Source organism: Ranitomeya variabilis, chromosome 2 (assembly GCF_051348905.1).
Source record: "Ranitomeya variabilis isolate aRanVar5 chromosome 2, aRanVar5.hap1, whole genome shotgun sequence".
In the NCBI taxonomy this organism is placed as follows: domain Eukaryota; kingdom Metazoa; phylum Chordata; class Amphibia; order Anura; family Dendrobatidae; genus Ranitomeya; species Ranitomeya variabilis.
In genome coordinates this window covers 868485800-868629978 of record NC_135233.1, presented here as the reverse complement: position 1 = coordinate 868629978, position 144179 = coordinate 868485800, and the positions used below count along the sequence as shown (strand labels likewise).

The 144179-nt window shown below is 45.3% G+C and overlaps 1 protein-coding gene across 3 annotated transcripts; it reads right to left on the bottom strand.

Moving 5' to 3' along the window:
- Nucleotides 1–50991: 50991 nt before the first annotated feature.
- Nucleotides 50992–129993, bottom strand: CCDC50 (coiled-coil domain containing 50). Of its 3 annotated transcripts, XM_077290305.1 has the most exons (12): nucleotides 129698–129992; nucleotides 91543–91605; nucleotides 80690–80819; nucleotides 78379–78469; nucleotides 74816–74912; nucleotides 65731–66240; nucleotides 62732–62847; nucleotides 58364–58408; nucleotides 56832–56930; nucleotides 55644–55717; nucleotides 54959–55074; nucleotides 50992–52857 (listed from the first exon to the last, which is right to left on the bottom strand). In XM_077290305.1, the coding sequence occupies exons 1-12, from the start codon at nucleotides 129744–129746 to the stop codon at nucleotides 52838–52840; spliced, it is 1410 nt and encodes a 469-aa protein (XP_077146420.1). In that variant the 5' UTR covers nucleotides 129747–129992; the 3' UTR covers nucleotides 50992–52837. The 3 variants fall into 3 exon arrangements, with proteins under 3 accessions (XP_077146420.1, XP_077146421.1, XP_077146419.1); XM_077290306.1 differs by lacking the exon at nucleotides 65731–66240 and having other exon boundaries at nucleotides 129698–129990; XM_077290304.1 differs by lacking the exon at nucleotides 50992–52857 and having other exon boundaries at nucleotides 54375–55074; nucleotides 129698–129993.
- Between the last annotated feature and the right edge of the window lie 14186 nt (nucleotides 129994–144179).

The window sequence follows — 144179 nt, the reverse complement described above, 5'->3', positions numbered from 1 at the left end:
GGCAAGATGTACAAGGGATAACAGAAAAGTCCAGGCTTACAAAATATTCACTCACATGAAATCCATGTAAAAATGAGTCCACTGTCTTTTTGGAAAAGGCAATAGAGCCAATTCTCCTGACGGCCAGTTATGACAAACTATAGCGTGTTGCGCAACCTCACAAGCTGATACAAAACCCTTAATACCGTTAAGCATGGATGGCCACCAAAAGAGTCTACATATAGCTTCTGCGTAGAATTAACCCCGGGGTGACCACTCAAGATGGAGCCATGAAACTCTTCCAAAAGATATAATTAGATACATGGGCACAAATACTTTAGACCCAGGAGTAGCAGAAGGAGCAACCGACTGGACATTGCGAATCTCAGCTTGCAATTTCCAACATTATAATTTCTGTCAGCAGATGAAAATTTCCTACAAAAAAATGCAAATTTCAGTAAGTTAGTCAGTGTTTTGGGACCTTGAGACAAAACAGCCCCCACCCCAACATCTGAGGCATCTACCTCTACGATAAATGGTTTCTGAAGATACGCTTGCATCAAAACTGGAGCAGACATGAAGCACTCTTAATTTATTATAGGTCCCAATGGCATTTGACGACCAAGCCTTAAGATCAACCCTTTTACTTGTTAGATTGGCAACAGATTTAATGATCTGAGAAAAACCCCTTATACATTTTTCTATAGTAATTGGCGAATCCTAAAAAATGCTGTAGTGCTTTAAGGTTGTGAGGATGAACCCAATCATTTATAGCCTGCACCTTCCCAGGATCCATCTTAAACCCTTCAGCAGAAACAATGAACCCCAGAAATGATATTTCATGAACAGAGAATGTATATGTCAAGATATTGCAGCCCAGGAAAATCACGCAGAACAACCCGATTTGATCTTTGGACCAAACAGCTCTCTGCTGCTCCCTATCATCTGGACAATTACTCAATTGACTGACGATAAACGGAGGAGGCCACATTCTGCTTCCACTAATAGGCCAGTTATTGGGGAACTAACAGTGAGCGTATGGCATATACACCTGAGATTCCAATGCATCTAATTTATGTATATACCTCGGATTTGGTCACTGCAAACTCCAGAATAACCCCCCAAAAATTATTAGCTGCCACCATCAGTTATATATATATATATATATATATTTATATATATATATATATATATATTTTTTAAGACTGACTGGATGCCTAGTAGCGTATGGCTTTGAATTACGGTTTATAGAACAAAAGGAGGAGAACTATTATATTTTATATTTAATCCAAATGATAGGCAGCGTTTATATAAAAAAAGTACAAAACTTTTAGAAAGGGGACAGATAAAAACGCATATACAATTACAGAAAATAAAAAGTGATTAACAAAAGACTTACTATACCGAACACAGAGATGATTCAGCTAGCAGTCAGAAGCAACCTGATTGAAAACATCTGTTAACAGGATCAGTTCTGCACTGACATGCATCACAGATCATAATTTGTCTTGACCTTTTCTCAGTACCTGAATCACACCCACAAAACCCCCCATGATGACCCCACGTGGGCCAGATTGTTGGATGTCCTTAGCCCTTCAGCCCTTGCCGCCTTACTTTTTATCGGGAAATTTAATTCTACCTTTCCCCAGAGATCAAGCATGACATGGCTGTTGTCAGTTATCTGGCTACTATGGATCTGGGACTTATAGGCAGGGGTTACAGTTATGAAAAAGCATGCATCTTCTTCCAGGATTAGCCCTGAAACTGAAAATGTATGTCCTATCACTATCGGATTTATACAAGCCCAATATTCATACTGTTCTACCAGTGTCCAGACATCTGGCAAAAATGTTTGGATGAAAGGAATGTGCACCTGTGAAGAACAATAGCTATCTCTAAAGGGTGTGAAATATTCACTTCAATCCTCTCAAAACTTAAGCCTTTTCCTGTCTTAACTATCTGTCCAATCTGTAACTCTTTGTCCATGTAGAATAGACATCCCCGCTCAGTCACCTGGGCGCTGCGAGGGTCTTTCACTTCACAAAGGGGCTGCCTGCATGTTAATTAGGATGGTTCACATCATAACTAGATATTATTCCCTACTTTCCTATGTCCGTTATAAGTCTATTTCTAAGAGTGTCAGCTAGATTCACCAGCTCTTGTCTTGTGCTGCAATTCTGTGTGACAGAAGAGGAAAAGGGGGTAAATGCCCCCTCCCTAGTGTTACTTAGAGATTTTATTATTTTCTATGACAGCACACTTTTTTAAATGAGCAAACAAAGACTTTTCCATAAATTATTGTAAAATGTAATGAACATGCTCATATTGTGAACTCCAGTCAAATGAAAAAAATTGAAATTTTATCAAGGTATTGGAGCGCCCCCGTAGGGCTATGGGTACTCGGTACCGGGTCCTTCGATATTCTGTGGGGATGTCACGGTGGCTGACCCAGTCCGTGGCCCTAGGGGCGTTTGTTGATAAATGGGGGAAAGGTCATTAAAGGGATAATGTTCGTGACGCCACCTGTGGTACTCGGTCAGGGTGACCGACGCTGCTTAGGGGTCCGCTGGGGTGATGTTATGGCAGCTTGATGGTATACCTTCCCACAGGTGAAGTGTATCCCCAGGGCTTCCCAGAGTGTAGATGGTGAATGGTGTGAGGCGCAATGCATAACGAGGACACCAGGTTGCAGTCTCTTTACCTTTACTGAAGGCTTCAGTGTCCACAGTCCAGGGCACCAGACCACAGGGTTGGCAGAGTCCGGCCGGTCTGAAGGCAAATCCAGAGTCCCCTTATCCAGGTGGAATTCAATAGCCTTCCTCTAGCGCCTGGGTGTTGTAGTACCTCCCTGCTGAGCTTCTCGGTAAGGTCCTCACAACTATTGGAGATGTTAAGTCTCTTTCTCTCTGTCCCCCTGATGGATAGGATAGGACAAAACCCATATGACTGGTGGACTGAGGCTTTTTACAGGGACCCTACGATGCCCCGGACCCCACAAGTTGCCACCGTGCCTCCTGGGTATAAGGTCGGGCAGCTAACGTGGAATTAACTGTCCTGCCAGTTTCTGAAGTGAAGCATAGAGATCCTTACTCCCTTAGTATTCTGGCCACCGGGATTCTTGCGCCTCAGAAGGAGACAGCCTTTCACAGGGCAGAACTCCTTCTGATTTCCTCTCCTTGTGCTATGACTTTGTTTCTCACTCACTGCAATACACTCCTCTTCTAATGTCTCTTTCTTAGGATGCTGCCGCACGTGGGGCAGGCGCAGCTCTGTGGACCCTCGTCCTCCTCAGACCGCAGTCTGGATCTGGCTGGAACCCACTCCAGCCAGCTTCTGCCAAACTCCATCGGGTTCTGACTAACTTCCTAACCAAACCACCAGTTTTACCTAATTGTGAGGAGTGCCCTAAGAGATAGAAGCGTAGCTCCCCCTGGCGGCCTGGAGTGTGAAGTGAGTTGTGTGGTTTGTGATACCTGGTAAAGAGATCTCCTTTATTGCCTTCAGACGTAATATCACTCCCCCTGGTGGAAGAACGACATTACTGCAATGACCAGAACTCTGGGGTGCTGCACTCCCCCCCTGTTAAATCCAGTACTCCCGGACTGGGAAAAGAAAAACAACAATACGTTAGCAGAAAGACACGCAAAATTTTTAAAATACTATAAAACAAATTAATATAACCGTGCTTCCCTTTATGGGAGGTGAGAACAGTTGAACGTTAGAAATAAGATCATATTTACATAGTGCATACGACTTTAAACTAAATAAATAACAGTCGTTAACTAACTATGAAACACAATTACCCATACAGGTATACTATCTACTAAGTGCAAGTACCCTCTAAGGGTACACTACCGTAGAACCTCAAAGTGCAAATTAATATTTTATTCTTACTCTTCTACACATGCAGGACTGTCTATCAACCCCCACAGGCTCACTGCATTTTCCTTCAATTTATTCAACCTCAATTTTATTTAAAGTACATCATTTAACAGTGCTACCAGGAGCTACAGAGTCTCACGCCTGTTCAGCTATTCTCCTTACGTACCATCTCCGCCTAGCTGATGTTCCCTGACAAGCTCCCTTTATTTTATTCAACAGTGCATTATCAAACATTTTACTATTTGCTAACCTTCTGACTACATACTGTTAACTATATAATACATTAACTTTTTGGTACAGTGTAACAGGTAAACCATCCCTTTAAGGGCGAAATAACATTCAAGTATTTCTCTGAGGTAGTGCAATCAATCACATCATCTGTATTCAAGTTTATTTAAAGGCGATGTGATGTGAGGGACCCGTGACAAACCCCCGAACGCTGGTTTTGGGTGGGCTACAAGACGTGTAATGCTGACCCGGAATTCTGCCACACCAACGGGTTTTTCTTCAGGTCTGTAAGGCAAAGTTATTTTTACAGCAAAACTAACAGCAGTTTCTGTTCAGAGGCAGTCTCTGTAAAAGCCTCCTTTGTAAAACCAGTAGAAAGCACCTTTAAGAAGGTGCAAATTATTTACAGGAACAGTTGGTGATCATGCAACAGTCCATAATTCCACAGTTCTTTAAAAGCAATGATAACTTGTGCAAAACAGGTTTAAACTTGGAATCCTCCTAGAACTGAGGATCCCTTTAAGGCATAACCCTGGACAGGTTCAAAGGAAGGAAAGGAAAAGGCAATGTCTTTAAACTATTTACAGTCTTGTCAGTTTTTCGAGGTTTATTTGAACCATTCTGGAGGTAGTACCGGCGAAGGTAGTCCTGCTAGATGTTGGCGACCACCTGTTACTACATAGAGTGCGCCTGCACTCCTGATGGGAGTCTGTGTGCTGACAGTCCTCCGTGCCACCGAAGTTTGGGTACACTTAGAACACATGGTGACTGGTGCAGGGGTCACCTGTTCTGGTGAAGCATGCAATATTTCCCTAGGCGCGGGTGCAGGGCTGTAAGGTGGCGATGCAGTGGCTTCTGGTTTGTACTTGTAGACATGGAGAGCATACCACCCCTTGTCTCCCCAATGGCGTGTATATGTGATACGGTCACCTGGATACAAATCCCGGCCTGGGTGTCCCTCCATGAGGTGTGCCTCCACATCACGCCGGTTCACAAACACTTCCGGATAGAAGCCTGGTTCTTTAATGAAGCCCCAGCCTCCCTGCAGGCGAAAGGTTACGACGGTTCCGTAACGCTGTGGGCCCCAGTTCTCCTCACTCATCTGCCTGGCCCGGGCTTTAGCTTGGAGGTCTTTCTCACACTCAGCCTGGCGCCGACGCTCTGTCTCCCTCTCCTTCTGTTCTTGCCGGAGGGTTTCCTGGTGTCGGTATTCTGCTAGCCCGACCACCTCGATCTTCTCTCCTTCTAGCTGACCCTCTCCAGGGAACTGGATTAGGTTGGTGGTGGCTCTGGTCCATTTAAAGGTCACCCACTCTCCCTGGATGTCCACCGTCTGCTTAGTGGGCTGCAGCGGGACATCAGAGGTTTTCAGGGTCTCCCAGGGCCTTTCCCATTCCAAGCGGCTACACACCCGGCCGGGTGGTGGTGGTGGGGGTGAGTCTACGGCCACTGGCAGGGATTCCTCAGCTACCAGGGCAGGGTCGGTGTCGTTACCTGCCTCCGCGGCATCTCCGGTGCCGGTCTCCTCTTTGGCAGGCTGGGGTTCCGGCGGCTGGCTGCACTGCGGCTCCTCGTGGCCGGTGGTCGCACGATGCCACAGGCTCCGGAGCTGCCGACACAACTTGTCCACTTCCACTCCCAGAACCTCCTGGTTCATGCAGCCTGGTAGGGTTTCGCTCCGCTCCCATTGGCTGGTACAGCTGTGGGGTTTCTCCCTCTCTTCTGGGCGACCTCCGCTCGCCATGTTGCCAACCAGGTTCTGCCTAATGGCGTCCAGTCGTTCTTGCTCCTCCTCTTCCGGAGGGTGGTTCCTTCTTCTTCCTCCACCATCCTAGACCAGGAGGCGGACCTTTCTTGTTGACTGGCATATCTCTCGGACATAGTAGTATCTGTGAGGGGCTGGCTCCACTTTCGCGCCGTTCTTCCAGGCTACGCCCATGATGACACGCTCCACTCCTCCTGCACGCCACATGGTGCTGCAATGGCGGTGGTTTTGGCAGGAATTTTGGTGGTATATGGCAATACACAGTTCTTTAGCAAATCACAGTCCAAATACGATCCTGGCACAGTTCTTAGGCACACATGACCTGCTTTACAGGCTTCAGTAGATCCTGTTTGTGACGCCAAAGTTGGAGCGCCCCCGTAGAGCTATGGGGTACTCGGTACCGGGTCCTTCGATATTCTGTGGGGATGTCAGGGTGGCTGACCCAGTCCGTGGCCCTAGGGGCGTTTGTTGATAAATGGGGGAAAGGTCATTAAAGGGATAATGTTCGTGACGCCACCTGTGGTACTCGGTCAGGGTGACCGACGCTGCTTAGGGGTCCGCTGGGGTGATGTTATGGCAGCTTGATGGTATACCTTCCCACAGGTGAAGTGTATCCCCAGGGCTTCCCAGAGTGTAGATGGTGAATGGTGTGAGGCGCAATGCATAACGAGGACACCAGGTTGCAGTCTCTTTACCTTTACTGAAGGCTTCAGTGTCCACAGTCCAGGGCACCAGACCACAGGGTTGGCAGAGTCCGGCCGGTCTGAAGGCAAATCCAGAGTCCCCTTATCCAGGTGGAATTCAATAGCCTTCCTCTAGCGCCTGGGTGTTGTAGTACCTCCCTGCTGAGCTTCTCGGTAAGGTCCTCACAACTATTGGAGATGTTAAGTCTCTTTCTCTCTGTCCCCCTGATGGATAGGATAGGACAAAACCCATATGACTGGTGGACTGAGGCTTTTTACAGGGACCCTACGATGCCCCGGACCCCACAAGTTGCCACCGTGCCTCCTGGGTATAAGGTCGGGCAGCTAACGTGGAATTAACTGTCCTGCCAGTTTCTGAAGTGAAGCATAGAGATCCTTACTCCCTTAGTATTCTGGCCACCGGGATTCTTGCGCCTCAGAAGGAGACAGCCTTTCACAGGGCAGAACTCCTTCTGATTTCCTCTCCTTGTGCTATGACTTTGTTTCTCACTCACTGCAATACACTCCTCTTCTAATGTCTCTTTCTTAGGATGCTGCCGCACGTGGGGCAGGCGCAGCTCTGTGGACCCTCGTCCTCCTCAGACCGCAGTCTGGATCTGGCTGGAACCCACTCCAGCCAGCTTCTGCCAAACTCCATCGGGTTCTGACTAACTTCCTAACCAAACCACCAGTTTTACCTAATTGTGAGGAGTGCCCTAAGAGATAGAAGCGTAGCTCCCCCTGGCGGCCTGGAGTGTGAAGTGAGTTGTGTGGTTTGTGATACCTGGTAAAGAGATCTCCTTTATTGCCTTCAGACGTACTATCACTCCCCCTGGTGGAAGAACGACATTACTGCAATGACCAGAACTCTGGGGTGCTGCACTCCCCCCCTGTTAAATCCAGTACTCCCGGACTGGGAAAAGAAAAACAACAATACGTTAGCAGAAAGACACGCAAAATTTTTAAAATACTATAAAACAAATTAATATAACCGTGCTTCCCTTTATGGGAGGTGAGAACAGTTGAACGTTAGAAATAAGATCATATTTACATAGTGCATACGACTTTAAACTAAATAAATAACAGTCGTTAACTAACTATGAAACACAATTACCCATACAGGTATACTATCTACTAAGTGCAAGTACCCTCTAAGGGTACACTACCGTAGAACCTCAAAGTGCAAATTAATATTTTATTCTTACTCTTCTACACATGCAGGACTGTCTATCAACCCCCACAGGCTCACTGCATTTTCCTTCAATTTATTCAACCTCAATTTTATTTAAAGTACATCATTTAACAGTGCTACCAGGAGCTACAGAGTCTCACGCCTGTTCAGCTATTCTCCTTACGTACCATCTCCGCCTAGCTGATGTTCCCTGACAAGCTCCCTTTATTTTATTCAACAGTGCATTATCAAACATTTTACTATTTGCTAACCTTCTGACTACATACTGTTAACTATGTAATACATTAACTTTTTGGTACAGTGTAACAGGTAAACCATCCCTTTAAGGGCGAAATAACATTCAAGTATTTCTCTGAGGTAGTGCAATCAATCACATCATCTGTATTCAAGTTTATTTAAAGGCGATGTGATGTGAGGGACCCGTGACAAACCCCCGAACGCTGGTTTTGGGTGGGCTACAAGACGTGTAATGCTGACCCGGAATTCTGCCACACCAACGGGTTTTTCTTCAGGTCTGTAAGGCAAAGTTATTTTTACAGCAAAACTAACAGCAGTTTCTGTTCAGAGGCAGTCTCTGTAAAAGCCTCCTTTGTAAAACCAGTAGAAAGCACCTTTAAGAAGGTGCAAATTATTTACAGGAACAGTTGGTGATCATGCAACAGTCCATAATTCCACAGTTCTTTAAAAGCAATGATAACTTGTGCAAAACAGGTTTAAACTTGGAATCCTCCTAGAACTGAGGATCCCTTTAAGGCATAACCCTGGACAGGTTCAAAGGAAGGAAAGGAAAAGGCAATGTCTTTAAACTATTTACAGTCTTGTCAGTTTTTCGAGGTTTATTTGAACCATTCTGGAGGTAGTACCGGCGAAGGTAGTCCTGCTAGATGTTGGCGACCACCTGTTACTACATAGAGTGCGCCTGCACTCCTGATGGGAGTCTGTGTGCTGACAGTCCTCCGTGCCACCGAAGTTTGGGTACACTTAGAACACATGGTGACTGGTGCAGGGGTCACCTGTTCTGGTGAAGCATGCAATATTTCCCTAGGCGCGGGTGCAGGGCTGTAAGGTGGCGATGCAGTGGCTTCTGGTTTGTACTTGTAGACATGGAGAGCATACCACCCCTTGTCTCCCCAATGGCGTGTATATGTGATACGGTCACCTGGATACAAATCCCGGCCTGGGTGTCCCTCCATGAGGTGTGCCTCCACATCACGCCGGTTCACAAACACTTCCGGATAGAAGCCTGGTTCTTTAATGAAGCCCCAGCCTCCCTGCAGGCGAAAGGTTACGACGGTTCCGTAACGCTGTGGGCCCCAGTTCTCCTCACTCATCTGCCTGGCCCGGGCTTTAGCTTGGAGGTCTTTCTCACACTCAGCCTGGCGCCGACGCTCTGTCTCCCTCTCCTTCTGTTCTTGCCGGAGGGTTTCCTGGTGTCGGTATTCTGCTAGCCCGACCACCTCGATCTTCTCTCCTTCTAGCTGACCCTCTCCAGGGAACTGGATTAGGTTGGTGGTGGCTCTGGTCCATTTAAAGGTCACCCACTCTCCCTGGATGTCCACCATCTGCTTAGTGGGCTGCAGCGGGACATCAGAGGTTTTCAGGGTCTCCCAGGGCCTTTCCCATTCCAAGCAGCTACACACCCGGCCGGGTGGTGGTGGTGGGGGTGAGTCTACGGCCACTGGCAGGGATTCCTCAGCTACCAGGGCAGGGTCGGTGTCGTTACCTGCCTCCGCGGCATCTCCGGTGCCGGTCTCCTCTTTGGCAGGCTGGGGTTCCGGCGGCTGGCTGCACTGCGGCTCCTCGTGGCCGGTGGTCGCACGATGCCACAGGCTCCGGAGCTGCCGACACAACTTGTCCACTTCCGCTCCCAGAACCTCCTGGTTCATGCAGCCTGGTAGGGTTTCGCTCCGCTCCCATTGGCTGGTACAGCTGTGGGGTTTCTCCCTCTTTTCTGGGCGACCTCCGCTCGCCATGTTGCCAACCAGGTTCTGCCTAATGGCGTCCAGTCGTTCTTGCTCCTCCTCTTCCGGAGGGTGGTTCCTTCTTCTTCCTCCACCATCCTAGACCAGGAGGCGGACCTTTCTTGTTGACTGGCATATCTCTCGGACATAGTAGTATCTGTGAGGGGCTGGCTCCACTTTCGCGCCGTTCTTCCAGGCTACGCCCATGATGACACGCCCCACTCCTCCTGCACGCCACATGGTGCTGCAATGGCGGTGGTTTTGGCAGGAATTTTGGTGGTATATGGCAATACACAGTTCTTTAGCAAATCACAGTCCAAATACGATCCTGGCACAGTTCTTAGGCACACATGACCTGCTTTACAGGCTTCAGTAGATCCTGTTTGTGACGCCAAAGTTGGAGCGCCCCCGTAGAGCTATGGGGTACTCGGTACCGGGTCCTTCGGTATTCTGTGGGAATGTCACGGTGGCTGACCCGGTCCGTGGCCCTAGGGGCATCTGTTGATAAATGGGGGAAAGGTCTTTAAAGGGATAATGTTCGTGACACCACCTGTGGTACTCGGTCAGGGTGACCGACGCTGCTTAGGGGTCCGCTGGGGTGATGTTATGGCAGCTTGATGGTATACCTTCCCACAGGTGAAGTGTATCCCCAGGGCTTCCCAGAGTGTAGATAGTGAATGGTGTGAGGCGCAATGAATAACGAGGACACCAGGTTGCATTCTCTTTACCTTTACTGAAGGCTTCAGTGTCCACAGTCCAGGGCACCAGACAATAGGGTAGGCAGAGTCCGGCCAGTCTGAAGGCAAATTCAGAGTCCCCTTATCCAGGTGGAATTCAATAGTCTTCCTCTAGCGCCTGGGTGTTGTAGTACCTCCCTGCTGAGCTTCTCGGTAAGGTCCTCACAACTATTGGAGATGTTAAGTCTCTTTCTCTCTGTCCCCCTGATGGATAGGATAGGACAAAACCCATATGACTGGTGGACTGAGGCTTTTTACAGGGACCCTACGATGCCCCGGACCCCACAAGTTGCCACCGTGCCTCCTGGGTATAAGGTCGGGCAGCTAACGTGGAATTAACTGTCATGCCAGTCTCTGAAGTAAAGCATAGAGATCCTTACTCCCTCAGTATTCTGGCCACTGGGATTCTTGCGCCTCAGAAGGAGGCAGCCTTTCACAGGGCAGAACTCCTTCTGATTTCTTCTCCTTGTGCTATGACTTTGTTTCTCACTCACTGCAATACACTCCTCTTCTAATGTCTCTTTCTTAGGATGCTGCCGCACGTGGGGCAGGCGCAGCTCTGTGGACCCTCGTCCTCCTCAGACCGCAGTCTGGATCTGGCTGGAACCCACTCCAGCCAGCTTCTGCCAAACTCCGTCGGGTTCTGACTAACTTCCTAACCAAACCACCAGTTTTACCTAACTGTGAGGAGTGCCCTAATAGATAGAAGCGTAGCTCCCCCTGGCGGCCTGGAGTGTGAAGTGTGTTGTGTGGTGTGTGGTTTGTGATACCTGGTAAAGAGATCTCCTTTATTGCCTTCAGACGTAATATCACTCCCCCTGGTGGAAGAACGACATTACTGCAACGACCAGAACTCTGGGGCGCTGCAGTATACCACGATAAACCTTTCAATAATATCAGAAAAAATGTAATTCATAAGGTTCTGAAAGACAGCAGATGCATTAGTTAAACCAAAAGGCATGACTAGATTCTCAAATACTGTAGATCCTCAGACGTTAAAAAACGCTGTCTTAGTTTAGAAAAACATTTAGCCACAGTAAGCTGATTATATAGTTCTGGGATGAGTGGAAGTGGGTAAGTATTTTCATCAGTAATTTTGTTTAGTTCATGGAAATTGAGGCAAGGTCGGAGCCCCTCCTTTTTCACAAAGAAGAAACCAGCAGCTACTGACAAAGAGGAAGGACAAATATGGCCCTTCCATAAACTTTCAGCTAGATATTCTTTCATGCGAGCTTTAGGCAATTTGGCATTGGGAATAAGATCAATAGCACAATCATAAGGATTATGGGGAGGTAGGATCTCTGCCTCTTTTTCTAAGAACACATCTCTAAAGTCTTTTGGCTTGTCAGCAGAACCTCCAGACTAGCGGAGGACATTTGCACAGAACAAAGGCATTTCTTACGGCAGTTGGAGCTCCTCTTAACATTATCTTTCTGTCATCAATCAATAACAGGATTATTAATATGCAGCCATGGAAACCCCTACACCAACCCAGCAAGTTAATTATCCAAGATATAGCAGGAGATGGACTCAGAGTGGAGTACCCACTCTTAGGGTGAATTTCACCGTTGTCAGTTGGAAAAAGTTCTGGAGTAATGGTGTATTGTCAATGGTGAGAATTTGAATAGGTCTTTCCAGATTAACAGCCCCTAATCCTAATTAAGAACCAGTCCAGAATCAAAAAAGTTTGCCGCAGACCTGAACCCTGTCAGGCTAGCCATAGATCAAAAAAGGCATCATTAGAAGAAAATTCAGGGGCTAGTAAGGACAGAGAAAGCACATAGAAAACCAAGGGAAAAGACAAAGGCGCGAGTCAGGTCACAATTCCAAGGGTCAAAATGTCAGGAGATAGCGAGTAAAGGCAAAAGAACAACACAAGGGATAGTCAGAACACGGTCCAAGGGTCAGGCAGCGGAAGATCAGAACTCAGAGCAACAGAATCAGGCAAACACTCACCAGGAAGCATACAGCACGGTGGCGCAGTGGTTAGCACTGCAGCCTTGTAGCACTGGAGTCCTGAGTTAAAACCCCACCAAGGACAACATCTGCAAAGAGTTTGTATGTTCTCTCCATGTTTGCGTGGGTTTCCTCTGGGTACTCCGGTTTCCTCCCACACTCCAAAGACATACTGATAGGGAATTTAGATTGTGAGCCCCATTGGGGTCAGCGATGATAATGTGTGCAAACTGTAAAGCGCTGCGGAATATGTTAGCACTATATAAAAATAAAGATTATTATTATACATTATGTCTGGCAGTGATCAGAGGAAAACAGCTCTGTTAAACAGCTTGGGCAATTTTCAGAACAGAGAACACCTGGAGAAACTCCCGCACTTCCCAGTCCCAGATTGGGCAGCCGAGCTGTCAATAAAAGCACATACAGCTCAGCACTCATCACAAGATTGGACATCCGACCTGTCAATGAAAATACTGACAACTGACCATGACTCAGTTTACATAGGACAGCAAAACAATCACTCACTGAGCAGAGGAAACGTAACAGATGGAAGGAGACCAAGGAGGGTTTCATTGTTGACACAGAAATGCAAAGTTAGACTGCAGTTTACCAAAATGTATGAGAGTAAGCAAAAATCCTTCTGGGAAGATGTCTTATGGACAGATAAGACCAACATAGAGCTTTTTGGTAAAGTACATAATTCAACTGTTTACCTAAAACAAAATGGAACTTACAGAGAAAAGAACACAGCACCTACAAAGAAGTATGGTGGAGGTTCAAAGATATTTTGAGGTTGTTTTTGCTGCCTATTAGTGATGAGCGAATATACTCATTACTCGAGATTTCCCGAGCATGCTCGGGTGTCCTCTGAGTATGTAAGTGCTGGGAGATTTAGTTTTCATTGCCGCAGCTGAATGATTTACAGTTACTAGCCAGCATAAGTACATGTGGGGTTTGTCTGGTTGCTAGTGAATCCCCACATGTAATCAAGCTGGCTAACAGATGTAAATCATTCAGCTGCTGCAAGGAAAATAAATCTACGAGCACTTACAAATATTCTGAGGACATCCGAGCGTGCTCGGGAAATCTCGAGTAACGAGTATATTCGCTCATCACTACTGCCTATGGCAATGGGTGCCTTGACTGTGTGCAAGAAAAAAAACAAAGTAATGGGTTAATCTGAATAAGGGATGCAAATCCAAGTTTAGGCAATTTAATCGTTGACAAGTTTCAAAGTTCACAACTTCACAACTTCTCCATCAGGACTATGTGGTTTGTACTGATGAAGTCTTCTAGATTTTTACTTAAAAATCATTAGGCCTAATATTGGGGTGCAGCCAGGAGGCCCAATTAGCTAATCCAAATAGTTTGTGATAAAACTGTTTCAGTGAGAAATCAGAAGGCCAGATTTCCACTTAAAAATATTTACGTATAACAGTGTTGATCAAGCACACTAAGAAAATAAATAGCAATTGTTCATTAATTGACACTTGATGGACAGCTGTGGGCCTAAGGTTGAGAAAAAGTTACAAGAGGGGATGGCTACATACAACATGAATAGGAAAAAGCAAGGTTGTGGTGGAAGGAGGAATAAGGCTTGGTGTTCGATATGTAAGCGAGTTAGGTGTTAATGTGAATGAAGCTCAACTGAACAAACACCGTCTTGTCCTATGCAAAGACCACTGACAACATATGCTACTGGCCGGCCTACTCGACTCCCTTTCTTTGGCAACCACACAGTGGTATACCTTGTAGATGAGGCTCAGAAAGAGCATGTGCTCCAATGGATGACAAGCACTGCATCAAGTGGCCTCTCCTCCTCTTTCTCCATCTTAACATCACGCACAGTACAATTCTCAGATCTGGCACCCTAATCACTCTCGTTTTTCCCCGCGTCACAAATTTCCAAATGCCCAAATGACTGTGGGGAACCACAGATGGGCCATTGTTCACAGATGTTCACACATTCTGTTCCATGGACATCAGAGGTCTGCTAAAGATTCACAGAATCCAGAGGAGAGGAGGTAAGCATCTGCACCGATGCACAACATTTTTTAATCACCAGACTTTAACCACCAGGGGTGAAGGTGATCCTCATGAAACTCAGATACCAGAGATGCACGCGGACCGTAATGTGGTGTCAGGGCAGGAAGATGAGGAGAGTGACTCACAGGGTGAGAAATGTGAGAACAGAGGATGACGATGAGGTTGTAGATCCCACTTGGTGTGAACCAAGAGATGCGCAGCTGTGTAGCTCAGCAGAGGAGGTGGAAGAGGGGAAGACAAGAAGGTTACATTGTGGCTTCCCACACAGAAACTAAGTGATGCAACAATGACATCCACTGCATCCTCAGCCCCAACTCTGGCTGTGGCAAGCACCAGTTGTGAGTGAGCAGTTTGCTTAGGCAGGAAGGGTTGCCAACCCTGGGCCTTTTTTGAGACTGCTAAGAATGACCCAACTCATGTTATCTGCCAAATTTGCAAAAAAAAAGAATCAGAAATGGCAAACATTGCAATAATTTGACAACTACATGCATGAACCTGCACATGTGCAATCAACATACCTTAGTGTGGGAATCTCACTGCGTTAAAATACGCACTTGCGGGCCTTGCCAACCACCTACCGTCCCATCAACGACATCTGCTGCTTCATCCTCATCCATCACAGAGCCATGTCTTCTAAGACAGGTCTTCGGCTGCAAAAACTCCACTTGCTTACCCTCTACAACTGTTATGAAAGTGGACATGACTGCTGTTTCTGGGTCATCTAGTACAACACATCTTTCTTAATCCACCATAACATATCAGGCTGCAAATCACTCACAGTCCAGCAGTTTGTCCTGTTCTCTGTACTCCACCCTATCTCAGCACAGCAGCCAGCCCTCATTCCTGCAGTTGTGGTCACGTAAAAGAATGTTTCTGCCTATGTATGCCAAAGCTAAGAGCTTGAACTCAACCATCTCCAATCTGTTGGCCTTGGAAATGCTCCCTTTCCACTTGGTGGATACAGATGCTTTCAGAAAGTTGATGGCCATCGCAGTCCTGCAGTATCAGTTTCCAAGTTGCCATTACTTCTCTAAGAAAGCTGTGCCTGTGCTACACCAGCATGTCGCAGACATCTCTCATTCCGATAAAAATCTATGTCTGCCAGGATGCATTTCACCACTGACACCTGGACGAACAAACATGGGTAGAGGAGCTACATCTCACTGTCTTGGCACTGAGTGACTCTGGTGGCTGTGGGGGTAGGTGGTCAAGGGGCTACTCCACAAGTCTTTGAATCCCCAATGCTTATGGGACAAACCTCTATCTTACAGTTCCTCCACTGCTTCTTACCTCTCCACCTCCTTCAGGGCCTCTACCTGTTCCCCCAACCTCTCCCTTAATCAGACACACATTCCAACAGTGCAGATAGAATCTCCCTCACCTCCTTACTGTGCACCCATGGCTCACCACAATCAGGCACTGTTTAAATTAATATGCCTTGGAGATCGCAGTCACAAAGCTCAAGAGTAGCGGACAGATATCCAGGCCGAGTTAGAGCAATGGCTGTCTGCACTGAATCTGGAGCGAGGGAAGGCAGTGTGCGATAAAGGTGCAAACCTGGTGGTGGCCCTACACCGGGGCAACCTCACACACGTGCCTTGCATGTCTGTCATCCTCAACCTGATAGTACAGCAATTTTCATGCCACTATCCCATCCTGGATGTGCTGCTGCAGAAAGCAAGATCGCTGTGTGATCACTTTGGACAATCGCACCCTGCTAGTGTTGAGCGATACCTTCCGGTATCGGAAAGTATTGGTATCGGAAAGTATCGGCCGATACCGTCAAAGTATCGGATCTAATCCGATACCGATACCCGATCCCAATGCAAGTCAATGGGACGAAAATATCGGAATTAAAATAAACCCTTTCTTTCCTTGTAGGTTAATTCTACATGAAGGAAAACAACTAAGAATAATGTAGGATGTATTGGGGGAGGTGGCGGAGACATTAAAGGCACAGAGGTTTAGCCCAATCAAATAGAATAGCAGGATTTTTATTTTTTTTTATGACGTTCGGCGTTAGAAAGATTTTGACTATGTTATTTTTTTTTTTTTTTATCTTGTCAGATATTGATGTTTCACTACTTCCACGCCCTTCACCTTCTTTTTAACTTCTCCCACACTTTCTTCTTCATTATCCTCATCATCAGCTTCTTTGACATCAACTTCTTCACCTTATTCATCTTCTTCTTCATCTTCTACCTATTATTTTTTTTGTTACATTGTTCATATTCTTTTTATTTTACTATTATCTTCTTCATATTCAACTTCTTCATCATATTCTTATTTGTGACAGGCATTCCCGTAGTTGTTATCTCTAAAAGTTTGAAGATTACACCTTCCGTTCTGCCTGTCACAAAACAGTTACATTTGTCCGCGTTCAGTTTGGCCTGCAGCATCAGGCTTTATCCAGGGGCACCACGAGGAGGAACGGACTCACCCCCATACACTGCTTAGTCTTCTTCTGCTTATAATTTAGATAATATCTTTTGCTCTGATATTTAGTCTTATGCTTAATGTTCTTCTGCTCTTTGTTCTGCAGCCTCTTGTTCTTCCGCTTCTCGGTCTTCCAGGTCGTCGTTGTCTCCAGGGTCGTCGTCTCCGGGGTCGTCGTCATCGGGGTGGTCTTCAGGGTCATCGTCTCCAGGGTCGTCGTCATCTCAGTGGTTGTTGTCTCTGGTGTCGTCGTCATCTTAGGGGTGGTCTTCCGGGTCGTCGTCTTTAGGGTCTTGAACTTGGAAATGTAGCAGAAGGTACAAGTAGGCTGAGAAAATGCCGAGAAACAGCTGGTGGAACTGGAACTCGGATGGCTACCCGAAGGTCCAAGAGCCAATGGAACTACCGAGGACCAGCTGACGTTACTGGAACCCGGTTACTAAGCAGGAGGTACCCGTGCTAAAAGCACTGCCAAGGACCACCTGACGTTGGTGGAACTCAGATACCCAGAGGGAGGCACCTAAGCCAAAGGCTCTGCCCGGAACCAGCTGACGGTACTGGAACCAGGATGGGGAGCAGAAGGTACAAGAGCAAGAGACACTGCCGAGAACCAGCTGACGGTACTGGAACCCGGATGGGTAGCCGAAGGTCCAAGAGCCAATGGAACTACCGAGGACCAGCTGACGTTACTGGAACCCGGTTACTAAGCAGGAGGTACCCGTGCCTGAAAGCACTACCAAGGACCACCTGACGTTGGTGGAACTCGGATACCCAGAGGGAGGCACCTAAGCCAAAGGCTCTGCCCGGAAACAGCTGACGGTGCTGGAACCAGGATGGGGACCTATTCAAGCTTGTCTTCCTAGAGCCCCAACTAGCGGTGTTGGAGCAAAGGGTCAGCAGGGGAAGCAGAGTGTAGGCCGAAGCCTGCACTGGATGCATTTGTAGGTCTGTTGTGTCTGCATGGCATTTGCAGGACACGTTGCCGGCTACACAGCAGGGGAACAGCTGGCGGTGCTGAACCCCACTGACACATTGGCTGGTGTTTTTCTCTGTGGAGCTAGCAGTACCGGGCCCCAACTGGCGGTGTTAGAGCCCAGGGTCAGCAGGAGGAGGAGAGGGAGCAGAGTGTAGGCCGAAGCCTGCACTGGCGGCAGCTTTGTGTCTGCGTGGCTGTTGCAGGACACGTTGCCGGCTACACAGCAAGGGAACAGCTGGCGGTGCTGAACCCCACTGACACATTGGCGAGGTGTTTTTCTCTGTGCAGCCAGCACTTCGGGGCACCAACTGGTGGTGTTAGAGCCCAGGATCTGCAAGGGGAGCAGAGTGCAGGCCGAAGCCTAATTGAACCAATTTTAAAGGTAACCTTTAACCCCCCCTCAAGGGTTACAAACTAGAAGAGCCATGCCTTATGCAGCAGTAGTGCTGCACAAGTCAAAGGTTGCTCTTTAATTTTTCTCCTTGCACACGCTGAATGAAACACATATAACATTTAGCCCTTTATACAGTCAAACTGTGTTGGAGGCGAGAGTTCCCTTCGTAATGAGACGCAGCACAGATGTCAAAAATCCCACCTTGGTGCTGAGCGCAGCCTCCTGAGAGTTGTTATTTGCTGTACAGGAGTCTGCGCTGTCGTGTTATCCCTTGGCCTTGCGCTGTTAGCGCTGCCCATCTTCTGACATCATTTAATGTCGGCCGTTGCGGTTCGCGATGACCATGAATCCCAGCCCCGCAGTGTCTTTACATAGTTAAAACACTGCGGGGCTGGGATTCATGGCCTGGCGCAGTACATAGGTTCGCCTCTCGCTCGTGTCCTTACACCTGCTACAGACTGTGCGGCGTCAGCTGATCCCTTATCGCATGCCACGGCCATGAAGCCGCACAGTCTGAAGAAGGCGGAAGGAGATGAGGGACAGGCGAACATATGCACTGCTCATGCCCATCAATCACACCCTCGAAGTCAAAATAAATAAGACACCGAGGGGCGTAGTGTGGGTCAGGGCGGCCGCAGAGGCGCAGCCAGCCAAACAATGATGCCAGAAGACGGGCAGCGCTACCAAGGGGGTTGCAGCGTGTCATTACAAAGGAAAGTCACACCTCCGGGACGGTTAAATGGTCACAGAGGACACATTTTTGACGTGTTCAGTTCCACATGTGCAAGGAGAATAAGTTTATGAGCCACTTTGCACACATGCAGCATTACCGCTGTACAAGGTGGCTGTAAAACATACAAACGCCTGGGGGAGGGGGGACAGGATCCCTTCAATTTCAGTTCTTGTGTCTGCGTGGCTGTTGCAGGACACGTTGCCGGCTACACAGCAGGGGAACAGCTGGCGGTGCTGAACCCCACTGACACATTGGCTGGTGTTTTTCTCTGTGCAGCTAGCAGTACCGGGCGCCAACTGGCTGTGTTAGAGCCCAGGGTCAGCAGGAGGAGGAGAGGGAGCAGAGTGTAGGCCGAAGCCTGCACTGGCGGCAGCTTTGTGTCTGCGTGGCTGTTGCAGGACACGTTGCCGGCTACACAGCAGGGGAACAGCTGGCGGTGCTGAACCCCACTGACACATTGGCGGGTGTTTTTCTCTGTGCAGCCAGCACTTCGGGGCACCAACTGGCGGCGTTAGAGCCCAGGATCTGCGGGAGGAGCAGAGTGTAGGCCGAAGCCTAATTGAACCAATTTTAAAGGTAACCTTTAACCCCCCCCTCAGGGGTTACAAACTAGAAGAGCCACACCTTGGGCAGCAGTAATGCTGCACAAGTGAAAGGTTGCTCTTTTAAATTCTGTTCCTTGCACACGCTGAATGAAACACGTATGACATTTAGCTCCTTAAACAATCAAAACTGTCTTGGAGGCGGGAGTTTCCTTCTTAATGAGACGCAGCACAGATGTCAAGAATCCCACCTTGGTGCTGGGCGCGGCCTCCTGAGCGTCGTTATTTGCTGTACAGGAGTCTGCGCTGTCGTGTTATCCCTTGGCCTTGCGCTTTTAGCACTGCCCGTCTCCTGACATCATTTAATGTCGGCCGGTGCTTTAGAGTGTTTCACACTGCGGGGCTGGGATTCATGGCCTGGCGCAGTACATAGGTTCGCCTCTCGCTCAGGTCCTTACACCTGCTACAGACTGTGCGGCGTCAGCTGATCCCTTATCGCATGCCACGGCCATGAAGCCGCACAGTCTGAAGAAGGCGTAAGGAGATGAGTGACAGCCTGGCGAAGATATGCACTGCTCATGCCCGTCAATCACACCCTCGCAGTCAAAATAAATAAGACACCAAGGGGCGTTGTGTCGGGCAGGGCGGCCGCAGAGGCGCAGCCAGCCAAACAATGATGTCAGAAGACGGGTAGCGCTACCAAGGGGGTTGCAGCGTGTCATTACAAAGGAAAGTCACACCTCAGGGACGGTTTAATGGTCTCAGGGGACACATTGTAGACGTGTTACGTTCGGCGTGTGCAAGGAGAATAACTTAGTGAGCTACCTTGTACAAATGCAGCATTACTGCTGTACAAGGTTGCTGTTATACATACAAACGCCTGGGGGGGGACAGGTTCCCTTCAATTTCAGTTCTTGTGTCTGCGTGGCTTTTGCAGGACACGATGCCGGCTACACAGCAGGGGAACAGCTGGCGGTGCTGAACCCCACTGACACATTGGCTGGTGTTTTTCTCTGTGCAGCTAGCATTACCGGGCACTAACTGGCGGTGTTAGAGCCCAGGGTCAGCAGGAGGAGAGGGAGCATAGTGTAGGCCGAAGCCTGCACTGGCGGCAGCTTTGGGTCTGTTGTGTCTGCGTGGCTGTTGCAGGACACGTTGCCGGCTACACAGCAGGGGAACAGCTGGCGGTGCTGAACCCCACTGACACATTGGTGAGGTGTTTTTCTCTGTGCAGCCAGCACTTCCGGACAGCAACTAGCGGTGTTGGAGCCCGGGCTCTGCAGGTGGAGCAGAGTGTAGGCCGCAGCCTGCACTGGAGCAAGTTGAAAGGGAACCTTTACCCCCCCCCCCCAGGCGTTTGTAGCTGAAAGAGCCATCTTGTACAGCACTAATGCTGGAAAAGGTAAACTTAGCTCTTTTAATTATGGTCCTTGCACATGCTGAACCTAACACTTTTGAAATGTGTCCCCTCACACGGTTAAACCGTCCGGTCGGTGGAACTTTCCTTTGTCATGTGACGCAGCACAGCCGTCATTCTTACCCCCTTGGCGCCGTGCGCCTCCTCCTCAGCGTTGTTTGAATCTGTCCTGGAGTCTGCGCTGTTATGTTATCCCTTGGCCAGGCACACTTAGCGCTGCCCGTCTTCTGACATCATTTGGTGTCAGGATGGCTGCGCCTGTGCGGCCGCGCTGGAGGAGATCCCGCCTCGCTGTGTCATCTAATGTAATCACTCTGCGGACCTGTGATCCATGGGCATGAGCAGTGCATATCCTCGCCTCTCACTCCCCTCCCTACGGCTTCTTCAGACTGTGCGGCGTCACGGCCGTGGCATGCTATTAGGGATCAGCTGACAGCGCACAGTCTGAAGAAGGCGTAGGGGGATGAGTGAGAGGCGGAGGTTCAGATATGCACTGCTAATGTCCATGGATCACAGGTCCGCAGTGGGATTAAATCAGAAGACACTACGAGGCGGGATCTCGTCCAGCGCGGCCGCACAGGCGCAGCCATCCTGACACCAAATGATGTCAGAAGACGGGCAGCGCTAAGTGTGCCTGGCCAAGGGATAACATAACAGCGCAGACTCCGGGAAAGATTCAAACAACGCTGAGGAGGAGGCGCACGGCGCCAAGGGGGTAAGAATGACGGCTGTGCTGCGTCACATGACAAAGGAAAGTTCCACCGACCGGACGGTTTAACCGTGTGAGGGGACACCATTCAAAAGTGTTAGGTTCAGCATGTGCAAAGAGCACCACGAAAAGAGGCACTTTTTCCCTTTGCATCATTACTGCTGCACAAGGTGGCTCTTTCAGTAACAAACGCCTTGGGGGGGGGACAGGTTCCCTTAAATTTAACTTGTTGTGCCTGCGTGGCGGTCGCAGGACACGTTGCCGTATACACAGCAGGGGAGCAGCAGGCATTACTGAACCCCACTAACACATTGGCGAGGTGTTTGGCTCTGTGCGGACAGCACTTCTGGACGGCAACTAGCGGTGTTGGAGCCCAGGGACAGGAGGAGGAGGAGGTGGAGGAGATAGGAGGGATTGCCACACACACAGCTGGGGAACAGCTGACGTTACTGAACCCCAATAACAGAGGAGGGACTGTTGGGACTGTGCGGGCAGCACTTCTGGACGGCAACTAGCGGTGTTGGAGCCCAGGGACAGGAGGAGGAGGAGGTGGAGGAGATAGGAGGGATTGCCACACACACAGCTGGGGAACAGCTGACGTTACTGAACCCCAATAACAGAGGAGGGACTGTTGGGACTGTGCGGGCAGCACTTCTGGACAGCAACTAGCAGTGTTGGAGCCCAGGGACAGGAGGAGGAGGAGGTGGAGGAGATAGGAGGGATTGCCACACACACAGCTGGGGAACAGCTGACGTTACTGAACGCCAATAACAGAGGAGGGACTGTTGGGACTGTGCGGGCAGCACTTCTGGACGGCAACTAGCGGTGTTGGAGCCCAGGGACAGGAGGAGGAGGAGGTGGAGGAGATAGGAGGGATTGCCACACACACAGCTGGGGAACAGCTGACGTTACTGAACCCCAATAACAGAGGAGCGACTGTTGACTGTGCGTACAGCACTACCAGGCAACAACTAGCGGTGTTGGAGCCCAGGGACAGCAGGAGAAGCAGAGGAACACAATGTAGGCTGAAGCCTGATTGGAGAAAGTCGAAAGGGAACCTTTAACCCCCCCCCCCAAGGCGTTTGTAGCTGAAAGATCCAGCTTGTGCAGCACAAAAGATGCAAAAGGAAAAGGTGGCTCTTTTCATTATGCTCCTTGCAAACACAGAACTAAACACTTATAAAATGTGTCCCCTGAAACCGTGAGACCGTCCCGGAGGTCGGTCTTTCCTTCGTAATCTGTCGCAGCACAGCCGTCATTCTTACCCCCCCGGCGCCGTGCCCCAGCTCCTCAGCGTTGTTTGATTCCGTCCCGGAGCCTGCGCTGTTATGTTATCCCTTGGCCAGGCACACTTAGCGCTGCCCATCTTCTGACATCATTTGGTGTCAGGCTGGCTGCGCCTGTGCGGCCGCGCTGGCCGAGAGCCCGCCTAGCAGTGTCGTCTAATGTAATCCCACCACGGGCCTGGGATCCGTGGCCATGCGCAGTGCATATCCTCGCCTCTCACTCCCCTCCCTACGGCTTCTTCAGACTGTGCGGCGTCACGGCCATGGCATGCTATTAGGGATCAGCTGACGGCGCACAGTCTGAAGAAGGCATAGGGAGATGAGTGAGAGGTGGAGGTTCAGATATGCACTGCGCATGTCCATGGATCTCAGGCCCCCAGTGGGATTAAATCAGAAGACAATGCGAGGCGGGCTCTCGGCCAGCGCGGCTGCACAGGCGCAGCCAGCCTGACACCAAATGATGTCAGAAGATGGGCAGCGCTAAGTGTGCCTGGCCAAGGGATAACATAACAGCGCAGGCTCCGGGACGGAATCAAACAACGCTGAGGAGCCGGGGTACGGTGCCAAGGGGGTAGGAATGACAGCTGTGCTGCGTCATATTACGAAGGAAAGTCCCACCACCGGGACGGTTTTACGGTATCAGTGGACACATTTTATAAGTGTTAAGTTCTGCGTGTGCAAGGAGCTAAACAAAAATAGCTACCTTTTCCTTGTGCAGTATTACTGATGCACAAGGTGGCTCTTTCAGTAACAAACGCCTTGGGGGGGGGGGCAGGTTCCCTTACATTTCAGTTGTTGTGTCAGCGTGGCGGTCGCAGGACACATTGCCGGCTACATAGCTGGGGATCAGCTGACGTTACTGAAACCCAATAACACTGGGTCGTATGTTTTGACTGTGCAGACGGCACTTCAGAGCCTCAACTGGCGGTGTTGGAGCCCAGGAATTTAAGTTCAGGTGGTAGAAATATGAACACAACAGGAGACCTGGATAATGTAGACAGTCACCTAATTATTTAATCAGGAAGAGGAGTGGCAAATTCCTGCGAGATCCAGGCCTTGTTCATTTTCAGGAAAGTAAGCCGGTCAACGTTATCGGAGGATAGTCGCATGCGACGGTCAGTTAGTACACCACCTGCAGCACTAAAGACGCGTTCCGATAATACACTAGCCGCAGGGCAAGCCAGCACCTCCAATGCATACTGGCTTAGCTCTGGCCATGTATCCAGCTTTGAGACCCAAAACTTGAAAGGTGAAGAGCCGTCTGGGAGTACAGCAAGAGGGCAAGACATGTAATCTGTCACCATCTGATGGAACTGTTGCCTCCTGCTGACTGGAGCCGTCTGTGATGGTGTAGACTTTTGTGGCGGGCACAGAAAACTGTGCCACAGTTGGGCCATACTGGTCTTGCCTTGGGCAGAGGCACTGCTTCTGCTCCCTCTTTGTGCAGAGCCTCCACCACTGCCTGGACGCACTGAGCTGCTTTGTAATGCACTAGCAGCACTTCTCTCACTTGGAATGGAGAAGATGATGGAATTCACCAGTGTGTCTTGGTACTCCCGCATTTTTCGCTCCCGGTTCAATGGTGTGATGAGGCTTTCTACGTTGTCCCGGTAGCGAGGATCGAGGAGGGTGAACACCCAATAATCAGACATGTTGAGAATGTGGGCGATGCGACGGTCGTTTCTCAGGCACTGCAGCATGTAATCCACCATGTGCTGCAGACTGCCAACTGCCCAAGAAACGCTGTCCCCTGCTGGAGGCGTGATCTCTGCCCGCTCGTCATCACCCCACCCTCGCTGTACACACTGACTACTGGACAATTGTGTAACTCCCTCCTCTGGACGGATGTCTTCCTCCTCCATTGACTCCTCCTCATCCTCCTCACAAACTGTCCCCTGCCTACGCGTTTGTGAGGAACCACGTGGCACTGACTGTCCAGAAGATGATGGAAATGGTGAATCCTCATCCTCCACCTCTTCCACAACATCATCCCTTAGCGCTTGCAGTGATTTTTCAAGCAGGCAGATAAGGGGGACAGTCATGCTGACTAGTGCATCATCTGCACTCGCCATCCACGTGGAATAATCGAAGGGACGCAAAACCTGGCAGACGTCATTCATAGTGGCCCACTCTGTGGTTGTGAAGTCTGAACGGCGCTGAGTGCGACTTCTTTGCGCCTGAAGCAGCTGGTACTCCATTACAGCTTGCTGCTGCTCACACAACCGCTCCAACATATGTAACGTGGAATTCCACCTGGTAGGTAGGTCACATATGATGCGATGTTCCAGCAGGCGGTGTCGGTGCTGCAGAGCCGCAATGCGCGCTTTTGCCATGCTGGAACGCCGCAAGTGAGCACACTCTAGGCGGACCTTGTGCAGCAGTGCATCAAGATCCGGATAGTCCCTCAAAAAACTCTGCACGACCAAATTGAGCACATGTGCCAGACATGGGATGTGAGTGAGGTTGCCGAGGCCCAGAGCTGCCACCAGATTTCGGCCATTATCACACACTACCATGCCTGGCTGGAGATTCGCTGGCACAAACCACACATCGCTCTCCTGCTTGATGGCATTCCAGAGCTCCTGCGCTGTGTGGCTTCGATTCCCCAAAGAAATTAATTTCAAGACGGCCTGTTGACGTTTGGCCACGGCTGTGCTCATGTCGGTCGTAACAGGTAAACGTTCATCACGGGTCCATGTGGAGGTGGACTGTGACGACTCCTGCAGCGATGATTCTGAGGAACTGGTGTAAGAGGAGGAGTCAATGCGTACAGAATGGATTCCTGCAATCCTTGGAGTGGGCAGGACACGTCCTGCGCCACTCGCACGACCTGTACCCGGCTCAACGACATTAACCCAATGGGCAGTGAGGGAAAGGTATCGCCCCTGTCCATGTTGACTGGTCCACGCATCGGTGGTGAGGTGGACCTTGCTACTGACGGCATTCAGTAGCGCGTGTTTTATGTGTCCCTCCACATGCTTGTGCAGGGCAGGGACGGCTTGCCTGCTGAAGTAAAAGCGGCTGGGCACATTGTACTGTGGGACTGCCAATGACATCAAGTCACGGAAGCTGTCAGTCTCCACCAGCCTGAATGACAGCATTTCCAGTGACAGAAGTTTGGCAATGCCTGCAGTCAGAGCCTGTGCTCGTGGGTGGTTTGACGAGAAAGGCCGCCTTTTCTCCCATGCCTGTACTACCGATGGCTGTACACTGGGCTGGGAGTGTGTGGATGACTGGGAAAGTGGTGCTGCGGGTGGAATTACAGCGGGTCTCTGGACAACAGGGCCAGAGGTTCTTCCACGGCGATCCTGGGAGGAAGCCGAACCAGCTGCGTGTGAGCTGGAGGAAGAGGCAACACGAGCTGAAGAGGTGGTAGCTGCCGCTGTTGGTTGGCCTAGCTCTTCAGTGTGTCTTTCTAACTCCGCCGCGTGCCTGGTGCGCACATGTTTCCACATGTTGGAGGTATTGAGGTTGCTGACATTTCGACCTCTTTTGACTTTGTGATGACACACCTTGCATTTGACATAGCAAATATCATCTGCAACTGTGTCAAAAAAGGACCAGGCACTGCAAGTCTTGGGAGCGCCCTTTTTGGCTTTTGGAAGAGACATGCTCCTAACGGGTGCCAAAGCGGAGGCTGCAGGATCCGCAGTCTTCCCCCTCCCTCTCCCTCTTTGGGCCGTACGGGGAATCTCTTCCTCAGAGCTGCTCCCACCACCTTCCTGTCCCTCACGCCAAGATGGGTCAAGGACCTCATCATCTACACTACCCTCTGCCCCCAACTGCTCCTCCTGGGTAGTCTCAGCAGCAGAGCACGCACCAGAAAGTGGCACCTGAGTGTCATCAGCGGATGCGTCCTGCGATGTGGTGACCGGAGCCACTGGCCCACCCGCCTCTTCAGAGGAAGAGAGAAAAAGCTGTTGGGCATCACTGCACCCTGCCTCTTCATCCATTTCTCCAATGCTGCTTGGCTGGCCCCCTGTTTCCAAGCCAAGAGATTCAGAGAACAGAAGTAGAGACTGCTCCTGTCCTGGGCTCTCTGTCTGCCTGGGCAATTTGGCAGGTGGTGAAGAGACAGATGGCTGCTCTCCAGTGCTCTGTGTCTGAGAGGATGTGGCACTAATTGAAGTTGATGCATTAGCTGCCATCCATCCGACAACGGCTTCAATTTGTTCTTTACGCAGCAGCGGTGTACGGCGCTCTGCGACAAAGCTGCGCATGAAGGACTGTTCCCTGGTGAAAGTGGGTGCTGATGAGTCACCGGTGCCCGCAGCAGGCACAGAATCCCCACGTCCTCTCCCTGCTCCGCGCCCACGCCCACGTGCCTTACTCAGTGCCTTCTTCATCTTGGTTGACTGATAAAGATAAGCAGAAAAGTACTAACGGCTTTGTGTGCTTATTCCTGAACAACTAACAGGTATAAGAAACACTAATTTTCTAAAGTGTGGACTAGACTTTAATATGAGCTAATGTGGCCTACACAAATGTAAAGTGGTGTCACTGGTGTGTTTGGTGAACTTTATTATTTATTTATTTTTTGGGGGCTGAACTGACAACAGAGAGAGCTGCAGTCACACGGAGACCGTGCAGACAGCCGTAAACGGCGCTGCAAGGCCCAAAAACCCTCCTCTACGTTATCCTATGTAGTGTTTTTCCACAAGTTAGCTGGAGATGGGTGGAAAGACACACTAATAGGAATTTTTTGAAAAAATGTGCAGCAGCCTGCACTACTTAAAACAAAAGGAATATTGATTTTACGGTATGACGCAGTGAAGAACCCTGAGCTGGAGACAACCAGGCTATGGCTGCTCACAGACTACAGGGCGAGCTGCAGTCACACGGAGACCGTGCAGACAGCCGTAAACGGCGTTGCAAGGCCCAAAAACCCTCCTCTACGTTATCCTATGTAGTGTTTTTCCACAAGTTAGCTGGAGACGGGTGGAAAGACACTAATAGGAATTTTTGGAAAAAATGTGCAGCAGCCTACACTACTTAAAACAAAAGGAAAATTGATTTTACGGTATGACGCAGTGAAGAACCCTGAGCTGGAGACAACCAGGCTATGGCTGCTCACAGACTACAGGGCGAGCTGCAGTCACGCGGAGACCGTGCAGACAGCCGAAAACGGCGCTGCAAGGCCCAAAAACCCTCCTCTACGTTATCCTATGTAGTGTTTTTCCACAAGTTAGCTGGAGACGGGTGGAAAGACACTAATAGGAATTTTTTGAAAAAATGAGCAGCAGACTACACTACTTGAAAAAAAAAAAAAAAAAAAGAACAGTATGAGGCAATGAACCACCCTCCCTGAACCGAATACAACCAGCTATGGATGGCCTATGGCTGCACTCAGACTAGAGAGTGGGCTGCACTCACACACACACAGACCTTGCAGATCGCTGTGAAAACAGCGCTACAAGGCAAAAGCAAGGCGATTAGTAGGTGAACACAGCGGTTGCTAAATTAGCCTTTGAAAAGCACAAAGAAGCAAATCGCTATCTCTAAACTGGCCCTCAGTCAGCAAACAGCGTCCTGTCACTAACTGAATTCACAGCAGAGTGAGCGCAAAATGGCGCCAGCGACTTTTAAACTGCATCATGACATCATTTCAGCAGCCAATCACAGCCTTGCCAGTAGTTTCAGGCCCTCCATGCTGAACAGGATGTGCCCACACTTGGAATCATTCTCATTGGCTGATTTCGTACAAATTTGTGCAGTTTGAATCCTGGGAACTTCCGATTCCGGTATCCGATACGCGGCAAGTATCGGATCTCGGTATCGGAATTCCGATACCGCTAAGTATCGGCCGATACCCGATACTTGCGGTATCGGAATGCTCAACACTACACCCTGCATGTCTTCGACTTGCATCGCAACAGAGGTCTTTTTGGCCTACTAGTTGGCTGTTTGATTTGCGATGTTCCGACACGGTGGAATTCCACTCTACACATGTTGCGACTATAGCAGCAGCAACAAGCATTACTATATCGGTCATCTACATGATGGAGCACACATTGAATAGTTTGCGTGAGGAGGTGGTAGTCTCAAAGAAAGAGGTAGAAGCAGATGAGGATGCCGAAGTGATATCTCAAATATCCAGATTGTCGTCACACATGCAGGTGCCACGGGAGGGTGGCTTACAGCGATCAAGAGGGCTGGTGGTACCAGACAGCCGTTATTTAAGGTAACTGGAGCCGAGGAACAAATGGAGAATGAGGTGATGGATGCGCAAGTCAGGAGATGAAGAGTGTAATGATCCCCTCTCTCTGTTGTCCGTGGTTGGCAAGAGCGGATGGAGGAAGCAACCTTGAGTGTTACTCTGCCACCAACACACTGTGGACTTGGACCTCATGGAAGTGCCGACACATGAGTGTCTTCTTGCTGCACTTATCTTCAATATGATGCCCACATTCTTAGTTAGAAATAGTGCTGACTACTGGGTTGCCACTCTGCTAGATCCATGGTACAAAAGTAAATTTAGCCAGAAGTCCCCCCCACCCCCCGGAAAGGGACGCGCGCATTCTGGAGTATGGAAACACGCTTGTACACAATCTTAAGAGCTCAATATCAATGCTATCGGGGGGGGTTCAACCCCATTGAAGTTTGGTCTTCAATAATGAAAGAGTAGCCTGAGCTCACGTGTCACGCCTTGGAGGTTTTGTCATGCCCGGCAACCAGTGTTCTCTCAGTCTTCAGCGCTGCTGATGGTGTCTTGATGGAAAAGTGCATCCCTTGAAAGTTTAGACCACCTAATTTTCATCAAAATGAACAAGTCATGGATCTCCAATGACTTTTGCACCCCAGTCTCAGACTACACAATGGTGTAGTTTAAAGTATCATGCATGGATCTCTCATTATTGCAGGTTTGTGCCAACTTTGTGGTGGCTTCTATGCCTGCTGTTCCCACTGCTTCTAATGTTACAAACAATATTTAAAATGTGGAAACTCCAAGATGAGACTCCATCTGGTGGGTTGCCTGTGCAGTAGAGCTCCCAGAAAGGCAGGCCTGCACTTAATTTCAGCAACTACCTGTTACTTTCCTTACATTTTTCTACCAATATTACTGTATGAAACTGACGTTTGTGTCATCTGAGTGTGGCTGAAACAAAAATATTGGAGATGTTGCATGAGGAATCAGGGCTCCCAGCTAAGAAGGCTTACACCACTCCCTTAACCACCGGGTTCTCATTGAAACTCCAATTCAAAGCTGTAAATGCTAGGTATTACCCAGATACATCATTCATGACCCAATGGCTGCTGTGCCATCTGCAAGTTTCTATTGTGGATCAATTGATGCCACTTTTTATGATGTCAACCCCTAATTTTAGCTGTTTAGGAAGCTTGTCACCCCTTAAGGTGTTGTGTATACGTTTCGCTTGGCCTCCCATTGAATTTAATGAGTTCCGGGTACGTTCGATGAACCGTTCGGCAAAAGTCTAAACATTCGGTGAATAGAACCTAACCCAACCTTGAAAGGTTTACTCATCTCTTATCACCACTACACCGGTTGATAAATTCCAAAAAGGGGTATAATTTCCAAAGTTGGGTCACTTGAGGAGGGGTATTCTGCTCTTTTAGCATTTAGGGGCTTTGTATATGGAGTCTGCAAACTATTCTAGGAAAATCTGTGCTCTGCTCCAAGAGAAAGAGTATTCCTTCCCTCCCAAGTCTCGCTGTTTGACCATGCCACACATGCAATATTGCCACGGTTGCCTGGTTTCCCTGAGTTACAATTGTAAAATTTTGGGGGCTAAAGCTACCGTACATATTTGTGGTAAAAATGTAATTATTTTTTCTTACCTTGCCACTGGTATAAAATTCTGTTGACACCCGTAGTGTCAATATGATCACTGCACCCTTAATGAATTCAGTTTAGTTTGTAAAATGGTCTCTTATGGAGGGGGGGGGTGGGTTCTGCTGTTCTTGGACCTCAGGGCCTCTTCCAGTGTGACATGGCACCCTCAAACCAGTCCAGCAAAATCTGAACTCCAATATGGCGCTTCTTTCCTTCTGAGCTTTCCACTGTGCCTCAAAAGTAGTTTTTGACCACATGGGGGGTATCGTCATACTCAGACACCAAAATTTGTTGTGCAATTTCTCATATTTTCTCCTGTTACCCTTGTGAAGATAAAAAAAAAATGGGGGCTAAACCAACATTGTGGGAACATTTTTATTTTTATCACTCTTCGCTATAAACTTGTGAAGGACCTGAGGGTTCAAGATGCTCCCAACACATCTAAATTTATTCCTTATGGGGGTTCAGTTTCCAAAATAGGGTCATGTTTTTTTTCCATTGTTAAGGCACGTCCGGGGCTCTGCAAACGCAACATGACACCTGCAGACCATTCCATCAAAATCTGCATTCCAAAACCTCACTCCTACCTTTGAGGCCTGCTGCGCTCTCAAAAAGTAGTTGTTCACTACATATGGGGTATCTACGTACTCAGAAGAAGAAAGACCCCTAAATTTGTTGTGCAATGTCTCCTGTTACCCTTGTTAAAATAAAAAATTGGGGACTAAACGAAAATTTTTGTTGGTAGAATTTGATTTATTTTAACGGCTTTATGTTATAAACTGTGAAGTACCTAGGGGTTCAAGGTGCCGAGCATCTAGATAAGTTCCATGAAGTGTCACTTTTTGGCAATTTCCACTGTTTAGGTACATCACGGGCTCTCTAAACACAATATAGTATCCGTTAATTATTCCAGCAAATTTGGCATTCAAAAATTTCAAATGGCGCGCCTTCCATTCCGAGCTCTGCCATGTGCCTAAACAGTGGTTTTCCTCCACATATGGGGTAACGGCATGCTCAGAAGAAATTGCACCATAAATTTTTGGGGTCCATTTTTTTTCCACTTACCCTTGTGAAAAGAAAAACATTTGTGATATGGATTTTTAAATTTGAGGCTTCTTTCACAGACAGGACAGCACTTGGACGTAGTGCATATCTCTTCTTTCCCAGAACTACAAAAAAGAAAACAGAGGCACAACCTAAGTGCTCCAATATTGTGAAAACATTTCAAATATCAGGAACTCAAACATGGTTCCTGACGTTGCTGAGCGCCAGCCGATCTTGGCGGGTGCATAGCAAATGCACCCATTTTACACCAGGAAGAAGAGGGAAGCCAGGGTATGGTGGCACTGGTACAAATGTAGTTTAAGGGATGCCATTTCTCTCTCCTCTGACGTATTAGATTATGTCAAAGTAGGCAGAAATTATTTTTACACTATAATTTATTTACGTGATAATCATTATTTATTGAATAAATCCAATTACATGATCGGGGACCGTAAAAAAAAGGCGCGGATTGTGTTTTCCAAGGTCTCCGCTATCCCCAGTTGTTGAAAGCCTGAAGATTTTCAGACACTGGGGGGAGCACTATACACTTATACTCAATCGCAGTTTTAAACTGGCAATGAAGGCATAAAGCCCCATAATGACCACCATTTTAATGCGTATCAGCGGTAAGGGGTTAAGAAGGGCCCACAAGTGCTCAATAGGGTCTAGGTCAGGTAATGAAGGGGTCATTCACTAGTACGATAACCCTTATTCAACTAAATGTTTAGCCACGATAAAATAAACCTATACTCCCCCTACCATACCGGCTCCATTCCCGCTGTGTCAGTATCTCCCTTATTACACATACACATCACCCGATATGTTTCAGCCTATAAGCCACTCACGTTAAAACAGAATCTATTCTATTTTTTTTTTTTAAATATGTACAAACAAAATATATGGTTTATCAATTCTGAAATGCTTTTAACAGTTTCGATATTTTTAGCTTTTAACCCCTTTCTGCCATCCAATGTACTATTCCGTCCATGTGACCTGCGCCCTAATTCCCATGGACGGAATAGTACGTCACATGCGATCAGCCACGCTTACAGGGGGAACGCGGCCACTCCCGGCACTTTAACCCCCGCAACACTGCGATCAAACAAGATCACGTTTCGGTGACAGAGAAGCATCATGCAGGGGGGGCCCTGCGTGCTTCCCTGAAACCCGGTGTTGTGATCGCTTTGTTCCGAGGGTCTCCTCCCTGCAGGCCCGGATCCAAGATGGCCACGGGGTCCTTCTGGTTCCTGCAGGGATGTGGCTTCTCAGTGACTGCTGAGAGCAGGCACTGAGAAGCCTCCTACAATGCCTGTCAGATCGCTGATCTGACACAGTGCTGTGCAAAGTGTGAGATCAGCGATCTGACTTTATACAGTGATGTCCCACCCTAGGACAATGTAAAAAAGTAAAAAAAAAAAAACTCTATATAAAAATATCTTTTTTTAAATTCCTAAATAAAGAAAAAAACATTGTTGCAATAAATACATTTCTTTATGTAAATAAAAATAATAAAAGAACACGTAAAAGTACACATTTAGTATCGCCATGTCCGTAACGACCCAACCTATAAAATTGTCCCACTAGTTAAACCCTTCAGTGAACACCGCAAAAAATAAAAAATGAGGCAAAAAACAATGCTTTATCATACCGCTGAAACAAAAAGTGGAATAACACGCGATCAAAAAGATGGATATAAATAAACATGGTACCGCTGAAAACGTCACCTTGTCCCGCAAAAACTGAGCTGCCATACAGCGTCATCAGCAAAAAAATAAAGTTATAGCTCTCAGAATAAAGCGATGCAAAACAATTATTTTTTATATAAAAGTTTTTATTGTCTAAAAGCGCCAAAATATTTAAAAAATGATATAAATTAGGTATCGCTGTAATCGTACTGTCCTGAAGAATAAAACTGCTTTAATCAATTTTACCACACGCAGAACAGTATAAACTAATATTCATGAATTGCTGGTTTTTGTTAATTCTGCCTCACAAAAGTTGTAATAAAAATAAAAAGTGATCAAAAAAATGTCATGTGCCCAAAAATGGTACCAATAAAAAAGTCAACTCGTCCCGCAAAAAACAAGACTCACATGACTCTCTGGGCCAAAATATGGAAAAATTATAGCTCTCAAAATGTGGTGATGCAAAAACTATTTTTTGCAATGAAAAACGTCTTAGCGCGTGACAGCTGCCAAACATAAAAACCCGCTATAAATAGTAAATCAAACCCCCCTTTATCACCCCATTGGTTGGGGAAAAATAATAAAATAAAAGTATTATTTCCATTTTCCCATTAGGGTTAGGGTTGGGGCTAAAGTTAGGGATTACCTTTACAGTTGGGATTAGGGTTAGGGGTGTGGTTAGGGTTATGGTTAGAATTAGGGGTGTGTTGGAGTTAGGAGTGTGTTGGGCTTAGGGTTAGGGTTGTGATTAGGGTTAGTGGTGTTTGGGTTAAGGGAGTGGTTAGGGTTGCAGTTAGAATTGGGGGGTTTCCACTGTTTAGGCAAATCAGGGGGCTCTCCAAATGCGACTTGGAGTCCGATCTCAATTCCAGCCAATTCGGAGTTGAAAAAGTCAAACGTTGCTCCTTCCCTTTCGAGCTCTGTCGTGCACCCAAAAAGTAGTTTTCTCCCACATATGGGGTATCCGCATACTCAGGACAACTTGCACAACAACTTTTGGGGTCCAATTTCTCCTGTTACCCTTGTGAAAATACAAAATTGGGGCTAAAAAAAAAAATAAATCATTTTTGTGGAAGAAAATTTTTTTTTATTTTCACGGCTCTGCGTTATAAACTTTAGTGAAACACTTGGGGGTTCGAATATCTCAACACATCTAAATATAGTGCCTTCGAAAGTATTCGGCTCCCTGGAACTTTTCAACCTTTTCCCACATATCATGCTTCAAACAAAGATACCAAATGTAAATTTTTGGTAAAGAATCAACAACAAGTGGAACACAATGGTGAAGTTGAACGAAATGTATTGGTTATTTTAAATTTTTGCGGAAATTCAAAAACTGAAAAGTGGGGCGTGCAATATTATTCGGCCCCTTTAACTTAATACTTTTTATTACAGCTGCAAGTCGCTTGGGGTATGTCTATCAGTTTTGCACATCGAGAGACTGAAATTCTTGCCCATTCTTCCTTGGCAAACAGCTCGAGCTCAGTGAGGTTTGATGGAGATCGTTTGTGAACAGCAGTTTTCAGCTCTTTCCACAGATTCTCGATAGGATTGAGGTCTGGACTTTGACTTGGCCTCATGTCATGATTCTCAATGGCGAGAGAACATAGCCCAGCATATATGAGAACTAGCTCTTGGAAGATGGAAACTATACTGACCATGAACTAAACCTGCCGCACAACTAGAAGTGGCCGGGTAGCATGCCTACGTTTTTTAACCCTAGATGCCCAGCGCCAGCCGGAGAACTACCTAATCCTAGCAGAGGAAAAGACAGTCCTGGCTCACCTCTAGAGAAATTTTCCCAAAAGGCAGACAGAGGCCCCCACATATATTGGCGGTGATTTTAGATGAAATGACAAACGTAGTATGAAAATAGGTTTAGCAAAATCGAGGTCCGCTTTCTAGATAGCAGGAAGACAGAAAGGACACTTTCATGGTCAGCAGAAAACCCTATCAAAACACATCCAGAAATTCCTTTAAGACTCTAGCATTAACTCATAACACCAGAGTGGCAATTTCCGATCACAAGAGCTTTCCAGACACAGTAACGAAACAGCAGCTGTGAACAGGAACAAAATGCAAAAACACACAAGGACAAAAGTCCAACTTAGCTGGGAGTTGTCTAGTAGCAGGAACAAGCACAGAAGGCTTCTGATTACATAGTTGACCGGCAAGAAACTGACAGAGGAGCAAGGTTATATAGCGACTCCCACATCCTGATAGGAGCAGGTGAACAGGGGGGATGATGCACACAAGTTCAATTCCACAAGTGGCCACCGGGGGAGCCCAGAATCCAATTTCACAACAGTACCCCCCCCTCAAGGAGGGGGCACCGAACCCTCACCAGAACCACCAGGGCGATCAGGATGAGCCCTATGAAAGGCACGGACAAGATCGGAGGCATGAACATCAGAGGCAGTGACCCAAGAATTATCCTCCTGACCGTATCCCTTCCATTTGACCAGATACTGGAGTCTCCGTCTGGAAACACGAGAGTCTAAGATCTTTTCCACAACGTACTCCAACTCACCCTCAACCAACACCGGAGCAGGAGGCTCAACGGAAGGCACAACCGGTACCTCATACCTGCGCAACAATGACCGATGAAAAACATTATGAATCGAAAAGGATGCAGGGAGGTCCAAACGGAAGGACACAGGGTTAAGAATCTCCAATATCTTGTACGGGCCGATGAACCGAGGCTTAAACTTAGGAGAAGAAACCCTCATAGGGACAAAACGAGAAGACAACCACACCAAGTCCCCAACACAAAGCCGAGGACCAACACGACGACGGCGGTTGGCAAAAAGCTGAGTCTTCTCCTGGGACAACTTCAAATTGTCCACCACCTGCCCCCAAATCTGATGCAACCTCTCCACCACAGCATCCACTCCAGGACAATCCGAAGATTCCACTTGACCGGAGGAAAATCGAGGATGAAACCCCAAATTACAGAAAAATGGGGACACCAAGGTGGCAGAGCTGGCCCGATTATTGAGGGCGAACTCCGCCAAAGGCAAAAAAGCAACCCAATCATCCTGATCCGCAGACACAAAACACCTCAAATATGTCTCCAAGGTCTGATTAGTCCGCTCGGTCTGGCCATTAGTCTGAGGATGGAAAGCAGACGAAAAAGACAAATCTATGCCCATCCTAGCACAGAATGCCCGCCAAAATCTAGACACGAATTGGGTCCCTCTGTCAGAAACGATATTCTCAGGAATACCATGCAAACGAACAACATTTTGAAAAAACAGAGGAACCAACTCGGAAGAAGAAGGCAACTTAGGCAAGGGAACCAGATGGACCATCTTAGAGAAACGGTCACACACCACCCAGATGACAGACATCTTCTGAGAAACTTGCAGATCCGAAATAAAATCCATCGAGATGTGCGTCCAAGGCCTCTTCGGGATAGGCAAGGGTAACAACAATCCACTAGCCCGAGAACAACAAGGCTTGGCCCGAGCACAAACGTCACAAGACTGCACAAAGCCTCGCACATCTCGAGACAGGGAAGGCCACCAGAAGGACCTTGCCACCAAATCCCTGGTACCAAAGATTCCAGGATGACCTGCCAACGCAGAAGAATGAACCTCAGAGATGACTCTACTGGTCCAATCATCAGGAACAAACAGTCTACCAGGTGGGCAACGATCAGGTCTATCCGCCTGAAACTCCTGCAAGGCCCGCCGCAGGTCTGGAGAAACGGCAGACAATATCACTCCATCTTTAAGGATACCTGTGGGCTCAGAATTACCAGGGGAGTCAGGCTCAAAACTCCTAGAAAGGGCATCCGCCTTAACATTCTTAGAACCCGGTAGGTACGACACCACAAAATTAAACCGAGAGAAAAACAACGACCAGCGCGCCTGTCTAGGATTCAGGCGCCTGGCAGACTCAAGGTAAATTAAATTTTTGTGGTCAGTCAATACCACCACCTGATGTCTGGCCCCCTCAAGCCAGTGACGCCACTCCTCAAAAGCCCACTTCATGGCCAAAAGCTCCCGATTCCCAATATCATAATTCCGCTCGGCGGGCGAAAATTTACGGGAAAAAAAAGCACAAGGTCTCATCACGGAGCAGTCGGAACTTCTCTGCGACAACACCGCCCCAGCTCCGATTTCAGAAGCGTCGACCTCAACCTGAAAAGGAAGAGCAACATCAGGCTGACGCAACACTGGGGCGGAAGAAAAGCGGCGCTTGAGCTCCCGAAAGGCCTCCACAGCATCAGGGGACCAATCAGCAACATCAGCACCCTTCTTAGTCAAATCAGTCAATGGTTTTACAACATCAGAAAAACCAGCAATAAATCGACGATAAAAGTTAGCAAAGCCCAAAAATTTCTGAAGACTCTTAAGAGAAGAGGGTTGCGTCCAATCACCAATAGCCTGAACCTTGACAGGATCCATCTCGATGGAAGAGGGGGAAAAAATGTATCCCAAGAAAGAAATCTTTTGAACCCCAAAAACACACTTAGAACCCTTCACACACAAGGAATTAGACCGCAAAACCTGAAACACCCTCCTGACCTGCTGGACATGAGAGTCCCAGTCATCCGAAAAAATCAGAATATCATCCAGATACACAATCATAAATTTATCCAAATAATCGCGGAAAATGTCATGCATAAAGGACTGGAAGACTGAAGGGGCATTTGAAAGACCAAAAGGCATCACCAAATACTCAAAATGGCCCTCGGGCGTATTAAATGCGGTTTTCCACTCATCCCCCTGCTTGATTCGCACCAAATTATACGCCCCACGGAGATCAATCTTAGAGAACCACTTGGCCCCCTTTATACGAGCAAACAAATCAGTAAGCAGTGGTAACGGATATTGATATTTAACCGTGATTTTATTCAAAAGTCGATAATCAATACACGGCCTCAAAGAGCCGTCTTTCTTAGACACAAAGAAAAAACCGGCTCCTAAGGGAGATGACGAAGGACGAATATGTCCCTTTTCCAAGGACTCCTTTATATATTCTCGCATAGCAGCGTGTTCAGGCACAGACAGATTAAATAAACGACCCTTAGGGTATTTACTACCCGGAATCAAGTCTATGGCACAATCGCACTCCCGGTGCGGAGGTAGTGAACCAACCTTGGGTTCTTCAAAAACGTCACGAAAGTCAGACAAGAATTCAGGAATCTCAGAGGGAATAGATGATGAAATGGAAACCAAAGGTACGTCCCCATGAGTTCCTTTACATCCCCAGCTTAACACAGACATAGCTCTCCAGTCGAGGACTGGGTTATGAGATTGCAGCCATGGCAATCCCAGCACCAAAACATCATGTAGATTATACAGCACCAGAAAGCGAATAACCTCCTGGTGATCCGGATTAACACGCATAGTCACTTGTGTCCAGTATTGTGGTTTATTACTAGCCAATGGGGTGGAGTCAATCCCTTTCAGAGGTATCGGAGCCTCCAGTGGCTCCAAATCATACCCACAGCGTTTGGCAAAGGACCAATCCATAAGACTCAAAGCAGCGCCAGAGTCGACATAGGCGTCCGCGGTAATAGATGACAAAGAACAAATCAGGGTCACAGATAGAATAAACTTAGACTGTAAAGTGCTAATTGAAACAGACTTGTCAGGCTTCTTAGTACGCTTAAAGCATGCTGATATAACATGAGTTGAATCACCACAATAGAAGCACAACCCATTTTTTCGTCTAAAATTCTGCCGCTCGCTTCTGGACAGAATTCTATCACATTGCATATTTTCTGGTGTTTTCTCAGTAGACACCGCCAAATGGTGCACAGGTTTGCGCTCCCGCAGACGCCTATCGATCTGAATAGCCATCGTCATGGACTCATTCAGACTCGCAGGCACAGGGAACCCCACCATAACATCCTTAATGGCATCAGAGAGACCTTCTCTGAAAATCGCCGCCAGGGCGCACTCATTCCACTGAGTAAGCACAGACCATTTGCGGAATTTTTGGCAGTATATTTCAGCTTCATCTTGCCCCTGAGACAAGGACATCAAGGCCTTTTCCGCCTGAAGCTCTAAATGAGGTTCCTCATAAAGCAACCCCAAGGCCAGAAAAAACGCATCCACATTGAGCAACGCAGGATCCCCCTGGTGCCAATGCAAAAGCCCAGTCTTGAGGGTCGCCCCGGAGCAAGGAAATTACAATCCTGACCTGCTGTGCAGGGTCTCCGGCAGAGCGAGACTTCAGGGACAAAAACAATTTGCAATTATTTTTAAAATTTTGAAAGTGAGATCTATTCCCCGAGAAGAATTCAGGCAAAGGAATTCTAGGCTCAGACATAGGTGCATGAACAACAAAATCTTGCAAATTTTGTACCTTTGTGGCGAGATTATTCAAACCTGTAGCTACACTCTGAAGATCCATTTGAAACAGGTGAACACAGAGCCATTCAAGGATTAGAAGGAGAAAGAGAGGAAGGCTGCAGTATAGGCAGACTAGCAAGTGATTCAATTAAGAGCACACTCAGAACTAGAGGAAAAAAAAAAAAAAAAAAAAAAAAAAATGTAGCAGACTTCTTTTTTCTCTCCTTTCTCAGCCAGTAATTTAACCCTTTTTTGGGCCGGTCAAACTGTCATGATTCTCAATGGCGAGAGAACATAGCCCAGCATATATGAGAACTAGCTCTTGGAAGATGGAAACTATACTGACCATGAACTAAACCTGCCGCACAACTAGAAGTGGCCGGGTAGCATGCCTACGTTTTTTAACCCTAGATGCCCAGCGCCAGCCGGAGAACTACCTAATCCTAGCAGAGGAAAAGACAGTCCTGGCTCACCTCTAGAGAAATTTTCCCAAAAGGCAGACAGAGGCCCCCACATATATTGGCGGTGATTTTAGATGAAATGACAAACGTAGTATGAAAATAGGTTTAGCAAAATCGAGGTCCGCTTTCTAGATAGCAGGAAGACAGAAAGGACACTTTCATGGTCAGCAGAAAACCCTATCAAAACACATCCAGAAATTCCTTTAAGACTCTAGCATTAACTCATAACACCAGAGTGGCAATTTCCGATCACAAGAGCTTTCCAGACACAGTAACGAAACAGCAGCTGTGAACAGGAACAAAATGCAAAAACACACAAGGACAAAAGTCCAACTTAGCTGGGAGTTGTCTAGTAGCAGGAACAAGCACAGAAGGCTTCTGATTACATAGTTGACCGGCAAGAAACTGACAGAGGAGCAAGGTTATATAGCGACTCCCACATCCTGATAGGAGCAGGTGAACAGAGGGGATGATGCACACAAGTTCAATTCCACAAGTGGCCACCGGGGGAGCCCAGAATCCAATTTCACAACAGCCTCACTTGTGTGGAGTTTCTACTGTTTAGGACATCAGGGGCTCTGCAAATGCAATGTGACACCCGCAGACCATTCCATCAAAGTCTGCATTCCAAAACTGTGCTCCTTCCCTTACGAGTCTGCCATGCACCCAAACAGTGGTTCCTCCCACATATGGGGTATCAGCGTACTTAGGACAAATTGCACAACAAATTTTGGGGTCCAATATGTCCCGTTACCCTTGGGAAAATAAAAAATTGGGGGCGAAAAGATCGTTTTCGTAAACAAAAATGATTTTTTAATTTTACAGCACTACATTATATCCTTCTGTGAAGCACTTGAGGGTTCAAAGTGCTCAACACACCTCTAGATAAGTTCCTTAGGGGGTCTACTTTCCAAAATGGTTTCACTTGTGGGGGGGTTTCCACTGCTTAGGCACATCAAGAGCTCTCCAAACGCAACATGACATCCGATCTCAATTCCAGCCAGTTTTGCATTGAAAAGTCAAATGGCGCTCCTTCCCTTCCAAGCTCTGCCATATGCCCAAAGAGTGGTTTACCCCCACATATGGGATATCAGCATACTCAGGACTAGTGATGAGCGAATAGCATTGTTGCTCAGGTGATCTTTGTCAGTGCTCGGAGATTTAGTTTTCTTCGGCCTCAGCTGCATGATTTACGGCTGCTGGACAGCCTGAATACATGTGGGAATTCTCTAACAAACAGGCATTCATCACATGTATTCATCCCGTCTAGCAGCCGTAAATCATGCAGCTGAGGCCACGAAAACTAAATGAGTACTAACCAATACTCGGAGACCACTCCAACATGCTACTACACTACTCAGGACAAATTGCACAACAACTTTTGGGGTCCAATTTCTCTTAGTACCCTTGGGAAAACAAAAAAAATTGGATCTGAAGTAATTGTTTTGTGAAATAAAGTTAAATGTTCATAAAAACAAAACATTCCAAAAATTCATGTGAAGCACCTGAAGGGTTAATAAACTTCTTGAATGTGGTTTTGAGCACCTTGAGAGGTGCAATTTTTAGAATTGTGTCACTTTTGGGCATTTTCTATCATATAGACCCTTCAAAGTGACTTCATATGTGATGTGGTCCCTAAAAAAAAAAAAAAAAAAAAAAAAGGTGGCGTTTGCAAAAATGAGAAATCGCTGGTCAACTTTTAACCCTTATAACTCCCTAACCAAAAAAAAAATGTGTTCAAAAATTGTGCTGATGTAAAGTAGACATGTGGGAAATGTTACTTATTAAGTATTTTGTGTGACATAGCTCTGTGATTTAAGGGCATGAACATTCAAAGTTAGAAAATTGCGAAATGTTCGCAAAATTATCGGGTTTTTTTCCACAAATAAACACAAGTCATATCAAAGAAATTTTACCACTATCATGAAGTTCATTATGTCATGAGAAAAAAAAAATCAGAATCACCAAGATCCATGGAAGCGTTCCAGAGTTATAACCTCATAAAGGGACAGTGGTCAGAATTGTAAAAATTGGCCCGGTCATTAACATGCAAACCACCCTTGGGGGTAAAGGGGTTAAACAAAGGGGAGCAGTTGCACACACAGGACATGAAAAAAAATTGAAAACCAACTTTGATACTAGATTGCATTACAATGGCTGTAAATGAGGGCAGGATTTGGGTGTATCTGTCTGATTTCTCTCCACCCCACCCCTTCTGAGTGTTTACAAAAGTTAGTGTGGGTGGGTAGGAAAATGAAGGATAAAGTTTAGGATCAAAATACAAAGACATTTTGTTGGTGATTGCACTGTGTCAGAGGACTTCTGGCAGGGAAAATTCTAGCTTTCCTGGCAACTAGGCCAAACATTGAAATTGCTCCCCCTGAAAAAAAAAAAAACATTCAGGGGGCGCAATTGAACTTTGGAACCCATACAAATTTATTAAGGGGTGGAAGAAAAAAAAAAAATTGTGTTGCCATTTTCAGAGACGTATAATGTTAGGAAGGCTTGTTGTTGCTTGGTGAGCAATTGTTTTTACTGATACATGATACATTAGATTTTTTTTTTTTTTTTTAAAGAGAGGCGAGGTGACCAAAAAAAAATGCAACTCTGGTATTTAAATTATTCGATAGACCAGACTTTTTGTGGAGATACAAATTATGCTCACTTTATAGGGGAGAAGGAAGGTTAGATTTTAACTAAGAATGTGCGGTGACCAGGGTTGATGCTGGGCAGGGGCATAAGTGACCAGGGTTGATGCTGGGCAGGGGCATAAATAGGGGGACACAAACTACAACCCAACTTCAACACATTTTCCTGTAGTTATTAGGTTCTCCAGCTTCTGATAGTTGTATCGGTTCCTGGGAAAGCGGTGTAATTAAACCTTGCAACAAAAGGTCCTGGCCACCAGGGCTAGAGTGGTAACTTCAGCCAACGGTGAGATCAGGTCACTGAGTAAAGTGTCCACTGCAGTCCTGGGGTTGGGATCTGCTGTCACTGCTCATTAGTAATTATTGTGATCAGTGCATTGCAGCTGGCAATGATTTGACTGCTCTGATCAGTGTGTAGTGGACCGAGGGATGTTGTAAACCGGAGCATGGGGCCACGGTACATTAAAATGGCCTTGAGCTCCACTCACAGCTGTTGATTGCTGAGGCAGCCGCAAATAAAGGAGATTGTAGTCGGCATCTGACCTGTAATTGTTGGGCTCTAACACACCAAATACAAAATGTAGCTCCCAGTTGCTGAAGCAATAAAACGATTATATCCTATATATCTCAACAGTTGATTTTAAACAGTTCTGAACGTTTCAACAAGATAAAGAAAATGCCTAATTTTTTTGGCCCCGATTGTGGTGTACGCTATATACATGCGTACTGATTTTAAATAAAAACCTATTGTTAAATGTTTAAGTTACACAAATCAGTACATGCCCTAGTAGGACATAACAATAAGTGACTAACATAGTATATTCAATTAGATTTATTGAACAAGACAAGCTACAGATAATTCAATAAACATTCATGAGTTCAGTATAAGCAAATGGATACATTCAATATATGATGATGCTTTGGTCAAAATATATATTGGACATTAAAACCTGTTAAATACAGAATGAACAGTCGAAAAGGAATTGCATAGATGAATTAGAGGAAATGTGCATTTAAATGATGATATGCATTTAACCACCTGAATATGCAATAAACCATTAGAGCTTTATTGAATATTCTCACAATATTCGTACTATTAGAACAGCCGTCCTCTTTCAGTCTTCTAGCTTACCTGTTAACAAGCACTTTTCGATTATGGATATTGATGGACCTTTTTGGCACTCAGTCAGTATACAAGTGTAGCACAAATCAAGTTTCTGCTCAAGCTTTACATTTTTAAAGCCAGCATATAGTAAAATAGGAACAAGTTCGTAAAATATAATAAAAAAAAAGTGAAATCCAAGTGAAATTATTTGCTCCTATATAGAAGCCACCCAGTAATGTTTATTGCTAAATAGGCATTTCTAAGCAGATTATAAACATAGGCGAAAATATATGAACCTTGTTCAAATGGTTATTCTGTAGCTTATCTATAACAAACCTGTCCTTACCGAAGTATAAAAAAACCCAAAAAACAACATTTTACAGTCTATAGATAACAGTCCAAAGGCATACGCTATTCTCTTAACAGTGGTCTGAAATATGTGGCTTTCTATAGCCATAGATCCCAGCATGCCTGAAGAAGCACTGGTCGTGAACCACTAACATACATGGATCTCACAGGACAATTTTTCTGCACAATATTGTAATTCAACATGTGGAGGTGTTCTATGCAACATTTCACCGTTACTGAGATTTTTTTGTAAGCCACCATGATTTATGGACAATTAGATGGGCAGCTATGTATGGCCCACAATCCGGGTAAACCCATCTTGGATTACCAGGCTGCAATTGCATTCTGATAAAATACTGTATACCTTAAAATACTAAGCTAATTCCTAGATTACTGATTGTCATTATTTGCCTAAAACAACTAAGGGTTAGGAAATAAAATATGAAAACTGCTTAAAAAAAAATGTTTTTTTGTTAGAAAAAAAAATAAATAAATTCTTAAAAAGGGTTTTGAATGATTTTTAAGATAGGATTTGCTAATCTTTAATCTCCAAACACCAGCATATAAAGTAGACTGTGCTTTTACTCTCTCAATCTAGGAAATATTACAACACAAGAACGGTCAAATGTCTACTTCTAGTACAGTAGCCTCTGAAAGGTGGGGTGATATGCACAATTCCTGTTCATGTAAGGCTATGCTCACACGTAGCGTCTTTGCAGGGGTTTTTTTATGCAAATTTTCAGCTGCGTTTCACAGTAATCGCAAAGTATCAGATTTTAGAAATCTCATGCTCATGCGTTTTTGCAAAATGCGGCATGTCACTTCTTTCAGCATTTTTCACCCACTGAAAACAATGGGTGGTTACAAAAAAAAAAAAGCTGCAAAAAAAGCAGGTAACAGGTTTTGCTGTGATTTTGGTGCCAAAACCTGGTGAAGTTGAATCAGACTTTATTATGCACTAAAAACTTTAGCTTAATGCACAAGAGACAAATGTACCCTAATAAAAAAAACACCAAAAAGCCACAAAAAGTAAGCAAAGCCTGCTTTTTGTAAAAAGCTAAAAAAATTTGCATTAAAAAACGCTGCAAAACGCAACATGTGAACGTAGCCTTATAGTTTCATTGAATCTGAACAAAACATTATAATATATTATAATTATAATAATGTAGAAGTGCAGAAGGACTGGCGATGATGTAATCAGGGTCACATGACCAGAGACCACAGGTCCTGTCAGATGGAATACATACCGTAGCCTAAATAAGCACTGAAGATATATTACACAGCACAGAAGTGTGGAAATATTAACTGGAGTTATTAGCTCCACAGTTCTGTGCTTTGTACTGTATCTTCAGTGCCAATTTAAACAGCACACTCCAGCTGGCCGGACCTGTTGTTATCACCAGTCCTTCAGCACTGCTATGATGCTGCCTGCTTATGATTGGTCAATGTCAAAAGGAGTCCGTCAAAAGCGCACCCCCCATTGAAAACCATTTAATAACCACCCACGTGGACTTAACTCATTAGCTGCTAAATATTTGATTACCAATATCTCCACAATGGAGAGGTGAAAAAAACAAACAAAAAAAAAAACACATCTACTCCCCCACTCTGAAACCTCAGTTACATGGCGTGTCTAATTCAACACAAGAAAGAAAATAAATGGTGAAAAGGTTCTTTAAAGAAGCTTTTGCAGCAGAAATTTTATCCCCTAATCCTTTCTTAATATGTATGTGAAATAGTGTAGGTGCATTAAAAAACACCCATCATAGTTTTCCCTGGTTTCCAGCGCAGCTCCTCTTCTGGATCTCGCAACTTCAAATACGACTGGCCAGATCACACAGGGGGTGTTGTATGGACTGTTAGTCTATTTCACAGTGTAAGATTACACCTCGTTCTTCCAAGTCTCATAAGCTTACGTTAGTAGCACCATGTCACATAGCAGTTCCAATGTGAACCAGCAAAGAAGAGTATTGCTCATGTAGTCCAGAAGAGGATCGCAGCAACGCTGGAAAGTTACAGGTAAGGACACTAATTTACCTACACTACATTACATACATATTTAGAACGGATTAGTAGATCACTTATTGGGAGTAGTTTTTTTTCTTGTACTGTTACATTGTACTCATTCCATTAATGTTTAAGAGATTTCTGTAGTACCTTCATGTTCAATACTGTAGTAGAACAGAACAGTTTTGTCATGAAGCAGAAGAAGCTTTTCTCTTTCTAAAAAGACTGGTTATCTAAGCCCTGATGATGATGGATTTGTGTTCACTGAAAGCTGAATGACTATCCACATAAAAATATTTAAAAAAAAGGAGGCAATAAAAACACAAGGCAACTCCAGACAGAAATATTGGTGGAGTTAAGAAAAACGCCCTCAGTTAAGGTCCACAAAAATGTCAAAGTAGGAAGAGGAACTAAAACCCCAACATGCTAAATGTGAAAAGCCAGTTACAGTGAGCAAGAAGATTCACAACTCCATCTAGTCAACAGATGAATCCTTAAAAAAGTGGTTATTTTCCAGTCATCACTTTAGATGCATGTCCAACCAAAGTGGCTATTGCACAATACATACCCCATGTAGCCCAGTTAATGCCAACACTTAGGTTGGTGGCTTCTGTGGCTCCAATTCTGACCACTTGCTTTCAAGAGAGGACCATTTAGTTTCCATCAACTTCGGCATAGTGAGGAAGATAGTCACCAGATGGCTATAGGCAACTCTTCCAGTTTCTTCTGCATTAGTTCTTAGAAATGAGGCTGACTGTCTGAAGGCAATAGTATCTACTTCTATGCATTTAATACTATGCTACCCATTAGAAAAACAACAAGATTTAACATCTTCACAATAAGGGGCTTAACTTTATAAAGCCCATCATACATTTGTTTTTTTCTAAATACTAATCAATGCAGGTAAAAATCTTTTACACCCACTTCAATGTCTGCTATAGGTCCACGTGCTCTTTCATCCATGTAGTGCAAAGACATGTTTGGCACAACCCAAAATTACTTTGGGCATTTAAAAGAAAAAAAAAAAAACTCCCCCCCCCCGTTACATTTGTTGTTTACTTACAGAACTCAAGTGCAATTCATCATACAAACGCAGGACCAATTATAAAATGTATTCATAAAATCAAACTTATACAAATGACTAACAGCAAAGTATAGAAAGGTTTTCAATGTAAAACATTCTTGGTCTTAGATCATTACAGGTGACATTTAATGCCCTGAGATTACAATCCATGGTTTAGTGATCATATTGATATGCTAGTGAAGACCATTCATTTCTTTAAAAGGAGCATCCACATTTCATCATCATTTTAAAGACAACACATGAAGAACACATACGCTTTGCCTTTCTGGTACTGGTCTGGAGTTACATTCAATTATGTAGGATTCATTGAAGAAACCTCCAGAATTTCTCAGGCTCGTGATTGCGGCAGCTGTGGGACCTTTACACTTATGAAGCATATGTCAGAGTTGTCACAAGCTCAATTGATGCCGAGGCCAAGTGGACACTAGTGTGGTTCCTACTTGTAAAATGGGCAGCAAAATGGTATATGGAAACAGATACATTGTGCCCGATTGAATATGAACACAGACCTTGCTTTGATGACATTCATTGTTTAATCGCCACCTTTACTGAAGTATGCACTATGTAAACATGATACAACTGTCAACCGAGTGGTCATTCATTAAACCACCATGTCTCCAGCACCCATGCTAAATATTTGGTGGATATCAGAGAATAGGCGATTGCCAGACTACTCATCAAGCAGCCTTAGCTTTGTTCATACAGGAACAATGGACCATGTTATGTGAAAATGTAAAAGTTCTCCGTCATTATAAAAGTCAATCTTAATGAATCCCGAGATGGTGCAACAAAAAAGCCTTTACTCATCTCTTGGACTAGAGTCACTCCTCCATAGTTGGTTAAACTAACATCTGGTAGGGAGTGTCACGCTGATGTGCTGCAGCCTACACATTTTGTCAGAGTAGGAAAAAAAAAAACTGGACAACCCCTTAAACAAGCCTAATCTCTCATTTCTACTGACAGCTGTTGTCATGTGGAGGTTGTAGAGCTCTCCTTACATTAGATAGTTGGCGAATCTCACAGAAACTGGCAGTTCTAAAAGACTTCAGGCCTAATACACTTTAGACTACTGCCACTACTGACTACTTGCTTATCGACTGGTGATGTCACGGCAGTTAAGAATCTGTCATGTAATTTAGGAATGCTGATCATTTTGTTTTCTAGAGATAAGCCACTGCCAAATATTTTTGGCAGTAGCTTTCACACAAAGAGCACAGGCAAAGCGAGATGTCCTGTATGAAAGATTTGGACAAGACAACATTCGGCCAAACAACAGCTATCCAATGTGTATTGGGAGGGTACTTTATGTAAAAGGGCAACTTTATCTTAAGTACCCAATTATACCTCTGCTCTACAGTGGCTCACATTAGCTGAGGGTAATGCGTCTGTGAAGCAGCGTGGTTCCATTAGCAGACAGTGACGGAGATTGACGCTCTGGAGTATAAAGATTGCCTATATCTCAGAACCAGTACAGGATGCGTAATGCAATTAATTTACTATTCAACTTTGCATGCAGATTTATTAGCTATATAAAACTCATAAAATACTGCTTAATGAAGGTCATTATCAATCTGTAATTGTCTGATCAGGTTTCACAAGCATTATACAATCAGTGTGGTCATATTTTCCCTTGGATGACAATCAACAAACCACATGTAGGAAAAAAAAAATAATACAAATAAAAGACTAGTGGCTACTCTATACAACTAGTCAGATTCCAGTTGCCATTTAAACAGCAAAATGTTAATAAGAAAATCCATGATCTAATCTAATTGGAAACTTCAACATCCCCATTTCATGGCATCTTGTTTTATACCACAGCTTCCGGCAAAATGGGACACAAAATTGGTAATTAAAACTGGTAACAACGCAAAAATAAAAAATATAAAAGATAATGAAAAGTTTATCACTTTAGGGTTCCATTTTAAACCAGTAAAGAAAGCGAGGTCTAAAATAACTACATAGCAGATGGAAGCTATTTACATGATGCAGCATCTATGTAGTCTTCTTCAGTCCTAAAACAGTCATGCTGGTTAAAAATACCCAACCTCGACACCAGACAGCTGACATTATAACAATAAATATGAATAAAAATAGAAAATACATGGTATTCTGCAGCAAAATCTGGCCGCTCAGAGGATACACAAACTAAAGAGTGTACAAAATTAATCATCAAAAATGGCACTTTGATTTTTCTTTTCCTGTACATACATTGTGCAATTTTAGTCATAACACTGAATATTGGCTTATGGAAGGATGACAAACATGGCACAGCATTGAATAGGTGGAACAAGCAGTTTTTCCTGAGGAAATACAATTGGGATTTAATCAAGGACCCCCCTAGTTTCATTGTGAAACCGGAAGAAGTGACAAATCCACAAGAACAATGGAGAAAATTTCTGAAAAGGTCTGAAAGAAAAGCTGTCTTTTTGGCCCTTCGCCACCAATCACGGGGTTGCCTTCATTTCGTATTCTGCGCTTTTTAAATGAAAGCGGTGCTGTGATTTGTGGCTATGAGAAACAAAGACAGTGAATGTTTTTAGATGCGCCATACAGTATATTGGTTCCTTTTGTGTGAAGTGATGTTACGTGAAGTGTTTACAATGTCCATCAGGCCGAGTCTCTGTATAGCTTCAGCAATATCAGGGATATATAGTTCTGCTCCATCTTGGGAACAAAACATTCAAATTAACAGGAGCACTGAATCTCTGCCATGCCGGACACTACTGACTGCAATAGGGTTTGTAGAGCATTTCTGTCTTGAGTCCAGAACAAAAAAAAAATAAAAATCCCTTAAAATGTACAAGCTATTAAAATAACCCAATAAATATATAGACAATTTTTAATGAAAACATACAAGAATTCAAAATAAAGTGGAAACATTATAGACTAAATCAAGTGTTGACTCAATGGTATCTCCTTTTGGGGAGACGTACATAGTGTTAAGGAAGGGCAGCTAAAGAGGTAGGGTAATAAGTTCAATAGAAATAGAAATTAATTATATTTAAAGACCCTGATCAGGCACCGCAGACGCAGGCACCCCAATAAACTATACGGCGCCCCCACTCTATGGCTGCTCCGTACAAATCCCCAAGTCATTCCCTATAACTAAACCACTTAAGGCAAATATACAACAGAAAAAAGGAGTACTAATGTTAGATCTCACAGGAGCCCCTCATTCTTGAATGAAAGACAAAAACGTTCCCATCAGAAAGGTCGCAGTCAGTCTATGTCCGAGATCCCAATCTCAACACGTTTCCCCCTATAGTACAACGGTTCTTAAGTAGACATTGATAGTTATTAGGGCACAATCGCTCATAGCACAAAACAAGCGTGATGCCAGGACAGCATCATACCCCTTCCTTCTTGCTCTAGGCGATTGTGCCCTAATAAGTATCTATGTCTACTGAAGAACCCTTGTACCATAGGGGAAACGTGTCGGGATTGGGATCACCGACAGACTGACTGCGATTTTTCTGATGGGAACGTTTTTGTCTTTCGTTCAAGAATAAGGGGTTCCTGTGAGATCTAACATTAGTGCTCCTTTTTGCTGTTGTACATTTAGTTGCCTTAAGTGGTTTAGTTCTAGGGAATGACTTGGGGACTTGTCAGGGGAAGTCATCATTGAGTGCGGGCACCATATAATGTATTGGGGTGCCTGTCTCCTCTTTTTGACAGTGATTCATTTTTTTTAAAGGGCCTGATCAGGGTCTTTATATATCATGGGTCATTTCTGTTGAACTTATTACCCTGCTCTAAAGCGGTTGTTGTCTATATATTTATGAAGTTATTTTAAAGATTAAATAATAAAGAGTGTATATTTTAATATCTTAAGCATTTGTGTCTTGAGGCCTGGGATTTCACTGGGGAATGTATCAGAACATGCGGAACTATTTTGTTTGCCATTTTTGACTGATCTGTGATGGAGACTGAAGCAAATGAGTACAAAGCCATAACCGTGCCTATCCAACTATACTAATCTAATAGTTGGTTCTCTCTGACAGGAAGAAGAGTCCAGAGAAGAGCACTTGTACTGGAGGGTCAGCATCTCCATGGGCACAGATGAGCGCGGCATTGTATACCCTAAGCCTTTACTTTAGATTGGAGAAGATGGCTATGCTCTTGATAATTAGCAGGTATTGCTGCTCCGCTCTTTTCACTGGCATCTACAGATGACGCATTCACTTTTCTAGGCATGCTCTGTGACCTTTTCTCATTGGTAGATCCTGAATTTTTTGCCTACAGCTTTATAACAATGTTAGCTGCCATTGCAATCCTGATAATTAGATGACGGCATTGAAGTGCTCTCAGCAGAGCAGGGAGGGTTAAGGAGCAAAAACTGCAGTATTTCAGGAATTTTTTTATAAAGAAGTTAAAATTCCATTTAAGCAATAGGTCACTTTTTTTTTTTTTAGTCCCTTGCCATAAAAAAATTTACATTTGTCAACTTAGGAAAAGGGCTTTTATATAAAATTCTCTAGTGCTCATGCTGATGTCCATGGATCTTGGTCCGATCATTGACTGACCACAGGTCAACTGACCTAAGCATGAAGTCTGTATGAGTCCTTAAAAGGGGTACTCAGATCTTAAAGTTCCTATCTCAATGTGTTAAGTAGGTGTAATAATAATAATATTAACAAATATTTCTAATTAGAAATTTTAGTATGGTTTTTCAGATTCACAAAATATTTCTTTCCTCGTGCAGGTATAGCAGAAATTTAGGCATCCATGGTTACGGCCACTGATATATTGAGTTAGCTAGTTGCTAGTTGTCGTAACCATAGATACCCAAGTTCCTGCAATACCTGCAAATAAGGAAAGGGACAGAGAAAATCAGAAAAACTATACATTTCTAATTGGAGGTATTTGCTAATATTACACCTACTACATATTGGAGTAGGATCTTGGAAATGGGAATATGCCTTTAAGGCTCTGATACTAATTTGTAGTTTGCCGAGATCAATATTTATGAGAAGAAGTGCCGATTCAAACAAGATAGTGATACTGTTAGTTTGGTTCTTAACTCCGAGAAAGCAGAGACCGTCATGGCTTGATAAAATGTGAGCATTGTAAACACAGGGATTTTGTCACATATATAGTAAGAGGTTTACTGTATGTACCTCTGCTTGTTCACACTGGTATAAATTACTATAGCCAATATCTGGGGCAATCAAAACTACAAATAGCAAGGACTACATTGTTCCTGACAGTCACTTTTGAAAGACACAGAACTGTAATATACAGTCCTTTCCTATGCTTTTAGGAGAACCCTTGTGCAATATAAGCTTGACTAGCTGCTTAAAGCCATATAATGCTGCACAGTTTGTCACAAGCGGAGCAGACAAATGTCTGATCGAACTATCAGTGCCTCGATGCATCAACAATGTGGTTTCTTTAGTCTTGTGAGCATCAGTGGCAAAATGGATCCATATTTCATTGTCTATAGTAGGATCCTGTGAATAAAAAGAAAAAAATAAATAAATTGTTAACCCCTTACCTGTTCATAATGGAAACACACACATACATACATACATACACACAGTACAGAGCAAAAGTTTGGTCACCTCATTTACAGATTTTTCTGTATTTTCATGACTGTAAAAATTGTACATTCACACTGAAGGCATCAAAACTATGAATTAACACATGTGGAATTATATACTTAAAAAGTGTGAAACAACTGAAAATGTCTTATATTCTAGCTTCTTCAAAGTAGCCACCTTTTGCTTTGATGACTGCTTTGCACACTCTTGGCATTCTCTTGATGAGCTTCAAGAGGTAGTCACCGGGAATGGTCTTCCAACAATTTTGAAGGAGTTCCCAGAGATGCTTAGCACTTGTTGGCCCTTTTGTCTTCACTCTGCAGTCCAGCTCACCCCAAACCATCTAGATTGGGTTCAGGTCTGGTGACTGTTGAGGCCAGGTCATCTGGCGTAGCACCCCATCACTCTCCTTCTTGGTTAAATAGCCCTCCCACAGCTTGGAGGTGTGTTTGGGGTCATTGTCCTGTTGAAAAATAAATGATGGTCCAACTAAACGCAAACCGGATGGAATAGCATGCCGCTGCAAGATGCTGTGGTAGCCATGCTGGTTCAGTATGCCTTCAATTTTGAATAAATCCCCAACAGTGTCACGAGCAAAGCACCCCCACACCATCACACCTCCTCCATGCTTCACGGTGGGAACCAGGCATGTAGAGTCCATCCGTTCACCTTTTCTGCGTCGCACAAAGACACAGTGGTTGGAACCAAAGATCTCAAATTTCGACTCATCAGACCAAAGCACAGATTTCCACTGGTCTAATGTCCATTCCTTGTGTTCTTTAGCCCAAATAAGTCTTCTGCTTGTTGCCTGTCCTTAGCAGTGGTTTCCTAGCAGCTATTTTACCATGAAGGCCTGCTGCACAAAGTCTCCTCTTAACAGTTATTGTAGAGATATGTCTGCTGCTAGAACTCTGTGTGGCATTGACCTGGTCTCTAATCTGAGATACTGTTAACCTGCGATTTCTGAGGCTGGTGACTCGGATAAACTTATCCTCAGAAGCAGAGGTGACTCTTGGTCTTCCTTTCCTGGGGCGGTCCTCATGTGAGCCAGTTTCTTTGTAGCGCTTGATGGTTTGTGCCACTGCACTTGGGGACACTTTCAAAGTTTTCCCAATTTTTCGGACTGACGGACCTTCATTTCTTAAAGTAATGATGGCCACTCGTTTTTCTTTACTTAGAATTTGTATTATGGCAAGAAAAAAGGAGCTAACAGTCTATTCAGTAGGACTATCAGCTGTGTATCCACCAGACTTCTGCACAACACAACTGATGGTCCCAACCCCATTTATAAGGCAAGAAATCCCACTTATTAAACCTGACAGGGCACACCTGTGAAGTGAACACCATTCCCGGTGACTACCTCTTGAAGCTCATCAAGAGAATGCCAAGAGTGTGCAAAGCAGTCATCAAAGTAAAAGGAGGCTAATTGGTAGAACCAAGAATATAAGACACATTTTCAGTTTCACACTTTTTTTGTTAAGTATATAATTCCACATGTATTATTCATATTAATTCATAGTTTTGATGCCTTCAGTGTGAATGTACAATTTTCATAGTCATGAAAATACAGAAAAATCTTTAAATGAGAAGGCGTGTCCAAACTTTTGTTCTGTACTGTATATATCTATCTCCACATAAATACACATATACTGGGAGGCATGGATGAACCACTGTTTAACTCCCTAAGATATCCATTCATCCGCCTCAATCAATTCATATGGTCCCTAGCAGCACAATCGCATGAGGCTGATGGCTTACAACGGCAACCTTATAAAGACCTCCATACCAGCCTGACAATATTCTACTAATAGACTTTTGTCCATGGCAGACATACAGACTGCCTGACACACTAACTAAAGCAGTGTACTATGTAAGGGATCAAAGGACAGCATATTCATGTCCCCAGGTGGAATAAAAATATTGTTTAAGAAAAAAAGACCGTTTTGAATTATATAATAAAATATGTGAAGATTTTTGGTTCTTTGGGATATAATTTTTTTTTTAAAGTTACCTTTATGGGAGGAATGTGACTTTGAACCAGATTTCGGAGAGTTATGAGGATTATGGTTTGTATAATCATGACCATAATCATCACTGTGATCTTCATCTGGTGCTGGAGGAAGCGGCCTGTATAATGAAAACTAAAATTAATGCCGGAATGTGTCAAGTACAAAAAAAAAACAAACAACCCTTTAACAGCAAAAAGCCCCATCAAAATCGATAATTATGTAAAAAAAAAAATGAAAATGAGGCCTTGTGCATGGGTCAACCTTATGGAATCAGTGAAGGAGGAATCCCATCAACCCATTAAACTGAAATTTTGGTTTCAGCAATAAAAAGGTTATTGTAGAAGGAAAAATTAACAAATTTTGTACGATATTTATTTGGAGTAATTTAATTATAAGCATCATCGTTTCAATTTAGAGGATAAAATCTGTCTATGATGATGAGATGACACAGCGGGGAAGGATCGATTAGGTACAATGTATCAGAGCTATGTGCCGTCTGAAGTCATGCAGTGTAGATGTGAGAGAAGAACAGCATGATGTTACCATATACTCAGATGCACAGAATAATCCATCACTTGTACATTTTAGCAGCTGGAAAGTGGTAGAAGGCGTAGTGGGAAGGGAAGGATAAAAAAAAAAAAAAAAACTTAACAGTAGAAGTTTAACAGGTGATTTAATATAATTTACCTGTATGGTTTATCACTGCGGGACCGGTGCTGGTCATCTCTTGATCGCGGCCTACCATGCTCATGTGAAGTTAACTAAAAACACACAATAATTTCTAATCAATGTACAAAAAAAAAGAGAAACAAAAAACAAACATGAATATCGTTAAGGTGATGTCCAAAATATTCGACGACTTCTCAATCTCAATGCGCTTTCACTAGTGTCTTTTGCATTTTATTCTATTGTCCCGAGAACGATTGTCTGAGTATAACTGGTACAAGTAGAACTGATAATGACAAGGAACAAACTGCATATAGTAATTGTAACACAATAACTCCAGGGTGCATTATATTATTCATTTGATGGCTACTTCTCTCATTTGTTCTTCAGTGCAACTTGCTTTCAAATGCAAACTTTGGGCAAAGAGATTGTCCACTTCAATGTGTAGTGGGCTGATCGATATAACCCTTGGAAATAAAGCTTTCTTCAAATACCTTGCATTACCAAGTATGCCTGTGAGCGCAGTTATCGTTGTCCTCTCATCCCCCATCATATGACCCGAAGCTGCAGCTGCCTCAGATGTCTGCTGAGGTCACCTCAACTTCCGGAATTGGAAGCTGACCCAGCATCACCGGGGACGCGGGGACCCAGTCTGAGTGACTGGGCCGTGGGCGGAGAGTCATGTCAAGTCACGTCACAGCTCAGCATTGCGCGGGCTCGCTCCTGCACGGTTTACATTAACAGAGTGCAGCAAGTCCGCTTGATGCTGGCCTGTAACGCGACGCTCCTCACACAGCCCAATCACTCAGAGACTGGGTCCCCCCCTCGGTGATGCCAGTTCAGCTTCCAATTCCTGAAATTGAGGTAACATCACCGCACATCAGAGGCAGCTGCAGCCGGGGGTCACGTGATGGGGTGAACGGACAGCAATAGCTCCGCTCACATTTGGAAAAGCAAGGTATTTGAAGAAAGCCTTATTTCCAAGGTTTATATCAATGTGCCAACTACACATTGTAGTGGACAACCTCTTTAATGCACATTAATGTTTCTTCATAGAATTGAAGATGTTTGGATCCAAAATTTGTCATGACGTAAACAAATTTGACTATTTTTATAGTAAATTATACATGAGCATGGATGGAGAGTACTGCTCCCCATGAACAGCCGGCTGTTGAGAACACAGTCACTTGAGCCACAGCTCACACATACCTCCCGCTCATCTGGCCTCTTTCTGTCTGACACCTTTTCCCGTCCTTTCGGCTTTCTATAGGATTGTTGCTCTTTCTCCATTAGCCACCGTGCCAGTTCCTATAGGGTTGTACAAATATATTTACCATATTCAGAGGGTCTTCAGTGCAGTTAATGCAATATTAACACAGCATTACAAAGCATTCCTGGGAAATGTCCGCAAAAGTAAACCCCTGCTGGTCACCTACATAGAGGCATCTTATGGCATGTTCACATGGGGCAGAAAAGCTGTGGATTCTGAGTCTGGATTTTTTGGCGAAAAATCTGTAGTGTATTAATGTAGCAGAAAATGAAGGTGTAGTTTTACGACAGCTTTTTACCACGCACTAAGAGAAGAATCGGCAGTGTGGATATCAAATTAAGCTTTGAATTTTTACCACAAAATGGTCACTCATTGCAATATATAAGGTGAAATCCATGGCAATTTATCATCAATTTTACAAATGAATTTGCCATGAGTTGGGGCAAAATATGAAGTAGACACTTGGGTCTGCCCCACTGATTGCTCTAATCTATACCATTAAAGGAAACCTGTCAGGCGATTCACGCCGCCCAATCCAGGGTCGAGTACATTATTCTCTGAAACGTAGGAAGATAAAATATACTTAGAGGATCTGGTAAGGGACCATGGCTGGTGATCACACTAGTCCGCTTCAGCCTCATCCACCTCTTCCCAGAGTCTCTGCGGCTGATGGGGAAAGATCTGTCAATACCTTTAGCGGCATTGGGAAGAGCTGGCCACATGTGACCCTGAGGGGATTAGCTATTTTTCTAATATCAGCGTTTTGCTTTTTTTTACGGTCACTTTAATATTAATTTGTTTTAACAAAACAAGACCAAAATAATTATGCAAATACTCTGGTACTGTCAATACAAAGGCTAAATAGGTGGAAAATTAAAAATAAGGAAAATGTAACAAAAAAACTCAAAATGTATCATTAATGTACCAAGAAAAACAGAAGCCTCAAACAGTCAAATACATTACACAGGATTCCAGTGTAAAAAGTAGAACAAACAATGATACTTGCCCTGCCCCCACAGACTGACTGATGACTGCCTGTATCAGTGTGTATAGGAAAGCTTGTCAATCACTGTGTGTGGGCAGGGTATGTAAGAAGTTCATGGTCTCTCATAGGAGCCCTGCCAGGATTTACTGGGTTTCACTCTAAAATCCCCTAGTTTGCTCTCAGATAGGTTTGCGGTAAAATAGGCCTAGTGTTCAGCATTAGTGATGAGTAAGCGTTCTCGGATAAGGTGTCATCCGAGCATGCTCGTGTGCTAATAAAGTATCGACAGCCGCAAGACATGCAGGGATTGCCTGTTAGCACGCTCGCTCATCACTATTCAGCATAAAATAAAGGGATTGTCAAGTATGGGAAACATCAAGTATTTTTCAAGTATATTAAAAAGGGTTTTCACTTCAACAAAAGCCCTTCTCTTAAAAACAGCAAACATTAAGATCGTTAATGCAAAATTATAAAATCAGTCCCCACCTCATCTTGTGCCAATTGTGCCGCTTTATAATCCTCAGTATTCACCTAGTACAAAAAAAAAAATCAAAATAGTTACATTTTAATTAAAGGGAATCTGTCAGCAGGTTTTTCCTATGTAATCTGAATACAGCAGGAGATTGAAACTGAAATACAGAATTCAGGGATGTGTCACTTAGTTTACTAACTGTGAAGGATCACTAAGAGATTAACACTGCCAGACTAGTCTGGCAACTAAGCACCTCACTGTCTATTGACTTTGTACACAGAGTTGGTGTGGGCGACGTTAGCTCTCAGCTCTGCTTCATTCTAAGGGTATGTGCACACGTCAGGATTTCTTGCAGAAATTTCCTGAAGAAAACCGGAAATTTTCTGCAAGAAATCCACATTTTTTTTTTGCGTTTTTTCCCCCGTTTTTTTCGCTTTTTTTTAGCATTTTGCAAGCGTAATTAGCTTGCAGAATGCTAACGTTTTCCAAGCGATCTGTAGCATCGCTTGGAAAACTGATTGAGGCCATGTTCACACCACGACGATTTTGATGCTGCGGGTCCGCAGCAGTTTCCATAGCGTTTCCATTTACATGTAAACCCTATGGAAACCGCAAACCGCTGTGCACATGCTGCGGGAAAAACCGCGCAGAAACGCAGCGGTTTAAAACCCGCAGCATGTCACTTCTTTGTGCAGAATCGCTGCGATTCTGCACCAATAGAAATGCATTGAACCGCTTACTTCCCGCATGGGGCTGTGCCCACGTTGCGGGAAGTAAGCGGTTAATGTGCAGGTGGTACCCGGGGTGGAGGAGAGGAGACTCTCCTCCAGGCCCTGGGAACCATATTTGGGGTAAAAAAAAGAATAAAAATAAAAAATAATGATATACTCACCTCTCAGCGCTGCACGCGGCCGGCCGGTCAGAGTTGCTGTGCGAACAGGACCTGCGGTGATGTCGCGGTCACATGACCGTGATGACGCCCGGGTCACATGACCGTGACGTCACGAAGGTCCTTCTCGGCACAGCATCTTTGGAACCGGAGCGCCGCGTGCAGCGCCGAGGAGATCCGGACATCGGAGGGTGAGTATAACCAATTTTTATTATTTTTAACATTACTATTGATGCTGCATATCGCTGCATATGCAGCATCAATAGTATAGGAGTAATCCCGCAGTGGAAACCGCGGAACAAACCGCGATAAATCTGCAGGGATAACCGCAGCGGTTTTGCCCTGCAGATTTATCAATTCCGCTGCGGGAGAACCCGCACAGAGGGACGCCGCAGTGTGAACGTGGCCTGACAGGTTGGTCACACTTGTCAAACATAGTGTTTGACAAATGTGACCAACTTTTTACTATAGATGCAGCCTATGCAGCATCAATAGTAAAAGATAGAATGTTTAAAAATAATAAAAAAAATAAAAAAAATGGTTATACTCACCTGCAGACAGCCGATCTCCTCAGCGGCTTCCGTTCCTATAGATGGTGTGTGTGTGCAGGACCTTCGATGACGTCGTGGTCACGTGACCGCGACGTCATCGCAGGTCCTTCACACACACACACACCATCTATAGGTACGGAAGCGGCAGCATGCACCGCTGAGAGGCGGGAAGACTCCGGGGGCCATCGAAGGTGAGTATATCACTATTTTTTATTTTAAGTCTTTTTTTTTTTTTTTTTTTTTTTAACAATTATATGGTGCCTAGTCCGTGGAGGAGAGTCTCCTCCCCGCAATTCCGCAAATTTAATGAACATGTTGCTTTTTTTTCGTGGAAAAAAATGCAACATTAGCACAAGAAATGCGGAATACACTGAAAATAATGGGAGGCATATGTAAGCTTTTTTTCGCGTTTTTATAGCGAAAACACGCGAAAAAAAAACACGAAAAATACTGAACGTGTGCACATGGCCTAAATCTAAAAGCTCTGATTGTGTCAGAACCACTGCACCAAGTTACCTAAGTGATACTTCATTGGATTCAGCTTCTCTTTTCCTGAATTATGCTTTTGTCAGAGGAGGTAGCAAAAACCTCATGACAGATTCCTTTTAACGCACAGAAAACAGAATCTGAAGTCAACAAGCATGTAATCTAGCATAATGACTAGTTAGGCGGACACCAAATTTCCATAATCGCACATTATTGTGCCTAATAACAAAATACAATAATCAAATACAACGATATCACTGGTGCTCAGCACTGATGCCCACCAAGTGAGTGAGGCTAACTAGTGTAATCACCCAGCTGCTGGTATCCTCAGAAACTGTGCCACTTTCTGTAAAGACCAATAAATGTGCTGATACCTGGACGCACTGATAAACGAAACACACTACAAATAATGATAACAAACAATTGTACGCTGTAGTGCAGGCTGTACAACTGCCTGCTGCTAGCGAAATGTCCTTGTGTGAGCAAAAGAGGACAATGTGATCCCCCACAAGAAAAAACGAAACAATTGTGACAAACGCAACCAGCGCACAAAGGATCTGATAATGTGTAAGGCTCTTACCATGTGCTATAAGCAGTGACCGCTCTACTGCTCCTGGTGAGTGTCCAAGGGATGTGCAAATGTCCCGCAGGTAACAGTGGCGGGTATAGGGGCGAGACTGGCCTCCAGAGGATAGCAGACAGGTGGGAGCGTGTACACTGATCAACAACGACCAGTGAGAGGTGTCGCTGCCGTGTGTAGAGCCAGGGAACGTCCCGGCCGGAGGCGTCCCTGGTTACACTTGGAAAAGATGGCCGCCGCTGACAAGCAGCGTGTGACGTCACAGACCTACAGAGCCTCACTAGGACCAAAAAAACTCGAAGGGTAAGCGCCCTTCTTCATCTTCTTCAACCCTGATGAACCCTGTTTGTTATCATTATTTGTAGTGTGTTTCATTTATCAGTGCGTCCAGGTGTATCTTACCCCTGCAATCAGGGACAGGTTACCTTAATCACCCTAGCGCGGTATCAGGTATCAGCAAAAATACAATAATCAGAACAACTAAGATTAACTAGACAAAATGTCCCTGCTTGAATGCATCAGAATAATTGAGGGATGTGGGCGAGAAGAGAGGTTTGTACTACTAAATCATATGTATATTTTTTTTATAGCCCAGACTACGTGGAGATCACAGTGATTATATATATATATATATATATATATATATATATATATATATATATATATATATATATAGCATAGTAACTAACTGTTGGTTATAGCACCTCACTTCTCTCATTTTCCCATCACGCCTCTCATTTTCCCCCTCACTCCTCTTTTTCCCCCCACACCTCATTTTCCCCCTCACACCTCTCATTTTCTCCCCTCACTTCTTTCTCCTGCCCCCCCCCCAACACCTGTCATTTTGACCTCACACCTGTCTTTTACCAATCACTCCACTATTTTCCCCTCACTCCTCTCCTTTTGCACTCACACCTCTTCATTTTCACCTCACACCTTTTGTTATAGAGTATATACCTGTAAGTCATCTCCTCCTGTATATAGTATATACCTGTATGTCATCTCCTGTATATAGTATATACCTGCACGTCATCTTCCCTGTATATAGTATATACCAGTATGTCATCTCCTGTATATAGTATATACCTGTACGTCATCTTCCCTGTATATAGTATATACCAGTATGTCATCTCCTGTATATAGTATACACCTGTAAGTCATCTCCCCTGTATATAGCATATACCTGTATGTCATCTCCTCCTGTATATAATATATAGCTGTATGTCATCTCCTCATGTATATAGTATATACGTGTATATCATCTCCCCTGTCTATAGTATATACCTGTATGCCATCTCCTCCTGGCTGTCAATTTGCCTCCAACACTTTTCCTTTCACTTTTTCCCCCCATTATGTAGATAGGGGCAAAATTGTTTGGTGAATTGGAACGCGCGGGGTGAAAATTTTGCCTCACAACATAGCCTATGACGCTCTCGGGGTCCAGACGGGTGACTGTGCAAAAATTTTGTGGATGTAGCTGCGACGGTGCAGATGCCAATCCCGGACATACACACATACATTCAGTATGATAGATAGATGGATAGATATTATCTATATACATAGAGATAGAGATACATATACATACATACACCTCTTTAGCTCATTTAAAATGCATTTTGTGATGAGACTTCCTTTAAGCAACTTGTAATTTAAATTAGGTCACTGGCAATTCACTAAATCTTCCATATGTAAATTTTATTGCAAGATTTTTAAAGTCAACTAAAATTTGCTGAAATTAAGGCTGAAAGCTGGGGGAAAAAAAAATCAGATTATAGCAAGTAAAAAATATTGAAAATGGTCAAAATGGGAAAAAAAAAAAAAAAACTACGTAAGAAAAAACAAACCAGAAAAACCACATTAAAATAATTCACATTACCCTTATTTCTTCTTCCTGAAGTCTCCTAGCAATCTGAGCATCCCGTGTATCTCGATTTTTAACACCCGACCCAGGTTTAGTTGGAGGGCTCTCCCTGTGTTCTTTTGAACGATGACCTGTGACAGAGTCATATTTGGATTACCAAACAAAAACTGACAAGAATATGAACTACATATAACAAATGCTTTGCCCAATTTAGCAGCATAGACACTAAATAACAGAGCAGGAAATAAGACAGAACAGTTAGGCCTTATACAAACGTCCAATTTTCATGTATAAGTGCCATCTGTGGCTTCACGAATAGCACTCAAACCAGTCAATCTATAGAGCTATTCATATGTCTGGGATTTTTCGCAGACTGAGTAAAAGTCACAGAGACAAGTCCAATTTTGATCCATGTGCCGGATGTAATATATTAAAAAAAAAAAAAAAAAAACGGCAATGCAAGTCCATGAAACAAATTAGACCGCAGTCTGATGAGATCCGAGTGTGGTCTGATTTTCACGGACTGTTGGAAAGGAGACTTTGATCAAAATTATTGTTCAGTTTTTCTCACACGTGAGAAAAATCAGATGTCTGAATGAGGCCTTATTCTGAGAATGGTTGTAGTATGGTCAACCAGTGCCTACTCTTAAAATACAGTTGTGCTCAAAAGTTTACATACCCCGGCAGAATTTTTGCTTTCTTGGCCTTTTTTCAGAGAATATGAATAACACCAAAACTTTTCCTCCACTCATGGTTAGTGGTTGGGTGAAGCCATTTATTGTCAAACTACTGTGTTTTCTCTTTTTAAATCATAATGACACCCAAAACATCCAAATGATGCTGATCAAAAGTTCACATACCCTGGTGATTTTGGCCTGATAACATACACAGAACTTGACGCAAATGGGTTTGAATGGCTACTAAAGGTAACATCCTCACCTGTGACCTGTTTGCTTGTAATCAGTGTGTGTGCATAAAAGCTGAGTGAGTTTCTGGGATCCAGACAGACTCTTGCATCTTTCATCCAGCCAGTGATGTTTCCGAATTATGAGTCATGGGGAAAGCAAAAGAATTGTCAACAGATCTATGTGAAAAGGTAGTTGAACTGTATAAAACAGGAAAGGGATATAAAAAGATATCCAATGAATTGATAATGCCAGTCAGCAGTGTTCAAACTGTGATTAACAAATGAAAAATCAGGGGCTCTGTAAAATCAAAACCACGGTCAGGTAGACCAACAAAAATGTCATCCACAACTGCCAGGAAAAGCCCACAATCAACATCAGCTGAAATAGAGGACTCTCTGAAAACTAGCAGTGTGGCTGTTTCAAGATGCACAATAAGGCATTTGAAGAAAAATGGGCTGCATGGTCGAGTTGCCAGAAGAAAGCCATTACTGTGCAAATGCCACAAAGTATCTCACCTACAATGCGCAAAATAGCACAGAGATAAGCATCAAAACTTCTGGAACAAGGTAATTTGGAGTGATGAGACCAAAATTGAACTTTTTGGCAAAACCATAATTGTTATATTTGGAGAGAGGTCAACAGGGCCTATATGATGAAAGGAACACCATTCCTACTGTAAAGCAAGGAGGTGGATTGCTGATGTTTTGGGGATGTACGAGCTACAAAAGCACAGGAAACTTGGTCAGTTGAAGGAAAGATGAATGCAGCACATTATCAGCAAATATGGAAGGCAAATTTGCAATCAACAGCCCGGAAGTTGCGCATGGGATGTACTTGGAAGTTCCAACATAACAACGATCCAAAACACAAGGCTAAGTCAACCTGTCATTGGCTACAGTTGAACAAAGTGAACGTTCTGGAGTGGCCATCTCAGTCTCCTGACCTCAATATCATTGAGCCACTCTGCAGAGATCTCAAGAGCGCATTTCATGCTAGACAGCCCAGGAATTTACAGGAACTGGAGGCTTTTTGCCAAGAAGAGTGGGCAGCTTTACCATCTGAGAAAATAAAGAACCTCATCCACAACTACCACAAAAGACTTCAAGCTGTCATTGATATTAGAGGGGGCAATACATGGCATTAAGAAATCGGTTATGTGAACATTTGATCAGGGATATTTGGATATTTTGGTTGTCATTATGATTTTAAAAGAGAAAACACAGTAGTTTGACAATAATTGGCTTCACCCAATCACTAACCATGAGTGGAGAAAAAGTTTTGGTGTTACCATTCATATTCTCTGAAAAAAAATGGCAAGAAAGCTAAAATTCTGCCGGGGTATGTAAACTTTTGAGCACAACTGTACATTAAGGGGTTTAAGGAGTTGTCCAGGCTTGAGAGAAAACTGTCATGATTGGGAAATCTGTAGTCTGAGTGGCTGCAAAGTGAGGGTCGCATACAGTCACTATTCCCCTGTATTTCAGGTGCAAACAAGAGGTCACAAGACATCATGTATGTGATTTGCATACTCAGTCACATGCGGACTAGATAAGTTCGGCTTTTCTCAATAGGTGAATTGAGAGATGTCAGATGAGTCTAGTTAGCACGTGACCGCAAGTGCGCGAAAAAAAAAAGTTTATATATAAATACGCACATATACATACATATACACATCATGTGACCACTCGATATAGGAATACCGGGAAATCGTGACAGTTTGCACACGATTCGGCAGTCTACAATCCCAGACTAACTGTTGTCTTTTTTTTTCCCCCAAGCCTTTGCAGCCTTTAATCATTTGAATCTGTTATAGCATATTAAAGGGGGGCAAAGCAATTGCTATTCTGTAGAATATATAACCAGAAAGGACAACACACATGCAAATCAAGTTGAGCTGATAGCAACTATCAAAAATTAAGAAAAATATATAGAAAGGCCATGGTGAGAAAAACTTAAATATACAGACCTGAACGAAATCAAATGTGAGCTTATGATTCAATATAAACACACACAAAAACAAAAAAACAAAAACTATTGATTGGGAAAAATGAATTACGTCACTACTGGAAATCGCCGCCACCACCACCACCACCATTTAACAAATACCTGATTCTCTGTAAGACCTTTCGTCTTGTGGAGAGGGGGTTCTCTGCCTGTGCCTTTCATTCTCGTGGTCACCCCCAGTACCTCTTTTTGGAGCTTTTGAATATGAACTGTCCTCATGTTCTCTAATACCCGAATGTTTTGTGCTCAGGTCATGACTCTGGGATCTCACCCTTCGTGGCAAGTTTTCAAAACAATCAATTTCCTTGGCATTTTCGTATTCAAAATCCTTATGTTTACTTGCTCTGGGAGGTGGTGGCCTACCAGGTCTGTCCTTTTTGGCAGGTGTCTTACTGATATGATTTTCATGCCTTTGTAAATCAGAGTTATCTCTGGGAATTGACCTTGGTTCAGCTGATCTTCCTCGTTTTCTATCATCATCATCATCATCATAGTATGAAGACCGCTCAGATTTAGGTGCACCCCTTTCTTTCAGATTTCGCTTTGACCTTTCATGCCTTTGAGGACTATCATATTCAGAAACATATTCTTTACGCCTACCTCTATGGTGGCCTGAGTAATAGAGGAATGGCACAAAGAAACAATTACCGTAAGTAAAATTCATCTTGGCACATCACTGTACTTAAAGTGTAGCTTTACTATGACTAAGATAACTATTCACTAAACCAAGGCAGAGAACATGCAGGGGTGGTCTGAAAATCTCATTTTCAAGCATGTACGCCTACTGGAGGCAGACATCGCTCTGGAGGAAGACACTCAAAAATGATGCATGACAGCGCGCACATTCCCTCTGCCGGCACCATTACGGCCTATGGCCCCGTCGGCGCATACGTCCAAATCCAGTTTTTCAGGGGGGATTCGGATGTATGCCCCAATGGGGCCACCGAGTGTGTACCAGATGGGCGGCACGGTGACTCAGTGGTTAACACTGCAGCCTTGCAGCACTGGGGTCCTGGGTTCAAATCCCACCAAGGACAACATCTGCAAGGAGTCTGTATGTGCTCCCCGTGTTTGTGTGGGTTTACTCCGGGTTCTCCGGTTTCCTCCCACATTCCAAAGACATACTGATAGGGAATTCAGATTGTGAGCCCCATCGGGGACAGTGCTAACAATGTCTCTAAAGCGCTATATAAATGAGTAAAATAAACTAAAATAAATGTACAAGCACCCTTAAGGTGCTCATAGAGTTTGGATGTCTGAACAAAATTAAATTCAGGCTGCTTTGCCATTGCATGCTTTAAAAGGACCTATATGTACATGCAAATGAGCAGGAGCTGACATACGTGGCTGTCAACCGGACAGTCAAAGAAAAGCTCAACTACAGTCTAATACTAAGTGTCATCTTAAACACTGTAAACTAAACAGCCGTTATGAGGCTCTGCTGATGGGTGGTGGGATTGTTCCTGCAACCCTCCCAGTGCTTACTCCCACTGCCATGCTTTTTTCTCTTCTTTTGTTATCGTAGATTATTCCCAATGCTGAATGCTGATGCCGGCACTTCAGCATGTGACCTTAACTCTGCAGCCACCTGATTCAGGGGGACACGGAAACAAAGATCACGATTATCAGTGACTGATCTACGGGTGGGTGTGTGGCTGGGATATGTTTTTTTGCTTTTAAACACATTAGCAAATTAATTGTAATATTGATGTGTTTGCTAAGGTTTTAATATGTTCCTGAAATTTTCTGAAAATAAAAAGTTAGATTTAAAATACTACTATTTGCTATGAGGGGGAAAAGATCCTTGTGTTCTTAATGTGAAACCGATAAGAGTTTATTTCAGGCCTTTTTTTTTTTGTGCTGTCCAAGTCACAGGCAACATGATATGAAGCCTTAGCTGCAAGTGCAGCGCCCCAGAGTCCTGGTCGTTGCAGTGCTGTGGCTTCGCCGCTAAGGGGAGCCATGGTACGTTCGATGGCACCGAAGGAGTTCCTCCAATCAGGTATCACAGACACCAATATGTTTCACAGCTGGGCCTCCGGGGGGAGCTAAGGGTGCTATTCATTAGGCCACTCCCCACCATAGTGGGTAAACTGGGGGTCAGGCAGGAAGTTAGAGAGAACGCTGACGGGATTGAACGGAGCAACACCTGGTGGCAGAGGGTGTTGTGAAGGGAGAGACTGTAGGGTCTCTGCCAGGGGTGGGATCCTGGCAGAGGCTTGGCATGGAAAGAACGTAAAGGGACCGTGCCTGCTCAGCATAGCGGCGGTGCCCAAGGAAGGACTAAGAAGCGAGATAGATTGTGCTGAGTGAGAAACGAAATCAAGCGAAAGGAGATACCAGTGAGGGTTGTGCTGAAAGAGGCAGCACCTTACTGAGGCGCACTACCGGTGGCCGGAACGCCGAGGAGGTAAAGAGTTTCAAGCCATACCTCAGACCTACGGCAGGGCAGTTAGCTTGAGGCGGACTGTCTCACGCATCACCCAGGAAGGCAAAGGGGGGTACCAACAGGAGAGGGGCGCAGATAGAGTCCCGGAAGATCTCCGAGCCTCCCCGTCATACGGGTGCGTTCCTACCATAGTATCTGGAGGGACGAGGAAGATCATTGCGAATTAAGTTGTTGTGAGGGAACACGAGAAACAGACACAACAGTTGTGGGGTACTTTCCGTAAGCACAGCAGGGAAGGACTGCAACACATAGCGCTAGAAGGAAGGCACCGATTTCCACCTGCAAGGAGAGCTCTGGACGTGCCATTGGACCGGCCGGACTTGCGCAGCCTGGTGAGCCGTATTCCGGACTGAGGACCCAGAGAGCTTCAGTAAAGAGGTAAAGAGACTGCAACCTGGTGTCCTCGTTATTTACCGCGACCTGCACCCCACAACTGCACCGCTACAACATCACTTATTGCACCGGACGTCCCCCACTGACAGACAGGGCCACGGACCGGGTCTAGCTACCGTGACAACCCCAGGACTGAGACCTAGAGGCCCGGCTCCGGGTACCCCTCGGCCCTGCGGCGGTGTGGGGGCGCTCCAACTTGGCGTCACGAACAGGATCTACTTAAGCCTGAAGAATCAGGTCATGTGTGCCTAGAGACTGTGATTTGTTGTGCTTGGACTGTACTTTATTGCAAAGACTGTGCTGCGCCATTTACCGCCAAAAGTTCCCGCCAAAACCGCCGCCATTACAGCGCTGAGGAGAGCGCAGGAGAAGAAAAAGGGCGTGGAAGTGGGCGTGAACAAGCTGAAGAGCGCGAAAGACAATGGCCGCCCAGTCTAAATATCTCGGCCCCTTGAGGACGTGTCCGTCAGCAGCCGAGATCCGCCTCCTGATCCTCAATGGTGGGCAGAGACAGAGAAAACGAAACCGCCCACGAAGGAGAGAGCGGGAAAAGGACCAGGAAGAAGGAGCGAGCGACATGGAGGACGCCATGGCGAGCCGCCCGGAGCGTGGGGTCGGAGCAGAGGACTCCCCCAGCCACCCGGAGGGGCACCGCAACCAGGCGTCCACCGCTGATGCTGAATTCCTGCAGGCCGGAGTGGACGAGCTCAGCGACCGACCCCGGCGGACGCAGCTGAGCACTGAGGCCGGGTGGAAGAAGGCCATCATCAGGAGCCTCACCAGACATCTGTCGGCAGCCTCATCTGGTCCGGAGCAGGAAAGAAGTCCCAGCGCTCCGAAGCTGGAAAGCAAGGCCCTGCCGGAAAGCGAGGTGCTGCAAGCAGAGATGACAGCGTCGCAGCACAAGGCCCCGCAGCCAGCGTTCCAGACCCCAGCGGAGACGGAGCAGACCGGCACCGGGAGAACCGCATCTGAAGCAGGTATGAAGGACGACCCTGCCCTGACGACCGACACCACTCCAGCGACTGCTAGTGCCACAGCTGCTGACTCCGTTCCAGTGACTGATCTTGCAGCAGCCGCTACCTCTGCTGCAGCAAATGCCCCTACTCAAGCTGCGCAGACCTCCATCGCTGCGCATGATTTAACTGTACCTGAGAGACGGATTAACGGCGTGTGTCCAGCACTAGGTGCAACCCTGGACTTCACCCTTCCCGGGCCAAGAGGGGTTAAGTGCCAGGTGCAGCCCTGGAAGCCGTTCAACTAAGCCTCGGAAACCTGAACTGTAAATAGTTAACTGTTTATTTCCTTGCTATTTTGCTGCTAAAACCCGTCCTGGGTTAACTCTTAAAGGGATCCCTTTGTTTACCCGGGATCCCTATTGCTTTTTATTTTTGCTTTCACTTTCGTTTTTGCTTTTTGTTCCACAATGTTATAAGAACTGCCGTAATCATGAACAGTGCATGATACAAACTTCCTGTAAATAGTTTGCACCTTCTTTAAGGTGCTCCCTACTGGTTTTAGCCAAAGACACTTTGCGAAGATATTTGCCCTATTGGTTTGAGCCAAAGACACTTTGTGAAGATACCTTTCCTACCGGTTCTAGTTAAAGACACTTTGCGAAGATACCATACCGGAACCTTTGCGTGGGCTGGTAGGCTGAGAAGACGAGCTACCTCAGAGAGACTTGATCTCCTCTTAAAGGGGAGGTTAGAATTGAACTTGGAAAGTGATACTGTTTCCGAACAGTAATGTCATGATGATGCTTTGCAAGAAATGTAACTGTTTTACATGCTAAGTTATATGTGTTGAATTTGTTGAAATGTGAAATCTAAATAATGTTTTGCAGAAAGAAAAGATGCAGAGAGCCCGTAGGGGTAGAGATAGAGATCTGCATAGCTGAAAGTAAGCGAAGTAATAATGAAGGTGAGGATAGAAGGTAAACCCTGCGTCCCCATAGAAAGTTACTTTGTTACTAAGGACAGAAGGCGAACCCGTAGGGGTTAGAGAGTGAGTCCTTAAAGGAGCCGAGTAGAGCGGGCTCAGAGTTCTTTAAACGAAAGGAATGTTATGTCTATACTATGTATAGTAGCGAAAGGCAGTAGGCCCTGGCTGAACGGGGCGGTCCTGTAAAAGAAAGGAGAGGCAGTAGGTCTGGTGCCATAGGGACAGGCGGTCCTGCAGGTTCAAAGTAGGAGAATGTGAAGTTACCTTACCCTGTAATGTGATTATAGGAAGGCCTTTGGTAAACTAAGAGTGTATGTTTCTTAAAGGCAATGTTAATTTATTGTTCCAGAATTTGCACTAAGTAGAATACCCGGTTGGGTAACAGGAGTTATGCATAGCCTGTAATTTATAATGTTGACCATGTTTGTAACGTTAAAAGTGTCCTCACCTCCCATAAAGGGAAGCCTGTTCAAGTATACTTATCGTTTTGCACTCAACAAAATTGTATGTCTTTTTGCTAATCTGTATTGTTGTTTTTCTTCCCAGTCCCGGAGTACTGTGTTTAACCAGGGGGGAGTGCAGCGCCCCAGAGTCCTGGTCGTTGCAGTGCTGTGGCTTCGCCGCTAAGGGGAGCCATGGTACGTTCGATGGCACCGAAGGAGTTCCTCCAATCAGGTATCACAGACACCAATATGTTTCACAGCTGGGCCTCCGGGGGGAGCTAAGGGTGCTATTCATTAGGCCACTCCCCACCATAGTGGGTAAACTGGGGGTCAGGCAGGAAGTTAGAGAGAACGCTGACGGGATTGAACGGAGCAACACCTGGTGGCAGAGGGTGTTGTGAAGGGAGAGACTGTAGGGTCTCTGCCAGGGGTGGGATCCTGGCAGAGGCTTGGCATGGAAAGAACGTAAAGGGACCGTGCCTGCTCAGCATAGCGGCGGTGCCCAAGGAAGGACTAAGAAGCGAGATAGATTGTGCTGAGTGAGAAACGAAATCAAGCGAAAGGAGATACCAGTGAGGGTTGTGCTGAAAGAGGCAGCACCTTACTGAGGCGCACTACCGGTGGCCGGAACGCCGAGGAGGTAAAGAGTTTCAAGCCATACCTCAGACCTACGGCAGGGCAGTTAGCTTGAGGCGGACTGTCTCACGCATCACCCAGGAAGGCAAAGGGGGGTACCAACAGGAGAGGGGCGCAGATAGAGTCCCGGAAGATCTCCGAGCCTCCCCGTCATACGGGTGCGTTCCTACCATAGTATCTGGAGGGACGAGGAAGATCATTGCGAATTAAGTTGTTGTGAGGGAACACGAGAAACAGACACAACAGTTGTGGGGTACTTTCCGTAAGCACAGCAGGGAAGGACTGCAACACATAGCGCTAGAAGGAAGGCACCGATTTCCACCTGCAAGGAGAGCTCTGGAAGTGCCATTGGACCGGCCGGACTTGCGCAGCCTGGTGAGCCGTATTCCGGACTGAGGACCCAGAGAGCTTCAGTAAAGAGGTAAAGAGACTGCAACCTGGTGTCCTCGTTATTTACCGCGACCTGCACCCCACAACTGCACCGCTACAACATCACTTATTGCACCGGACGTCCCCCACTGACAGACAGGGCCACGGACCGGGTCTAGCTACCGTGACAACCCCAGGACTGAGACCTAGAGGCCCGGCTCCGGGTACCCCTCGGCCCTGCGGCGGTGTGGGGGCGCTCCACATGGCTACAGTCAGATATGGATGACACTGAAACCCATCATTTCAGAGAAAACCATTTTAGGCTGTGTGCACACAATGCGGATTTATTGCGGATCCGCAGTGTTTTTTTCCGCGCAGAAACGCTGCAGATCCGCACTGTGATTTACAGTGCAATGTAAAAAAAAAAAAAAAAAAGAAAAAAAAGCTGTGCACATGGTGCAGAAAAATCAGTGCGGAATTGCTGCGGATTTCAAAGAAGTGCATGTCACTTCTTTTGTGCGGATCTGCAGCGTTTCTGCACCCTTCCATTATAGAAATCCGCAGTGGGAAAAACTGCAGAAAATCCGCACAAAATCTGCATCAATTGCACACAAAAACCGCACTAAATCCGCATAAAAACTGCAGCAAATCCGCAGCTGCGGATTCTGCCATGTGCAGAAAATTCTGCACCTCTTTTCTTACGTGCGCGCATAGCCTTAAAAGCCTGCTGTGATTATAGCAGATATGTGGCTAGTCCATCATGACCCCAAAGCAGCAACTCCTAGGCTCCTCAAGCCTTGAGAAAGGATTTGTTTTATCCGAAACGTTGCCACGCCACAGGGCATTAAAGTCCTCTTTTTTTTTTTACATCTTTCTGTGCCGTTTCCCTTTTTGTTTACTGTCTGAAAGGCCATTGGAATGCTGGTCAGGGAAGCGTGCACGCTTTAAGGTATATTTTCTGGTGCTGTTCCTCCTTTTCTACCCACATATATACACATTTTTTTTCTACAGTAGATAATCTACCTAACCATACTCAGTTTCCTACGTGATACATTTCAATTCTATCTGTTATAATGTGGCTCCGTATAGCATCATATCTGCTTTGCGCACCCGTAGACTTGAATTGGAAGTTTTGGTCAGTGAGGGGGAAAAAAAATAAACAACAAAAAAAGGATTTGTCAAATACTGATCGTGCATCAAATAGTTAAATCCTATATGGAACTTTACATGTGACAACATCATAAAAAGGATTATATATATTTTCTTTGAAAAGTGTATTACGGTCACTGAGGCAGACGACTTCCTGTGCCAAATACAACTGACCAAAGCGACATACCGGCCATAGTTTACTAGAAAAACCACAGCAGATATTGACAGGAAATAAGACAAGATCTACAGCTAAGGACTAGTGATGAGAGAATATACTTGTTGCTCGGGTTTTCCAGAGCACGCTCAGGTGACCTCCGAGTATTTGTTAGTGTTCGGAGATTTTGTTTTCATCACCTCAGCTGAATGATTTATGGCTGCTAGACAGGCTGAACACATGTGGGAATTCCTTAGCAACCAGGCAACCCCCACATGGACTCTGCCTGTCTAGCAGCCATAAATCATCCAGCTGAGGTGAGGAAAACAAAATCTCCGAACACTAACAAATACTCGGAGACCACCCGAGCAATGAGTACATCATCACTACTAAGGATACATGTACGGCAGTCAGGGGTGGCCGAGGACGGAGGCCATTCTTACTAGAGCATGGTGTATGTGAGCAGTAGAGGAGTACATTGGTATTAAATAAGAAAAGATCTCATTATCTCCCTCATTGATTCAACTTCATAATTAACCTCTGTAAAAAGGGATTTTATTACACACAGAATGCTGGGATTCCAAGTGTTTTTCAAAAGGAATCTGTCACCAGATTACACAACAAAAACTGTAGATGTAATTAATGCGCTCAGACCTGATGAGGTTGGTTCATTTACTTTAAAAATGCAAGTCACAATGGCTGGATAATGTTCAGGGTTTTTTTTGTTTGTTTTTTTTGTTTTTTTAAACATCCACTTTAGGAGTACAGGCTCCATATTAAGACTGGATTATGCAGCCATTTTCACATGAATCTTCAAAGTAAGTTCACCAGCCTCATCAGGTCTAACAAATCTATTAAAAAAAAGGTATGTAGTTCGTATTGCTTCCCTTTAAGAATTACACTTTTGGCTCTATAGTCAAGTGAAAAATGTATTAATCTTTTAATTTATCTTGATTACATTTGTAAAAGGTCAAATTAGGCATTCTGCACATGACAGTGCCTGATCGTCAGCACAAAGGTCCCATAACCACCTACTGCATACCACCCTATGGGGTCTCCATACAGAACACCTTCGTAAGACATCTGATGGCTCTATTACTGCTTCCTATACCTTGAAGTTCTTACAAAGTAGTATCTAATCTATCTCCTAAGGTGACATGGAAACCCAACAAGCTGCCGGTGCCAACTAAGTAGATAGAAGAAATCTCGGAGTACCAGAAACATACCGAAAATGGGACAGGAATGTATATATAACGCAATGCTCCTGCAATGTACACATCACATAGTGTAGGTGGTACATACGCCGCACTACACTTGCATCTGCAGACTTCTTGGGTGGCTAGAATTATATTTAAAAAGGTTACAAATTCAACTTTAAGCTGGATATTCGCACGGCCGCCACCATCTGAGATAAGTGAAATAATGCATGTACAGCTTAAAGGGGGAATTCTACCTGATCAATTTATGGTATAGAGGGTTCAACTGCAGGACCTGTTCTAGTACTCACCGGTCCCCACTGGTCGGTGTTTTCTGGTGACATGCCTCCATTCAGCCTCCATTAGATTTGTTATATATTCTTTTGGTATGTTGCTTGAAATGGATATTTTTTGTTAGCCCTTTTAATAATGTTATGTATATAGAGCATTGTACCTTCATGATCTGGATAAGAAGGGTCCTCTGGGCTCCGCGGTGGATAATGTTTCTTTCTCCTTTTTTCTTCTCTTTCCTGCAATATTCGAGCAATATCCTGGAAAGGAAAAACAGTCATGTTAGCTTAGCCCATGTTCACAACTTGCTGTTTTTGCTGCTTTTTTTTTCTGCAGCTGAAACCTGATCTCTTGGCAGTAAAAAAAAAAAAAAAGCTGTAGAGATCAAACCGGCTATGCTGACTCTTTTCGATGCGTTTTTCAGGATCCCAAAGTTCAGCTTTGCTTCCACCACAGAAACATGAGCAACGCAAGGTATTAGGACACCGATACAAGACATATGTGAAACCACAAAACATTTTTTGGGAAAAAAAAAAGGGGGAATTTGCTCAAATTATTTTGTGAAAAGAGATTTTAAAGTGTGAAAAACAAAAATGACTATTCTGAACCCCTGGAAAAAATGTGAAAAGGCGTAGGGGTTTGGGGAGGTGCGGCTGCACACTAGCTTTCCTAAGGCTCCTCGGTCTCCTTACTATTCAGGTGATGTACCTACTTCATATGACTTTGGAAAATTGATATTATGTGCTACTGACACCAATGCTACTGTAGCTGTAATTTACTATTTATAGCATTTACGGAATATCTGACTGACTGCTTACTCAATGGGCTATTACCAACTGGTTAAACATTGTTAACTCCTTCACTAGTACAGCGCATGTCGTGTCTCTCCCTTTGATGTGGGCTCCGGCGCTGAGCCCACATCTTTCCCGGCACATGTCAACCGCATATTCATTACTGTAATGAGCAGTAACAGTGACCGCTCAATACAGGAAGAAGTTGCGGCGCCGGGGAAGCAGGGACTGCACCGCGCCAGGAGCAGGTGAGTATAACGGGGAGCACTGCGCGATATTCACCTGCTCCCCGTTCCGGCGCTGCTCGTCTTCTGCAGTGACGCTCAGTTCAGAGGGCGCGGTGACGTGGTTAGTGCGTGCCCTCTGCCTGAACGTCAGTGCAGAAGACGCTGAAGATGGAGCGGCGGCCGGAATGAAGTCAGGTGAATATTGAAAGTGCCGGGGGCCTGAGCGGAGAGGTGAGCATGTGATTTTTTTTCTTTTTTATCGCAGCAACAGCAAATGGGGCAAGTGTCTGTATGGAGCATCTTATGGGGCCATAACGTTTGTGCAGCACTATATGGGGTGAGTGTCTGTATGGGGCCATAATCAACGTTTGTGCAGGATTATATGGCACAAATATCTTTATGGAGCATCTTATGGGGCCATAATTAACGTTTGTGGAGCATTATATAGGGCAAGTGTCTGTATGGAGCATCTTATGGGGCCATAATCAAGGTTTGTGCAGCACTATATGGAGCAAATATCTTTATGGAGCATCTTATGGGGCCATAATCAACATTTGTGCAGCATTATATTGGGCAAATGTCTGTATGGAGCATCTTATGGGGCCATTATTAACCTTTATGCAGGATTATATGGGGCTCCTGATTCAATATGGATATTCAAAAACACTTAACCTACTGATGTCTCAATTAATTTTACTTTTATTGGTATCTATTTTTACTTTTGACATTTACCGCTAGCTGCCGCATTTTCCACCCTGGGCTTATGCTCGAGTCATTAATTTTTCCCAGTTTTTTGTGGCAAAATTAGGGGGGGGGTCCGCTTATACTCGAGTATATAGGTATATAATATAATGTAATATAGTAGGTAATCGTAGAATACACACATCCTCTCTCCTCTACACCTGTAGATCAATCTAATTTATGAATCTTAAAATACACGGGACTGTTCCTTGACCTCGGCCCTGAGCAGTGCACCAACCTGATCACTACCTGACGCAGGCTGCTAGGACTCTGCATTCAGAAGCCATTGATAGAAGAGAATATAGCAGTCTAATGAAAAAAATACCAGATGCTTTTTCAGTAAGTCATGAAGTCATTTTCTAATAGTAGGGCAGTGACGTAACAAAATAATAGATACCTGGCACATTGCCTAGGTGCAAATACGTGGCAAGATACCAAGTACACATGCCTGGGTCAAAGATTGATTTCAGATCAAATAAATCTCAGGTAGGTTACTAGAAGTGCTGTACTCCCCACAGCTTATTGGTCTATCAGAAAAATGGGGAGTATGACCCCTTAAGGACACCACCAATTTTCGTTTTTGCATTCAAGCTTTTCCTTCTTTTTACCAAATAGCCGTTATATATTTTTCTCCTGCTGATAGATGTATCAGGGCTTCTTTTCGCAGGAGAGAGAAGATAGAGAAAAAATAAAAAAATAAAAAATAACACGATCAATATATGTCCCTCACATGACAGAGAGCTTAAGGGTCGCCATGACAGTCGGGATAGATAGATAGATAGATAGATAGATAGATAGATAGATAGATAGATAGATAGATAATGTATCTCTATATCTATATCCCAACTGTCATGGCGACCCTTATGCTCTCTGTCATGTGAGGGAGAGACACCCAGGCCGAGCCATGGGGCTTAAATGGCGCAGTCCCTGACTGACAGCTGTATTTCAGAATTTATCAGTAGCCATCGACAGTAGCGCTGATCCCAGATGTTAGCTGGCATCTGCCTTGTGTGAAGCGGGCCCCAAACATCCTGACATGCTCAATGATGTAATGGTATGTCCTGGAGCGTTAAGTTCTCAATTACAAGACCAAAAAGAAAAGAAAAAAAAAAAAAAGTGCGCTTGACCAGTAAAATACATTTTAACTTAAACATTAATGGGGGTCCATGGTATGTCAATAGGGGAATTGCGATCCAAATATTTCTTATGTGCTTGCCACATCTATACACCACATGCTGTGTGTCCTCTGGGGATACAGAGAAAGAGAAATGCCTCATTTATAAAAAGGTTGCCCACTAATGGCCACCATACAGATCCCAGGGCACTCCACCGATCTGCAGTATTGATTGCAATAAATGCATATCACAGCAACCCAGAGAGGAATCCACTGCCCATCACAACATTACAATGTTCTGGAGATATTCCATTAAAATCTTGAAGGTCTTATATTGATGACCTATACTTAAGCTAGGTCATCGATATCAGATCGGGGGGGGGGGGGGGGGGGTGCGGCACTCGGCGGCACCCTACTAAACAGCTATTGCCATCGCTGCCCTCGCCCAGTTGTAATCAGTTGCTGAGCAGCACAGCTCCATTGTAGTGGCTCCGGCTGGGTATTGCACATCTGCCTCTATCTGAATGGATTACAGGTGACGGAGCTGTGCAGCTCAGCAATCGACCACAAATTGCCACAACCAGGAACCGCTGATTGGCAGGGGTGGCGAGTGTTGCACCACCACCCAACGAATATTGAAGACCGATTCCAAGGATAGGTCATCAATATACAAGCACTGGAAATCATATTTAACCCTCAAACTAGTGCAACCATCATTCCTTGTAAATTAACTTCCTTCTTTCTTGGAGATTCCTAATAACATCCAATTTGACGAGGAAACAAACTTCTTTCTGTTCTACTTTTTTCTTTTTTTTTTTTTTTTAAGTGGTCTAAGAATTGAGGGCCTGCTTACCTCATCCTTCTCCTCCTGTAGACGCTTGCGCTCGGCTTCAATCACCAGCTTTTCTTGAATTTCATGAGCAATTTCACCATCTAGAAGTTCACTGACACCAATAAGATATTAAAAGTTAATGTTTTCAACCCATTAATCCAGTAAATACACAAAACATGGCTGAAGAAAGACCACTACCGGTGACCATCCTGTCCTATAGTAGTATATGGATTAGTAACAGAACTCAATCATTGGTATCTTCATATTAGGCCATATCAGCCAGCCAAGATGTAAACCTACAGGTGTATGTAAGGGCTTAAATAATAGACATTTTGGGTTGTTTTTTTTTTTTTTTTTTTTTTTTTTTTTAAAAAAGGGGCTTATTTTAATTTCTGAAAATAAAAACATTACTCACCATTACTAGGACAACCCTATCTTGATCTAAATGTTTGGAGCCGATAAAAAAAAACCACTGATACTCACTTGATGTGCCGGTACCGTTCCTGCAGTGTCGGCACTCGTGTTCCTGGGGCTCTCGTGCTGTTATGACATGTGAGCCTGGCGCCCAATCAGTGCTTGCATCACTGTCCCGCCTTCGGACGTATTGAACTTCAAAAGGAAGTGAGAAAGCAGCAGTAGCCTTGACTTCCTGTTGATGTTCAATACATCTGAAAGTGGGGACAGTGATGCAAGCGCAGATTGGGCGCCAGGCTCACGTGTCATAACAACCGCATGAGAGCCCCGGGAACGGGAATGCAGACAACACTTAAACAGACGTGAGTACGAGCCTTTTTATTTTATTCGGCGCCAAGCATTTAGATCAAGAAGGGGTTGTTCTAGTAGTGGACAACCCCTTTAATTCCTTCTTCAATCCAAATGTGATGCTTCGGCTGTCCTTTTTTGCATCTAAGTGATGCCAAGTGCAGTTATTTACCAACATTACTGTACAACTGAGCCATGAAGACGGTAGCACAGATGAGGCCATGGTTTACAAGAAGCCTGAAAAAGACCGCTGCTACCAAAGAAAGGCTACAGGAGCATTGCTGGAGCGTCATAGCAGGATTTGTGAGATGGTCGAAGAGCGTAGTGGTCTCATTTATATTTTCTTCGGATAAATATGCAAAATTATACAAGTTTTTCATTTCTAAAAAATTTAATATATTAGAACATATATTACTTTTTTTTTTTTTTAAAGAAATTAGATAAAAAAAAAAAATTAATGAGGTTGAGTTACTCAAACTCATCAATTTTAGTGCCATTTTTACCTATTATGATGCCATTGTGAATGTTAAAATGATAGAATTTTGTATAAAGAGCTGGTCCACTATTTTTATATTGATGACCTATCCTTCGTATGGACACACATCAGATCACTGGGGGTCCGTCAACTGAGATATCCACCGATCTGCTGTCTTCAATGCGAAATATCAGCAGTTGCGGAGCTGAAGAGCACGGTGTGGTGGCTGCTGTCGGATACTGCTAGTCTGCTCCTATTCATTAGGATAAGGGCAGATCTGCAGCATCCGGAAGCTGCCACTACACAATTGACCTAGCTGTGCAACTTCTAACATATGGCGGCTGCCACAGCTAATCGGTGGTCACAGACTTGATATTGATGACCCATCCTAGAATAGGCCATGAATATACAAGTAGGGGAGCAACCCCAAGGAAAGACTCAAAAGTTAATATAGGATCCCCAGGAAAGAAATGTGATGTTTTTGACTGAAGTTTCACTGTAAAACAACAGACTTTAAAAGCAACAATGACAAAGGCGTATTATGAGCAATTGTAAAAATGATGAACAATAAGACACAGTGTTTTAATAAACCGTTATTATGCTTTCAGACTTCGGAGAATATGCCAGGAAAGCTGAAAATAATTTAATTCCAAATGTTCCCACGGTTCTTTGGGCCAACATGTGATTCAGGAATCTGATTAAATGTCTAGTACTAGTTAGAGTTGGTGTTCATATATTTGTTCAACCCGAACCATCGGGGGCAGTAGTGATCTCTGGCCGCTGGAATGCCACGTCTTAGCCAATGGCATCTGCAGTCGTTCTTTTCATTAGCTGACCTGGCGCAACGTCACATTTGTCATGCTACAACAACGACGACTTGCTGGTGTGGTGCGACATCAAAGAACTGCAGTGATGTGATGTGACTGTAGTGAGCCAAATATGTGTGCCCACCTATCTAATCCAAGTGGCACAAGACAGATTAAGCTTTATTTTATTTTATTTCTCAGCGTTAGTTTGCCATATTCTGTGGATAGAACAAATGTCAGAAATGGAATGTGTCTTAACTAGTAGCAGATACGGCTATGGTTTACGCACAGTTCACCGTGCCGGTGTTTTATCTTCACTTGTGCTCTGATGTCCTCTTCTTCCTGAAGCTGCTTGGCCACTTGCAGGTCATGTTTCACCAAGCGGTTCCTCTTTACGTTTGTGGCAAGATGATGTTCAACTAAAATAATAACAAACTTCGTTTAGAAAATCTTTGTCTCTGGATGCAGTTTGTTATAAAACTTAAGAAACGGCACTTTATTCACCAACCTTGGGTCCATCACAAAGCTGCTGATATTGGCTGCGGAGCTGACATTGTTTAGACAGCCGATCAACAAGTTCAGCGGCTCTACTCGTGTAGACAGAACTTCAGAGCCGTTGAGCTCACCGATTGGCTGCAGCGCTGTTAATGTGAGGTCAGCACTGCAGAAATTATCAGACATAGGAAGTAGCTCCAGAGAATAAGTGGTGGTAAGATAAGAGTAACAAAGCAATTCATTTTTGTATAACCAAATGTATCTGGAGACAAAGATTTTCTGAAAAAGGGCAACCCACTTGAAAGGGAATCTGTCACCAGGTTTTTACTATGTATTCCAAAAGCAATATGATGTAGGGGCAGAAACCCTGATTCCAGCAGTGTGTCAATTACTAAGCTGCTTGTTGCAGTTTTTGATAAAATTACTGTTATGTGCTGCATATCTAGCAGTTCTCTGAATGCCGAGCTCTGTATAACACCGCCCACACCACTGATTGCCAACTTTCGGCCTATTCACAGTGTACAAAGTTAGCTGTCAATCAGTGGTGGGGCAGGGTAATAGATCTCATGAATATGGAAAACTACACGGCAGCAGGTTTACTAGTCCTATAGTGATAATTTCCTGCTGATAAAAAAAAAAAATCACATAACTGGATACAGGGTGTTCTGTCCTTTCAAATGAAGGACAGGGTGTTAGTTTCATGCATTAAAGGTTCACTACTATTAGTGTTTTGGTTTTGCTGTGTTATGGCACCACCCAGTGGTGGTTAAATTTATAACCTGTGTTTTTCAGTAATAATCAGAGTGTTGCATCATGGGATAGGGAAATTCCATTTTCTCTCTGTGTACTCCCCGAGACACACATGTTAATCTGCTGTGCTGGAAATACCTTACTTGCCATCCTGGTTAAGTTTATCCGTTTTACCGCGCTCATGTTTACCAATAAACAAGTTAGACTACAGAGAACAGTCTGCTTATTTGGGAGACAGAAGTGGTTTATGCCGTATGTCGGATCACACACCGTATCAACGTGTATGAAGACAGAACAGTAAAACGGAAGCTAGACGCCAGAGATAGCAGTAAAACGGAAGCTAGACGCCAGAGATAGCAGTAAAACGGAAGCTAGACGCCAGCGATAGCAGTAAAACAGATGCTAGACGCCGGCGATGACGGTAACAGGAGGCTAGACGCCAGCGATAGCAAATACCACCTACGCAGCCGCTTGTACCACACCGCACTGCCTGCAGATACCGCAGCGGCCGCCATACAGTCACAAGTACGAGAGTGCAGCCCACCAAGCACGACACGTCTCAGTCCACGCTGAAGTCTTTCCTACCCACTCTGAGACGTCCTACAGCCTGCAAACGGACACGAAATGTCTGCAAGTCAAGCATCTTCACTCGGGACGAGGTCCCAAACAAGCCGCTCTAGCAAGTCTTCCTCAAAAAGGTCTGTCACCCTCGCCCGTGCAGAAGCTGAGGCGGCGAAAGTAAGATCCTCCTTCACTGCACAAGAGATGCAGTTAAAAGTTAAGACAAGCAGAGCAAGAAGCAGAAAGGGCTCGCACGCAAGCAGAGCAAGAAGCAGAAAGAGCCCGCCTGCAAGCCGATAGAGACGCAGATACAGCATGCCTGCGAGCAACTTTGGAAAGGCTCTCCGCTGAAAAAGAAGCAGCAGCCACAATAGCCAAAGCGGAGTTCTTAGAAGCCGTGGAGTTTCCTGAATCTGAGCGAGACAGCGACGTACGTGGACTAGACCTTGATCGTCAGGACCCTGCTCAACGAGTCTCAGAATATGTCAACCAACATCCCAGAATAGAAGACAACTCTGATCCGTTACACCAACCAGCCTATACAGATTACCAGAGATCCTTCCTCCAAACACCGTACTGGAAGCAGGAAGGTATACTGCGAAACGACGTCGACCACCACTACCGTCTTACAGAACAGAAGTTACGGCTTCCTCCCAGACTGACAGGGACACCCTTCGCTTCGGAACATTTTTATACAGACTTTCCTAAGCCCGAAGCTCCTACCAGGTATGAGGACGCACCACACACACACACCGCATGACAACAGCACACCAGCTCATGTTAGCACTGACTCAGCCACTATGAACTTTGCAAGGTTCTTTACCCGTCGGGAGCTGGTGACCAAGGGACTTGTAAAGTTCACTGATCGAGCTGAAAGCTACAGAGCATGGCGAGCCTCCTTCCAGAATGCCATCAGAGACGGATCTTTCCAGTAGTGAAGAGTTAGATTTACTGGTAAAGTGGCTTGGGAAAGAGTCAGCTGAACACGCCAAAAGAATCAGGAACATTAACATAAAGTACCCACGCACAGGACTTCGTATGGTGTGGGAGAGACTCGAAGAATGTTATGGGTTAATAGAAGCTATAGAAAACGCTTTGTATAAAAGAATTGATGATTTCCCCAAGATAGCAAATAAGGGTTATCAAAAGCTCAGGGAACTGAGCGACTTGTTAATGGAGGTACATGCTGCTCAGGCAGAAGGTGACCTACCAGGGTTGGCATTCCTGGACACTGCCAGAGGTGTCAACCCGATTGTCCAAAAGCTCCCTTACAACTTACAAGAAAAGTGGGTCAGTCATGGGTCCCATTACAAACAGGCTCATAAGGTACCTTTTCCTCCTTTCAGGGTGTTTGTAGACTTTGTTGCTCAGCAAGCTAAAGTTAGAAATGACCCCAGTTTCGATTTCACTATGTCATGTACCACTGCCTCCGGTGTAAAACCCAGTAAAACACCAGTGGCAGTCCACAGGTTTTCCTTACAGGGCAAGCAAGTCCTCTCCAGAAGAGGACAAACCTCAGGATCTCAGCAAACACTGCCCCCTACACAAGAAACCTCATCCTCTACTAAAATGTAGAGCCTTCAGGGAAAAGTCTCTAGAAGACCGTAAGAGTTTCCTAAAGGAAAACAAGATATGCTTCAGATGCTGCGCGACGACCTCACACTTCGCCAAGAACTGTGAAACCAGCGTGAAATGCGTAGAATGTAGTAGTGTGGAGCACAACACGGCCTTACACCCTGGACCACCCTCAGGGGTATCGTCGAGAGTAGAAGAGTCTGCCGAAAAACAGATGGACACTGACATTGACACCCCAGTGGTCACTTCTCAGTGTACAGAGATCTGCAAGGAACTTGTAGCAGGAAGATCCTGCTCGAAGATCTGTCTTGTCAGAGTATTCCCAGCGAGCCAACGGGATAAGGAAATCAAGGTATATGCAATCTTGGACGATCAGAGCAACAGGTCTCTAGCCAAGTCCTTTTTCTTCGACACCTTCAACATTGCTGGTCCCGGCTCTCCATACTCCTTGAAGACATGTGCAGGTACTGTCGAGACGGCGGGGAGAAAAGCGACCGGATTCAAAGTAGAGTCTATGGACGGTCAAACCTGCTTATCCTTGCCATCAATACTGGAGTGCAACCAAATTCCTGACAAGTCGGAGATACCTACACCAGAGGTAGCAGCTCATCATACCCACTTGAAATGTATAGCTCACCTGATACCGGAGCTTGACCAAGGAGCTCCTAGTCTTACTCCTCGAAAGAGACATACTACGGGTCCACAAGGCTAGAGGACAGATTAACGGCCCACAAAACGCCCCATATGCTCAGAGACTTGACCTAGGATGGGTCATCGTGGGAGACGTCTGTTTGGGTGGAGCACACAGGCCGACATCAGTCAACAACATGCTCACCAATACTCTCGAAAATGGACGGCCATCTCTCTTCCAGCCATGCGAGAGCAGTTCCCTGATTAAAGAATTGCCACACAACGCCCCTCCACCTTGTCCGTTAGCTGATCCTTCCTGTGAAGACCATGCATGCGACGGTGAGGAAGATCATATAGGATGCGCAGTTTTCCACAGGACAAGAGAAGACAACCAGGTAGCATTGTCCATAGAGGACAGACTGCTCTTGAACATCATGGAGCGAGAGATAGTAAGAGATGAATCAAAGAGTTGGGTCGCACCTTTACCATTCAAACCACAGAGGCACCGCTTACCCAACAACAGAGAACTTGTCTACAGTCGATTTGTCTCCCTTACACGCAAACTGCAGAAGGCACCAGAAACAAGAGAACACTTCTTTACCTTCATGGAGAGAATTTTCCAGAGTGGCCACGCGGAAATTGCACCTGTATTTTAAGATTCCGAGGAATGTTGGTACTTACCTATTTTCGGCGTGTATCATCCGAAGAAACCAGGTCAGATAAGAGTGGTATTTGACTCAAGTGCCAGAAACGAAGGTGTTTCTTTAAACGACGTCTCTCTGTCTTGTCCAGACCTCAACAACAGACTTCTGGGAGTACTTCTTCGTTTCCGCAAAGATGCAGTAGCATTTATGGCCGACATACAACAGATGTTTCACCGCTTCCTTGTTAAAGAACACAGAAACTACTTGAGGTTTTTCTTGTACCGCGATAATGACCCCTACAAGGACATCGTGGAATATCGTATGAAGGTACACATCTTCGGGAACAGCCCCTCCCCTGCTGTTGCTATCTATGGCCTCAGACATTCAGCCAGAGAGGGTGAAGCAAAGTATGGATCGGATGTAAGATCGTTTGTGGAAAAGGATTTCTACGTAGATGACTGCCTGAAATCCACACCCACAGATGAGTAGGCAGTCAGTCTCCTGAAAAGGGCACAAGAAATGCTCGCTTCATCCAATTTGAGGTTGCACAAAATTGCTTCCAACAGCCAAAAACTAATGGCAGCCTTTCCCTCTCAAGATTACTCAACCGATTTAAAAGACTTGGATTTAAGCACGGACTCCCTTCCCATGCAGCAGAGCCTGGGTTTACTCTGGGATTTGAAAAAGGATGTATTCACCTTCCAGATCAGCGAAGAAGAGAAACCCTTCACGCGTAGGGGCGTCCTGTCCGTTGTAAACAGTTTGTACGATCCTCTGGGATTTGTAACCCCTGTAACTATCCAAAGGTAAAATGATGTTGAGAGACTTCACCCGAGACGTCCAATTGGGATGATCCGCTTCACCAGCGAGAAAAGAGATTTGTGGGTAAGATGGAAGAACTCTTTAGAAGCCCTGTCAAGTCTCTACATGGCACGACCATATGCTTCTGTGCCATCAACGGAAATCAAGATGCAAAGGCTCTGTATCTTCTGCGATGCCTTAACCAAAGCAATTGCAGCAGTGGCGTATTTGAAAACCACTGACATCAACGAACAATGCCACGTAAGGCTTGTTATGAGCCAGACAAAACTGGCCCCACTCCGTGAACACACAGTACCCAGACTGGAATTCTGTGCAGCTGTGCTAGCAGTAGAGTTAGCTGAGCTTATCTCGACAGAAATGGACCTGGAAGTCAAAGAAGTTGAGTTCTACACTGACAGCAAGGTAGTGCTGGGGTACATTTGCAATGAAACTCGTCGCTTTTATGTCTATGTCAGCAATCGGGTGCTAAGGATCAGGAGATCCACCGACTCTAAACAGTGGCACTACATGTCCACGCACCACAATCCTGCGGACCACGCAACCAGATCCGTTAAAGCAAGACATCTTAAGGACACAACCTGGTTTACTGGCCCTACATTCTTATGCCGTTCGACGCCATACATTGACGAGTCAAACACCTTTGAACTGGTAGACCCAAAAGCAGATGAGGAAATCCGCCCTCAGGTATCCGTTCTACGTACGGTGACTAAAGACAATCACCTCAAATCCCACAGTTTCAACAGGTTTTCAACTTGGAACTTGCTTGTTCGTGCCCTCATTTGTTTGATTCACGTGGCTCGATCCTATAGGTCAACATAACCCGCCATTCAGAAACCTTGCAAGGGTTGGCATCACTGCAAGCTTGCCTTTACCGTTCCAAACATGGAAAATGCCAAGAACGTTATAATTCGCACCATACAAAGTGAATGTCATGCCAAAGAATTAGATAACCTCAATAAAGGCCAACCTGTTCCTAGAGACAGTGTTTTGAAGAAGCTTGATCCAATCATCGATCAAGATGGGCTGTTAAGAATTGGAGGTCGTCTTCAAGAAGCTGAAGTGGAATTTGGGGAGAAACACCCTATAATAATTCCTGGACATCATCATGTCACGACCCTGCTTGTGCAACACCACCACGTCTTGGTGAAACATCAGGGCCGACTGTTTACCAAAGGTAATCTACGAACTGCTGGACTATGGATAGTTGGAGCAAAGAGATGCGTGAGTAAACTCATTTACAATTGCGTGACTTGTCGCAAACTCCGTGGCGTGACTCAAAAGCCGAAGATGGCCAATCTCCCACCAGACAGACTTCGTACAGAACCTCCCTTTACCAATGTCGGATTGGATGTATTCGGGCCATGGTCGGTGGTTGCACGGAACACTAGAAGAGTCCAATCCAATGCCAAACGCTGGGCAGTTATGTTCACCTGTATGTCCATCAGAGCAGTCCACATCGAAGTAATTGAGTCCATGGACACTTCAGGGTTTATAAATGCACTCCGACGTTTCATCGCCACCAGAGGCCCCGTGAAGCACATACACTCCGATAGAGGTACCAACTTTGTAGGAGCAGTCAATGAACTTCAAATTCCTTCCAACCTAGACACCACCAGTGTGGAAAGATACTTGAATGAGAAAGGATGCACCTGGACTTTCAATCTGCCACACTCTTCTCACATGGGAGGTGCTTGGGAGAGGATGATAGGAATGGCACGCAGAATCCTTGACTCCATTTTCTTGCAAGCAGGTAGTGCAAGACTCACACATGAAAGTTTGACCACATTATTTGCAGAAGTTTCGGCCATCATCAATGCTACACCATTGACTTCACTTTCTAGTGACTCTGGAGATCCGACCACTCTCACTCCAGCCATGTTGCTTACTCAGAAAGCCAGCGTCCTCAGCGCTCCACCTGGAGATTTCAGCAACAAGGACCTTTACAGACGACAATGGAGACAAGTGCAAAGTCTCTCCAATACCTTCTGGGACAGATGGAGGAAGCAGTACCTCTCCACCTTACAACCAAGAAAGAAGTGGCAGACCGACAAACTAAACATCAAAACCGGTGATGTCATTCTCATGAAAGACAGCCAGTCTCACCGTAATGAGTGGCCACTAGGCCTCATCACTAAAATATTCCCAAGCAAAGATGGGAAGGTGCGTAAGGTCGAGGTCAAAGTAGGCAAGTCCGGGGAGAGTAAACTATTCCTCAGACCAGTTGCGGAACTTGTCTTACTGTTTTCGCCAAAAGAACCTGTAGGTGGCACCGGTTGATGCCAAGCGGGGAGTGTTCTGTCCTTTCAAATGAAGGACAGGGTGTTTGTTTCATGCATTAAAGGTTCATTACTATTAGTGTTTTGGTTTTGCTGTGTTATGGAACCACCCATGGGTGGTTAAATTTATAACCTGTGTTTTTCAGTAATAATCAGAGTGTTGCATCATGGGATAGGGAAATTCCATTTTCTCTCTGCGTACTCCCCGAGACACACATGTTTATCTGCTGTGCTGGAAATACCTTACTTGCCATCCTGGTTAAGTTTATCCGTTTTACCGCGCTCATGTTTACCAATAAACAAGTTAGACTACAGAGAACAGTCTGCTTATTTGGGAGACAGAAGTGGTTTATGCAGTATGTTGGATCACACACCGTATCAACGTGTATGAAGACAGAACACAGGGTATCTGCCCTTATATGATAGTGTTCCAAGGCTAAGTGGCAAAAACCTGGTGACCTATTCCCTTTAACCTCATGCATCTGATAATATTGCAGTCACCCATTTTCCTCATGTAACCAGTTTCTAATCTTATGTATGATAAATAGCATGTTGTCAAACTTGATAATACATTGAATACTAAGCTATAATTAGGTCAAATCTCCTGACATTACGCCCCTTAGGTATGTACTTACTTTGTCCCCAGGATCGCTGGGTCTAAGTAGCAGAGCACTTGGAAGAAATAAGCGTGGGAGGAAAATAAACAAAACTAGATAAAAAGATTTGACTTGGACTTAAAGGGGTATTCCAATCTTCAAGATCCTATCACAATACGTAGTCGAAATTATATTAGGATAATTACCTCCAATTAGAAATATAGTATAGTTCTTCAGATTGGCCATATTGCGTACTACACATGCAGAGAATTGCAGTAGCTTACATATCCATGATTACAACCACTCATATAGAGATAACTAGCTGTTTGTGGTCACAACCATGGGTAACCTAAGCTACTGCAATGCCCTGCACATGGGGTAAGTGACATAACAAATCAGAAGAACTATACTACATATCTAATTGGAGGTATCTGCTAATACTCTTATTGTTACACCTACTACATATTGGGATAGGATCTTGGAGATGGGAATACCCCCTTATGCCCTGTCCACATTGGAGTTATTGAAACCTGTGTGTTACTCTTGAAAAAAAAAAAAAAATTACCGTAACCCTGATGGACGGTATTAAAGTCAATCAGCTCTGACAGGAGTCACCTCAAAATGTGCTTAAAAAAAAAAAAGAAACTACAAAAGCTGCAACAGTTCTATCATAAATGGATTCTACGAAGCAAAAGTAAAAACAATTAAAGATTTACATAGAAAGGACATTAAAACAAAATGTACTGCCAAATCACACTAACATTGCACCTAATGTTAAACATCTGTTATAGCTATATGTTGTTAATAAACATTACTGGATTTGAACATATAAGTCCATTTTTTTTTTTTTTTTTTAAAGGGAACCTGTCATTCCAAAAATCATATCTGAGCTAAGCCCACCAGCATCAGGGGCTTATCTGCAGCATTCTGTAAGGCTGTAGATAAGCCCGAGATGTAACCTGAAAGATAAGAAAAACCAGTTAGATTATACTCACCTGGGGGGTGGTCCGGGTCTGATGGGCATCGCAGGTCCGGGTCCGGCGCCTCCCATCTTACGATGACGTTCTCTTCTTGTCTTCCTGCCGCGGCTCCTGCGCAGGTGTACTGATTTACCCTGTTGAGGGCAGAGCAAAGTACTGCAGTGCGCAGGTGCCGGGAAAGGTCAGAGAGCCCTGGAGCCTGCGCAGTGCAGTACTTTGCTCTGCCCTCAACAGGGCAGACAATGTACGCCTGCGCCGGAGCAAGAAGACAAGGAGAGGACGTCATCATATGAAGATGGGAGGCGCCGGACCGCGACACCCATCGGACCCGAAACGAACCGGGACCGCCCCCGGGTGAGTATAATATAACCTGTTTTTCTTACCTTTCAGGTTACATCGGGGGCTTATCTACAGCATTACAGAATGCTGTAGATAAGCCCCTGATGCTGGTGGCCTTAGCTCAGATACGATTTTTGGGGTGACACATTCCCTTTAATTCAGCTGACCTAGACAACCCCCTCTTAAATGCTGCAGTGCCCCATGTAAAATAAGACACACACACACACACATCTCTGCATTGGCACAATGCTTCCCAATGATTGGTGACATTGTGACACCATGAGAGTGCTGCAACCCATCAGTGGCCGCCAGTGAACTGCAGTTCTCAAACTTCCTTAAGACTAAATTTTGGACGTTCAAGGCAAGTTTAAGCAAAGCAGCCCATCAGCGGCCAATGAAACGTCAGAGATCATGTGGCATAATGTCACATGTCTGCTGGGAGACCCGGCGCCAACGTTGATTGAACAGCGCCAATGCAGGAGGAGAGTACCATATAAGGTTTTTTTTATTATTATTATTTTACATGCTAGACTACAGTATTTTAATAAAGTGGTGGAAAGATCCTTTAATAGAAATACTCACGGGTATGCATATAAATAGGATACATCACAATCTACTATATAATTGTCTAAGGGTACTTCCGTCTTTCTGTCTGTCTGTCACGGTTATTCGTTCGCTGATTGGTCTCGCCAGCTGCCTGTCATGGCTGCCGCGACCAATCGGCGACGCACACAGTCCGGAAAAAGATGGCCGCTCCTTACTCCCCGCACTCACTGCCCGGCGCCCGCATACACCCCTCCGGTCACCGCTCACACAGGTTAATGCCGGCGGTAACGGACCGCGTTATGCCGCGGGTAACGCACTCCGTTACCGCCGCTATTAACCCTGTGAGTCCCCAACTTTGTACTATTGACGCTGCCTATGCGGCATCAATAGTACAAAATGTAATGTTAAAAATAATAAATAAAAAAAAAAAAAAAAACCTGCTATACTCACCCTCTGTAGTCCGCTGAGCGGTTCGCGCCGCCCGCCATCTTCCGTTGTAGGTTGCGGTGGCAAAGATGGTATGGCAGGAGGACCTGCCATGACGTCACGGTCATGTGACCGCGACATCACCACAAGTCCTGTGCGCCTGCGCGGAAAGGACCTGACGTGACCGCGACACGGTCATGTGACCGCGACGTCATCACAGGTCCTGCGCTCAGACCAACCCTGGGACCGGAAGCTGCCGTGGACTACAAGGGGCCCTCGGAAAGGTGAGTATATGTTTATTTTTTATCCTGTGACAAACATGGCTGGCCAATATACTACGTGGGCTGGGCAATACACTACGTGGCTGGCCAATACACTACGTGACTGGGCAATATACTACGTGGCTGGGCAATATACTACGTGGACATGCATATTCTAGAATACCCGATGCGTTAGAATCGGGCCACCATCTAGTAATATATAGTTCTTGAAAATCACTTACTTTCCTGTTCTTGTAAGGAGTGTGCAAGACTATGATCTTCTAGCACGGCAAAGTCTCTACATACTGTGGAAACAGACAAAAAAAAAAAAAGTTACATTATGCATTTATACCATACATCTTCTGATCTCCGACCATAACAGATGTCCAGACAAGGAGGTAAATTCCACAACTCCATAGATCCTTTTTTAAACTTTCGTAGAAACTTTCTTAGCCAAGGGCCATTACACGTTAATGCTTTGTCATGCCAGATTAACAATGAGTAAATAAACCTATGAGTAAAGAGATTAAAGGGAATATGTCAATAGGATTAACCCTCCTAAGCCATAGGGACATGCAGATCATAGAAAGTTGAATCAATTGATACCTTCATATCCTCAACGTTTTATGCCAGAGAAATCCACATTTTTTTTTTTATACAGTGGGGAAAATAAGTATTTCATACATTGCCTATTTTGCAATTTTTCCCCACCAAAGAATGGAGAGGTCTGTAATTTTTAATGTACCTACATTTCAACTGTGAGAAACAGAATGTTAAAAAAAATTAAAAAAAAATCACATTGTAGGATTTTTACAGAATTACTTCACATTATAATAATAATCTTTATTTTTATATAGCGCTAACATATTCCGCTGCGCTTTACAGACATTTTATTGCATGAAATAAGAATTTGATACAATAGAGAAACACAAACTTAATATTTGGTTCAGAAACCTTTGTATTTAGGCTACTTTCACACTTGCTTTTTTTTTAATCCGTCACAATCCGTCGTTTTTTGTGAATGCAATTTGCAGGATCCTGCATTTTCCCATAGACTTGTATTAGTGACGGATTGTGACGGATGGTCATCCGTTTCATCCGCCGTGCACTGGATCTGTCGTAAAATAGCGGTCCGTCGTGCATAGAAAACATTGATAGGAACTTTTTTTGTGCACGTCGGAAAATTGGTCAGTGACGCATCCTGCGCTGCCCGTCGTCGGCTACAATGGAAGCCTATGGACGCAGGATCCGTCGCTGACCGTCACACACAGGAATCCAGAGACATATCACGTTTTTCCCCTCTGAGCATGCCCGGAAAGATTTTCAAGTCCGGGAAAAAGTCTCAGCAAGTCTCTGTCGTCTCTCCGGACGTTTCATTCCCGGAAATTTGTGGACGACGCATCCATCATTACAATGGATGCGTCACACACGTTTTTCCCTATTTTAGGGACGTTCGTCGATACGTCATTTTGCTGGACAACAACAGACAACACAAAATGCAAGTGTGAAAGTAGCCTTACAGAGGTCAGATGTTTGCTTTAGTTCTTGACCAAGTTTGCACATACTGCGGCAGGGAATTTGGCCTATTTCTCCATACAGATCTTTCAGGTGTCAGACCCATCACTGGGCAGCGTTGAATTTCAGCTCCCTCCAAAGATTTTCTATTGGGTTCAGGTCCGGAGAAAGGCTAGACCACTCCAGGACCTTAAGATACTTCTTAAAGGGTGCTTTCACACTAGCGTCGTACGACGCACGTCGCAATGCGTCGTTTTGGAGAAAAAACGCATCCTGCAAAATTGCCTGCAGGATGCGTTTTTTCTCCATACACTTGCATTAGCGACGCATTGCGACGGATTGCCACACGTTGCATCCGTCATGCGACAGTTGCGTCGTGTTGTGGCGGACCGTCGGGACAAAAAAAAGTTACATGTAACTTTTTTTGTGCATCGGGTCCACCACTTCCGACTGCGCATGCGCGGCCGGAACTCCGCGCCCTCCTCCCCGGACATCACAATGGGGCAGCGGATGCGTTGTAAAACTGCATCCGCTGCCCCCGTTGCATTTTTTTTTCCCCACAGTATGCGTCGGTATGTCGCATTGCGACGTGCGTCGTACAACGCTAGTGTGAAAGTAGCCTTACAGAGCCACTCCTTAGTTGCCATGGAAGTGTATTTCAGGGGTCATTGAGGGAAGGAGGTTGTTGGCCAAAATGTTGCAGTACACAACAGAATCCATCCTCCCTTTAATACGGTGCAGTAGTCTGTCCCTTTTGCAGAAAATCACCCCCAAAGTATGATGTTTCCCCCACCATGCTTAACGGTTGGGGCAGTATTCTTGGGGTTGTATCATCTGTCTTCTTAAACCAAACATGGTCAGTGCCTCCTCTGGATCATCCAGTGGTCTTTGGCAAACTTCAAACGGGCCTGAACATGTGCTGGCATGAGTAGGGGGACCTTGCGTCCTGCAGGATTTTAATCCATGATGGCATAGTGTGTTACTAACAGTAATGTTTGAGACTGTGGTCCCTGCTCTCTTCAGATCATTGACTAGATCCTCCCATGTACTTCTGGGCTGATTTCTGACCTCTATCAGGATCATCCTTACCCACCCACAAGGAGAGAACTTGCATGGAGCCTCAGACTGAGGAAGATTGACAGTCATCTTGTGTTTCTTCAACTTTCTAATAATTGAGCCAGTAGTTGTTGCCTTCTCACCAAGCTGCTTGCCTATTGTCCTGTAGCCCATCCCAGCCTTGTGCAGATCTACAATTTTGTCCCTAGCGTCCTTACACAGTTCTTTGGTCTTGGCCATGGTGCAGAGGTTGGAGTGTGATTAAGTGTGTGGACAGGTGTCTCTTATACAGATAAGGAGTCCCAACAGGTGCAATTAATAATGAGTGTAGAGAAGGAGGGCTTCTGAAAGAAAAACAGATCCGAGAGCCAGAATTCGTGCAGGTTGGTAGGTGGTCAAATTCTTAATTCATGCAATAAAATGCAATTTAATTATTTAAAAATTATAAAATATAATTTTCTGGTTTTTATTTTTAGACTTTGTCTCTCACAGTTGAAGTGCACCTATGAAAAAAAATTACAGACCTCTATTCTTTGCAGGTGAGAAATCTTGATAAATTGGCAGTGTATCAAATACTTACTTTCCCCACTGTATATAAATGAGATGTTAAGATCTATGGGCCGGACACAGGACTCCTTGAGAATCTGCCTCCAGAGGTCAATGTAAATGAAAGGGGACGTTAGCAGAGTTAGGCTACTTTCACACAAGCGTCGTACTCGGCCCGTCGCAGTGCGTCGGGCCGACGTACCGACGCTAGAGTTGTATACGCCGCACAACGGGGGCAGCGGATGCATTTTTCCAGCCCACCCGCCGCCCCATTGTGAGGTGCGGGGAGGTGGGGGCGGAAATGGCGGTCCATTGGCAGCAAAAAACGTTACATGTAACGTTTTTTGCAGCCGACAGTCCGCCACAACACGGCGCAACGTCGCACGACGGTTGCGACGTGTGGCAATGCGTCGCAAATGCGTCGCTAATGTTAGTCAATGGTGAAAAAACGCATCCTGCAAGCACTTTTGCAGGATGCGTTTTTTCGCCAAAACGACGCATTGCGACGTATTGCAAAAAACGCTAGTGTGAAAGTACCCTTAGACATGCGGCAACTGACAGCCTGCTCTCCTGGTGTACATATCTCACACTGGTAACACTTCCCATCATTTAAAATTAGCTCTGGAGGCAGATTCTTGGGTAGATCCATGTCCGGCCCATAAATCTTTGCCAGCTCATTTATATATTAAGAAAAAAAAAAAAAAGTTTATTTCTCGGTAATAATACATTCGATTGCAGATATTAAGGTATCATTTTATTCAGCTTCCTATGACCTGCATGCTCATACAGATGGCTTGATCCTACTGACAGATTCCCTTTAAAGAACTCTAGGTGATAAGCATGTGATAGCTGCAACTATTGGATGCAGCAGTGGCCAACAAGTCACCACTGTGACCAGTGGCATAAAGGGAAGAGCGCTGTAGGGTTGTGCAGAATGTGTCAGGTAAGATGTAGAAAGACTACAGATTTTGGAATACTGTGTATGCGCTGTGGTGCATGGCACCAATCTCAGGGTTATGAATAACAAGGACAATCACACTGTACTAACAATATCAGATCATATTACTGCAAAAAATTATTAGCTTTCAACCTGGGAAATGTTTACCAATTTCATTATGGCTCAAAACGCTTTAGCTGAAAGGAAACGGCTGAATGACAATTAAAAAGATTCTATTTATTGAAAGGGCTATACAGTCTAAAGTGTATTAGGTGGGCGCTATATACATCACCTTATATACTGTACTTCAACCATATAGCCTCCATCTGACAATATAGCCTCCATCTGACAATTGTGATTAGTAAGATGTAGGACAGCATCCCCACTAAATGATTAGCAATCAGACAAGCTGACAGTGATGAGCAAAACGGAAGAGAACATGCGGAGGTCAAGGCAAGATATGTCCACACAAAGTGTGCCTGAAAAATGCCATAAAGGTGATAAATGCATAGACTGTAATTAGAACAATCCAATAACAGCTTGCAAAGCATAACAACTACAATACTATCTACTAATATCCGACAAGGGATTCCATTTTTTTAAAACTGAGAATGCTCCAATTTTTGGGGGATCCAATTAGCTAGATCAGCTAGTCGGATCTGTTGAAAAAACGGATCTGTCGCATCAGTTTTTCATAATCTGAGATGGATCCGTTGTTTTCAATATTCGACGGATTGTGACTGATGGCAAAAAACTGATGTGTGAAAGTAGCCTTAGTCATGTTGCAAGGCATATTGAAGGGGTTTTCTGTGGAAATAAAATAAATAAAAATGAACCTTGCATGAATCCCCATTCCATTCATTCTCCTTTTTTCAGCTCTCCTTCGACCCCTTCTGCCATCCTCCTAGTCTGCTATTGTTTACATCCCTCTGTGCCTCTTGACTACATTTCTCGCAAGTTGTGTCCATCCCACAGCTGACAACACTCCCACCTTCAGTGTTCACCCAGTACACCTCCAAAGCTCCTTACTGAGACTCCTATACAGTCTCAAGATGGATATATCATTCCTCACACAGTTTCTACTAAAACTCCTAGTATGTGCTTTCCCGAACATCGGCTGCAGTCAATACTAAAGATTCTGGTACCACAATGACTCCATATTCTTTTGGGGAGCGATGAGTCATATAACTGAGCAATTTATTATTCTGGGGTCTGGCACTCTTGAAATCCCAGCACCAACCCCTCAGGTCACTAGTTGATAAGATGACTTGTTCTTTGAGTCTGCTCTGCATCTGGGGATTTGCTCTGCTTCCCTTTACATCAAAGGCTGGATTGCTAGCCACTCCATTACAGCATCACTCTAATTACACTGCTTAGAGCTGCTGGCTGACCCCAGACTCATACATAGGGGGCTGTGCTTGACTGACAAGCCATGTTCTTTTCAAAGCACTCTCAGGAAATCTCGGCAATTCCATGGGACAGAAGCAGGAAGTTAGGAGCAGGAGGTCACAGGTCCAGATGTTAACGATCAGGAACACAGCAGAATTTTAACAGCAATTAAATTATGAAGTTTCTTCAATTCTCATAGGCTTCACAATGCTTTAAAACGGGGGTTATCCAGGCAAACAAATTACTAAAGTGTTGGACATTAACATACAAAGTAGTTACACCTACAGGGGCATGAGAGACAGCTTTTTTCTTCTAGAGTAGAGCCAATTTGAATACTCCCCCACCCCCAATTACTGCCTGACCTATAAGGCCCTATATTAGGCGTGATACCTCCACATGTATAAAAGTCCAATTTAGCAAAATCTTAAATTATTCGGATTTATAAACAGTGTAATGGAGGTACAATTAAAAAAAAATTTAAACACAGAATTGTGTTTTTTTCAGCTGCTCCAACAAAGCAAACAAAATGCAAGAAAAGGTGATGAGAACAACGTATCTACTATTCCATGATTGAATAAAAATGTCAGTTCAGGGGAAAAAAAAAAACCAAACAAACAAAAAAAAACCAAGAAGCCCCCCACACAGCCCGATAGTCAGAGAATTAAAAACACATTCTGGGGTTTAAAGAAAATGGTGACAACTTAGACAGAAAAAAAAAAAAAAAACAACAAACACTATGCATGTTCTGCATCACAGTAATTGTACTGACTTGTAGAATAATAATTGCTGGGTAATTTTTTTTTACCATATAATGAACACTATAAAACTAAACCCAAAAAAGAATTATGGAACTGCACTTCCCAAAATTTCGGTGAACTTTGAATTTTTTTCTTCATGCTGTACAGAAAAATCACATCTTAAAATGTATAGTTTAATTTAAAAATAAAAACTCGTCCTGCAAAAAAAACAAAAAAAAAAAAACAAGTCCATGGTTATGGCTTTTTGGGAGCATCTGAAGATGAAAAAAAAAAAAATTAAATCGCAAAAGCAGAAAAAAAATGCAGGTGGAGAAGTGGTTAATGTACAGCACAGAATCCAAGCACTAGGTGTGGCGCTAAGCAGGCAATATTGTGGAGAAATTTATGCGCTAGCTGCTGGGAACCTGACTCTTCTTTTGCATAAAATTCAAACTTTGTTTTCTCAGTGACAGAATATCCACATAGGAAGGGGTGACAGAACTGGTCTTTTACTAAACTACCCTATAATGTCATCTTTGACCCTCTAGTGACTTCCAATAGGTCTTCTTACTGACCTGACAGAATAGCATCCTCCGAAGGGTGAAAATGCAGCAGCTGTATACTTTAGCTAGACCCTGACCATGTCCGTTTAATCTTATATGTTACCGTCAAGGATAACAGCATCTAGATGGTTAACAGAACGTGAAGACTCCCTCTTCAAGCCCATTGGCAACCTGAGATAGTGATTGTGTGGTCATGATGATTGACATGGCAATTCATGCCCAAGTAACAGCCTTGGAGTCTGCCAGCAATAGTGACTTGCTCAAATATTAGCAAGATTTTATTATTATTATTATTCATTTATATAGCACCATTAATTCCATGGTGCTGTACATGAGAAAGGGGTTACATACAGAGTTATAGATATCATTTACAGTAAACAGGTTTACAGTGACACACTGGTACAAAGGGGAGAGAGGACCCTGTCCTTGCGGACTTACATTCTATTTTAGTGGTAAAAACAACAGGATAGCACATTAACGCAAGCTGTTGTATGAAGGGTGTCTGTCAGTCAGCACAGTGTCCAGAGCAGATACCAGGAGACAAGCCAATATACCAGGAGACTTGGGAGGGGGCAATAGGAGGGCAACAACCCAGCAGCAGAGCTGCTACCTCCTCTTTCTTGAAAGGAGAAACAGGAAGAGCAGTGTCAGAGCCTTGCAAAATGACCTCTAGCAGGCCACTAAAATCCATGTATCAGCTCAAACTGTCAGAAATAGAGTCCATGAGGGTGGTATGAGAGCTGGACGTCCACAAGTGAGTGTTGTGCTTACAGCCCAATACCATGCATGGCGATTGGCAGATTCGACATTCTCTCCCTGTGCTCTTCACAGCTGACAGCAGGTTCACATTGAGCACAAGTGACAGATGTGAGAGTCTGGAGATGCCATGGAGAACTTTTTGCTGCCTGCAACATCCTCCAGAATGACCGGTTTGGCAGTGGGTCACTAATGATGTGGAGAGGAATTTCTTTGGAGGGCCACACAGTCCTCCATGTGCTAGCCAGAGGTACCCAGAAGAGATCCCCAGACCCATTGTGAGACCATATGCAGGTGCCCCAGACCCTGCATTGCACCTGATGTATGACTATGCTAGGCCTCATGTGGCTAAAGTGTGTCAGCAGTTCCTGCATGATGAAGGCATTGATGCTATGGACTGGCCTGCCCATTCCCTAGACCTGAATCCAAGCGAGCACATATGGGCCATCATGTCTCGTTCCATCCACCAATGCCACGTTGCACCAAAGACTATCCATGAATTGACTGTCACAAAGCTTAATGCTGAGGGTGATGGCAAGTGATGCTGAGCTCATGGACTGGCCATAGTCAAAACACCAGGACCGGAGCCAGCACTGGACCAAAAGGAAAGGCAAGCACCTGTTTGTGTTTGTTATTTTATGTATGTTACACAATTTGGGCCCATGTTTCTGAAAGTGGACAACCTTTTTAAGTCTCTAAAGCTGGGTCTACACCAACTGACTAGAAATATTAAACTCTCTCAGGTTTAGGACAGTTTGTACATTTTGCAATTATGGTTAAATCATTTTACCAACAACTGTATACTTATGGAGGCACTCACCTTGCTTGAGTAGCTTTTACAGAAGTATTCTGGGAATGATTTTCTTCTCACCAGATAGTAATCAAAATCTGGTAAAAGGGCCGTTAATGCTTTTACTGGGTGCTTTTTTCCCCCAATTTCTGAGCCTCGGGTCTAAATCTCAGCTGTTCCTCCTGACTACCTACATCACACTGGCAAATCCTCAATAGAAGGCCGGGGTCACAATAGCATCCGATGTGATATGCTAATGACACTCGGCTCAAGCTCTGCTGTGCTGCTCTTCCACTCACACTGACTGCAATGACCTTATTTGAAAGGAGTTTGTCATTTGTGCTTTCTGCCCAGAACTTTCCAGTCATGTAGGAGGTCAGGCCAGTAGATCAAGGCTGTCTGTCATTACATCTCACAGATGGAGAAACCTGCTTTAGGCAGTGTGCTTTTTCAGCTGCCCAATTATGCTTAGTAAATATCATACGAGACAGAAGTACCGTATATGCCCTCAGAATAAACTCTTATTACCGTATATACCCGAGCATAAGCCGACCCGAGTATAAGCCGGCCCCCCTAATTTTGCCACAAAAAACTGGGAAAACTTAATGACTCGAGTATAAGCCTAGGGTGGAAAATGCAGCCGCTACCGGTAAATGTCAAAAATAAAAATAGATACCAATAAAAGTAAAATTAATTGAGACATCAGTAGGTTAAGTGCTTTTGAATATCCATATTGAATCAGGAGCCCCATATAATGCTCCATACAGTTAATGATGGCCCCATAAAATGTTCCATATTAAAATATGCCCCATATAATGCTGCACAAAGGTTAATAATGGCCCCATGAGATGCTCCATAGAAACATTTGCCCCATACAATGCTGCATAAAGGTTGATGGCCCCATAAGATGCTCCACACATTGCGGCCCCATAAGATGCTCCACACATTATTATTATTTATCATTATAGCGCCATTTATTCCAAGGCGCTTTACATGTGAGGAGGAGTATACATAAAAACAGGTACAATAATCTTGAACAATACAAGTCACAACTGGTACAGGAGGAGAGAGGACCCTGCCCGCGAGGGGTCACAATCTACAAGGGTGGCGCGCACACTAATTGCATCATCGCGCCCTCTGACCTGAACAGTAAGTGCAGAGGATGGAAGACAGAGCAGCGCGCAGCGGTGGAACGAGGAAGGTGACCATCGCGCAATGCACACCTCCCCATCATACTCGCCTGCTCCTGGCGCCGTCCCTGGCAGCGTCTCACTGTCAGATGGTCTCCGGGAGCCGGTGGCATCTTCCTATGTTCAGCGGTCACGTACCGCTCATTACAGTAATGAATATGCATCCATATTCACTACTTTAATGAGTGGTACCACGTGACCGCTGAACACAGGAAGAGCTACCCGGAGCCATTGGACATGCAGGGACCGCGCTGGGAGCAGGTGATTATGTCACAGAACCGCTCCCCCTCCCCCGTCAAGAGGGTCACTTTCAGCCCAAAAAAGTGGGCTGAAAATCTAGGCTTATACTCAAGTATATATGGTAAGTCCAAGTGAACTAAGGGACCGTCAGTACAGAATGACTGTTCAAAGTACAGGCGCTCGGTGCTCCATGGCATGGCTTATCATTTATATACCCCTTCACACCTTTTTGCTTTTCCTTTATTTCCACCTTATCTGGGTCTATGAAGCCAGAGCTGTCAATAAAATAAGGGGTTGGTAGAGACTGAATACAAGCAGTTGGGAAGTTGTACTTAAAATGATTGGCCCCCCTGTGAAGCACTGACCGGCGAAACATCATGTGAATAGTCATTCTGTGCTGACAGAGTCCCTTTAATGAAAATTTACACATTAGGCAACAAATACTCTGATAATGTCTACAACCAACTGAGAGGAAAGAAAAAATAAAAAAAAATAATATATGAACTTTATTACACACACACACACACACACACCTTTATGACATTGTGTTTCCAGTTCAATAAAAAAAAATAAAATAAAAAAAAAAAAATAATTGAAGAAAGGTCCTCTAAATCATTGTCACAGCATGGTGGCTCAGTGGTCAGCATTGTTGCTTTGCAGTGGGATTTGAACCCAGGACAGCATCTGCAAGGAGTTTGTATGTACTCCCCACGTTTGGAGTCTGGGAGGAAACCGGAGTACCCTGAAAAACTCCACACAAAGATGTCATACTTATAGGGAATTTAAATTATGATCCCAATGGGGACAGGGATGACAGCATCTGTAAATATTCTGGAATATGATGACGTTATTTAAGCATAATAATCATCAGAAACTGCACAAACAATACGTCCATGCAAGTCTTCCATCTGTCAAACACTTTCAGGCCATATACAAGGCATACTATACACCAGCATGCTCCACATCATCAGGGAAAGGGTAAAATCCTTCCAGAGAGACAGGAATACAAAAATAGAAGTGTATGAAGACCATCTGGCATAAACAATAGCAGACAAAGCTTAGATTCCCGGGATTTTAATTATATCCAGATCTTCCATTGTTTCTATACCACACAATAAATAAACAATGTGAATGTTAGAGGATTAACCCCATAAATGCCACGGTCAATCACACCGTGGCGTGTGCTTCTTGGCACCTATAACTTCCCCACCATCCAAAGTTGCCGATTGCTTGTCATTGTAGGCGAAGACACATCGCTGCCATTAAGGTGTTCCTGTGAAGACCATAGACTGGGCTTCATAAGTACCTTGAAAAAGTATTCATACCCCGTGAACCTTTCCTTTTTTTTTTCCCATGTCACACACACACACACACACACACACACACACACACACACACACACACGTATTTTATTGGGATTTTATGTGATTATACCAACACAAAATAGTAAGTATTTGTGAAGTGGAAAGGAAATGATACATGGTTTACTAATTATTCCAAACACAAATCTGAAAATTGTGACGTGCATTTGTATTCACCCCTTCTAGTCAATACTCTGTAGGACCACCTTTCGCTGAGATTACTTTTGGGGTATGTCCTTACCAGCTTTGCACATCTAGAGGCTGACATTTTTGCGCACTCTTTGCAAACTGGGTCTAGCTCAATGAGTTCGGATGGAGGTGTCTGTAAACAGCAATTTTCAAGTCTTGCAACAGATTCTCAATAGGATTTAGGTCTGGACTATGACGGGGCCATTCCCACAAATGAATATGCTTTGATGTAAACCATTCCAATGTAGCTCTGTCAGGATGTTTAGGGTCATTGTCCTGCTGGAAGGTGAACCTACACCCCAGTCTCAAGGCTTTTGCAGACTAAGATTTTCCTCCAGGATTGCCCTGTATTTAGCTGCATCCATCTTCCCATCAATTCTGGCCAGCTTCCCTGTTCCTCCTGCAGAAAGTTTACCCAGACTGTGATGCTGACACCACCATGTTTGATGGTGGGGATGGCGTTTTCAGGATGATGTGCAGTGTTAGTTTTTCCACCACAAAGGGTTTTGCCTTTAACACAGCAAGTTCTACTTTGGACTCATCTGACCAGAGCACCTTCCAATGCTCAGTGTCCCCTGCATTTTTCAAGCTTATGCAAGACTTAGTGTATGTGCACACGTTGCGGATTCGTGTGCGGATTTTTCCACGCAGATTCTGAAAAATCCGCAGGTAAAAACGCCCTGCGTTTTACCGCCGTTTTTACACCTTCGGATTCCAATTATGGAGCAGGTGTAAAACGCTACGGAATCCGCACAAAGAATTGACATGCTGTGAAAAATAAGCCGCAGCGTTTCCACGCGATATTTTCCGCAGCATGTGCACTGCGGATTTGGTTTTCCATACATGGTACTGTACAACGCATGGAAAACTGCTGCAAATCCGCAGCCAAATCTGCAATGTGTGCACATACCCTTAAGGCTCTCTGTCAAGAATGGCTTTTTTTGAAGTCACTCTTCCATAAAGGCCAGATTTGTGGAGTATACAACTAATACAGGTCCTTCTCAAAAAATTAGCATATAGTGTTAAATTTCATTATTTACCATAATGTAATGATTACAATTAAACTTTCATATATTATAGATTCATTATCCACCAACTGAAATTTGTCAGGTCTTTTATTGTTTTAATACTGATGATTTTGGCATACAACTCCTGAAAACCCAAAAAACCTGTCTCAATAAATTAGCATATCAAGAAAAGGTTCTCTAAACGACCTATTACCCTAATCTTCTGAATCAACTAATTAACTCTAAACACATGCAAAAGATACCTGAGGCTTTTAAAAACTCCCTGCCTGGTTCATTACTCAAAACCCCCATCATGGGTAAGACTAGCGACCTGACAGATGTCAAGAAGGCCATCATTGACACCCTCAAGCAAGAGGGTAAGACCCAGAAAGAAATTTCTCAACAAATAGGCTGTTCCCAGAGTGCTGTATCAAGGCACCTCAATGGTAAGTCTGTTGGAAGGAAACAATGTGGCAGAAAACGCTGTACAATGAGAAGAGGTGACCGGACCCTGAGGAAGATTGTGGAGAAGGACCGATTCCAGACCTTGGGGAACCTGAGGAAGCAGTGGACTGAGTCTGGTGTGGAAACATCCAGAGCCACCGTGCACAGGCGTGTGCAGGAAATGGGCTACAGGTGCCGCATTCCCCAGGTAAAGCCACTTTTGAACCATAAACAGCGGCAGAAGCGCCTGACCTGGGCTACAGAGAAGCAGCACTGGACTGTTGCTAAGTGGTCCCAAGTACTTTTTTCTGATGAAAGCAAATTTTGCATGTCATTCGGAAATCAAGGTGCCAGAGTCTGGAGGAAGACTGGGGAGAAGGAAATGCCAAAATGCCTGAAGTCCAGTGTCAAGTACCCACAGTCAGTGATGGTGTGGGGTGCCATGTCAGCTGCTGGTGTTGGTCCACTGTGTTTCATCAAGGGCAGGGTCAATGCAGCTAGCTATCAGGAGATTTTGGAGCACTTCATGCTTCCATCGGCTGAAATGCTTTATGGAGATGAAGATTTCATTTTTCAGCACGACCTGGCACCTGCTCACAGTGCCAAAACCACTGGTAAATGGTTTACGGACCATGGTATTACTGTGCTCAATTGGCCTGCCAACTCTCCTGACCTGAACCCCATAGAGAATCTGTGGGATATTGTGAAGAGAAAGTTGAGAGACGCAAGACCCAACACTCTGGATGAGCTTAAGGCTGCTATTGAAGCATCCTGGGCCTCCATAACATCTCAGCAGTGTCACAGGCTGATTGCCTCCATGCCACGCCGCATTGAAGCAGTCATTTCTGCCAAAGGATTCCCGACCAAGTATTGAGTGCATAACTGAACATTATTATTTGATGTTTTTTTTGTTTGTTATTAAAAAACACTTTTATTTGATTGGACGGGTGAAATATGCTAATTTATTGAGACAGGTTTTTTTGGGTTTTCAGGAGTTGTATGCCAAAATCATCAGTATTAAAACAATAAAAAGACCTGACAAATTTCAGTTGGTGGATAATGAATCTATAATATATGAAAGTTTAATTGTAATCATTACATTATGGTAAATAATGAAATTTAACACTATATGCTAATTTTTTGAGAAGGACCTGTAGTTTGCCATGTGGAAAGATTCTCCCACCTGATCTGTGGATCTCTGCCGCTGCTCCAGAGTGTCCATGGGTGACATATCTTGATAGGTTTGCAGTTGTGCCAAACTCTTCCTACTTTTGGATGATTACAGTAATTGAAAAATGCTCCATGAGATGTTCAGAGGTTGGGCTTTTTTTTACTATTACATCTCAACAACCCCACCCCACTGTACCCTCTGTGCTCATGATGATGATGGATACCTAATGTTCTCAACCAAACTTCTGAGGACTTTACAGAACAGCTGTAGTTATACTGAGAATACATTATACATAGGTGGACTCAATTTAAATAGTTATTTGACATCTGGAGGCAATTGGTCACTCAGGATTTTCTTTAGGGTATCAGACTAAAGGGACTGAACACAAAAGCGTGTCACAGTTTTCTGATTTATATTTTTAAAATACTTTGAAAACCATGTATAAATTTCCTTTACACAAATTCTTGCAACTTCATATTGGTAGATCACATAAAAGCCCTATAAAATACATTTTTAGGCTGTGTGCACGCGATGTGGATTTAGTGCGGATCCGCAGCATTTTTTTCCGCGCAGAAACGCTGCAGATCCGCACTGTGATTTACAGTACAATGTAAATCTATGTAAAAAAAAAAAAGCTGTGCACATGGTGCAGAAAAATCAGTGTGGAATTACTGCGGATTTGAAAGAAGTGCATGTCACTTCTTTTGTGCAGATCTGCAGCGTTTCTGCACCCTTCCATAATAGAAATCCGCAGTGGGAAAAACTGCAGAAAATCCGCACAAAATCCGCATAAAAACCGCGGCAAATCCGCAGCTGCGGATTCTGCCAGGAGATGCGGATTTTGTGCAGAAAATTATGCGCCTCTTCTCTTACGTGTGCACATAGCCTTAAGTTTGTGCGTGCGTAACGTGAAAAATATGTTGCAAACGTTCAAGGGATATACCGTATATACTCGAGTATAAGCTGACCCGAGTATAAGCTGACCCCCCTAATTTTGCCACAAAAAAAACTGGGAAAACTTAATGACTCAAGTATAAGCCTAGGGTGGGAAAGCTACCGGTAAATGTCAAAAGTAAAAATAGATACCAATAAAAGTAAAATTAATTGAGACATCAGTAGGTTAAGTGTTTTTGAATATTCATATTGAATCAGGAGCCCCATATAATGCTCCATAAAGTTTATGATGGCCCCATAAGATGCTCCATAGACACATTTGCCCAATATAATGCTGCACAAATGTTGATTATGGCCCTATAAGATGCTCCATACAGACACTTGCCCCATATAGTGCTGCACAAACGTTATGGCCCCATAGGATGCTCCATACAGACACTTGCCCCATATAGTGCTGCACAAACGTTATGGCCCCATAAGATGCTCCATACAGACCCTTGCCCCATATAATGCTGCACAAATGTTATGGCCCCATAAGATGCTCTATACAGACACTTGCCCCATTTGCTGTTGCTGCGATAAAAAAAAAAATAAAAAAAAAATCACATACTCACCTCTCCGTCGCTCAGGCCCCCGGCACTTTCAATATTCACCAGACTTCGTTCTGGCGCCGCTCCATCTTCAGCGACTTCAGCTCTGACGTTCAGGCAGAGGGCACGCACTAACCATGTCACCGCACCCTCTGACCTGAGCGTCACTGCAGAAGACGGAGCGGCGCCCGGAACGAGGAGCAGGTGAATATCGTGCAGCGCTGCACTCCCCTCCCCGTTACACTCACCTGCTCCTGGCGCTGTGCAGTTGCAGTCCCTGCTTCCCGTTACCGCAGCTTCTTCCTGTACTGAGTGGTCATTGTTACCGCTCATTACAGTAATGAATATGCGGCTCCACCCCTATGGGAGGTGGAGCCGCATATTCATTACTGTAATGAGCGGTACCATGTGACCGCTCAGTACAGGAAGAAGCTGGGGCGCCGGGAAGCAGGGACCGCGCCAGGAGCAGGGGAGTATAATTAGACAGCCCTAGCTCCCCCTCCCCTGCCGACCCATGGGTATGACTCGAGTATAAGCCGAGGGGGAACTTCAGCCTAAAAAAAATGGGCTGAAAATCTTGGCTTCTACTCTAGTATATATGGTAAATACTTTTTCAAGGCACTGTCAGGATGTGTGCCTATGATCAGGAATTGAAGAAGCACATATTCGCTGCGTCCAAAACGCTGCCGGCTTTTGAACGGAAAGGTGATGTCCCATGTGTTCACTGAACTGTGCGGACTCACCGCGTCCAATACATTCTACAGTTGAAAATGTATCTCGCGGAGGCTCACGTCTCTGCGGGCGTCTCTGGGTGCATAGTGGACATGGGATTTCTTGAGATCTCATCCACTGTGCTGTAACACCTGGACGCTGCAGGTTTGACGCTGCACAAGTACACAGCATCCAACTCGCAGCGTTTACTGATCGTGTGCACATACCCTAAGAGAATGATTTTTGCTATATAACGGAATATGACCTAATAAAGTGCCATTAAATGGAAAAAAAATGGGGGGGGGGGGGATCTCGGAAAATGGTGACATTTTATTTTAAAACAGAAATATTAAAAAATATATATAAAATTTGGCATCAGCAGATGCAATGAATGTAGGTTTTCAGTGTACTAAAACGGCGACCGGTGTAATTGTCCAACTAAACTACAAATCTCCAGGTAATAAGAAACAAGCCCTCATATGTTCTCAAGTAGAAAAGCAAATTATGGATCTTGGAGGAATGGGGGGGGGGGGGGGGGTGATGAAATTAGGCCTTGGTGAGTAGAGCTTAAAGGGAACCGGTCACCAGATTCATGCGGCCTGAACCACGGGCGCTATAATCAGAGCCTGGCTGCCTGTAAGGTAGGTTATGCTGTGAGACACTGTGGCATTTCAGAGAAAAGTTTTCCTAGCCAGCTGTGGAGCATAGGCAGAGAAGACACCAGTGCAGTCCTCGGCCTGCTTTTATCTGCTCCACATCCCGTGACCGACAGACCTGTCAGTTAGTCTTGGCCTATGGCTCGCCGGACAGCTTTTCAAACTAGGTTTGTGTTGAAATGCTGCAAACAGAAGACATGCCAGTATATTAATTTTGTTCACAATTCTGAGCTTTGGCCTGTGTAATGAGTTACACATACTAGGACAATAAACCACCAAAACAAATAGTAGCTATTTTTACCATAAGGGAGAGGTCAATGTAGAGGTTGTTGATTTCATAGAATAGAAAGTCATGAGAGATAACCACACACTAACACATTAACAGGTCACTATGTACAAGTCATATACAAGTCAGTACATCTTTACTACCCTCTTATTTTACTTGGATCTTTCTTTTTGGCACTTTTTTTTTTTTTCACCATGGCTGATTTCGGGTTCTAACTTTTTAATCTGCATGGATTTTAATGAGCGTTTACCATGGAGTCTGAGTGAATTCTATAGCATTGCCACATCAAATGCTGCATGTTATGGCGCAGCCAGACAGCCATATAAATCAGAGATGGGAACGCAGTGAATAGAGTGGCTGGCAGCTCTCCGGAACAGAGCGCTTCAGCATAGAAATACAAAAACCTGTCATGCTTGGGTAAGGAGAGCCGCCAGCCAGTCCATGAATTGTGTTCCCATCTCTGTCCGATTTATATGGCTGTGTGACTGCACCCAAAGATGATTTTGTGACCGTTATGGCCAGTGTGAATCCATCCTCATGACGGAGTTGTGACCACAGCTTAGCAATAGCGCCTACAGGTAGTCAGACACAATACACCTCCTGTCTGGTCATTGGCTCAGGCTGATTTTTTTTTCTCCCGAGTTGATGTAAAAGGTAGGATAATTATAAAGTAAGGTTTAAACCACTAGGGAGTACAAATTGATGATCAGCATGTTATTGGCACAAAACATACCGAGAGGACGATGCTATGGCCGGTTTCACACATCTGTGAAACAAGGACCAGGTTTGGATCAGAAAATCTAGCCCAAGTGCTTGGTCTTTCATCTTTGACTATGCTTGAGAGATCTGGCATTCAGGTCTTCTGATCCCAGTGCAGTCCGTTTGTCACAGATGTGTGAAACTAGCCAAAGAATGCAAGTACATTGGACGACCATATCATTGAGTGGGCCTAGGAACACTTATTTCCCTGATTAACAGCCTTTGCAGAACAGGCCACCAATGACCCAACGAAAGAGCAAGATTTTTGTTGTTTGTCAGGTGAAATAAATTTTAAGCTTGGTTAACACGAATCCTTCTCAGCAGCACATTGATGTAAAAGAGACATGCACTGCCAGGAAAAATTTATATTCTATGCGATCAGAACAACTGGAAAAGACAAATAGAAATGTGGCTGGTCTGCCTAAACAGGCTAATAAAAGAGAAAAATGGACTTCCTTCAGGCTGCCAAGGAGGGAGGGGGTGAGCAGTTAGCTCCTGAAGAAAGATCGTTTGGGCTAGTGACATAGCTGCGCAACTACTAGTCCAAACTGAGTGTTGTCCCATGCTGCTAGGAAAAGCACCTTTGCTTCTGAAGCATCAGTACAGGAATATTGAGGCCAGTTTCAGAACGGTGCCTAACGGCTCTAGATCAGACCTGTGCAAGGTGCCGTCTACCGGCCACCTGCGGCACCTTAGCTTTTCCTGCCCAGCCCATTGACCCAGACAGCCACAAGGCTGGAAACCGTGGCATCCCGCAGCACCCAGCCGTTCCTGTCCAGCATCTATATTTCACGGTTATCTGCAGTCTTGGGATGTATAGACCAGTGAATATGATGATAGAACAGGCAGCTGGCAAATCCAGGCTCCAACATTCAGCCTGTAAGTCTGAGTGCAGCAGGTGCAATGACGTCACTTCATCACAACGGCTGTACACTGTACAGACCGGAGCAGCGGGGAAAATTTTGGTAAGTAGTTTTGTCTTAATGGTCAGCACTTGTAGGAAACTGGAGATAATCATACTGTGTGGGAGGACTGTGAGGGTATCAATGCAGTGGTAGTGTGGATCAAGGAAAAAAGTAGTGATGAGCGAATATACTCGTTACTCGAGATTTCTCGAGCACGCTCGGGTGACCTCCGAATATTTTTTAGTGCTCGGAGATTTAGTTTTTCTTGTCACAGCTTAATGATTTACATCCATTAGCCAGCATAAGTACATGTGGGGATTCCCTAGCAACCAGGCAACCCCCACATGTACTTATGCTGGCTAACAGATGTAAATCATTCAGCTGCGGCAAGAAAAACTAAAAAAAAAAAAAAAATACTCGGAGGACCCCCGAGCATGCTCGAGAAATCTCGAGTAACGAGTATACTCGCTCATCACTAGTAAAAAGGTTGAACAAAAATGCGCTTGTCAGACGCTCCCCCAGGTCCCCCACCTTCCAGCCCCGCACTGTGCATAATGCATAACACACTGCGGGGCTGGGATTCAGTAGCTGGGTGGCCGCACTGCCCGCACAGGCGCAGTCTGCAACCCAGCAGGTGAGGTCAGACGGCCAATGCTCAATGCGCCTGCCCAAGGCAGAAGAGCACAGTGCAGGCGCCGGATTTCCGAGGAAAACAGCGCTGAGGGGGCAGCGACCAGCGCCCCAGAAGATATAACTGACGGCAGTTTGGCCCTTCAAAAAGGGGGGTTGAGACCTGCCTCCAGGTCTAAAGAAAGGTATTTGGGCAGAATTATAAATACCTTTATTTGGGGAATAACAGCAACAAAAACTAAAAGAGCCACCTTGGTAGAATGCAGCTTTACTGCTGCACAAGGTGGCTCTTTTAGTTTATAACGGCTGGAGGGGGTGACAGTGGCCCTTTAAACGCCAGGATTGTCCAATGTAAATGCACCCTCAGGCCCCACTCAGACAAGTTTTTCTTTAATGGCCACGTTCAGTATTTGTAAAGCCCCCGTCACACTAAGCGAGGTCGCTAGCGAGATCGCTGCCGAGTCACAAGTTTTGTGATGCAACAGCGACCTCAGTAGCGATCTCGCTAAGTGTGGCACGTAGCAGCGACCAGGCCCCTGCTGTGAGATCGCTGGTCGTGTCGGAATGGCCTGGACCTTTTTTTGATCGTTGAGGTCCCGCTGGGTAGCACACATCGCTGTGTTTGACACCTTACCAACGACCTCGTTGACTACAACGTCACACAGGACGTCCCTCATCGAGGTCTGAATCGTCATAATAGCTGCCATGTGACAGGGTCACAATGACCAACGACATAGTTGTACAGGACGCCGCATCGCTGCTGCATCGTTGGGAAGATCTCACTGTTTGACATCTCACCAGCGACCACATAGCGACGCAGCAACGATCCCTGACAGGTCGTATCGTTGTCGGGATCGCTTTAGCGTCGCTAAGTGTGACGGGGCCTTAAGCCAAAATCAGGGGTAAAGTATAATAGACAGACAAATCCACAAACCACATAACAGTAAACACAATGCACAATGCAACACCTCTATGCAGCAACCATTGATTCTGGCTAAGCCGTTTCCTGCGAGTATGTTTGTTGAATGATTTGTACTCAGCACAAAGCAAACATTTTAAAAAACACAGGGCCAGATAGTATACACTGCTGCTTTAGATCAGAACTGCTCAACTCATGAGCCAGGTATATAATGCCAGTGAAATGGAGTTTAAAAGATACCCATTACCACAATGTTATCGAAAGCCTCGAGTGAATGAGAATTCATGCACGTAGGGAAGGGTTACACCACCGTAAAAAAAAAAAAAAAAAAAGTTTCATCCAGAAAACTTTTTTTTCTCAATTGTCGTCCATATGCAATTTTTTTTTTTACAGCAGCAGCTATTAATCATTTACAGTTTCATATGTTACAGAACTGGAACGTATCTGTAAAATTCGGATACTATAGACACGACAGCTGATGTTTTTGCGCACCCATAGACCTGAATAAGCGAGCCTCACTGATCTACAGAAGAAACTAACGCAGGATTTTTTATTTATTTTTTTTATTCTATAATCGGGCAGCACTCAGACCGAAAATATGGTTGTGCGAATGATCCCTGACTGATATGGTACATCTGCGCTAGACAAAAAGCAGACTATGGAGAAATCCAAACTTTTTGTGGAAAAAAAATTGACAGCAGCCTTTCTGGTCAACAATCATCAGTACGAGGGAGTTAATAATTAACAAGACGTTACACAACAGCTCTGTTCTGTGAGTAATGGAAATGGAATCTCCAATAGCCACATTTCATCAGGATTCCGTGGAGAATTAACCCGTCTCCAAACAACTCGAATATTTTACTCCGTAAGCAGCATCAGCGCTTTACAGAAAGGGTAGAAACAGGAGCAATCTTGGTGGAGTGTCCCAATATGAGCAGATCCTTAAGACACCACCAATCATGAAGAGGTCCCATCACAACTTTCCCAATCAATAATAATTTTATTTATATAAATCAATGAAATGCGAGGCAGAGTCTACATGCTCACAGAATGACAATAGTTCCCTTTTACCAGATGGAGCAACACAAAAGGTCTCTTATGAGAAGATGATCGTTAACACTCGTTCACGATTATCTAGTAGTGTAAATTCCGCTTTGCTCAGACCCCTCTGTCACAGATGGCACCCATACCCATTACGGTCTTTGGTACTGTTCAGGTGTCCGTGTTGTGCTTCCTTTTGCAGACCCTGGATCATACATTAGCATGTTGTTATATATTTATTAATAGTCATGTTGAGTACAAGCGATATGCCTTTCACTTGAATGCTACAATACTGTGCACAGTCACTATAATGTACGGTGTGTCGGTGTTCAGGTATACAATGAAAAGGCCGCATATTGCCTATTATCCGGGATTAGAAGAGCCAGATCCCCACTGATCTCATTATTTGCCTGCTTTAGGGATACACCTTGGATACTGTGATTATGGAAAACCCCTTTATGCGACAGCTCTTACACGTGTGTGGATACACGCCACCTACAAATAGACTTGTAAATTCCGCTCTTGGCTATATTAAAATGCAATCAGTACAAGATAGGAAAAGGATTTACAAATAAGTAACTAGATGATAATCACAGATCTTTACCTATGTGGGTTAACAAAAAAATGGAACAATATTAACGATGATGACCATCTTTGGCAGCATTACTAAAGACACAACCAGTCTATAGTTTTTTGGGTTCTTGTTGCATTTTAAGCCAAGGAGGAAGATTGACTGCTGTGAGCCATGCTGGAGCCAAGCCTGGGCAGGAAGTGATGGGGGGGGGGGGGGGCTTTCGTGAAGCTGGTGGGAGTATTTGGGAAAAGCTTAGTCCCCTATGACACAGGACGTGGTGGAGCTGGCGCACAAAGATTTCTAAACCAGCAAGATCTAAAATGCCTGGAATAACTGGATCTGTCACTTTGCTCTGACTTTCACAATGTATACGGCTATATTTATACCACAGCCTCACAAGTCACAAATAGGATCAGGAACATTGATTAAACCCTTCATTACATATGAGGTATCAGAATAGAGTTGAGGAATATACTGCACAGATTTTGCCATTGATTTAGGGTTATTTTTTGTCCCATCCATCCAAAGTTGGTAGCTCCAAATATGTGGCATAGACCAAAAATAACAGCATCACCCACAGCACTTCAATGGATGCTTAGGTTTAAGATACCAATTTATTCACAGTGTAGCACAAATCTTATACCCCTGAGCATGTACATTTTGTAGAGCTCTCTTTAAAGTATAGGAAGTCTCTCCATTGATGACCCTTTATTTTTGAAGTGCTGTTTACAATAATGGGTAGATAAAATAAAATCTTGAGCAGGGAACATTTGGAGACAGATAGCTCGGTCCACTCCCCTCTGGTCCCATCCTACCCTCATACTAGAACATTAGGCCCTATTCATACATCCATATAAAACTAGTACTGGTGTCAGTGTTTTTCAATCAATGTGCCACCAGTGTTTTTCCAGTATGGCTAAAGAAAAAGAAATTACCCAGTTTCTCCTATAACCCTGGTCAACACACAAAAGAAAAAAAAAAATATCGGATTACTCACCGGTAATGCTCTTTTATAGAGCCCACGACAGCACCCACTGAGAGAGGGGATCCGCCCCTAGGAACAGGAAACCTACAGAGAGATAAAAGGGGCGGCCCCCCTCGCTCCTCAGTTGTTTTACAGAGAAAAAGGAGGAACCGCCGCCAGGTTTTTTAGTTTAACAGGTTTTAGGCATATATACATATTTACAACTTCATATCATATTACTCTATTATATACATCTCCCTATTAAGACACCAGGTGCAACTAAATAAAGAAAAGGGAGGGATTTGAATGGGTGCTGTCGTGGGCTCTATAAAAGAGCATTACCGGTGAGTAATCCGATATTTTCTATTCGCCACGACAGCACCCACTGAGAGATTTTCAGAGACTATATACTGGGTGGGTTAACTGAATCAAGAACCGAAACCCCAAAGGTTAGGTCAGAAGCAGCAGATAGGTCTAATCTATAGTGTCTATAGAAGGTATTTGGTGAAGACCAAGTCGCAGCCTTACATATAAGGTCTATCGGCACATTCGCCCTTTCTGCCCAGGAGGTCGACACGGCTCTTGTGGAGTGTGCTCCCACATGCATTGGAGGATCTCTTCCTCCAGCTTTATACGCCAGGACTATGGCATCTCTAATCCAGCGTGATAGCGTGTTCTTTGTAACTCTGGAACCCTTGGTTTTTCCCTGGAAAGACACAAAGAGAGCCCTACTCTTCCTCCAGTCCCTAGTCCTCTCCAAGTGGGCTAGAATAGTTCTCTTAACATCTAGGGTATGAAGCCTGGCTTCTTCTGGAGTCGAGTGGTCTTCATAGAAGGTAGGTAACAAGATCTCCTGGGATCTATGAAAACTAGTGGCTACCTTAGGGAGATAACAAGGGTCCGTTTTCAAAATTATTCTATCAGATGTCACGGATAGATAAGGAGGGTCAATTGACAAGGCATGCAGATCACTCACTCTTCTAGTGGATACTAACGCTACTAACAATATTGTTTTTAGCGAGATGTTCTTTAATGAGGCCGCATGTAGAGGCTCAAACGGGCTTTGTGTCAAGGCATCTAGGACCAGAGATAGATCCCACTGAGGCATCTGTGGTATATGAATAGGTTTTGATCGTTCACATGCTGATATAAAACGAGAAACCCATCTATCTCCCGCCACATCATAACTAAAGAGGGCTCCTAGAGCTGAAACCTGGACTCTTAGAGTATTTACAGACAGTCCCAATTCAAGTCCTTTTTGTAAGAACTCCAATATTGAAAATATAGGTACCTCAGTGGAAAGTTGTGCAGTATGAAATTGAAGGAATTTTTTTCCAAACCCTGACATAGATTTGGGTAGTGGAAGGCTTTCTACTCTTCATAAGAGTATCTATAAGCCCACTGGAAAAACCCCTTAGAGTTAGTAAGTGCCTCTCAAATTCCATACCGTCAGATTCATGCCTTTTACCCGAGGATGTAAAAACGGTCCCTGAGACAACAGGTCCTTGGTCTGAGGCAGGATCCAAGGGTCTGTAGTTGACATCGCCCTGAGCCAGGAGAACCATGGCCTTTTGGGCCAGAATGGGGCTACCAACAGAACTCTTGCCCCCTCCTCCCTTATTTTTCTTATTACTATAGGTAATAGATTCCATGGAGGGAATGCATAGGCCAGGTCGAATGTCCATGGCACCTGAAGGGCATCGAATATGTCGGGGTTGTCCAGTCTGCAAAGGGAAGCAAATGTTTTGACCTGACGGTTGGACCTTGTTGCGAATAGGTCTATTTGTGGCACGCCCCATCGGTCTGTTATCAGCCGGAAAATATCTCTGCTGAGCATCCACTCCCCTTGATGAAGGGTATGGCGACTGAGGAAATCGGCACGAATGTTGTCTATGCCTCTGATGTGCACCGCTGATAAGGACAACAGATGACTTTCGGCTAACGTCATGATGTCCGATGAGATTTTCATAAGATTTTCTGACCGTGTACCTCCTTGATGATTTAAATAGGCTACTGCCGAGGTGTTGTCTGAGAGGACCCTTGTGTGAGAGCCTCGTAGCTGGGGAAGAAAGTGGAGTAGGGAATAATATATGGCTCTTAATTCTTTTACATTAGAGGAATTAGCCAATTCTGCCCTGAACCACCTGATCACCAAAATATGCTCCCCAGCCCTCCGGACTAGCATCTGTGGTTACCACGGTAGAAGGGGTGATGACCCATGGTACCCCCTCTGATAGATTTTCCCAATCTAACCACCATGTAAGGGAGTGTACTACCTCTGCCGTTAGGAAAATTGTTCGATCTAAATGTACCCTATTTTTAGTGTCCTCCTGTAATACCAATTTTTGGAGCTGCCTGGTATGGAATTGAGCCCATTTAACCGCAGGGATACATGAAGATAGTGAACCCAACAATGACATGGCATTTCTCAGTGACATATTACGCTTTTTGATAGCTAAATCCACTTTGCTAATAAAAAACTTTTTATCATCAGGCAACCAACATTTTTGGTCTACTGAATCCAGAAGGAGTCCTAAAAATCTCTGACAAGTGACGGGTTGGAGTCTGGATTTTTCCCAGTTAACAATCCATCCAAGCTTTTGTAAAGAGAATACTACCTCCTCTAATCTTTGCTCACACTGTAAGGAATTTTTCCCCACAATTAGTAGGTCATCCAGATATGGGATGACCAATGTGTCTTTTAATCGTAGAAAGGACATTACTTCCAAAAGTAACTTAGTAAAGACCCTAGGAGCCATAGATAGACCAAAGGGCATTGCTCTATATTGAAAATGACGAACTTGACCGTCTATAAAAACTGCTACCCGAAGAAACTGCTGGTGTGACTGGTGTATAGGAAGATGGTAATAAGCATCTTTAAGATCCAGTACTACCATGTAACAGTTAGGGAACAAATTTTTAATGGCTGATCGAATGGATTCCATTTTAAATGTTGTGGGTTTTATGAACATGTTTAGTTTTTTCAAATTAAATATAGTTCTATAGGATCCGTCAGGTTTGGTAATCAGAAACAAGGGGGAGTAGAACCCCTGCCCCGTTTGAGATGACGGAACCTCTATTAAGACCCGTTTTGCAAGAAGGGACTTAACTTCTACTTCCAATGTTTCTTGTTGTAGTTTGGATTTTAGGGAGGTGAGCAGGAAGGAATCCGGAGGTTTTCGGATAAAGTCTAGGGTGAGGCCTGAGGATATTAATTTTATGGCCCATGGGTTGACAGTTATTTCCTTCCACTGATTGATAAATCCCAATAGTCTACCGCCCACTGGTGGAATATGGTTCCCGGGATTTTTCGGCTGGTTTGAAGGGACGTTTGTTAAACAAATTGCCTTTCTGCCTAAAGTCTTTGTTCCTCCATTGCTCTTTAAAGCTTCCCTTTCTGCCAAATGTTGGCCTCCTAAATGCCCTTCTGTAAGCAGGAACAAAGGGATTAGGAAAACCTTTTTTACGTTCACCCGCCTTAGTGAGTATCTCATCCAGAATAGTTCCAAAGAGGTACTCACCCTGACAGGGTATGGTACACAACTTGGATCTGGACTGGGCATCCCCCTTCCAGTTCTTTAACCATAAGGCTCGGCGGGCAGTATTTGCGAGGCTAGCTGTCTTGGCCGCCAGGCGGAGCGAGTCCACGGAGGCATCGGATATAAATGCCGCAGCGCTCCTAATTAAGGGGATGGATGCACGCAATTTGTCCCTAGATATACCACTCTTGATATTCTGGTCCAGCTGGTCTAACCAAACCAGCATAGATCTACTGGTACATGTGGTCGAGATTGCCGGCCTAAACGCAGTGACACAGGCCTCCCACGATTTTTTCAAAAGTGCATCCGATTTCCTATCCATGGGATCAGATAAGGAGCCTGCATCTTCCACTGGTAAAGAAGAACGACGGGAAGTGGATGCGACAGCCGCATCCACCTTTGGAACTTTAGTCCAGGTATTTAAATCTTCGTCCTCAAAGGGGTAACGTCTCTTACAGGATACTGGTGTAAACCCCTTCTGTCCCTTGCTCCACTTTTTTAACGAGGTCTTTTATAGCCTGGTTTACTGGGAATACGTGGCCCTTTCGCTGAGATAGACCTGCGAACATAACCTCCTGGGCCGTTTGGGGTTCTTTAACCTCCGACACCCCCATCGTCTTCCTCACTGATTTGACTAGACTATTTACTCCCTCAGTCGGGAAACAGACATGTTCCTCCTCATCTGAGGAACCAGACAAGTGGGAGACGTCTGAATCAATCTCCCCACTTTCCGCCAACGTGTCAGCATTAGGTGAGGATTTTCTCCTACTCCTCTTTTCAACACTGCCTGAGGGACCACCACTCAATGATTGGTGTTCCTCCCGAATCATAAGCCGTATTTCGTCCATTTTAACGGACTCCTCCTGCCGCAGGGTGTTATCTATGCATGCCTGACACAACCTTTTAGAATAAGAGTCAGGCAGGGGCTCAATACATATAGCACACTGCTTGTGCTTGGTCTTCTCCTTGCTTTTTGCCTAGAGGGACATAAGCAGAGGAGACCAATATAAGCTCTGAAGGAGCTGTATACCCAAACATTCTGAAGTATACTATACCGATTGTTGGGTGGATCGTCCGGCCTGGGGTGTGGAACGGGATGATTTCCTTCCCGATTTATCAGTGGAATCACTCTTTCTGGAGTGTCCACTATTCCTTTTTGCAGCATTACCACTTTGCATTAGTGGCTCTTCTACAGGGTGCTCACTGACTTCCTCGTGGGACGACATAATGCGCACTGTTTTCCCTTCCTAACGGATTTTTATAGTGCGGACTATCAATCCCAGCCCCCGCAGCTGCGCCCCCTTTTTTTTTTTTTCAATTACCTGCATCAGGAGACTTGCGAACACCGCCAGGAGGAATCCAACCGCTGTACAGTGTCTACAGAGATCTTCTCTGTGGGCTTCCTTCTAGGAACAGGAAACCAACTGAGGAGCGAGGGGGGCCGCCCCTTTTATCTCTCTGTAGGTTTCCTGTTCCTAGGGGCGGATCCCCTCTCTCAGTGGGTGCTGTCGTGGCGAATAGAAAATTATATATTTTATCTCATCAGCAGAGGTAAGATGTCTGTTTTATGGAGTTCGATGTGCTGATTCCAAAAATATGCTTAGTTTTGCTCTATCACAAAGTTTCTGAGATAGAAGTATTTTTGTTATTACGTTATTTCTGCATTTGCAATGTATGTGGTTTTTCCTGTATTATTCCAACTTATTTGCTTGTCTTAGGCTACTTTCACACTTGCGTTTTTTTTTTTTTAATCTGTCGCAATCCATCGTTTTAGGCAAAAAACGGATCCTGCAAATGTGCCCGCAGGATGTGTTTTTTGCCCATTGACTTGTATTGCCGAGGGATCGCGACGTATGGCCACACGTCGCGTCTGTCGTGCACTGGATCCGGTGTGTTTTGGCGGACCGTTGGCACGAAAAAAAAAAAAAAAAAAGGGAACGTTTTTTCGTACATTGCGTCCACCAATTTCTACCGCACATGCGCAGCTGGAACTCCGCCCCCTCGTCCCCGGACTTTAGAATGGGCAGCGGATGCGTTGAAAAACTGCATCCGCTGCCCACGTCGTGCATAATTTTCACAACGTGCGTCGGTACGTCAGGCTTAACGACGGACCCGTACCGACGCAAGTGTCAAAGAAGCCTTAACTGTGAATTTTCTTATAGGGACAACATCAGTAAAGGTTTTAGTGAGTTTTGTGGGAAGGAGTATTTACAGTGAAGTCAACCAATGACTGCTTCTCAGAAAGTCACATGTTATGGGGAGGAGCTAACTTATGAGGCGGTAAGATTTGAGTCAGTCAGAAAAGGATGGTGATGGCAGCAAGGACTGGTATGTGAGACTCTCACAGGAGATAGGCCTCTACAGGGATCTGAGCCCTGCCGCAAGGAGATAGAAGGGAAGTCAGCAGACAGCCGCCATTGTGAGAGGATTTTCACTGCATTTCTGGGAGGCCAAGTCACCTCAGAGAGAAGAAAACAGCTCAGCCACTGAGGTGTAACTGAGTGAGGGTCTCCACAGAGAGAACCTGAGAGCAGCTAATATCACGCTGAGAAACTGCCTGTCTGCAAATGTTCATCTGTAAGGACTAGGCTGACCTGTTTACCTCACAACTGTATATAGTTATCTACCAGATTAACTCCAGTAAAATCAGTTCTAAATACAAGCTACCTCTGTCATCTCTGGGGAAATATCTACATATAGTCGGTCGGCTCATCACATTTTTTTTTTTTTTTTTTTAGTTTGTCACCACCATTGAACTAAACTTACTCTACTGTTTGATTTGATTTTAAAGGAGAAAAATGCCCCGACCGTGTATCAATCATCCGAACAGATTCTGCTATGTGTGTGGTTCTTTTACACCAAAAGGCAAAGAACGTTAAGTCACTCATGATATTAAAAAGATGTAACAGATGCACTTTAAAAGGACTCTGTCACCTGAATTTGGCGAGCTATGTAAATCCCTGTGTCCGGTCCGATGGGCGGTGTTTCCTCTTCTTTCATTCACCCCTTCCTTTCCCGCTGGCCGCAATATTTTCTTGAATTTCAGTAGGTTTTCTCCGTAGTTCACGCGTGCGCAATGCAATCTTGCCTTGCACACGCGCAGTATGCTTTGCCCAACTGCGGGCAAAGCATTAGTGTGCATGCGCCGGCGCACTATGTCCTGAAGTATTTCGCTGTGTTCCGGGACATAGATTGGATGAAAATGAAGCAGAATATGAAGACTATGGAGCTGAAGCTACTGGCAATGACATGGAGACCTCAAGTCAAAATGAGTATGTACCTGATGGAGCAGCTGAGCAGCCAGAAAGCTTTACTCAACATGAATTAAATGATCTCATCAGAGACCTTTCATTGTCAAAAGATAAAGCTGAACTTCTTGCACCTAGGTTGAAACAGAAGAAACTTCTTCATGATGATGTCAAACTGTTATTACCAAAACAGAAGTAACACTTTAACACAATGTTTCACAGTTGATGGACCACTGGTGTACTGTAACAATGTGAATGGCCTCTTTGAAGAACTGAATCAAGGGTATTTTGTTGCAGATTACATTTCTTCCCTCAATCTTGAAGATGTAAGCGATGATCAAGGCAAGCAGTTTCACCAGGACATTAACCCCTTTCTGCCAGCTGACGGAATAGTATATCAGCTGGCAGACTCCCCTGCTTTGAGGTGGGCTCAGGCGGTGAGCCCACCTCAAAGCTGCGACATGTCAGCTGTTTTCAATAGCTGACAAGTGCCTGCAATGGGCGCGAGCAGAATCGCGATTCGCCCGCACTCATTAACTAGTTAAATGCTGCTGTCAAAGTCTGACAGCGGCATTTAACAAGCGCTGCCGGTCGCGTGACTGGAAGCGCTCGCAATGCTGACCCCCGTCACATAATCCCCGATGCTTTGCCATAACAACCTGAGGTCTCCTTGAGACCTCTATGGTTGTTGATGGCCGATTGCTTTGAGCGCCACCCTGTGGTCGGCGCTCAAAGCACACCTGCATTTCTGCTACATAGAGGTGATCAGTGCTTCACCTCTATGTAGCAGAGGCGATCGAGTTGTGCATGCTTCTAGCCAGAGGTTATTGAAGAAAACAAAGTGTTTAAAAATATAGAAGTTCAAATCACCCCCAACAAAAAAAATAAATAAATAAGAATAATCACACCTACACATATTTGGTATCTCTGAGTTCAGAATCGCCCGATCAATTTAAAAAAAAAAAAAAAGGATTACCCTGATCGCTAAATGGGGTAGCGGGAAAAAAAAATTAAAAATCAAGACGCCAAAATTACTTTTTTTGGTCGCTGCGACATTGCATTAAAATGCAATAACGGGCAATCAAAAAAAAAAAAAAAAAATGTATCTGCACAAAAGCAGTATCATTAAAAATGTCAGCTCGGCACGCATAAAGTAAGCCCTCACCCGACCCGAGATCACGAAAAATGGAGACGCTACGGGTATCGGAAAAATGCGAAATTTTTTTTTCTAAAGCAAAGTTTGGATTTTTTTTTTTTTCACCACTTAGATAAAAAAGAACCTAGACATGTTTGGTGTATATGAACTCGTAATGACCTGGAGAATCATAATGGCAGGTTAGTTTTAACATTTAGTGAACCTAGCAAAAGAGCCAAACAAAAAACTAGTGTGGCATTGCACTTTTTTTGCAATTTCATCGCACTTGGAATTTTTTTGCCGTTTTCTGTTACACAACATGGTAAAACCAATGGTATCGTTCAAAATTACAACTCGTCCCGCAAAAAGTAAGCCCTCACATGGCCATATTGACGGAAAAAAAAAAAAAAAAAAAAGTTATGGCTCTGGAAATAAGGGGAGCGAAAAACGAAAACACGAAAAAAGCTCCGGGGGTGAAGGGGTTACAGTAATTGAACACCCCTACCAGGGTTTTTGGAATGACTCAATGATGGCAGATTACTGTTGGATGTTATATAGGGACAACCCTGAAAAATCATAACAGTCCAATGTCAAGAACTTTTAATTTCTGCTCATATGTTGTTTCTATCTTGCATGTGAAATTATTTTGGTTCAATAAAACTGTTTTGTAAGGTGAAGCATTTTTTTCTGATATGTATCATAGTATCATAGTTATTAAGGTTGAAGGAAGACTTTAAGTCCATCTAGTTCAACCCATAGCCTAACCTAACATGCCCTAACATGTTGATCCAGGGGAAGGCAAAAAAAAACCCATGTGGTAAGAGTAACTCCACCATGGGGAAAAAAATTCCTTCCCGACTCCACATACGGCAATCAGACTAGTTCCCTGGATCAACGCCCTATCCAGGAATCTAGTGTATATACCCTGTAACATTATACTTTTCCAGAAAGGCATCCAGTCCCCTCTTAAATTTAAGTAATGTTAGCCCCCCCGCGTAAACCTGAAAGAAATATAGCGGGGGGTCTCATGGCCTCATGGACCCTGTCATTTAATATGACTTTCTGTCAGAAGAAAGGTCAAATAAAGGTCAGGTCAGTCATCTCTGAAAGTGTGACACTGGTTTTATCCAGTTTTTTCTGGTATGTTTGGCAGCTATTGTAACGGTTTTCTATTGGCTGTTAGCAGCTTTGCCGCTCTTTTTTTGAATATATAAACACCTGTTTTGTGGTATCTGGTCATTCTGTCAGCGGAAGAAGATAAAGAAGACCCCACCCTCCCTCCCCTGAATTCCTGTAATTTTACTGTCGTGTAGTTTAATTGTGGGAAAATCACCCATGTCTGGGTGGATTGGTTTATTGGAAAAGTTTGGTACTTTGGTTTTATAATTTATGGAGTTTATTTATTGGTGATTAATTAATTTATGTAACCCTAAATAAACTACACGGCCATTTTTATTCACAATTAAAGCGTTTTGTGCTTTTATTGTATGAATGGGTTCTATGAGGCCATGAATCACTCATTACAACATCATACGGCAGAGAGTTCCATAGTCTCACTGCTCTTACAGTAAAGAATCCGCGTCTGTTATTATGCTTAAACCTTCTTTCCTCCAGACGTAGAGGATGCCCTCTTGTCCCTGTCACCGGTCTATGATTAAAAAGATCATCAGAAAGGTCTTTGTACTGTCCCCTCATATATTTATACATTAACATAAGATCACCCCTTAGCCTTCGTTTTTCCAAACTAAACAGCCCCAAGTGTAATAACCTATCTTGGTATTGCAGACCCCCCAGTCCTCTAATAACCTTGGTCGCTCTTCTCTGCACCCGCTCTAGTTCAGCTATGTCTTTCTTATACACCGGAGACCAGAACTGTGCACAGTATTCTAAGTGTGGTCGAACTAGTGACTTGTATAGAGGTAAAATTATGTTCTCCTCATGAGCATCTATGCCTCTTTTAATGCATCCCATTATTTTATTTGCCTTTGTAGCAGCTGCCTGACACTGGCCACTGAATATGAGTTTGTCATACACCCAGGTCTTTTTCATTGACGGTTTTGCCCAGAGTTTTAGAATTAAGCACATAGTTATACATCTTATTACTTCTACTCAAGTGCATGACCTTACATTTATCCCCATTAAAGCTCATTTGCCATTTATCAGCCCAAGCTTCTAGTTTACATAAATCATCCTGTAATACAAAATTGTCCTCCTCTGTATTGATTACCCTGCAGAGTTTAGTGTCATCTGCAAATATTGAAATTCTACTCTGAATGCCCCCTACAAGGTCATTAATAAATATGTTAAAAAGAAGAGGGCCCAATACTGACCCCTGTGGTACCCCACTGCTAACCGCGATCCAGTCCGAGTGTGCTCCATTAATAACCACCTTTTGTTTCCTATCCCTGAGCCAGCTCTCAACCCACTTACACATATTTTCCCCTATCCCCATTACTCTCATTTTATGTAACAACCTTTTGTGTGGCACCGTATCAAAAGCTTTGGAAAAGTCCATATACACTACGTCCACTGGGTTCCCTTGGTCCAGTCCGGAACTTACCTCTTCATAGAAGCTGATCAAATTAGTCTGACATGAACGGTCCCTAGTAAACCCGTGCTGATACTGGGTCATGAGGTTATTCCTCTTCAGATACTCCAGCATAGCATCCCTTAGAATGCCCTCCAGGATTTTACCCACAGTAGAGGTTAAGCTTACTGGCCTATAATTACCGTGTTCAGTTTTTGTCCCCTTTTTGAATATTGGCACCATATTTGCTATACACCAGTCCTGTGGTACAGACCCTGTTATTATGGACTCTTTAAAGATTAAAAATAATGGTCTATCAATGACTGTACTTAATTCCTGCAGTACTCGGGGGTGTATCCCATCCGGGCCCGGAGATTTGTCAATTTTTGTGATTTTTAAGGCCCCGTCTCACATAGCGATTTACCAACGATCACGACCAGCGATACGACCTGGCCGTGATCGTTGGTAAGTCGTTGTGTGGTTGCTGGGGAGCTGTCACACAGACAGCTCTCTCCAGCGACCAACGATCAGGGGAACGACTTCGGCATCGTTGAAACTGTCTTCAACGATGCCGAAGTCCCCCTGCAGCACCCGGGTAACCAGGGTAAACATCGGGTTACTAAGCGCAGGGCCGCGCTTAATAACCCGATGTTTACCCTGGTTACCAGCGTAAATGTAAAAAAAAACCAAACAGTACATACTCACCATCTGATGTCCGTCAGGTCCCTTGCCGTCTGCTTCCTGCTCTGACTGAGTGCCGCCGTACAGTGAGAGCAGAGCGCTGCGGTGACGTCACTGCTGTGCTCTGTACTGCCTTACGGCCGGGAGTCAGTCAGAGCAGGAAGCAGACGGCGAGGGACCTGACGGACATCAGATGGTGAGTATGTACTGTTTGGTTTTTTCTACATTTACGCTGGTAACCAGGGTAAACATCGGGTTACTAAGCACGGCCCTGCGCTTAGTAACCCGATGTTTACCCTGGTTACCAGTGAAGACATCGCTGGATCGGTGTCACACACACCGATTCAGCGATGTCAGCGGGACCTCAACGACCAAAAAAAGGTCCAGGCCATTCCGACACGACCAGCGATCTCACAGCAGGGGCCTGATCGCTGGTACGTGTCACACATAGCGAGATCGCTACTGAGGTCGCTGTTGCGTCACAAAACTTGTGACTCAGCAGCGATCTCGCTATGTGAGACGGGGCCTTTAGACGCCGCCGTACTTCCTGCTGGGTTAAGCAGGTAACATTTAATTGGGGATTTTTATCACTAGTCAAATTTGCTGCCATGGGATTTTCTTTTGTAAATACTGATGAAAAAAAGTCATGTAGATTACTGTTTTCTTAGGGCTCATACTCACTTGCGCGAGACTCGGATGACTGCCGGCACTCAGATCGGAGCGTGCGGCCGCATAGCAATACATGAAGCCGCACGTTCCGCTCCTCTGTGCCAGGTGCAGCGCCGGTTATTGCCGTGTGAGATTCATCCGAGTCTCGCGCAAGTGAGTATGAGCCCTTAATGTCGCCAGTATTTTTCCGATACCTTATAATAATGATGCTGCTCCATGGAAACTATACGTGCTACAGAAAAACTATATACATTTTTTAAATCAGGACAAAAAGATGATTCAGAAAAGTACACACACAGTCACCTGCGATGATTACAAATAAATATATATTTTTTGTAGACCTGTGTAATTTGCAGTGTTGAGCACAGACAGCACACCGACTGTACACAGATGCCGTCCATGTGCTGTATGTGTTTTTCACAGACCCACAGATTTGTATTGGCCCTTGTCATTCGTGTTGCCGGTAAACAACAGACATGTCTCCTTGTGACTTAGGCTGTGTTCACACGCTGCGGTTTTTGCTGTGGATCCGCAGCGGTTTTGAGGCTGCGGATCCGCATCCTTTTTCCATGCAGGGTACAGTACAATGTTACCCTATGGAAAACAAAAACCGCTGTGCCCACTATCCTTTTTTCGGCATGAAAATCCGCGCTGATTTTCTGCGGAAAAAAAGAAGTACCATGTCTATTCTTTCTGCGGATTCCGCTCCTGTTTTCCAACAGCACCAATAGGAAAGTGCAGTTGGAAACCCGCAGTGGAATCCGCAGGAGAAACCGCACAAAAAACCTGCAGTGGTAAACCACCGCGGGTTTGCACTGCGGGTTTTCAGAATCAGGACCTGAAAAATCCGCAGGCAAAAAAGGATAGTGTGAACAAGCCCTAAGGCTACTTTCACACTAGCGTCGGATGACGCACGACGAATTGCATCGTTGCGACGTACCGACGCTAGCAGTGAATGCGCCGCACAACGGGGGCAGTGGATGCTGTTTTTCAACGCATCCGCTGCCCCATTGTGAGGTGCGGGGAGGCGGGGGCGGAGTTCCGGCTGCGCATGCGCGGTCGGAAAAGACGGGAACGACGCACCAAAAAACGTTACAAGCAACGTTTTTTGGTGGCGACGGTCCGACGCAACCATCGCACGACGGTTGCGACGTGTGGCACTGCGTCGCTAATAAAAGTCTATGGAGAAAAAACGCATCCTGCAAGCACTTTTGCAGGATGCGTTTTTTCTGCAAAACGACGCATAGCGACGTGCAGTGCACAACGCTAGTGTGAAAGTAGCCTTACACATGGTCAATGTAAAAACACAGACATGTGCACAGCAGCATAGGTTATAATGGGCACGTGTGGCTTCTGAGAAGAAGAAAAAAAAAAAAAAAAACATACTACAAGGACATGTGAAGGAGACCATACATAGTATCAGAGCGTCACGCCTAGTAATTAGAAGGACATACCTGTATAGCAGTATATACAGACGTCTGCCCAACTATTCAGACTTCCTTATAAATCTATGTACCAGTGATTTTGAATAGTCAAATCTGCTGCTGTCAGAGCATGCTGGGAGTTGTAGTTTTGCAGCATGTTGGACACTACAGCTAGATACGCTACAGAATAACAGAGACTTCATCACAAGTTCCATTATATTTGCCAGTTGAACAAAAAAAGTCCGCTACACGATTGCAGGTTTTTGCTTGTTTGGTTTTTTATTAAAACGATGAGCAGCCCATCAAAATTCCAATGGACCTCATGAATCAATTAAGTCATCCGGCCGTCGTTTGTGTCCCTCATAGGACAGATTTGTTTCTTCAAGGCGTTCTGTTAACGGAACAAAAAAAAACACAGAAGTCCAGATGCCAGTGTGACCAGGGCCTCAGCAAATATTTTACATATGGTGTAACTAAAAGGCCACGTTCACATGTTCAGTATTTTACCTCAGTATCTATAAGCCAAAATCAGGAGTGGGACAATCTGAGGAGAATAGAAACACGTCACCACTTCTGGATTTACTACCCACTCCTGGTTTTGGCTTCCAAATACTGAACGTGTGACTGTGGCCTTAAGAACCACATCATCGCTATACTCTGCCGCAGAATATTGTGCTCCAGTATGGCTGAATAGTTGTCATGTGAATGCAATCGGCAATCAGCTGAACAACGCATAATTTCTGGTGCTATCAGACCTACGCCCGTCCACTGGTTACCTGTCTTGACCCATATCGCACCTGCAAATCTGAGAAGACAAAAGCTCCTACTTAAAGAATAAACCAAAAGTAGTGAATAATGAAAATCTCCCAATACATCAAAATCCAAGATGTTCAAATACAACGACTGAAATCAAGACATCCACCCATCCGAACCGCAATTACCCTGTAGGATCATGATTTCAATTTAGAAGAGAAATGGCGTGAACTTTGGGTCAGTGCAGTAGACGGTGAGCCTCAAACGTTTCCTCACTTTCAAAATCCACCACCAGGCTTCAATCTGCCAAGGAAAACCTGGGTCACTTTGAATCGTATCAGAACAAACTTTGGTGTCTGTGCAGATCTTATGCGGAAGTGGGGAAAATCTGACTCTCCTGCCTGTGACTGTGGAGCTGACCATCAAACAATTCAGCACATTGTCGAGGAATGTCCCCTCAGATAATATACTGGTGACAAGAATGATTTCTATACTGGAAATGACAACGTTATTGCATACATAGAAAATCTCGATATCCGACTCTGATTTCTGCTCCTTTGTTCTTTTCAATCACTGTTTATCATTTATTTATTCTTATATGATGCTTAAGTATATGTTCATACGATTAAATAAATTGCTATATAAATACAATATAGACTCAGCAAACCTGACACTGCAATATACAATCTGTGCGCAGAATAGAAGAAAAAAGGAAGAAAAGTCACACAGAAACTTTCATTTCCACCCAACTACGATTATCACGAGAACCACAGAATTATATTAGCATCTGAACATTTGTGAGGTGTTCTTCGGTGATGGAGGTAAAAGATGACGGACGATGAGGAATATGTCACCATCTACAAGACATCACAGCGGCAAGTGGTGCTTGGACACAGCGGTCACACTGGCCGGGTCCAAGAGATACACAGGCGGCAACAACAACAAAAAAATACTTTCTCCCCCTTTTTTCTTATACCCATCAGCTGGGGGTTTTACAACAGCCCTGTCCATAGGAGCAGCTAAAAAAAAAAAAAAAAAAAAAAAGCACAGAATCTCCCCCATTAATCCCGGCGTCCGTTATCGTCTGCAGCGCTCACATCCCGTCGACAGCGCTGCAGCCAATAACGGAGCTCAGCTGCTCTGACTGGGTTGGCGACACGAGCTGCGGAGTTCACCGATTGGCTGCAGCGCTGTTGATGCTGGGTTCAGCGCTGCAGACGATAATAGACACAGGGAGCGGGGGCTGACACTCCACACTGGACCTGGGGAGGGGGGAGTAAACAAAAGGGTTTATTTATTTATTAACAAACTGCAGCTAATGGACACCCGAAAATCCCTTTCCCACGAACTGGACACAGCGCCATATGTCTACATTATTCCATTTAGGAGCCACCACCGGCAGCAGTAATAGTCATGTGCCCCCTGTGGCGACAGACAGGGGGCGTATCACCACATTATTACACACTGTGCCAGCAGGTGCCCCACACCAGGCCCGGCGTCACCAGCTCTGCCTGCGCACAGGAGAGGGTTAATAGGAGCCGGGTAACCCTTGGTCGCCCGTGGCCCCGAGCCTAAGGACACAGCACGCTGCGCGCATTTACCTTCCTTGACTCCAGGCAGCTTGGAACTGTCGATAGTGACTTCAGTCATGTCTGCCGGGTGCTGTCACTCCGCCCTGGGTGGCGGGCAGGTCAGTCAGCCCTGAGGCCGCACACTGCCCGGTATGGTGGCCAGGCAGATGTCATCGGCGGGGGATCCCTGAGACGGATCAGATCGCCCGATGACAGAGATCTGGGCAGGAAAACTACGATGCAATCGGGGCAGCCTAACTAGGATTGTATGGAAGGGGAGAGAGGACAAAATACGTTCAGGGCTGGGCTAGTCAAACAATCGCATGACATCATGTGCTCGGGCAGCTGGAGCTTTAACTCCTCCACTGCTGGATCATCCTGGACCATTATCTGCTTTACTTTGTGTATTAATAAAGTCGAAGAGGTTGTGGACGTTTTTATTTAATTATTTGTGCGAGTTTGAATGGTGATTGTATCCAAAGTGCAGTATAAAGGGAGCCCTACAGTGTACAGAGCAGAGAGCCCTATATACGGGCAAGTGTCGGAATACCAAGGTTCTACAATGGCACCAGGTATCGGGGTATAATAGTTTCTTCTGGTGGAATAATCCCTATACCGTGGACAGGTGAGGATGGGCCACAGCAACCAAAAATCACAGTGGGAAAATACTTAACAGGAACTAAAGTTTGTATTTGCATCATGGAAAGAAGATTAGGGAAAGATGGGGGATATGAAAACGTGGGGGATATGAAAACGTGGGGAATGGAGGGAGCTGCTCAGCTCAGCTGCAGGAAAGCTGGGGAGTGATGAATGGGGAAATGGAGGGAGATGCAGGAAAGCTGGGGAGCGATGAATGAAAGGGGGAATGGAGGGAGATGCAGGAAAGCTGGAGAGTGATGAATGAATGGGCCAATGGAGGAAGATGCAGGAAAGCTGGAGAGTAATGAATGAATGGGGGAATGGAAGGAGATGCAGGAAAGCTGGGAAGTGATCAATGAATCAGGAATTGAGGGAGATGCAGGAAAGCTGGGGAGTGATGAATGAATAGAGGAATGGAGGAAGATGCAGGAAAGCTGGGGAGTGATGAATGAATGGGGAATGGAGGGAGATGCAGGAAAGCTGGGGAATAATGAATATAGTAATGGAGGGGTGATCCAGGAAAGCTGGAGAATGATGAATGAATGGGGAATGGAGGGAGATGCAGGAAAGCTGGGGAGTGATGAATAAATGGGGAATGGAGGGGCATTTCTGGAAAGCTGGGGAATGAATGAATGGGGAATTGGGTGATTCAGGAAAGCTGGGGAATGATGAATGAATGGGGAAATTGAGGGGAGATTCAGGAAAACTGAAGAATGATGAATGAATGGTGAATGGAGGGAGATGCAGGAAAGCTGGGGAATGATGAAAACATGGGGAATGGAGGAAGATGCAGGAAAGCTGGGGAGTGAAGAATGTATGGGGGAATGGAGGGAGGTGCAGGAAAGCTAAGGAATGATAAATGAATAGAGGAATGGAGGGGCGATCCAGGAAAGCTGGGGAATGATGAATGGAGGGAGATGCAGGAAAGCTGGGGAATAATCAAAACATGGGGAATGGAGGGAGATGCAGGAAAGCTGGGGAATGATGAATGAATGAGGGAATGGAGGGAGATGCAGGAAAGCTGGGGAGTGATGAATAAATGGGGAATGGAGGGGCAATTCCGGTAAGCTGGGGAGTAATAAATGAATGGGGGAATTGAGGAGTGACTCAGGAAAGCTGGGGAATGATGAATGAATGGGGGAATGGAGGGGTGATCCAGGAAAGCTGGGGAATGATGAATGAATGGGGAATGGAGGGAGATGCAGGAAAGCTGGGGAATGATGAATGAATGAGGGAATGGAGGGAGATGCAGGAAAGCTGGGGAGGGATGAATAAATGGGGAATGGAGGGGCAATTCTGGTAAGCTGGGAAGTGATAAATGAATGGGGGAATTGAGGGGTGACTCAGGAAAGCTGAAGAATGATGAATGAATGGGGAATGGAGGGAGATGCAGGAAAGCTGGGGAATGATGAAAACATGGGGACTGGAGGGAGATGCAGGAAAGTTGGGGAATGATGAATGAATGGGGGAATGGAGGGAGATGCAGAAAAGTTGGGGAGTGATGAATGAATGGCAGAATGGAGGGAGATGCAGGAAAGCTGGGGAGTGATGAATGAATGGGGGAATGGAAGGAGATGCAGGAAAGCTGGTGAGTGATGAATGAATGGGTGAATGGAGGGAGATACAGAAAAGCTGGGAAATGAATGAATGGGGAATGGAGGGAGATGCAGGAAATCTGGGGAGTGATGAATGTATGGGGGAATGGAGGGATATACAGAAAAGCTGGGGAATGATGAATGAATGGGGGAATGGAGGGAGATGCAGGAAAGCTGGGGAGTGATGAATAAATGGGGAATGGAGGGGCAATTCGGGAAAACTGGAGAATGATGAATGAATGGAGGGAGATGCAGGACAGCTGAAGAATGATGAATGAATGAGGGAATTGAGGGGAAATTCAGGAAAGCTGGAGAATGGTGAATTATTGGAGGAATGGAGAGGAGAGTCAGGAAAGCTGAAGAATATTACATTGGTGGAAGAATGAAGGGGAGATTCCGCAAAGATGGGGAAGGCTGCATTAGCTGGGAATTCCGTACATCTGTGTGGCAAAGTAAACAAAGGCTGCATTAGCAGCATACGTGGGATAAGTGGGTGCTTCACCCTGGAAAGATGGGTCAAACACCCAGAATCTGGAAAACGTGATTTGTGGACGTCAGAAGGTTCCTTCAGGAGAAGACTCAGAATTGCTGAGTGGTGGACCTGGAATGTTATAGTTATAGTAACCCCTGGAGACAGATTCTCATACAGTGTCCGACCCACAACCTGGAACAGCTCATTTATATATAAGAAAAACGTGGCTTTCTCTGGAATAATCAGATCGCAGATATCAGGGTATCATTTTATTCAACTTCCTATGACCTACATGCCCATACAGACGACTTAGGAGAGATGATCTTTGACAGATTTGTTTTAAATACTTGGGAAAGCCTGTTGGGTGACTGTTGTAATAGATCTCTCAGAGGAGTAAGTGGGTAAGCTGGGTGGCATACTGTTGTAATAATAATTTAAAAAATTACCATATTCCTCGGCACTTTACAATTCAGAGGGAGTATTTACAAACAAAATAAGACATTACAGAGTAACATACAAGTCAGCAGATGCCAAGAGGAGATAGGGTCATGCTGAGAAGCTTACAATCTATGAGGAAATAGAAGAGACACAAAAGATAAAAAAGTTCTTGTCCAGTCTTAATTTATTAAATAGGGGCATTCAAACACTGTTGTATGAACCAGTCACCAACCAGTATCGGAATAAGTGCAAAAACAAAGTGCTACTGAGTTCATGGAGAGTGTGGAAACAGATGATAGAAGAAGCCACGTTCTGAGGAAAAATTAGAAATGAAGAACAGTCTTAGATTAGTGAGGTGAGGTGATAGGCCGGTCTAAAGAAATGTGTTTTTAGGGGACGCTTAACTCTGGATGCTGAGAATGAACATGATTGTCATAAAGGCTGTTTCAGTGGAAAAATTGAGAAAGCTGAGTGGTGCTCCTAGGGTGACTGGTGGACCGGAGAAACCTGGGGGCGTCAGCATATCTATAATATAACGCTGGGAGCGTCACTCTGTCCGAAGCCTTTATAGACTGCGCAAGCGCAAGCGCCGGCGCAGTCTGGACCCCACAGAGCGACGCTCCCAGGAGATCGCGGTATGCGTAAGCGCTGAACGCACACCGCGATCTCCAACAGAGAAACAGGGACGAGCCAGGAGGCGGAGGGTGAGTATACTTACCTGTCCCGTTCCACCGACGCCATTCCGGGCCATGACTATCCCCCTGCTCCCGGAATCGGCGCCTGCGCAGTCCGCGCTTTCCGGCGCCATTTTCTTGAAGACACATTGCAGTGTGTCTTCAAGAAAATGGCGCCGGAAAGCGCGGACTGCGCAGGCGCCGATTCCGGGAGCAGGGGGATATTCATGGCCCGGAATGGCGTCAGTGGAACGGGACAGGTAAGTATACTCACCCTCCGCAAGTAACAAATTGCTGTGCCATGAGGCTGTGGCACTTCATGCCACAGCTATTTGTTACTTACGCCACTTACGTCCACAGCCGCCGCACCCAGCACAGCCGCCGCACCCAGCACAGCCACACACAGCCGCCCACAGCCGCCGCACCCAGTACAGCCGCCGCACAGTCACACACAGCCACCCACAGCCGCCGCAACCACCACAGCCACCGCACCCAGCACAGCCACGCACAGCCGCCGCACCCAGCACAGCCGCCTACAGCCACGCACAGCCGCTGCACCCAGCACAGCCGCCCACAGCCACGCACAGGTGCCTACAGCCACCGCACCCAGCACAGCCGCCGCACCCAGCACAGCCGCCGCACCCAGCACAGCCGCCAACAGCCGCCGCACCCAGCACACCCGCCGCACCCAGCACAGCCACGCACAGCCGTCCACAGCCGCCGCACCCAGCACAGCCGCCCACAGCCATGCACAGCCGCCCACAGCCACACACAGCCGTCCACAGCCGCCGCACCCAGTACAGCCGCCGCACCCAGCACAGCCATCCACAGCCGCCGCACCCACCACAGCCACCGCAACCAGCACAGCCACGCACAGCCGCCGCACCCAGCACAGCCGCCGCACCCAGCACAGCCGCCTACAGCCACGCACAGCCGCTGCACCCAGCACAGCCTTGCACAGCCGCCCACAGCCACGCACAGGTGCCTACAGCCACCGCACCCAGCACAGCCGCCGCACCCAGCACAGCCGCCCACAGCCGCCCACAGCCACGCACAGCCGCCGCACCCAGCACAGCCGCCGCACCCAGCACAGCCGCCGCACCCAGCACAGCCACGCACAGCCGTCCACAGCCGCCGCACCCAGCACAGCCTCCCACAGCCACACACAGCCGTCCACAGCCACCGCACCCAGTACAGCCGCCGCACCCAGCACAGCCACCCACAGCCGCCGCACCCACCACAGCCACCGCAACCAGCACAGCCACGCACAGCCGCCGCACCCAGCACAGCCGCCGCACCGAGCACAGCCGCCGCACCCAGCACAGCCACGCACAGCCGCCCACAGCTACGCACAGCCGCCCACAGCCACACACAGCCGCCGCACCCAGCACAGCCACCGCACCCAGCACAGCCATCCACAGCCGCCACACCCAGCACAGCCACGCACAGCCGCCTACAGCCACACACAGCCGCCTACAGCCACGCACAGCCGCCGCACCCAGCACAGCCGCCGCACCCAGCACAGCCGCCGCACCCAGCACAGCTGCCGCACCCAGCACCGCCACCCACAGCCACCCGCACCCAGCACAGCCACGCCACATACAGCCGCCCGCACTCAGCACAGCCGCCGCACTCAGCACAGCCACCGCACCCAGCACAGCCGCCCACAGCCACGCACAGCCGCCTACAGCCACGCACAGCCGCCGCACCCAGCACAGCCGCCGCACCCAGCACAGCCACTGCACCCAGCACAGCCACGCACAGCCGCCGCACCCAGCACAGCCACCGCACCCAGCACAGCCGTCCACAGCCGCCGCACCCAGCACAGCCACGCACAGCCGCCCACAGCCACGCACAGCCGCCTAGAGCCACGCACAGCCGCTGCACGGTGGAGCAGCACATGACAGGATGGGGATGCAGGATGGAGCAGCACATGACACGGTGGAGCAGCACATGACAGGATGGGGGCGCAGGATGGAGCAGCACATGACAGGATGGGAGAGCAAGATGGGAGCAGCACATACCAGGATGGAGATCATATACCAATATAAATGCTCGCCACCCGGGCGTAGAACGGGTTCAATAGCTAGTACCAATATAAGGCTAGTGATCTAAGTATTTCCAGTGGATGCAGTGACTGGAAGAGACCAGACTGAGCTCTGATAGTGTCAGTATATACTGTACAGTGAAAGTAAAAGTGTCAGTAACTAAAGTAACGGGTTAATCAATGGTGATATGTGAATCATCCATGTAAATCGGAATGAAAAAACCTCCCAGAGGTCTTTTTATTGGCTTGCAAATACACACATCTCTTCAGTGGAGAAAAAATTGTATGAGAAAGAAACAGAAACAACACGGATGTGACAGATGACACCTGTGAAAAAAGATCTGTTTCTCACTAAATAAGATTAAGCAATAGGAAAGAATGTAGCAAGGTCAACATGGTGGCTCAGTGGTTAGCACCACAGCTTTGCAGCTCTGGGGTCCTGGGTTGAAATCCCACCAAGGACAACATGTTCAAGGAGTTTGTATGTTTTCTCCACGTTTGTGTGGGTTTCCTCCGGGTTCTCTGGTTTCCCCCCATCCTCCAAAGGCATCATACTGATAGGGAATACGTATTGTGATAACTAGAGGGGGTAGTGATAATGACGTCCGTAAAGTGCTGCAGAACATGATGGTGCTATATAAGCAAAGCAGAGTAAATAGGGAGAAATAGCAGTGACTAGAAAAAAATGAGGTACATGGGAAAGCTGGATAATGGATCAGGGGAGGAGGGAAGGATGGAAAGGGAGCTGTCTTGGTAGTTTATGTAAAGCAGAGGACTGAATGCAAGACACAGAAAATGTAAGGCGAGAACAGTTGGTGAACGATTTAACTGTTTAAATACAGCAATAATTTACAGCAATCCTGAACAGTCAGTAATAGTATCGGGATGAATCAAACAATAAACTAAATACTATTATAAGTCAATTAACCACAGAAGTTCTTTCCTACACAATACAGCAGTTCTCCACGTGAAGGTGGTACACCCGTTCACAGGAGTTACCATGCGTGTGTTTTCACTCTCTACAGAATTCTGGCTGTAATAATTATAGGGGATAACTCAGGAGACTCTTTGCGTGGAAGAAGACAACTACAGGACACAGTTTTATAAGTGGTAAAGTCTGTATTATCACACGGTGATTCAAACAGGTGCAGAGAGAAACTCAAGTCCACAAAACTTGGTGTAAATATTAAACGCAGCTTAGCAGTCTATAGGGAACTTCAGAGGAAAATGCAATCAAGCAGAAAGTCTATGAAGCACAGTTATTCTTGAGGATACTTGACACGAATAAATCCTTGTCTTAGTCCAAACACAGATAGATAAGCTTATAAGACAGTTCAAATCATATCTTAGCTCAACCAGGGAGGCCTGGTTAATAGTCTCAGGTTTTTGCAGAGCAGAAACAGCTTACATGTCCAGCAAATGAGATGGAAGTAAACACGAGCAGCAGATGAAGGAGGATTACTGGAAACTGGTGTATGTGCAGCGCCCCAGAGTCCTGGTCGTTGCAGTACTGATGCTCTGCCGCTAAGGGGGGTATTGGTACGTCTGATGGCACTGAAGGAGGTATCACAGACACCAATACACTTCACAGTCTGGCCTCCAGGGGGAGCTAAGGGTGCTATGTATTAGGCCACTCCTCACAATCTGGTAAAACTGGGGGTTAGATAGGAAGTTAGAGAGAAGCTGACTGGGTTGGAACCAGGCAACATCCTGTGGCAGAGGGTGTTGCAGGGGAAGATTCAGGGGGTCCCTGTCAGGGGTGGGATCCTGACAGAGGCCTAGCGAACAGAAAGAACGTTACGGGACCGCGCCTGCACTACATTGCGGCGGTACCCCAAGAAAGGACAAGAAGCGAGGTTTATTGTGAAGAGTGAGAAACGAGATCAACGCAACAAGGAGAAAACACCAGTAGGAGTCATGCTGTAAGACGAGGCAACATCCTACTGAGGCGCGTAGCCGGTGGCCGGAAACGCCGAGGAAGTATTGAGCTCCAGGCCTTACTTCAAACCTACGGCAGGACAGTCAGTTATAGGCGGGCTGTCTCACCCAAAATCACCTAAGCAGACATAGGGGGCAACAGTTGGAGAGGGGCGACTCTAGGGTCCCGGAAGACCTCCAGGCCTACCCGTCATATGGGTGCTTCCTAGTCATATCATCTGGGGGATGAAGAAGAACATCAGAATCAGTTGTGAGGGAACTTCAGAAACAGACACAACAGTTGTGAGGACTATCCCGTGGTGCTAAGTAGGGAAGGACTACAACACACAAGCGCTAGAAGGTAGGCACAGATTTCCACCTGCAAAGGGAACTCTGGAGGTGCCATCGGACCGGCCGGTCTCAGACAGCCCTGTTAACCGTATTCCGGATTGAGGATCCTGAAGCCTTCAGTAAAGAGGTAAAGAGACTGCAACCTGGTGTCCTCGTTATTCATCGCGACCTGCACCACACCACAACATCGTCACTCTCCACTTTCACTGGACGCCCCTCAGCAGGGTCACGGACCGGGTCTAGCCACCGTGAAAACCCCAGAACCGAGACAGAGAGGCCCGGTACCGGGTACCCCTCGGCCCTGCGGCAGTGAGGGCGCTTCAACTTGGCGTCACGAACAGGATCTACTTAAGCCTGAAGAATCAGGTCATGTATGCCTTGGAACTGTGATTTATTGTGCTTGGACTATGACTTATTGCAAAGACTGTGTATTGCCACTTGCCGCCAAAACCACCGCCATTACAGCGCCAAGGAGAGTGCAGGAGAAGAAGAAGGGCGTGGAGTGGGCGCAGCTAAAGTGAAGGGCGCGAAAAGCAATGGCCGCCCAGTCTAAATATCTCTGTATCCTGAGGACGTGCCCGTCAGCAGCTGAGGTCCGCCTTCTCATCCTCTTTGGAGGGTGGAGACCATGGAGACGGGGCCGCCCACGAAAGAGAGCGCGGGAAGAAGATACCCAGGAGGAGGCAAAGATGGCGACGTCGGAAGCACCGCATGGGGATGACCCGATCCAGCATGAGGCTGCACTACCCGTCACAGCCCCAGACTCGCCATCGTTGCTGGGACTGGCCCTTATGGAGCTACCGCCGGGCAGACCCAACTGGCCGCGGTCTGAGGAGTGTGTGGCTGCAGCTGAGGCCCGGCAGATAGCACGCCGCCTCGAGGCGACGCTCGTGTGACCGCTCGGCTGGGTCAGCCTACGGAGGTCCGCCTAACTATGGTGTCCCCTGCTTCCTCCATCCCGGCCGCGACAGAGTGTGAGCTGCAGGCACAGGGCTTCAGGATCCTGCCGGAGGCAGAACACCTGCGGCGCCTGATGTCAGCGTGGCGGAGCAGACCCCAACCTGCGGCCCAGGTCGACCTGACGGGTGTTGAGGAGGCTCCGCCGTCACACTGGGGTGTGGTGGTGTTCTTCAACTCCCGGGAAGGAAGGGGAGTCATCCAAGAAATTGGAGAGCCGCTGCAGGTCCGTGTTGACCGGAAAGAAGTGGAGCCCTGTGGAGGAAGGTTGTTATGATCCGGTGACCTTGGAGCCGCATGAAAGACTTTCTCAGGAGTAGGTGGTACCTGTACTGACCGCAAACCCTAAACTAACACCGCAACTAGAAGTAGTCGTGGGATGTACCTAACACGTCCTAGACACCTCGACACAGCCGGAGGACTAAATACCCCTATAGATGGAAATGTGAATTCTATCTTGCCTCAGAGCAGAACCCCAAAGGATAGGCAGCCCCCCACAAATATTGACTGTGAGTATAAGAGGAAAGACACACGCAGGCAGAAAAACAGGATTTAGCAAAAGAGGCACTTCTAGCTAAATAGAAAAGGATAGGACAGAATTCTAAGCGGTCAGTATTAAAATCCTAAAAATATCCACAGCAGATAATACAAATATTCTACATCTAACTAAAGACATATAAAGTATATCTGCATCTCCTGAGAATCCAGCATGACTGAAAAATCCAAACAAAGTCTAAGCTGGACAAAAACACAATGAATTGCACTGAATTGCAAAGCACACTGCATGTGTGCACAGAGACAAAAAACCAGACACTTATCTTAGCTGAATTGGCAGCAGGGCACGAGGAACCAGAGAGAGATGTAATCCCTCCAAGAACAATGGACAACTGGCAAGGACTCATGGATCCTGCACACCTAAATACCTAATAGAGCTGAAATCAGCAGAAACACCTGCCCTGGATTACAACCCCAAGACAACTGCACTACCACCAACAACCACCGGAGGGAGCCCAAGATCAGAATTCACAACAGTACCCCCCCCCCCTTGAAGAGGGGTAACCGAACCCTCACCAGAGCCCCCAGGCCGATCAGGATGAGCCAGATGAAAGGCACGGACCAAATCAGCAGCATGGACATCAGAGGCAAAAACCCAAGAATTATCCTCCTGGCCATAACCCTTCCATTTGACAAGCTACTGAAGCCTCCGCCTCGAAAAGTGAGAATCCAAAATCTTCTCAACCACATACTCCAACTCCCCATCAACCAACACAGGAGCAGGAGGATCAACAGAGGGAACAACGGGCACCACATATTTCCGCAATAAAGATCTATGGAAAACATTATGGATGGCAAAAGAGGCCGGAAGGGCCAAACGAATAGACACCGGATTGATAATCTCAGAAATCCTATAAGGACCAATAAACCGAGGCTTAAACTTAGGGGAAGAAACCTTCATAGGAACATGACGGGAAGACAACCAGACCAAATCCCCAACCCGAAGCCGGGAACCAACACACCGACGACGGTTAGCAAAACGCTGAGCCTCCTCCTGAGAACACACCAAATTGTCCACCACATGAGCCCAAATCTGCTGCAACCTGTCAACCACAGAATCCACACCAGGACAATCAGAAGGTTCAACTTGCCCGAAGAAAAACGAGGATGAAAACCAAAATTACAAAAGAAGGGCGAAACCAAAGTAGCCGAACTAGCCCGATTATTAAGGGCAAACTCGGCCAATGGCAAGAAAGCCACCCTATCTTCCTGATCAGCAGACACAAAGCATCTCAAATAAGTTTCCAAAGTCTGATTAGTTCGCTCGGTCTGGCCATTTGTCTGAGGATGAAATGCGGAAGAAAAAGACAAATCAATGCCCAGCCTAGCACAAAAGGCCCGCCAAAACCTAGAAACAAACTGGGAACCTCTGTCGGACACAATATTCTCCGGAATACCATGCAAACGAACCACATGCTGAAAAAACAACGGAACCAAATCAGAAGAGGAAGGCAATTTAGGCAAAGGCACCAAATGAACCATCTTAGAAAACCGGTCACAAACCACCCAGATAACCAACATCCTCTGGGAACCCGGAAGATCTGAAATAAAATCCATAGAAATATGCGTCCAGGGCCTCTCAGGGACCGGCAAAGGCAAAAACAAGGCTTGGCCCGCGCACAAGTCCCACAGGACTGCACAAAAGAATGCACATCACGCGACAAAGAAGGCCACCAAATGGACCTACCAACCAAATCTCTGGTACCAAAAATACCAGAATGGCCAGCTAACACAGAACAATGAACCTCAGAAATCACTCTACTAGTCCATCTATCAGGAACAAACAGTTTCCCCACTGGACAGCGGTCAGGTTTGTCAGCCTGAAATTCCTGCAGAACCCGTCGCAAATCAGGGGAAATGGCAGAAAGGACCACCCCTTCCTTCAGAATGCCAACCGGCTCAAGTACCTCAGGAGAATCAGGCAAAAAACTCCTAGAGAGGGCATCAGCCTTAATATTCTTAGAACCCAGAAGATACGAGACCACGAAATCAAAACGGGAGAAAAACAGGGACCATCGAGCCTGTCTAGGATTCAGCCGTTTGGCAGATTCGAGGTAAATCAGATTTTTATGATCGGTCAAGACCACAATACGGTGCTTGGCTCCCTCAAGCCAATGTCGCCATTCCTCAAACGCCCACTTCATAGCCAACAACTCCCGATTGCCGACATCATAATTGCATTTAGCAGGCGAAAACTTACGGGAAAAGAAGGCACACGGTTTCATCAAGGAACCATCAGAATTCCTCTGAGACAAAACGGCCCCTGCCCCAATCTCAGAAGCGTCAACCTCAACCTGAAATGGAAGAGAAACATCTGGCTGACGCAACACCGGGGCAGAAGTAAATCGGCGTTTAAGCTCCTGAAAGGCAGAGACAGCCACAGAGGACCAATTCATTACATCAGCGCCTTTCTTCGTCAAATCGGTCAGGGGTTTAACCACACTGGAGAAGTTAGCAATGAAACGGCGATACAAATTAGCAAAGCCCAAAAATTTCTGAAGGCTCTTTACGGATGTGGGCTGAATCCAATCATGAATGGCCTGAACCTTAACCGGATCCATCTCTACAGATGAGGGAGAAAAAATGAAGCCCAAAAAAAAAACCTTCTGCACTCCAAAGAGACACTTAGACCCCTTCACAAACAAAGCATTATCACGAAGGATCTGAAATACCATCCTGACCTGTTTCACATGAGACTCCCAATCATCGGAAAAAATTAAGATGTCATCCAAATATACAATCATGAATTTATCAAGATAATTCCGGAAGATATCATGCATGAAGGACTGAAAAACAGATGGAGCATTAGAGAGCCCGAATGGCATCACAAGGTATTCAAAATGGCCTTCGGGCGTATTAAACGCAGTTTTCCATTCGTCACCCTGCTTAATACGAACAAGATTATATGCCCCCCGAAGGTCAATTTTAGTAAACCAACTAGCCCCCTTAATCCTGGCAAACAAATCGGAAAGCAAAGGTAGAGAGTATTGAAACTTGACCGTGATCTTATTCAAGAGGCGATAATCAATACAGGGTCTCAAGGAGCCATCCTTCTTAGCGACAAAAAAAAATCCCGCTCCCAATGGTGAAGAGGATGGCCGAATATGCCCTTTCTCCAAAGACTCCTTAACATAACTCTGCATGGCAGTATGTTCCGGCACAGACAGGTTGAAAAGTCGGCCCTTAGGAAACTTACAGCCTGGAATCAAGTCAATAGCACAATCACAGTCCCTATGCGGTGGAAGGGAACTGGACTTGGGCTCATCGAATACATCCTGAAAATCAGACAAAAACTCTGGAACTTCTGAAGAGGAGGAAGAGGAGATTGACATCACAGGAACGTCATTATGAACCCCCTGACAACCCCAACTAGTCACAGACATAGACTTCCAATCCAACACAGGATTATGTATCTGCAACCATGGAAAACCCAGCACAATAGCATCATGCAAATTATGCAACACCAGAAAACGACAATCTTCCTGATGGGCTGGCGCCATGCACATGGTCACCTGTGTCCAAAACTGGGGTTTATTTTTAGCCAAAGGTGTAGCATCAATGCCCCTTAAAGGAATAGGGTTCTGCAAAGACTGCAAGGGGAAACCACAACGCCTGGCAAATTCAAAGTCCATTAAGTTCAAAGCGGCGCCTGAATCCACAAACGCCATGGCAGAAAATGACGACAATGAGCAGATCAAGCTCACAGATAACAGAAATTTAGGTTGTACAGTTCCGATGGTAACTGAACTAGCGATTCTCTTTGTACGCTTTGGGCAAACTGAAATGACATGAGAAGCATCGCCACAATAAAAACATAACCTATTCTGACGTCTGAATCCTTGTTGTTCCGTTCTAGACAGAATCCTATCACACTGCATAGGCTCAGGCATCTGCTCTGAGGACAACGCCACAGCGCGCACAGTTCTGCGCTCCTGCAAGCGCCGATCAATCTGAATGGCCAGAGACATAGAATCACTCAGACCAACAGGCGTGGGAAACCCCACCATAACATCTTTAACAGATTCAGAAAGACCCTTTCTGAAAATTGCCGCCAAAGCATCCTCATTCCATTTAGTCAGCACAGACCATTTTCTAAATTTCTGACAATACAATTCTGCTGCTTCTTGACCCTGAGACAGGGCCAACAATGTCTTCTCCGCTTGATCCACAGAATTTGGTTCATCATATAATAATCCTAGAGCTTGAAAAAAGGCATCTACATTAAGCAAGGCCGGATTCCCAGACTCCAGGGAAAATGCCCAATCCTGAGGGTCGCCACGCAGCAGGGAGATGACAATTTTAACCTGCTGAATGGGATCACCAAAGGAACGAGGCTTCAGAGCAAAAAACAGTTTACAGTTGTTTTTAAAACTCAAAAATTTGGACCTGTCCCCAAAAAACAAATCAGGAGTAGGAATCCTAGGCTCCAAAAGCAGAGTCTGAACAATATAATCAGAAATACCCTGCACCCTAGCAGCAAGCTGGTCTACACGAGAAGCTAATCCCTGAACATCCATGCTAGCACAAGACTCCTCAGTCACCCAGAGGAAAAGAGGGAAGAAAAGACAAAGCAGGCTACAGAAAAAAAAATGGCTCTTTCTTCCCTTCTTCTGAGATGCATTTAACTCATTGTTGGCCAGTTGTACTGTTATGATCCGGTGACCTTGGAGCCGCATGAGAGACTTCCTCAGGAGTAGGTGGTACCTGTACTGACCGCAAACCCTACACTAACACTGCAACTAGAAGTAGCCGTGGGATGTACCTAACACGTCCTAGACACCTCGACACAGCCGGAGGACTAAACACCCCTATAGATGGAAATGGGAATTCTATCTTGCCTCAGAGCAGAACCCCAAAGGATAGGCAG

Coding starts and splice junctions, on each gene's coding strand:
- CCDC50 (XM_077290304.1), bottom strand. CDS start 129,746: ATGACTGAAGTCACTATCGACAGTTCCAAGCTGCCTGGAGTCAAGGAA. Junction 62,848..65,730: donor AAGGTCTTACAGAGAATCAG/GTATTTGTTAAA, acceptor ACTCTGTCACAG/GTCATCGTTCAAAAGAACAC. Junction 55,718..56,831: donor AGAGGCCAGATGAGCGGGAG/GTATGTGTGAGC, acceptor GTGTGTTTTTAG/TTAACTTCACATGAGCATGG.